We start from the raw sequence: 144,179 nt of genomic DNA on the forward strand, positions 1-144,179 counted from the left end.
ATTGTAATTTTATAAATTTGAAACCAAATTTATTTTTAAAGAATTTAAGAGAAAAAATGTTACTCTTTTGAAAAACATATTGAAAGCATAACATATAAAAACAAGTGTTTTACTCATATATTGGACACTCAATAATTGTACAGTTAGTCTATGGACGGTCGCCACTATATAAGTAAGTGATTTCTCAAGTCATGCAAATATCCTTTTAAAATGTTTTCAATCGGACCTCCAGTAGTTGGAGAACATTATGTATAGTAATTGCCGGCTATATTCCGCATCATTTATTGTCTACAAAACACAATAACACTTATAGTACTCTATTGATATGATATTATGTAAGAAAATAGTATAGTATTTAGGGCTTAACTCGACAGCACATGTATGGCACGGGTATTGTTCATATAGTGAATGGTCCACCGGAGCACATACAGAGGCATTATGTATAGTATAACAAATTTGGATATCTCTCAGCTAATGGAACACATCTTCCATATGCCTCATCCTATGGACAGACAGATAGATAGATAGATAGATAGATAGATAGAGAGAGAGAGAGAGAGAGAGAGAGAGAGAGAAAGAGAGAGCAGGCATTGTTAACATTGTTTTGACATGACTTAAATAATAGTAAAACAATATAATAGACAATAAGATATACTTTTTTTAAATAATAAAAACAATATACTGGAGCTGTTTATGGATTGTTGCTAACAGTTGAAGCAATCATTTTATGCCTTATGTTACATAAGTTATGCATTACTTAAAAGTACAGTAATTTATATGAAAACTGAATGTCCTTTTGATTCTTATTTGAATCATATTTACAATGAAAATTGAATATTAAAAATATAAACATACAGTCAAATTGAATATTTGCTATTTTTAACAATATATTAATTATGTTTTTTAAATTTTGTTTTATTTATAGCAATAGCTATGTTAGCGTACAAATTATTTTCAAGTGTTAAATTTCAGGTTTCAGAAATAATTCATAACTTAATAACGCAATTATAAATATGTGAATAAATAATATAGTTTTTTACAATAGAAATGTGAGAAAATTGCTTTAAAAAATTGTTATTTATTGATAATTATTTCGACAAATGTATCGCTTGAATGAACCAAAGTGTTGTCAATCATAGTAGTAGTAATCGCTTGAATGCATTGCAAGTGATTCACAACTGAATACTCAAATGTGAGGCAAACCTCAAAAATTGACAAAAAATGTCAATTGAAGAAAATTTTTATAATTAACGGACACATTATTACACAAACATCTATTGGATTGTCTATCAAAATCAGTATCCATAGTATTAATGAAACTATGGTTTGTTTCTCAATTAACACATTTATTCAGAGTGAGTGAGTGAGTGAGTGAGTGAGTGAGTGAGTGAGTGAGTGAGTGAGTGAGTGAGTGAGTAAGAGAGAGAGAGAGAGAGAGAGAGAATATGACAAAACAATGAGACAAAAGCACTGATAGGCATAATGGAAATATATATAGAGAGGTGAGTTATGCATGAATGATGTTTTCCACTTGTTGTCTATTTATTATTCAATCGCTGCCAATAATAACTTGCGTATACTATACATATATATATATATATATATATATGATGAGCTCGCCATATGACCAAATTATTTTTTCAGTACCTGTGCTGATGTTGTATATTATGACCTTTTTGTTGTATGGTATGCACCGACCGAAGCCAATGGTGCTGTTGTTTGTTATGATGAATCAAATGTTCAATTCTTTGCTTGTGTTCACATCGATGAACATTAAATAAAAAAATAAATAAAAGATAACACTGGGCTGAGCACCCGTTCCACTGATGTGTCTGTCCTCTAATTTAGTGCAACAAATTTCTCATCAATAGTCTCTCCATAGTTTTTATATATATAGTTTTTATCATTTGTCTGTTAATTAGATTTTTATGGCAAAGAAAACTATTTGTCAATTTTGACATTTTTAAAAAATAACATAATGATAAAAATATTAATAGTTAGAAATTATTACTTAAATATTATTTTTAAAGATAGATTAAGAATAAGCAATTTTTAATTTAATTTAACATTATTGTTTATTGAAATTTTATACACTATGCCAGAAATTATATATATTATATATATTGACTCATTGAATTGACATTAATTTTGCAGTATCTTTAAAATGTATTAAATAGCAAATATAATATAAATATTTTAGTATTTGTTAAAAACATGTGGGATTTTAAGTGTAGAGAGAGAGAGAGAGAGAGAGAGAGAGAGAGAGAGAGAGAGAGAGAGAGAGAGCTTTGAACGGAAATATACAGTATATAAATTTATAATAATATTATTCATTAATAGCATTTGTGAATTAAATGCAATGTTTAAAGATTAATATTTTTATTGTATAAGTTTAAAAAGTTAATTATTAGCATCAAAAACTTTTTTGAATTTTTTTGTAATTCAAAATAACAAGAAATATATATATATATATATATAAATGTTTTCAATATTTATAACTAAATATAAAGTTCTCGTCAAACATATTATCAAATCCTACACATAAATAAATTTTGAAAAAGCGGCATATTTTCATCATTTATGGCAATATTAAATTGAGGGGATTGTTCGGGTACTTAAACCTGTGCCCACAAACTCAACTGCCTGTGCCCTTAACGTATCGATTATAAGACAAACAGTATATAATTTTTATATACAGTAAAACCGGGGAAAGAAAAAATTTTGACAAAAAATGTGATGCAAATGTGCTGTTAAGCATCTATTGATCTATTATTATAATAAGTATAAATATCTATTGAAACGGTGTCACAAGTTTTTCACCCAAATAAGTGATTGCGATTATTGCTGGATATTATCATTGAATAGCAAACCAAATACCGGTGTCAAAAAAGACACATGTGTTTAAACGGTATATACAGTATGTACAGAAAAATTATATGTAAACGTGATATCCAACAATAGCATAGGACTTAGACCACTACATGTATATACCTGTATACATAACATGTATATATAACAGTTTAACAAATAAAACATACTTTAACTTGACTTTTACTTAAAAATTGAACATTTATTTAGTTTAGTTACAATATGCCGTCTCTAACCATAAGCATAATAACAACTGAAGTGACTGTAAATCGGGATTAAAATCGGTATAAATTGTTTGGATTACCTGGATATGTCAGTTTAAATTATTTATCTTTTAAAATTACCATTAAAACATGGTATATATTATACACTGTAATACAGTGACTGTATATTCAATTTTGTACAAAAAAAACTAAATAAATATATAAAATTTCTAAATAAATTGTTGCATAAAAATTCATGCTATAATTTATTAGTTTTTAGTTTCTGATCGCTTATATAATTAGTATATTTATCGATCTTTTTATATTGTTTTATTATTAACTTTACGCATATATTAAATAAATGAAGTATTATTTAATCAGTCATTAAAATTAGACTCTCATTGTGTTTGTGTGAGAGAAACAAACAAACAGTGGTTTGGCTTAAATGGTTAATAAGTACAGTACAGCTGGTGTTAGAAATAAAGTATACAAAAGAAAGAGAGAGAGAAAATATCAACCAAATTATCTTATCGTTGTTACCGATCTCGTGATTATCATCCAAATGAAAATCGTGAACAATAGACACGCCATTGCATTAATTGCTTTATATATATATATATATATATGTCTACAAAACACCATTCAATATGTTGAATGAGACTTAAAGTTTCTTCTGCAACGAAAAACAAATTACAAAATAAAATACAAATAATAATATTATTCGTATATTTGGAATATTTTTTAAAATATCGTACAGTTTTACCATTTAAGGTCTAATTGAACTTTTTTTTAATTAATATTTTATTTTATTTTCATCAATTAATGATTGAGTCGGTTGAGTTAATATTTTGAACATAAAATATAACAAATTAATTATAAATAAATAAAAATTTATGTTTTATTTGTTAGTTATTTTATTAAATATATTATAGATTAATACTCTTATAAATCAAGTATTTTTAATATAAAAATTCTTGTTTTTAATTTAATTTCCGATATTTTGTTTGATTTTTATTCTTACAAAAGTTATCACTAAATGTTTTTAAAATACATCTGTACTCTAAAAATACTATTTATATTCAATATTTTTTAAAAAAATTATTGCTTTATTGAAAATTAAAAACTTTTTAAGATTCTAAATACCGATTTTAAAGTCCCAATTAATTCATTACTGGGAACTACCATATGATAGGCTTATATGAGACTCTAATAGTAACTATTTTAACATATAATATATTGTACATTACTGCTAACCATACTAATGTGTGCTTTTTTATGTTTGTTGATCCCATTTTAACAATGATGTATAGATTTTTAAGTCACGTTTTGCTCATCTCTTAATGAATTTCTAATAAATTATTTAAAAACTAATCAACAATAAGATTGTTCACTATATGTATAGCCCTTTTTATGGGAGGAATTCATAACATGAGTTTTGATGTCTTAAAATAATGGGTGGTCTGAGCTTATGGATGTATGTATGGATCAACACTTGTAAGACTTGTAAAACGCGTAATCTGTTAGCTGTTTTGTATTATTACATATTGTATAGAGAAAGGTATCATATATTTTAAGGCATAGCTATTTATGCGATGCGAAAGAGCTTTTTAACGTACAGATGCTTTCAACGTCTTGTTATAAATATTTGAAAAATTAAAAACCTCTTCAACACTAATACTTAAGTCTTATAAATGAGTTTTATATGATTTTGACGTCAAAGTTGTACTTCATTTCCAATTTAACTACAAATATCAGTAAATATAGCTCAATGTTAAGATTATAGACTTGTAAATCATTAATATTTCAAAAAGAAACGGTTTATATCAATACATTTGTGTTGACCATTGAATTATTTATTGGCAGTACAGTACATATTGCAAGTAATAACTAATAACTAAAGTTGTCGTATATCTTATCGATACAACTAATAATAAATATACGGTTTGTTCAATAAGTTTTAAAGTGAGGTCTAAAGGACAGTGAGATTATGAATTGCACGGAATTGTCACATACTTTCCATACAAACTATTAACTCGTTGTATATTTTCAAGTGCTTATCGCAAGTAGTTATCGCTTATCTCTAAAAGTTTAAGAAACTTATTTATTTGTCTATACAATTGAGTGTTCATTGAATTTAAACAGTCATATTTCTTGGTAGGTATACTCAAACCCATACCCAATACACATACCCTTAAAATTCTTGGACAGTCATGCCTTCCAACTGATTCCCACAGTCTTACTCCACTCATTGACTATGTTTCTCACCTGTCCATCGCTTAACACATGTGCCTCTCATTTCATGAGAAAAGCCTACCTATGAGTGCCGGTGTTAGACCCTTACTTTAAGCATAGGCTGGCAAATGCCGCTTAACCGGTAAACTCATTATCTATTTTAGTAAAACACTAGTCTTTCTTATTGTGTGTCGCTTTTAAGCATTTTTAAATATACAGTATTTATAGACACTTATACAATATGCTGTGATGTCGGCAAATAAAACTATAAATTTATCGTATGTTTTGTTAATATGAATATTGTCGGAGAAAAAGTAAAATTAAGACTTTTGCCTCTCGAGGACCGTATGTATCTCTCTTTCTCGCACTTATCCACCGTTACGTTCCGCTGTGAGTGCCAATACTTATGCCTCCCTCGCCTACCAGAGCTGTAATCGTTAATTTGATTAGTATGAAGATTCAAGTGCTTAGTCTTTGTTAAACATTTTTGTAACACTACTTCCTGTTTCAAAAAAAAAAGGTATTTGTTTCAGATTATCAGTCAAGCAATTGTGTCACTGTGTTATCCATGTATTTTTCGAGGCCGTTATGGTGCTTATGGTGTAGTGTGTAGTAAAGGGATGGCATATGGCTGATGAGTGTCTGTAAAAATTTGAGGGAAATTCCACTACACTGTCAAACAATTGTTTACTCGTTTAACTTGTATTTCGTGAGCCATTCATTGATTCATTCATTTAATCAGTCATTCATTGCTCGCCTTTTATGAGAAACACAAGAAAAAGACATTAATTAAAATTCTGAAGAAATTGTTTCAAATTTTATATTTAAAAACAGACTCTAAATCTAAAAGGTTTTATTGTCAAACCTTAGAGTTTTGTCTATTATTTACTATACAATTGGATTCAGGTATTAGCGCTAATATTAGAGTAAAAAAGACAATTAAGTCATAAATGAGTTATAAAAATCCTTTTTAAACTTCATTTATTAGATCTAAATTTATTGCATTTATTTAACACAGATATAAAAATATTTTGCAAATTTATTTTTATAGATTACTACAGTATTACTGTTAAATAAATGAATTTTAAAATAAAAATATTTAAATTTATAATTATTCAAAAATAATTTAAACAATAAAAATAAAATTAATTTATCAAAATTCAATTAATTTATTATACAGTATTATATAATAAAATTTGATTCTAATTTGATTTATATTTTTATATAACTATACAAATTTAAATATTCAAATTAATTATTATTGATTATATTGCATAATATGTTATCTCAAACATAATTTATTTAAAAATCTAAATTATTGGTCAAATATTAATTATTGAAAGCTTCTTGAGCTCACTGGCATGTAATACATACTATGCAATGCATATGATATATTGAAATCTATGCTAACTTAGAGAACGGGTGTTTCTCTTTTTTAGATGACTTTACATAAGTTCTTAAGTATTGATTTGCTTATGGCTATTGAGCTGCCTGTAACTGCCAGCACTGGAAGCGCAGGTGGTTTTGTAGGTATTGCTGTGTGTGTGTGAGAGAGAGAGAGAGGTCTGGCACATACAGAGATTTCAGAGTTCGTGATACAGCTATTAAATTGCTTCACAAGACTCACATAATATGAATAACAAAGACATGAAGTGTTTTACACATAAAATAAATATATGTAAATAAAATTCAACACAAAATCTATATAACACTTGAATTTTTGATTATACAGTATTTTTAGTTATTTTGAGAGTTAGTTAGATTGTGTGAATTGTATTGAAAAATATGATTTTTAAGTTAGGATTGGTTTCAAAGTTTGAAATTTAAACACATATACAGATTGTTGTTTTGTTGTTATTATTTGTGTCGGTGTTTAGCTCATTGATGGTAAACACCAATTCAATCATTGTATAACAGTTATACTGCAATTTTGCATCGATTGAGACATAAATTTAAATATGATTTAAAACATATGGAATTACCTGTATATCAATATACAGTACTGTATATCATATTACAGACAATAATAAAAATTTAAATTTCAAAACAGATTTATAAGTTTAATTCTAACTGTGATTTTTAAATAATTAAGTAATTATTCTGTAATCACAATAAGTGGACTACTTTTTTATACTAATGATACCAAAAAATGTCTTTAAAGTAAAAACTAAAATAACTATATTTAAAATGCGTGCTATACTTAATTGTTATTATTTATAGGTATTTAACTATAACATTTTACCTATAGTTACAACAAATGAATTTAATTTGTTGTCAATAATTTTGTTTTGTATGCCAAAAGCGTAATTGAGTTATTTATGTTTCAGTAAAGCACAGGGGAATAGATAGATACTATATATATATGTAGAAGTAATAATTCATTTACTTATATGTAGGACTGGCCATCATTATACCTGTAAAAAAATCTGTTTAAAAGCCAAAACTTTTTCATTATAGACAGATATATCTTTAAAAAAGCTAATTGTGTTTCCATTGAATCGTTATATTGAAGTCACAAATACTAAATTACATATAAATTTAGAGTATCTCTAAACAAAATTATGGGAACAGATAGAGAGTAAAGCAGAGCAAAAGTAAAGTAACAAAAAACTACAAAAAGATAACAAAAAACTGAGCGCAACAATAGTGTAGTATTGATGTGTATTTTATAGCACTTATGGTAATAATAAGTTTTAAATGATTTTATCTTTACATGAAATCGCTGTCTTTATAAATATTACTCTAAACGTAACGCTTTAAATATATACCTTAATATATGAATGTTAGTTGTCTCTCTCTCTCTCTCTCTCTCTCTCTCTCTCTCTATCTATCTATCTATCTCTCTCTCTCTCTCTCTCTCTCTCTCTCTCTCTCTTCTTTCTTTCTCTCTCGATATAGTGGAATGGTATGCAAATGTATAAGCGTTGGCTAATATATAACAAAAGAGACGTTCCCTTCAGGCGCTTCACTTAAAAAAGAAAGCATACATCCAGAGATGATACCTCTGTTGCAATGATTTAGGACGCGCTATAATTAAGGAAGCAGGTGCAGGTGCATCACATCCATGGCCATTGCTCCACACCACACCAAACTGCCTAACAACCCTCATATCTATACATATATTTCTCACTATAGACACACACACAACACACGCACACACACACACACACCGGTTGAGACAATTTATATGATTATTAGCCGTACAGTATAGCCATTCAAAAGCATACATCCATATTATAGAGCCGTTTGATTTGTGTGTGAAAGTCAACCAAAAAAATAATAATAATTGCAATGAAATTTGTGTTTCACTTAAATAACAGCCCTCCATATGGATACTGATTACATATTAGTTAAGCATTATATGTATTGAGTTATGTCAGTCATTGTGTGTATGTTATTTCAAATATTCACTTTTATAAATATAGTAAACAATTGAAAAAATGTTATATATTATTAAATTAAATAGGAAATTTGCAATTATACTCATATAAAAAATAGAAAATAAAAAAAATAGTGGTTTAACATTCAAATAATGACTTAATTTTACATATGAATACAAAATTACTTTATATAAATAAAATAATTTTACTATTATACTGTTTTATTAGCACATAAATATCACTATTTGAAATTATATAGATCTATATTAATAGAAAAAGCTTTAATTAATGTGGTATTATAAATTCATTGTTTTATCAAATATTAATACATATACTTAATACTAATGCATTTTTATTGTTAGTAATTTGTAAAATTTCAGAAGTTCAAGATATTTTTAATTATATAAAAATGATTTTTATAGACAAATTGTTTATAATTATTATTATTATTGTTATTGTTATTGTTATTGCTACTAAATATTTTTATTTATAAATATTAAGATAAACAAATCCATAATTCATTTAAAGTTATTTTGATATATTACTTGATTTATAATAAAATAATTATATAATAAATATACAAACTCTGTATTATTCAGAGAATAATGAATTCAATTAAATCATAGATAATATGAAACATTTAATGCTATTTTGTCGACAACTTATTTATAAGTAGCTAAAAGTCTTATTAAAATATTTTTTCAAATTCTAAATATTTAACATTAAATTAATGGTATTTTCAAATAAATATAGTTTTTTGCAATTATTTTCTCTGTTTTTTATTTACTAAACATTTGTTTCTCACGTAAATCATATCTCAAATGTAATTATAAGAAGCATTTCTTGTATTTATTTGTTTTTCAGTGTATATATTGTTGAAAATTATAAATTAAGTTCATTTTGTACTGTATATAATACTGTATAGTATACGCTATATATTATATATACTATATATTTGTTTACAACTCAATTATCTGTTTCATTATTTTCATTAGATTTCATTTCATTTATCATTGGTTTAAGAAAAAAAGTTATAACTTATTTATAAAGTATAATGAATTCTTTCAACTAAAATATATAGTTTATAAAACGTATCTATAAGTTATAGACTATCCCCAATGTATTATAAATATAACACAAATATAATATATATAAATATTTGTTTGTGTTTTTATAAATATTTCAATACTGTCTATGCTTTATTGTTATTATTTAAAATATTAAAATTATTATATCTATCAAAACATTTAATATTTATTGTTTAATTTTTCAATCTATGATATGCGAAATGAAACAAATAAAATACATTTATACAAAAGTTTTTTTTATATTTTCATTTGCAAAACAAGTGAAACGAAATGTCATTCAAATAAATATTAATTGTAAATTACATAATAGATTTTACAAACTTATTCATTATTTTATTTATACATATATACAATATATATATATAATATACACAATTCTATAAAAAATAATTATTGAAAGCAAAACAAAAACTAAATTAAATAAAAGCCTATAAAAGGAAGGAAATGGATGAATACTGGGCACAGATATTATATGGGATTTACTCATAACTGAATATATGATATATTGTTTTGCAAAATTTTCAATGTTAGACATTTATTATACTTATTTTAAAAACATTTATTGTTATACTTTTGGCTGTTTTATGGTTTAATTTTTCTATACTCTAAAAGCTTTAAAGCAATAAGTATTTTAAAAAACAGTTTTCCCAAATTAGTGCTAAAAACATCTCAATGTGTGGTCTTATTTCACAAATGTTATATATGTATACAGTTTATATATAGTATATACTCAGTCCATATGTCTAATACCTATGATGTATGCACCGGTAATATAAATAGATAGATATAAGTTACACAGTAATAGCAAATATGTATACACAGTAATAGCAAATATGTATACACATTATATATATTATATGAGTTATTTTTGTTAAACAATTTACTGTTGAACATAGCATAATAAAAGATCCACTAATATACACCTTTATGTTAAAAGTTGTTAAAATCTAATAAACATAATGTAAGAAACATGTGCTTCATTATATGTGTATTAAATTGGGACCGAAAAATATGAGTTTCTTTTTGAGGGATTTTATTTGGGGAGAAAGGCATACCTTAAAAGAAACGGCGACCTATTTTGAACACAATTTTTTGATAATGCTATGAAAAATGATTATTATATGAATGTGTAAATATTTATGACTTTATATCAAGTTGTAAAATATTATATTAGGGTTGGGACACACCAATTATGTACTTATTCTTTACATAATCATAAGTATATACCAATATTATTATATAATATTATGGCCTCAAAGCCTTACCAGCTCAGCCCTCAAGACTCCTGTGTGTGTGTGAGTGAGTGAGTGAGTGAGTGAGTGAGTGAGTGAGTGAGTGAGTGAGTGAGTGAGTGAGTGAGTGAGTGAGTGAGTGAGTGAGTGAGTGAGTGAGTGAGTGTGAGTGTTGTGCCCAAACCATACTTTTTCTGACCATTTATTTGGCTGTTAAAAAATCATGTAATCAAATTTTAGACAACTTATAATATATATGTAAATAACACCTGAGTTTACTTGTGGATGTGAAATACAGTATTAAGCTATATATAAAGCTTATGTGTTATGTAATGCAATAAATTGTGTGTTGAAATTGCATAAAACGTTGCTATCTTAAATATTACACAAAAAATGATAAAATAACTAAAAGTTAAAAATATAGCAACCAGTTAATTAATTTTGTTTTGTAAAATATTTTGTAACAATAAAACTGATTGAATTCACGCAAATATTACCGCAATATATTATAACATTACAGTAAACTTCTTACTTTTACAATTGTTGGTTAAGTTTATACAAAAAAATAAATAAAAATTCTATAGAATATAAAAATTTATTTTCATAAAACATAAAAAGTTAACAACTTTTTTATGTTTATAACAACAACATTAATAACACCTCTAAATAAGAGTTAGATTTTATTAACAGATGTTTTCCTATTTCACACTTATTTATAAATATATAATACTATATATACTTTGTCTATGAATTAAATTTAATAGTTTTTTCATTTTGGATATAAATTTTCAAACAACTTTAAGTCTCATTTAAAAAATGCTATGAATTGTAAATGTCATGTAATTTTACAGTAATTTTTTTTAATCACACATATCTTTTAGCAAAACATAAAATTTGTAGATTTATTGCTTCATTGGATATAATTTGTAAATGTTTTGCTTTTTAAATACAATTTCATCAGTGAAATTAAAAATGATTATTTAGTTAATTAAATATATAAATTATTATTTCAAACCAAAATGATATATAAAATTGTAAATTATTTTTAAATATTATTAAAAAATATAGGTTATTTACGTATTCAAAAAATTAAAAAAAACTATGTGTAACTATTGAAACCTAAAACTTAATATTATTTTAAATATTGAGTATAAAGTTATATATTAAATATATTTGATTAAATCTAAAAGAAAGTCGTGATTTTTGTGTGAATTTTAATTTGTCAAAACAATTACTAATACATTGAATGATTGATTGTATAAAATACTAAAAATTTAAAAAAACTATTTTATTCAATAGTATAGTTTTAATCCTAATGTTATTATTATTATTATTATTATTATTATTATTATTACCAGTAATGTGTTTGGTTTTGTGGTATTAAAGTTCAAAGTCAATGATAAGCTATTCCTAATTGAATTACTAATTCAATGTTATGGCTTTTATTTAGCAAATAATACCGTATTAGGTATTGAGCGTTGGCCAGGTATGGGATGGCATGTTATAGCATGTTATGCCTCTTCATCACAAACATGAGTGTCTGGATATTTGTCGGTCTCTGTATAGGTATATATATATATATTATTACATTATACATGTATAGTATATATGCACTCATTGTTGTTGACTTGTTATTAATATATAAATTTCTAGTCATACTTAATATGGAAAAAATGCACGAAAATAACCTTTGAATGAAAGTACAGTACTATTATATGATTTACTGTATAAACTAATACTATATTTAGTTTATATGCAGACACTAATAAATACCATTTCTATAGTCATACTATCCAAACACTTTTTATTCATATTGTATGTACTTTTAAAGCATTATATGGATGGGATGACGGCTTCCCACGTCGTGGAAGGGGTTCTCTACACTCCACACATTGCACATCCCATACCATAAGGACTGGTATATTAGACACTATGATAACCCAGCGGGTCATTGATTGGCAAATGATAATTTGTGGCCCAAAACGGTGCAGAGGTGGGGGTAATTGAAATTGATTTGTGCACATAATTGCACCGATATATCTGATGATACATCGCTCAGTTTCTTATCTACCCTCACCAACAATTCACTCATAAAACCATATGCATAGCAAAACTCTCTCTCTCTCTCTCTCTCTCTCTCTCTCTCTCTCTTTCTCTCTAACATACATATACACACAATGCTAAACTTACTAATATAAGTGAGATATCGTGTATATCAATAGATACACAAAATAAGTATTTTGTTGTGTACTTTATATTGTCTAAACAAATCCAATGGTTGTGCACTTATTTTCTGGTGCTTTAAACTGGAAAAATTACCAAGATAATACTAAATCTATTACTATTCAAACGCTAAAAGACTAACACAACAAACAATTTTCAATTCAAAAAAAATCTAATAAAAATTTACAAAAAAAAATTATTTTTATATTGTTTTGGTTGTTTACATCATTATATTTATAAATATATATAAATTTCCACAACAATTCACATGAGAGTAAATAAATTTTTTTAATCTACAAAAAAGTACATCAAATGATTGGTAAAGTTGTTGTTTTTGTTGTTGTGTTTTGGATGCACTTATGGCTAATTTTCCGCTTAAAAGATAGAGAGACAAAACATGTCTTAATATGACAGTACTCTATGTGCTGACCATAAAGGCGTTACAGGAGGGCATCTGCTCACAACCTGTACTACTCATTGATTTTTTTTATAAAGCAAAGTGCGTTAAAATTTATATATACAGTATATACCTGTAGTTGTGTTTGTGTGTTATTTTGATAATGTTATGAGAAAAGTTTTTTATGGTGTCGATGAAAAAAGCCTTATCTAAGTGATTGAAGCACTGGTAGGACAAATATGAGCACCAGTGCACTGGTGTTTGGCAAACATCCTGCAATTAGTTGCACCAAAGTTTGTCATTTCATTCATAATTTTCATACTCTATGGTTGTTGTATTGAATGAATGACTGAATAAACTTAACGACCATTTAGTGAATCTCATTGAAGTTATATTTGTGTTGTTTATAGACATTGAATGACTTTTTCCGCAAATAATATAAGTTATAAAACAATTTTTTCGAGATTCAGAGAAAACAATTGTTTTTCATCTCTCTCTCTCTCTCTCTCTCTCTCAACACAATTTTTATTTTGTTTTATTGTCTTTTGAAAAGTGATTTTTCTTTCTTAATGTTTAACTTAAACAACAATTTTTCATTAGATATAGTGAGTCAACAAAAAACATAAGGAAAAAGACCTATTATATGGCAAATGTGTATTTGCGATAAACACATACACTCTCTCACAATGTCTTAAATAACTTCTTATGGTATTTAGCTTAAGGGCTAATCACTGTTGCGTTTCGGAAATGCCGTAAAAGATGTTATAGTAAAACACACAGACATTTCATTTATACAATATATTTATAAGCGAAGGTCATAATTGTATTGCATTTTTCAATAAAACTAAAAACTTGTGACCATATATGTATGTATTGACTATTATAGACATGTGGTGTACGCGGGCAGTGATGGTAGGCCTCATCAGTCCTACTATATGGGAGAGTCACAGCTTACAAGAAACAGCTCTCTCTCTCTCTCTCCCTTTCTCTCTTTCTCTCCTTAAGACTCCCGATCCCATGCACTGATGCATGCAATTTATCTGAGACTTTCTCATCAATGGCACGCATCATATACTTTGATGTCCATTGTTTTCACCGGTGTTGGTGTTGATGAAGATTTCTTAGACAAAATATAAGTTAAATATAAAATGCAAATTCAAATAAATATAAAATGACTACTAATTATATGCAACAAAAACACTTTTATTAGTAGTTTTATAAATGATGATCAGTGCCAATATTGTCAATAGTAAATTACCATTTATAATATTAAATAAATTACATTCAATAATTTAACTGTCTAATAGTGAGCACAATATATCAATAAAACTAATTTAAAGTTAATTAAAAATTGTAAAATACATTAATTACATAATAATAACAAATTTTATTTAGATTATATCATGAACTAAAAATATTAAAATGCTATTTAACAAACATTAACGTTGAAAATATATTAACATTTTTATTATGTAATGTATTTTTGTGTCTAAAAAACCTTTGAATCACTCTTTTAACGTTTCGTTAATTTTTGAATCACAGGTGCACTCCTTCGGGTCAATTAATGGCAATATTATTATTATTATAAAATATATGATGAAAATATTTAAACAATTTGTTTGTTTGTTTGATAACAGACATTATATAAATTGATATTATACTGTAATATAGCAATACTGTATAATACATAATAAATATACTGCTGTGTAATAAACATAATATTAACTTGAAGTAAGAATGCAATTATTGTTTATATTTTATGTTTAAATCAAAATAACTTAAATTAATTTAAAATTATAACTTACAAACAAATAAATTAAACATAATATTTATAAACTGTATCTAATAGTTTATCTTATATTTTTACTTGTATCATAAATAAATGCATAATAATTTTTATAATTATAAAAAATGTAATAATTTATATTATAATAAACATTCAAAACAAATTAAAAATTTTAATTTTAAATATTTATTATATATACATATAATCTATTCAAACCACAATCATATACAAAGTTCACCAGACATACAGTTAGGTTATACAATACAATACATACTATATTTAGCATACAATGAACTCTTGAGTGAAATTTTTGACATAAACTTTGAATTTTAATATCTATTGAACAGTCTTTTGCCTATCAATGACTCATAACGAGGACACTGGCGTATGCCGTCTCTCTCTCTCTCTCTCTCTCTCTCTCTCTCTCTCTCTATCCGACACACCAATAGTGATAATAAAGAGATAAACTCAAAACTTTCAAATTTATCCGATTGTGACCAAAGAATGAGACATTTTTTGATGTATGAATTTAACTCCCGGTGTGTTTTGTATGTGTATTCCTCTCATATTTCTTTTATGTGATATAACAAACATTTTCCTCTCTTTTTATAAGATAAACAATTTTTATATTATGACATTATTTAATGTCATAATAATTCAGTACTTGTATTTAATGTAAATTTTAATAAAAAACTGAAAGATTTAGTACAAAAATAGGAAATTACTCATTGTGTGGTATTATGTGATAGTAAACATAAAAATTATGTAATAATAAAAATGTGGTTAACATCAATGTAATATAAAATTTATTTTTATTTTTTTAGCATAAGGACTGGTTTCTATATTCTATAGAAAGTAAAATATTACAATAAAAGATTATTTTATATATAATAACGTAAATTGCTTTAACTTCATGTTATGTAATATATTTAATATTAAGTGATCTACCAATATATTGTAAAGTTACACAGATTACAAGTAATAATAATTTGTTTTAATCTAATGATTTATATAATGATTTTAATTACACAGATAAATATAAATTATTAAACATTTCATAGTAGATATATATATATCAAAATAAATAAAAATAAATTTAAATTCTTGATTTTATTATTTAATTTGTTAAATATTTGTTACTCATTTAAATTTTATATTATAACTTAGCTAAGTTTTTCTGTTTTGTATATTTCTTTATAACAATTACATAAAAATATCTATATAAACTAATACCTATAAAAATTACCTATTATACAGTATATTATGAATAGTATATTTCATACAACATTAATATTATAATTTTTTTTGGATATTTTTTTATTAAAGTTAAATTATTAAATCATTCAAACAATACAACAGGTGTTTCGTAAGAGAGAGAGAGAGAGAGAGAGAGAGAGAGAGAGAGAGAGAGATAGAGAGCCAAATGGTAGTATTGGTACGTTTGCAGACATAATACAATATATAGATTTATAAATATTGGTTATAACAGTAGTGACCAAATTTTTAAGACCATACTCTCTCTCTCTCTCTTTCTTTCTTTCTTTCTTTCTTTCTTTCTCTTCTCTCTTATTTTCTCATTCATTCATTCATTGACTGACTGACTCAACTACCATAAGGTGCTTTGAGTTGTTTGAGTAAACTGACCAAAAAACACCTATTGTGACAAAACATTGCAAACACGGACTGAAAGTGAGTGAATTGAGAGAAAAATCTTTACATATTTTTACTTTTCATTTGATTATTGTATTCAAACAACCGATACAACTGTAAAATTGTCTCATTTTTTCTGAAAAATAGTTTTGCAAACATAGCATACGGGCTCTAACTATAAATAATATGCACTTCTTTCGCTTTTAAAACCATTTTTATGGACACAATTGCCACTAATCCTCTGCCACTATAAATACTATAATATACTATATATTGGGACTTCACTATCAATATTCGGGTCATTACAATAGGTTTAATACATTAGCAATAAAATAGAAATTGAATTCTTATAAAGAAAAAAATATGCTTTTAAAATGCATACAATTTATTAAAAATAAGTTTATATTTTACTAAAAAAATATTTATTTTTATTTTTTTTCAATATATCAGCAAAATACAATTTGAAAAGATTTTGAAAACATTATGTATAGTACTGTATTATTCAAAATATTATATTGTATAATACGGCTATATTACAATATTGCTAAAAACTTTCAATTTCATTTATTTATATAATACAGTACTACAGTATATCAATAAATTCAAATAAAACTATAATTTACTATTTTGTTATCATTAGGATATATTGTGTAACAATAGATTTGTCATATGGATTGTAAGTTGCAATTATTGTATAATACTGGATATTACAATACTATATAACTTAAATTATATATACCTATATTACTGCAAAAAAATATCATTTGCAATGATTTATTATTATTAATAATTTTTGTATAATACAATATATTGTACTGAATTTCTAGGCTATTATGTAAATATCATTAATTTCTTACGACTCATTGCATGTAAATTATTGTAATTTTAATATTTATATATACTGTACATATAAATTAAATTACAGGCCTTTAAATCATAATACTATTTATACAAAAACATAAAACACGTTTTAATAGTTACTTTAATAATAAAAATTTTATTACAAATTTGTTACAAAATGTTTTTTAGAAATCATAGAAAAACTTTCACTGAAATCGCCGATCATTTCTATCACTAATTTTGTTGGTCTGCATCGGTGTTTGAATTTTCCAACCAATTGTCTGCAGCCGACTGATCATAAGGTGATCCACTAGTGGTCAGCTGATGTCCATAAATTTCCCGGCGATTGGGAACCGGACGCGGTTGAGGTAACCGTTGAGAGTAAGGATTGGGAGTAGGAATCCAATTGCCAGACATGCCTTGATATGGAGAAATCCATGGCAAGCGAACAAATGGTGATCGGATTGGATACTGAGTCTCAAACAATTGTTGACCAGATTCTTGAACTACTTCAGCAATTGAAGGATCTCTCTTTTGATGAAAAATTGATTGCATTTGATTGTTATTTGAACCCATAGATGAAGTTTTAGCATAAGTATGGAAAGCTGTGGACTCATGAGGAGAAAAGACTGATGAAGTCTTTTCAAAATTTTGACCAAATCTTGATTGCATTTCTTGATTTTCATTTGATCTGAATTTCTTTTCAAAATTCTTGTTGCAATCAAAGTCTTCATCGAGTAATCCCAACGATTCATCTGAATCTTCTGATTCCTCTGAATAATCATTATCTTCCGGTTCTACCAAATGAACAAATCTGTGTTCATCGTGAAGATCAGTATTTGCCTCTTGTTCTGACTCATCAACAACAAGGATGTCTTTGAATGGTTTGTCTTGACTTTTGTTTTGGATAACCGAATCTCCTTCTACTGCTAGTTGTCGAGCATTTCGATTCTTGTAGCGATAGTATATACCGGTAATCATCAGCACAAGTATTACTACAGTCATTGGCAAACTAAGGTATGGCACCAATTGTTCTTTCAGTGACGACAACGTTTGCATCGGCAAAGACATGACTTCAACTATCTTGTGATCACTTCTTTGTTTGTCTTAACTTAAAAACCTAATAAATTTTGAATATTAAAATAATGGATGATTTATTGAAACAATTTTAACTAATTTCTAACGATTTTTTTTATAAATCTGCTTTTAAATGTCTATAAAATAAATTATAAATTGTTAATAATATGCAAATTATTATTCAATAAAATTATTATATTCTTTGATTCATTAATACTGTATATTGATATTTAAAACGCGTGATAACAAATACAATCGGTTTGTTTGGTGATTATGTAATTTTTTAATAGCTTTTATACATTATATCATTTAATATTTTTTATAAGTTTATATTTCTATAAGAGTTAATTAGTGATCCATTACTTATTTAAATCAATAAATTAAATCTATTAATAATAATAATTATTAGATTATCAATAGTCTAGTAATGTTGCATTAAAATAGATAATTATTATTTATTATAATTTTATTGATAAATTGTGAGAAATAAATATATAATTACTTTTATATAAAAATTATTATTAAATAAAATTCAATGATATTAAGTACACTTCTGGTAATAGCCGAGAGTTAATTTGCAATTCATGGCATTTATGGCCATCTATTGGTCAACACTTTGATATTGTTTTGGTTAATCATAAAGTTTATAGTATTAATCAAATTTGATTAATTGATTGTATTTTAAGTTTATTTTCAAACAACAAACTGCAAACTTTGACCGCAAACTAACTAACTGTCCGATTGTCTGAATTATGTTTTCAAGTGTTCATCAAAATGATTGCCGAAAATAAAAACATGAAATCATTTTTTCGTTTATTAAATGACTAATGATTTGACAGATATTTGTCCAAAAAGTGAAAATCTTATAATTAGTCATCAATTTGATGACCCAATTGGTGTCAAACAGCAGAAGTGGTCACTCGAGAGTCGATTTCATAATTAGCGCCAAAACTTAAATATTTAATGACTTATTGATTGGTAACCATAGAGACCACACAATAATGTCCACTAATGACGTGACCAGACATGTGGTGACTGTTGTGTCCATCGATTGGTACAACAAATTGGCGGTCAATAGTGTGGACACTCAGACTATTGGTGTGTTGGCCACTAAATGACGGCCATAGTATCGGCCCGAGAGAGGGCAAAATCGGCCAAAACGTTGATCTGTTTGTTGCAATCATTGATTGGCCGCCGAACTCGTATTGATTTACGTAACGACAATCACCTGATGGGAGTCATCGACGGCGTCGACTCATTCATGAACACCGAACTGTCCGACTGCACGATTCACGACATGGATGGCCAACTCGTCCAGTCGTTTGATTATTACTTTGCCAAAGGATCGCGTATACGGATGGTTCACATTCCCGACGACATCGATATGGTTGCGGCCATTGAGTGCCAATTAGAGGTTATTCAGAGCCGTCGTAAAGCTGTTCAACAAAATATGCAACGAAGGACTCAGTCGACAATCGACAAGAAGTCCATCGATGAGGACTAGACTGACCACTAGTTTTATTATATATATATAAACGAAAAATTGTGATATATTTTTAACCACTTTTTATGGTTTTTTAAAACGAAATATATTTTTAATTTAGTTTTTAAATAAATAATGATTTTTTAGTGACCAGAAAGTGATTTCTCATGACTTATGCATTGCCGACACAGACTTTTTGGTGATAGGATAGTGAGGCACCTCTTAATCGGCCAACAAAGTGATGGCTAGTTGTGACTCCCAATTGAAATGGTTTTACTGTACCTTAAATATAATGTGATAATTGTTTTATCATTAGTGTAGTCATACGTATAGTTGAAAACATGCAAAATATTGTATATATACTTATCAACGGAGAACTTGTTGTATTAAATCTGTCGATATTAAGAGCTGATCCACAAAATCTGTCGAAACTTTTGATAGCAATTTGTTTGTTTACCTCACTATTAGTAAAATCCTTCAAACTTTTGGCATTTTCAATGGTTATGTAGTTTTGCTGACAAACTATTGTTTTAACAAAAAATGTTACAAAAAATATCCTTAAAAATGATTACAATATGATAATTGTAATTATTATTATATTACAGTCTCCACGTTGGCCACCAAAGAGTCCATTGGGTCCCATATCAAAGTGATTAGCCCGCCATTCAATAGCACATCTTTGCCATTCAATTCTAATACAAATATTATACTCAAGATCACCAATAAGACATTCATGTGATCTGTCAATGAACTCATGTTGTTGAAGACAATTACCACTACCGGTATTGTTGACTGAATTGAATGTATTGATCACTTTATTTGAACGACAACGGGTTGGCAATTGACGTCGTCGGACACAATCAAAGTTGAATGTCTTGATTACTCCATCGATACCCGTATAGTATTGCAGACAACCGGATGGCGCTTATTGTGTAGATATATATATATATAAGGAATTGGATTTGTGTTATAAGTTTGTCCATACCTTTGAGCAATAGATCGCATTGAATGAACTGGACTTCAATAATCCAATACCTATTCATAGGATGACTTCCTGTTGCTATTTTAAGTTTTAACTCTTGAATACCTTTGGCCTCTAAATAAACTTATACCGGTATATAAAAAATAGTAGTTATTAAAAAATTTAAAATCTCATTACCGGTAATACATACTGTGCTGACCGGTTAGGTTTCCACAAAGGATCGGTATTTTATATGAATGCGGTATAGTTAGGGAGTCAACCGTACAGAGTTTGTCTTTGGGATTGGATATAAGGAATTGGACGAAATGAAGTCTCACCTGACAGGCATCGATCGGTGTCTTTATGGTGGTATCGCAGAGCATCTCACCATTGAAAGCGTGCGGAAAGTTAGGGTTTAATAGATGTGTCCGATTTCGGAACATAATATCACCACAATTTGCTTTAACTATTATAGAGATGTTTGAATTGTATGTCAATAATTGGTTTGACATTTCATTTATAAGTCATGACACTCACAGAAACAACAAACACCGAAACCACGCGCACAAAATCCACGGCTGATTCCATTAAATAGTAGACATTCTGTACGCGCATAACACGTGCCCATTAGGCCGTCCACTGTCATACAGCCCTCATTGGGAAACTCAATCATTTCAAATATTGGAAAATATACTAAATAATTGATAAAAATTGCAATTTAATTAACATTAAAATTATTTTTATATAATATTTTGTAACATCAAGTTTACAAACTTCTTGCGCTTCTATTTGTTAAATGATATTTATTTTCGTTCAATGATTTAGTGGTCATATTTTGTCCATTTGTTTTACTTAGTAAAACAGTCAAAACTATTGACATAAAAATCATAATTTTTAATTTTGCGGATTTTATTATCAATTGGTGTATAAAAATAATAGTAAAATTTTATTTATTAACTCGTTTTAAATAATAACTATTTTAAAATTAATAACACTTTTAACACAAAAATTATTTATTAAATATGCTAACATAAATGTCACCAAAATTGTGCGAAAACTGACAAAAATAAAACTTTATTATAAAATTTATATATAATGAAGACCTCAAAAAAGTAATTTAATATTAAATTTTAGTACTTTAGTCGATCAATAAACATAAATCGTAAACAAAAATTAGTTTTTAATAAATAAATTTTTATTGGTTGCAAAAATTATTCATTTTTATTTTAAATAGCTATACAATAGAATACAGGAAATATTTTATTATTAATAGCAATAAATTATTACAATATTATCATTATTTTTCAAAAATTAATTATGTACTTAAAAATTATATTTAATAGACATTTACTTACACTGTAAACGATTTGTTTGTATTTTGGATTTAACTAAATAATAGGATTAGTTAATACTGTAAATATAATAGAAAGTCATTGAAAATGTTGGCAAATAAGTTAATAATAGAGAAGTCGAGATGTTTAATATCATCCTGTTTTGTATGCCATACACTGGGAAAGGGCTGAGATATTAGATGTAGTACTGGAACTCCCTTTAATAGGAACGGTCGGTGATCATCATCGATAACATCCAATGATAAACCATTTGATGGGAATAATTGGTTTTTATTGTTGTTATATTTCTTTTCTGGTAATTTCATAGAGTAAAGGCATGAAAAAAGTATTATTACTTAACTCATAAAAAACAACACAACAATACATCTCATGACTGGATAATATTCAACAAAAAACATATTCCGTACTATTATTAATAATAATGGCAAACCTCAAGACATTTCATTATAAAAAATATAATAAAAAACAGTTTTATATGGATTGTTATGTTTTCGTTTATATCTATATTATCTATTTTATGATATTTTTGATATTTTCAATGAAAACATTATTTATCATTTTTAAAAAAACATATTTAGTATAAGCTTTAAATGAGTTTATATTCATTAATAGTTATTAATATTTTATAACCAATACTATTATTCAAATTTTAATATAATTTATAAAAAATATATACCAATTGACATGAGAGTTGCATAAAATCCTTTTGAATTAAAGAAGTAATTACGAAAAGCCATATTTTTAGCTCCAATTAGGTCCAGAAGAATCATGATATCGATGCCATTCAAGTCATTGTTCATTTTGGGACACTTTGATCGTGTATTTTGCCATTTGTTGGCCAAATGTCGGGATCCGTACAGCGAATCCATAGCTAATAGTAAGAGAATACAATAAAAATATTTTTATGTTTAAAAATTAACAAAAATGTATTACTTTTGAATAACAATATTATCATAATTCTAGTTATAAGTTAAAATTATTACTGTATAATATGTTATTTTACTCTTTATATTTAATTTTAAATATACAATAAAAAATTTATATTATAATAAATCTATACTACTATATAATTTGTTCAATGTTTGTATCAACAATTAAATTTAATGTGTCGCGCGATTATTAATAATTTTAATTTATTAAATAAAAAATTAATAAATAAAATGTACTTTTTATAATACACTGTATATTATATAGCGCGTGAAAGCATTGTTTAGTTAAGAGATAGATTGAGAGAGAAAGAGAGAGAGAGAGAGAGTATTGTTGCACGTGTTAACTATTGATACACATTTTATTACACGGATCTAACTAGTATCTAAATAAGTAAAGAATTAGTTTATATTGTATGATCTTAATAAAAAACAATTGAATTTTGATATTAAAACTATGGATAAATTAATGTTATTATATATAAGAGTAATAACATACCCGTCCAATCATTAAAGCTTTCCTCTCCATCAAAGAAAATGAATTCAATCGTCAATTCCTTATTCTATAAATTATTGAATAGAAAATTAAATGACTAAAAGTATTTGAAAGTTTCAAATAACTTATTAAACATATCATACGAGTGATCGGTGAGAATCAAATTGTTTGTGAAGTTTTCGCACTAAATGAATGATTAGAGCGCAGGGAACGGCAGAATCGGTTGCACCGATGAATGGAAAAGACGGAAAATATTTAGAGTCGTAATGACAGGCAATTACCCGACGTTTGCATATTTTATCATTATTTGTGGCAATTATATTAGCAAATGATTTCCTTCCACGTGGTGTTATGTCTACAAACATATCCAAACTAACTGTCCATCCGAGCTCTTTCATACTTTTTATTATATACTACAAGTCAGAGTACATAAAATAAAAAAATATAATTAATTGTAAAATTTATTTCTTAAACTTATTTCATTTACTTCTCTGACTTTAGAATTACCAGAAGTTCCCGAAACTCGAGGAATTGCAATATTTGTGAGCGTATTATTAAAATCAATATTTATTATATTTCTTAAACTATTGCTGTCATTTGTCTAAGTTTTAATGAATTTTATAAATAAAATGCAAATATTTAATTGCATTCAAATTAATGTTTAACTTATAAATATTTTAATAAAATTTCAAATCTATTTTCCATATATGTTTGCATATTAGTACTAAATATGTTACTGTAGTATTGTAAACATAACAATATATTTTTTCAAAATAATAAATCATCTTACAGTATGAACTTAACATATTTAGTATTATCGATAATTTGTAAACATATATGGAAAATGGATTTGAAATTTGATTTTAATTTATTATTTATTCATATAATTATCATATCATATATTTATCAAAATTATTATAAAAATGCCATATTATTAATACAAATAATAATTATTATAATAATAAATTACATGAATACATATGATATTTTATTAATTATAATGCTATTAGTAATCATTGAAGCTTACATAACTTTAAATTATAAATTATACATTTGTCTACTAAATATATCGAAATACTTAATAATTAGCAAAACATGATATTAGTATATTTGATAATATTATATTATTTAAACTGTATATATTTATAATGCATGACTAAAATAAATTTTGGTTTATATTTATATAAACTTTGTACGAATATATAAAAATAATATAAACTAATTCTACTACTAATATAATAAATAAATAAAATAAACTAATTTGTAATTTATAACTAGATTTTCATTACTCTAAATTTTTTAAAAACATTAATTAATTAAAACGAGGGAGGGAATTTGCCCGAACCCTACTTATGTGTATCACAATGTACTATACAGTATAACATACAATATGTTAGTGATTTATAATTTATATATATAATATATAATTAATAATAATATATAATTTATATGACAATAATAAATATGTAAGCAATAAATTATGACATATGTAGTGTACATATATATATTAAATGTGTACAGGACAGGACAGGACAGGACAGGACAGGACAGGACAGGACAGGACAGGACAGGACAGGACAGGACAGGACAGGACAGGACAGGACAGGACAGGACAGGACAGGACAGGACAGGACAGGACAGGACAGGACAGGACAGGACAGGACAGGACAGGACAGGACAGGACAGGACAGGACAGGACAGGACAGGACAGGACAGGACAGGACAGGACAGGACAGGACAGGACAGGACAGGACAGGACAGGACAGGACAGGACAGGACAGGACAGGACAGGACAGGACAGGACAGGACAGGACAGGACAGGACAGGACAGGACAGGACAGGACAGGACAGGACAGGACAGGACAGGACAGGACAGGATGAAATTTTCAGTTTAATATACACACTATTATGTATAGATATTTGTGTATATTTAAAGTATATATTAATATACTATAAATATATTAATATAATATTACAGTCAAATTGATTCTATTAATATAAAATTAAATCAAATAATAAATTTTATAATATGAAATCTATTTAAGTTTTATTCTAATAATATTATCAAACATTTATTATAATAACGTAAATGTCATAAAAACTAAAAAAATATGTCACTTCTATTATTTATATTTTATTTTGAGTTATAATTTTATACTAAATTCAATGGTTAATACTTATTATATTTAGAAATAATGAATTACATCTCAATAAATCTTTTAATAAATTATTAATTGTTATATTAATTTGAAGATATACAGTACTTAGCAATTTATTTATATATGTAATATACAGTATATATTAAATAATTTATATACATGTATAAAAATAATACACTGACATTACAAACATTATGTCAAATTAAGTGCAGTACTGTATTTGTATTTACTCTAAACACTTTTATGATATTAATAATACTATATTAAAAATATATTATTTGACCCAAAATATTATTACAAATGTGTTTTATGGTTTTAATAAGTTAGTAAATCCAAAATTAATTACTATATTATTATAGTATATCTAAAGTTTGTCTGTAAATTATATTATGATTTAATACGAGTTATTTATATCGTATTAATCAAATATATTACATATAATTAGTACACATTACGTAAATTAAACATTAAAATAGTATATATTTGATATATAAACTCAAATAATAATAAAATTTAGCAAAACTTAGTAATTTTCTTTTAAAAATATTTAATTATTAAGAAATAAAATAAAAATTAATATCTTAATACATACTGCATTAACAAAATGTTGAAATTTAAGTAAATAGATAATGATAATTAAAGATACCACAAATGTTAATTTTAAACGTAGCATGGTAAATTTTGAATTTAATTTTAATAAAAGGTATATATTGATATTAACATATATAGTTTATAATATTAATATCTAATAAAAAAATTGAAGTAGTTGAATTTTCTTTATTAAAACTAACAAATTTATTAAATGGTTATTGAAATTAAGTTAAAAATCTTGAATTTTAAACAAAATTTTTAAAAATATATTTTATAAAGTACTGAGTCATTTACAAATAAAATTAATTTATCTATACATTATATGGCTATTTTGAATTTTAAAATGACTTTTTAATTTATTATATGATGTGTAACTACTGAATAGTTTACATTATTTTATTGTTTTTTAGATTATTAAATAATATTTTTAAAAGTTATGTGAAAATAATTATTTTTATGAAGTATACTTGAATCTAAAATGATAAATTAATACACAAAATATTAAATGTTAAGATAAAAATTTAATTTACACATAAAATTACTTTCAAAATGTTATTAACAAAAATATGTTATAATGTAATGTGTGAATACAATGTTATTAATGTATAATATTAAATTCATTATATATCTACTTATTATTTATACTATTTATTTCTAACTAATTCATTAATATAAAATAATTACTTTTGTTAATTAATTTATGTTATATATTTAATTTTTTTATTGTAATGATACATAATACGACATGAGAAATATAAACTATTATTTTATCTATAATATATTTACTATTCAATATAAAATATAAATTAAATGTTAACAATTTGCTGTATTATTGTTTAAAAAAATATATTTAAGGTAATTCTTAAATCATTGTTAATATTATTTTAATTATATTTATATTTTTAGTATATTAAATAATAACAATATAATATTTTTAATGTATTACTAATTACTATTTGTTAAAAATTATTAACATGAATTCAATTACTTTTACTGGTACTACACATATGTGATGTCATTAGGATTTGTTACAAAATAATTTAATTATAATTTAGTATAAATGATTAGTTGTTTTATACTGAATAATGTAAAAAAAAAATATTTTTTTCGCAATATTGTATCCGAGACAATAAGATTTTGAAACAAAATAATGGAAAAATTTTGTTAAAATTGTGAAAACGATAACACAAATACCTTTTCACAACCGAATATTCAATAAGTTATTTCATATGTTTTGCACAAAAAAAAAGATTTCTAAGAAATAAAAATAAATAACTCGAGAGTTACGACAAATGTATTACATTTTTTACAAAAGCCAACAAAATATGTTTCATTTAATGGTTTTGTCTTATATTTGCCGAAATAGGCTATAGATATGTATTTATTTTTATATGAATTCATGATTACGCTCACAAATTTTGGTACAATAATAGACTTTTAAAAAAATATATACAAATATAAAATAATCGATAAATATTTATTAGTTTTACAGTATTTTTAAATAATTAAATAAATACTGCTATTTTTATATAAAAAATAGACTTATATTTGTTATAATAGAAATTGTTAGTTAATTTTAAGCAAATCTTTGTTTAAATTTGTTTAATCATTAAAGTTTTAAAATCTGTGTTTAAAATAGATTATCGATTTATTTATAATATATAAAATATACTGTATTTCTATGTAAATGATATGTATTTTGTTTGTCGTTTACACAAATCATTGGATACCATATAATAGACATCTGTTCAGTCGTATAAATATAAAACTGAAATATAAAATCCAAAGAAAATCATTTCATTTACCTTTTTATATAATATATAAGATTCCTATGAATTGATTGTAACCCTATATAAGGTTTTTGTATTTTTTAATATAAAGTATATGTATAAATACTATAATGGACTCAATCAATACTATACATAGTAAATAAACATAATATTTACTCAATTAAGATTACTGACAAAAGTCCTAAAATTTTAGTTTATAATTTACAAGTATAAGACATTATTATGCAAATTATAAATAATAATTAAATGCCAAATGAAAGTCTATTTATAATAATTATTATTATAATTATAATTTATAAGTTTATTGAAATTATTAGTTGAATATCGTATTAACATTTATTTTTATAACGTTTATTATTTATTATTTTTTTATTATTACAATAATAATAATCTTTATTTAGCTCTAATGCAATTTTATACATAAAAAGTTTACACATTATTACAGATTAGTGGTGTAATACAAGATCTTGTTTCGTATTGTTTTAATTAACAAAAAAACATTAATAATAGTAATAATTAATTAATAATTATTAATAATTTTACAAATATATATTTTAATGAATAACAATCATTGTTAATTAATAATTAATTAATAAATTAAATACAAACAATTTATTATAATTTTTTTTATTAATATTTACGTATTATTAATAATAAGACGAGAAAGATCTTGAAAAACGTGACAATACGTGACGCGATTGACTTTAAAACATAGAAGACGGGAAAAGACGGGATTTTGAGAAAAAGTTACACCACTATTACAGATAATAATTACCGTATTTCATTGCTTAATTCCCCGTATGAAATTCATAAAAATATGAAAAATAACATTTTCATATGGTAAAAAACTCGCATTTTTTACCACCCCTGGTAAATTAAACGAGGGTATGGGGAAAAGCAAAAATGGGGGAATGGGGAACTGTAATGTATATTTAAGAGTAATCTATTAAAAATGGTATATAACTATTACTGGTAATTAAATAGTTATGACAGTGTTTAACAATTAATGACATAATTGTATACTTTTGCAGTATTTTTACATAATATATTAGGTAAATATCAATACATAACATATTTCAAGGCTTTAGAACTATTTGAGACGTTTAAATACAAGGAGTGGTAAATTAAAATTTAAAGCTACAAAATATTTGTTCATATGGTTAAAAGCTCGCATTATTAACCATGACTTACATATCTAAAACGGGGAATTAAGCAACATTTAACGGTAATATATTTAATAAAATTACAATATTTTGTTTATTACGTATACGTATTTACAATGGCAATATATTATACAAATTTATACAACAATTAACATAACTTTTATCAAATAAATTTATTCTCTTAAAATGTTTTTCTAATTAATGTACTATTTCTTGATGTTTTATAAAAATCAAATAAATTGAACCATTTATAAGGTATAGAGTTATTAAAAGTTTTAATCATTTTAATTGTCTTTTTTATAGTGTAGTTAAATTAAAAATTTTTAATCTTAGTATAACTTATTTCTAAATTTCACATTTTATTACATATAATTTTGTTATATTCAATATTTTTTGAAGTTTATTTACAATTATAGTCTAATACTTTTAATACTATGCTTATAATTGTACAATATATATATATATTTGTATATATTGTATATATATATATATATATACAATATATCATAGGTATATTTATAGTATTATACAAGTATTATATATGGTATGTATAGTGTATTATGTATGAAAGTAATATAATTGGTAAACTGATTAAATACTAAATATTTCATATTTTTATTGTAAACGTAATCAATTTTAATAGTTGACTTAATATATCAAATACATTAAATTTGTAATTATTAATTATTACTCTATACTAAAATTCAATATTATATTTATAGTAAGCAAACATAATTAAAAGAAAAATATTAATTATAAATAGTAATTACAAAATTATGATTTGTTTGTAAGTTTGAATATAATTTTATTTGTTAATATATTAATTTATTTATACTCTGAAAACTTTATTTAGTTTAAAATTAATTTATATAAAATCCTTTAATCTAAATCATTTATATTTTATACTATATTTAAATATGCAAATTTATATTACAATTAATAAAATTAAAACTATAAAATCAAATGTTTATTAATTTGATTAGTTTAAAATAACAATTATTTAATTATTAAATTTTGATACATTTAAAGAGTTTATACAAATGATTTTAGATTAAATAATTTAGATAAAATAAAGTTTTTATTTAATATGATTACAACATTTTTAAATATTTTTAAATATTTTATATTATATTTTTAAAAGAAAATTAAGTACTTTATTATTTTTATATTAATTTATAAATTTTTAAACAAGTTTTGATTGTATAATTGTGTTGAAAATCAATTTTTTATTTTAAAAATTAGAATTTGAAATTCTTAGGTTATTAACAAATAAGTTAATTGTTTAAACATATAAATATATTTAAATATAAATCTAAACAATATTTATAATGAATTAAAAAAATTATTTAACATTACATGACAACCATTTATGAGATTTTTAAAAAATGTTAAGACCTAAGGGTTATAACAAATGATTTCACGACAGGATTTTCAATTCATGAACACGACTGAGTGTTTTATATTAATAAATTTAATATCATATATCACTTATAACATATTTCAAATTAAATTTACAACAAAAAATAATTCAATTTTTTAGAAAAAAAATTATTAATATTAGCACAAAATTATAGTCATTTAGATTAATTAAAAGTATTTGAATCAATATATATGATTCTAATATATAAAACCCAATTTATATAAACAAATTTATTAGACTCAAATTATTTCAATCAATTTTGAATAATATTTATAAAGATTTGATAAAATTTTAGTAAAATTGATATTTACATTGAGTTACATTACTATACATTACATTATATGTTACTTTAATTGCAATGATATAATCATAAGTACAAGATTTTGGTAAAATGGGTTTTTATGAATTTGAGTTTTGGTTATATTAATTGTTTTTTTAGTTGTTTTATGAATTTGAATATTTTTTCTTATTTTAAATTGATTTAAATTTACAATTGATTATCACTTGATATCATGTTTTTACTCATATACTAATGTCATGAATTATATGATATCTTCAGTATATATATAGCAATATACAGTATTGAAAAATTATATGTAGATTTAAGATATTGATTGTATTACTCAAAAATATTTATAAAGATAATAAAATACTTTCTTATAAAATATTTACATTGTGTTAAATTAAAATAATTAATTTTATAAAATTTAAAATTACATGTTAATAGTTTTTAATTAGCATGTTATATTATAATTATCAATTGTTCAATGAACCTTAATACATGTATTAATTTAATAAAATAAAATACAATACTTGTTTCTAAAAATATTCACATAGTAATCAACATATAAACATTTAATTACATTAAAATTATTCAATAGACTTTTAAATTATAATTTGATTAAACTAAACATTTTAAGCGACAGATAATTGAAAAGTTGAAAAATGCTCTAAAGTTTAATCAATAATGATATATATATATTATATACAGTATATTCACTGTTATACTATACTTATATTATTATATATTATAGATAGGGTTCGTGCAAATTCCCTCCCTCTTTTTATTATCCAAAAGTTCCCAATGTTTCCTGCTCCCTGGGAATTCCCAGGGAAACTATTATTTATTTTAGAAATATAAAATATATTTTCCGGTAAAATTGGAAGGATTTTATTAGGGAACTTCCCTCCCTGGGAAATTTGCCCGAACTCTAATTATAGATGATATAATTTAATGACAAAAATTATATATTAGTTTGTTGGATGAGTTCAATGCAAATGGTTTGATTGTTGACACTATTATTAGCAGTGATGGCAGTGTCGATGCCGTTACCGAAATTGTATTCCTGTTGTTGTGAATCACTGGTACTGATTGACGATCGGACACACATAACGCCAAACAATGGATTTCCGTACTTAACCTTTGATGCCTTCATAGCGTTGGATCTCTTTAATCGACTTTTATTACATTTACTGTTATTTGTATTATTGTTATTATATTTGTTAGACTTATTGGCCGTTTGGTTGTTGACTGTATTGGTGTTCGACTCGTTTACTGTCGAGACTTCGTCGGTATGTTTGTGAAAACAATTGAGAGTAAAACATATTTTTAATATATATTTTGCTCTTTCATTATAGTGTTTATTGAGCCAAAAGTAGATAAAAGGATTATAACAAACGGATGACATGGCTATCCAGTGACAGACCAGAAATATGTTGGAACTGTAGTCTCCAAATCCAAAGTCAGATCGGATGTGATGTATGTTTAACTGTCAATCAGTTTTCAAGACAATTAAATATATGTTATATAAAATTATATCAATATATTAATGTTTATCACTGTTTTTATAATTTTATCTGACTTTTGTAAGTTATGTTTTTGAAGTTTGTATTTATTTATTTTTAATAAATATTTATTTGTTAATAGCAAAACTTTATTTGTATAAAAAGCACGTTTGAAATATTGATTAAATTCAAAAATTGTAAACCTTTTATCCAAATTATTATTTACTGAATAGTAATATTTCTCTTTATTTGGTAAATATAAAAATATGATATTTATATATATTGTCCAATCAATGACATCAAATAAACTTAATGTTCAATGTTTGTCTATTATATTAAACTGTAGTTTCTTATAATTAATTGTGACATTAGTTTATACTATATAAAGGTTTATAGAATTTATTATTAATGATAACATTTGTAGTATTAATAAAAATATATACATTAAAGTATAAAAAATTATTTGATACTTACCGGTAACCAACAAATAGCAAACACAACGACAACTGTGATGAGCATCTTAATGGTTGTCCGTTTAGACTGATTTTGATCGCATCTCTGTTGTAGAGTCAGAGCTCCGATGCCAACCCTTTTCCATATATGAACACCAATTCTTGCGTAACAAATAGCTGTCACAACAAAATTACAACATTTATTCATATATTAAAATTATATATATATGATAAATAAACTAAAGTAGTATAATATAAAAGTATATACAATGATTTATTTTTTAATAATATTAATAAAAGAAATTTATCTGATTATATGACTTACTTATAATTATTAAAGGAATAGAGTATTGGGTTGAAAATGTAAGAAGAGTTATCCATTTTCTGAGTCGACTGTCCCATTCGGGTGGATATACTACTTGACAACGGAGTAGTGTCTTAAAAATGAAAATATCCTTTACTTGATTAAACCAGGCGTGTGGTAGAGACAGTATGCCAGCCAATAGCCAAATCATTAATATGTTAAGACTGGTGGGAACTGTAGTTGTATAGCGTTTTCTCAGCAAACCAACTAACACTTGATAGCGATCAATGGCTATGATAGTCATTGATATGGTCGACACATATACTGACATCGCCTGAATAAATGGACCCAATTTGCACAGTAATGTACCGAATGGCCAATTGTCTAATAATAGACGAGCTATTGATATCAACATATAAAAAATAAATTTATATACAATAAAATGTTAAATTTATTAGATAAAAATAAATTCAATGAGATTAAGTCGGCAAAAATGAGTGTAATTTTTATAATAAAATCAATTTTACGAACAAAAAATCTTTTCAAACGATTTATTCAATTAAACTTAAAGAAGACATAAATTTTGTCACTCCATTGATTTGATGGCTTAATTTTCATGGGTTTGTTGTATGTTTGCATTAAGAATAATATAATAAAAACAAAATAAACTAAAGTTTGCAGACAGCAGATTGATTCACACTTATAAATATATATATGGTATTAGACACCATTGTATTATTTCAATATATAAATATATTATATGTACTTATACAGTTAATGTGGTAAATTATATAATATAATATTTGTTGGTAATATATAATAATAAAATATTAAGATAATATTTCTGCAAAATAATAAGATTTATTTTTTATATTAAAACAATATATTGCATAATATAATTTATATATGGGTAAACTACTAATCAATTTAAATAAGATAATTCTAATGAAAATTTTAATATAATAAATAAAAATAAAATAAATTATACTTATTTTAAAATTAATATTTTATTTTAAGTATTATACTTTGTTTAAAACAGATACATATATTTTCATTAAATTTACAATTATTATTCTATATATTTTAATAGAAATAATTTTAATATACTGTATTTAATTTAAACAATATTATTAATTAAAAATACAGTATCACTATAAGTATAAAGTTTTTTATATTTTATATTATACATTACACATTTTGTACATACAATGAATAGCTATCGTATAAATTAATTTTGTTATCATAATTTCACTTATAAATATTTATTAAAATATATACTATAAAACACGATAAATTAGATTATAATTTATGATACAAATATAACAACAATTCATTAATTTATGTAAAAATTAAGATATAGCTGTTTCTAATAAAATGTAATATCTTTATCAAGAAAAATGTAGACAAAATATTTTATAATAATTAGTTATAAATATATCCAAAAACTTACACCAGTTTTTATAATTTTGATTAGTTAATCATTTTCGTATAATTTTTTAAATATTTTTCTTAAAAAAATATACTTCTTTTCTCAGTTTATAATTTAGTTATAAATACTGTAATATAAATATTTTTAGTATTATAAAAATTATTTCTTACATTTATTGCCAATATAAATGTTAGGATAAATGTTATATTTATATATAAAAAATAAATAAATTATATACTGTATATAATGCATTTAAAAAACTGCCCGTTTTATACAAAATAATACAATTGTGTGATTTAGTGCACAAATTAGATTTAGTTACTAAATTTTAATGATTTTTTTCAATTACAAAATAACATTAGGTTTTAATAATTAATTTGCAATTGATATTTACTATTTGACTACTAGATTATGTAGCAATCAGTTTATAGTTGAATTGTTCAAATACATTGTTTAAATTAATTATCTAATGCTTCAATGATTCATATTTACAAACAATTAATTTCTATTGTCTTTATGTCTATTCTTTTAAATCACATTAAATCGATATATTAATATAAAAATAAAATTATTGTATTGTTTTAATTGATTTTGTCTATTATTATGATTTATATTGTGTTTTCCAGAATATGATGTAGTGATTTATATATAGAAAATAAATTATTATAATAAAAATAATTGATTTTGATAAATGTTTTATTATCAATGGACTAAATATATATTTTCTTATTACATCTAAAATGCAGTTAGTTAAAAAACAGATTTTAATTAAATTATATATATATATATATACATATATATACATATATATACTGTATACAAATATTAATTTTTCAAAATTATAAATCAATTTATAATTTTAAATACAAGTGCTCTTATATTTGATATGTTTAGACACTTTATATACATAAAAGTTATATTTAATTGTATGCAATAACTGATGAGTTATTTTCGATAGTAATTAAATTTGTTGTTAAACATATAGCTAAAGAGTGACAAATAGAAAGTTTCTAATAAATTTCTCTGAGAAAGTAACTAAAAAATTTTCCTGAATAAATTTCTATAGAAATTTAACTTTAATGTTCTACTATGGGATCCCCATATTTACAGCTATTGTAACGTTATATAGTGTTAGATAATATTATACTATATATTATGGTTAAGTACATCACTATATAAAATGGGATACCTATATATAAAATTATTATAAGTTTTGTAAAATTTTATTCATCATTTTATTATATATATCATAGTTTAATATAATTAAGTAAATTATTTTTTTACTTTAATTAATAATTAAAATACTACTAATAATATTTAATTATTACTAGTAAAAACAATGTATTGTTACAATATAGCAAATATCTAGAGAAAAAATTAACAATGGGATCTTTCTAGAAATTTCTCTATTATTTTAAAAACTTCTCTTTTTGATAACACTATATATAGCATATTATTCATATATGCGATAAAATTTGTATTTTCAAATTAATTAAAATAATTGTGTTTATAAATAATAATTATATTAATTATTAAAAAATATTTATTAAGTATTTTACACTATATTTAATTATAATTTAATTGCAGATGTTTATAAAACTTATTATTTTAGTATATACTGTAAACATTTATTTTGTAATATTAATCCGAGATAATTAACTTTTAATAAAGTATTTTATTATTATTGTTATAGTTTTTACAATAAAAAATAATAGCTAAAAGCAGTAATCTATTATTAATAAAAATTATGCAAAAAATATAATAAATATCTATTAATAATAATAACATATCAGAAAACGTATAAAAAATTACTTAATGACTCATATATTATAGTTAAGTAATCAATTTTTAATTAATGCTTAAATACTAATTAATGAAAATTGTAAGATAAACAAAATTATATACAATAAATTTTATTTATACAGTAAATTAAAATGCATTACAAAATAGCAAAGTTATCTAAAAAATGATAATTTATTTAAATACCTGTTGTAAGTGGGATATTAAACAATGTTAACAACAGATCAGAGATGGTTAGGTTGAGTATCAATATATTTGTCGTACGAGATCTCAGGCGACGCTTAGATAAAATGACATAACAAACCAAAAGATTACCAAAAAGTGATACAAATATAATTAAAGAGTAAAATCCAATGACAGCTATGTTTTTGATGAGTCGTTTTTGTTGGTATTGTGTGTGATTTGCTGGACTTAACATTTCCATAAAGTCATTAAATTTATTAATATAACTTTCATTAATTTTAGCATACTCTATATCACTTGAATTATTTGAAATAGTTTGCAACCAAATCAAAAACAAATGTTGTCGGGTTAGAGATAACTTTGTTGTTATTGTTGTTGTTGTCGACATCAATAAAGTGTTATTGTCTATGGATTCACTCATAGAGTTGTTCAAACTATATGTCAAATTCATTGTTTAATTTAAATATATTTTAGTAAAATCTAAAAAAATTGTACACATCTGCTGTATAAACTTTTTTTTATATACAGTATATTGTTTGTTATATAAAATATAAATCATATACTCTAGTTATACATATATATATATATATATATATATAGATATATGAGACATGTATACCCAAATAACTGATTGACTCTAACATTAATACTATATTAAAGTCAAGTTCTGAGATAAAGACATTCCCGTTGAGAGTCAGAACTTCTTGTATGTGTTTAGTGAGTGAATACTGTATATAATCCCTGAGCTGAGGATGCGTTGTAAGACTCTATCAAAACATTTATATAAATATTCACTCTAACAATGTATTCATCATTTCTATACCGCATTTGATTTCAAATAATTGATTTTTGCTTATCTATTATTTAATAATTTAGATCAATTGTCTTATATAATCATCTAATTATATTTATAAGTTTGCTGCAGTATATTATACATAATTAACACTTAAAATATAAGTATTGAATTGAATAAAAAGTATTTATTATTTTTATACTAAAGTTGGTAATAAACCTAAGGCTGATTTTGATAAAAGTCTAGTAATAATATAAAATAACAATTAAATTAGCACTTAATAATTTGTATTATTCAATCAACAATTTATAATATAAATGTAAATTAAATTACTTAATTATCAAATGTTTTAAAACATGCAATAAATTTATTCAATAATTTTAATACTTTTATTTTTTTGATAATTTTTTTACTTAATTTAAATTTTAAGATCTGTGTTTTTCTAAATATATATATAAATACAAAACTATGTACATTGCTTAAAGCAATTTTAATTATCTATACTAAAATTATTTGTTTTTGTTCTATTTTAAATTATTTTTTAAAATTTAGAAAATCTATTTTTTATAATATATATATATATAGTATTATATAGTTATATAGTATTAATAAAACATCTATTATGTTTAATAAAACATAAAACATTTAATAAATATAATTTTATTTAGCAGGTTTACAATAAATCATAAATGTTAAATCTTTTAAAGTTATAACGTTAGTTTTAAACTTTACATTAAAATAATTGTTTGTCTAATATTATTTAATCTAATTATATGATAAAAAATATTATACAATGTAGATATTATACATTGTACTCGATAAATATACTAATAAAGTGTATATTACGTTAAAATGACATAATTATAGAGTCTAATAATAAATCTATATTATTAATTTATGCAATATTTTAAATTTATATATTAAAAAACATATTTATTTAACATTCCTGTTAGAGCTATTGAAGCATTAAAACTATAATATATTGTACTCAACTAAACAATAATTTCTTATACTTATAATAAGCATATCGTATATATACTGTATATGTATATAAAGTTATATATTATTTGTAAAAATATATACTATATATCGATATATACAGTACATGTGATACAAATGATAATAATAAAAAAGTACAAATACAGTATAAAATAAACAAATATAAATATTTGATTAATTAATTTTTTAGTTTAATTTAACTACTATTTAGTCAACATGGCATGCAATTAATTTTTTACTAATAAAATAATTTCATTATTTAAATTTTAATTAATTTGAGTAAATAAATAATTATATATGATACTTTTTCTATTTATACTAATAACAGAAAATAAATAAAAATAAATGTATTATTAGTTGTAAAATTGGATCAACACATTTGTTAAATATATAATTTTATTTATCAAGTATAAAAAGTTTTAGTACGTAAATTGTTTGTTGAATTGTTTATTAAAAAGAAAATATTAGCAAAAAAATTTAAATTTAATTTATAAGTTATATCTTATAAAATATCCAATAAGATTAGAAAATGTTTGACGTAAGTTATATATTTTGTGAACATATATAGTATATGTTTTATTATATTGTACAATAATATAGTATAAATAATAATAATAATAATAATTAATATCTCAAATATAAAAGGTTAATCTTATTTTAAGTGTTTAATACATTTTATACTATTAAAGTACAGTATTAACAGAACTGTATTAATATATTTGTTAAAAATATATGAAAAACATATTTAATATGGCTTCGGTAAGCATATTTTTATCAAAAAATTAAATTTATTAGTAAATTTTAAATAGTTTAATTAATTTAAAAGCATAAATAAAATCATTTAAAATATTAATTTATAAATAGAGATTTAGAAGAATTTTCAAATTTCTTTCAATATTTTTAGATTAATAGAAATCTTTTGTATAATATCTATATCTAAATCTTTTAATCAATATATTTTATAAAATAATTTTTCAATATTAATGAAAAAAATATTATTTATATATTTAAAAATCAAATACTAAAAATCAATTATTATTTTTATCTATTTATTATTATTTATGATATATTTTATTAATAAAAATTACCAAACATTTATGTTTTTTAAGTAAGTTATTTTTAAATTTTTAATATAATTTAAGATTAAAAATATTAAATACAAACTATATGTTATAAATCAATTCATTAAAATATATTAAAATATATTAAAATATATTAAAATATTTTACAATTAAGAAAAAGCGAGAGTTAGTCAATCAGTGTGATAGTGAGTGAGTGAGAGAGAGAGAGAGAGAGAGAGAGAGAGAGAGAGAGAGAGAGAGAGAGAGAGAGAGAAACTAAAATATATACTTAATATCTATCATACTTTTGTATGATAAACAATACAATCATTTTAAGTTGAAATATGTTTAGTCAATCTATAAACCATTAATTTAAATACTAGTGAAAAAATAAATATTTTAATAAAAATTTATTCCACTTATTATTAAAATACATTAAGTATATAAAATGTTACTTTAATATATTTTTGAAGATAATTTGACTAAAATAAGTAAAACGTATTATTAATTTTATAAAATATTTTTTATTAGAAATAAAAATCCTTTCTACAAATCAAAATAATTCTATAACTATAAGAAAATATATATTAGAATATTTTATTATAGTCTAAAAACTAATAAAATATTGTAAAAGTAAAATATTTTGAGTTTTATTATTGAATTTGAATTATTATTAAATTTGAATCAACCATAACTCAAATTATTTTCTCATATATATATTTGTTAGTAAATATTTAATTTAACTTCGAATAAATTTTTTTCTTATAAAATCAATTGAATAATTTGACATTTTTAAATATAATATATTCATATTATTTCAATTTGCAATTTACACTATTTTATTTAATAAAATAAAAATAAAAAATGAGTTAAAATTATTTTACAAATATATTAATTTCAATTAGTCTATATTTAGAACATTTGAATCAAATGAAATTTTATAAACGAGTATATAATTAACAAAAGTTAAATATAGTTATGTTTTAATTGATAAAATAACTTAAAAGTAATGTAGTATATAATAATGAATATAATCTCTGTATTGTATTGTATTTACTGTATAATATATTTGTACTGTACATTACCGTTACAATTTCAATGCATTTACATTACTTTATATAATAATTTTATCTATTTATAAAATATTTATAAAATATAATTTCTAAGATCAAATTGATTTAATATATTTAATACAATATATATCATAAATACAGAATTTTAAAAATAAATAAATAAAATTTGATATAGTTTTTATAATTTATACAAAAATGTCAGATATTTTATCAAATGTTTAGTCTAAAAAATATTTCAATAAAAGTTAAATATATTGTATGATAATTGAGAGTATAGTTGAAAATGTTTTGTACAATATTATTGCGATTGAGGTTTAGATGCCTTTCGTTCAAATACTATATGGTAAGTCCACGCCGTATATTATTTTAATAATATTATAATTAGTGATAATGTAAAGTATATTTAATTATAAAAATTATTTATATCCTATATTTTACATAATAAACAAAATTCAAATAAACGTAAAAACTACTTATCCAGCTATAAATCCTGCAAATAGTGCCAATTGTTGGGTCAACCAAAATACAAAATTATGATGTCTTTATATACAGATTGAATATAAATCAAATTATTATCAATACTATTTAAATTTATATATATATATATATATATGATTATTAATAAATTATTACTTAAATACTCTTTCAAATCCTAAATAAATGACAGCATATAATTTTGGTCCTAAATCGCGAGCTTTTTTTTGTAAAATAATAGTAAAAATAATATATTGATATAATTGTTATAAGTTTATATATGAAGTAATATATTATTAATAATTAATAATAGTATTTTTAATACCTGGGTTTAGTGCTGCTCCACAATTGACAACAAATGCCATAATAATACCAATAAAAGCAATTACCAAAAATAGTGGTGCGAGTGGTGGAGGAATGCCTGTCGATTTGTGGTCAGTGATGGCCAGTATTATTACCATAAATATAAAACACGAGAGAAAGCTGTCCCAAACAGTTACAAATAAATTGATTTGATGGTTGGGTGCCAACACAAACAGTGAATCCAACAATTGATTTCGGATAGTCAGGTCATCGCTAATGTGGTTTAAGTGAAATAAATGGACGGCGGCTGACGCACAAAATGCTGACAAATATTGAGTCGGTATGTAATACAACAGCTTTTTGCTATTAATAACATTTAAAATAATTGATTTTTATTTGTAAAAACTAAATGTTTTCAGTAAACAAATGTATCAAAAATTGTTTGATACAAACTATGGAAATTTATTTAATGTGGCTAATGCTACACTGACTCCGGGATTAAAATGACCACCTATGTATGTATGTATGTATGTATAAATATATTTATATATATGTATTTATATATATGTATAAGTGTTATATTACAATCATTAATAATTTATTTTATTTGTTTTATTTGTATCAAATTTATGGCACAGACCTGAAACGTGACCCGCAATTAGTATAGCGGTCAACAAACCACTTCCATAACTGACTGCAATGACAATAATCTCAAGATGATTGCTTTTAATAATAAGAACCGGATCCCCGGCCGCCATACCCGTACCTGTATTACAGATACCCGATGTATTGGCACACATGTTATGTACTAAATAAGCGTTGTGTGGATATATATCAAACAATAAAAACGATGAAAAACCTAAAAACTAGTAAATAATAAATAAAATATAAAATTTGATACTTTAGACTAAAGTTAAAAAATTACATATATTTACCAATAGTATAGTTAAACCACAAAATTCAGCTAAAATTTCACGAATTACTACAGGAATAGTAGGGAATCTCATATTTGTTGTCTTTTAGTTGTAAATTAATATTTAAAAAATATAATTTTAAAAAATATATTATTTTGCACGTAATTCATTCATATTTGTATGATATTACTGATTAACTATTGTTTCAACTTTAAGATTATTTAACATATAATTATATAACTTTATAAACATATGTCACATATAATATACAGTGACTTTGATAGCTAATAGTTAATAAAGTACTTTATGTTGATTTGTATCTATAATCGGGTTTAATTAGAAAAAAAATAAATATAACTAACTTCTATAAGTAAACATTAAAAACATTATAGCATTAAAAAATATAAGCAAAAAAATTGTATTACATGGTTAAGCAAAAAAACGATTTAGTTTCAATTTTAATGATAATAATAGATTTTTCAAAAAAGCTAGGATTGGCCTAAAAAATATAATTAGAAAAGTATTAGATTCCTATTTTATTTGAAATAATCTAGAAATACAGTTTCAATAATAACACCAGTATTTATTAGGGTTGGAAAAATACAAGGTATTGAATTCTGGTTTTGTATAATACAGTAAAGTATGATATAATGTAATGTATGTATTATACATTTATACGTATAAAAAACGTATAATACATTTAAAAAAACTTATTTATATTATGTTAAAAAACATATTTATATTATGTTACAAAATTTATAAAAATTATTTAATGACAATATAATTGTTAGAACTCATTATTTTTATATTAATAATAATTTCTATGAATAAAAATTAATTAAAATAAAAGATAGAAATAAAATAATAAATTAATATCGTATATAAATTTATAATAAAACATCTTTATTTTTGGTTATATCAACGGTTTTGATACTAAGTAGCTTTTGATAGGATACGTTTGTATTGTATTGCAATATTGGTAATGTATTATACATTATTATACAAAAATTTTGTCTCTGCCAACACTAGTAATTATAAGTTTTATCAAAATAATTTTGTTATAACAAAAATTATGACAAAATATTGTAATATTAAACCCATAAGTTTAGTACATATTGTGTACTACTGTACATAACATTAATAAGTACTTTAATTAGTAGTGTTGGCAAAAAAGAGAAATTTATAAAATAATAGAGAAATTTCTATCTATGGGATCCCCATGGTTAATTTTGTTTTTCTCGATATATGTTATCATGTAACAATACATTTTTTACAAGTAATAATTAAATTAACAATTAATTTATTTAAATTCTTATATATATATTTTTAATAAAATGATTATTAAAATTTAACAAAACTGATTATTATTAAATAATTATAATTTGTATAGTAGTGTATAGTATAATGTTATATTAATAGTAGTATGTCTCAATATTAATACTATAGATATGGGGAAATATGGAGAAATTTTCTAGAAACTTTCTCAGAGAAATTTATTAGAAAGTTTCTATTTGCCCATCTCTAACTTTAATAAAGAGTTTCAGTGATAGTTAAAGACTAAGTTATAAAATACTTTTAATATAATTTTAATTATCATTATTTTACTGTAAATATATTTAATCGTATTGTACTGTACTATAATAATATAAGCAATAACATAGTCGACTTAATTTTTAAAATAAATATTTATTAATTAATTATTAAAAATTAAAATATTTGTTTTGTTAAACATATACCAGTATTGACTAAAAATTTCTTTAGATAAAGTTTTTATAAAATAAATGTTAATAAGTTTATAAATAAATATATATTTATGTCATTTTATTCTAATAATAATATTGTTATGACTAAGTTGTTTTAAATAAATTTTAATAGGTTTATAAATAAATATATCATTTTAAATATGTTATTTTAGTCAAATATTATATTATTGTTTTGACTTAATCACTGACTTATGCATAATCCGCGATAATTTATTATTTTTTAAATCGTTGGGAATTTGATATGTATATACTATTATAGTAATTATGTTTACATTTACAATGAAATTAACACCTATTGTTTTCCCCAATATTTTTGAGTGTTTTTTAGAAAACCTCGAAAAACACAAAAAAAAGTGTATATAAATGTGTTTTATATTATCAATATTGTATTATTGAATAACAAAATAATTAAATACATATTTACTACAATATAAATAAATGATACGATATGTGTAAGAATAAAGAGTACTTTAAACAATAATATAATGCAAATATTTTGCTATAAAACATGTATTAATTAAGTTTTTAAATACAGTATAAAACATGTACTGTATTTAAGTACTTAATTAATATATTTTTATTCAACAATTGGTAAAATAAAATATAGTCTAAAATCTTAATTAAATGTATTTTTCAAATAAAATTATGAGTTAAAAGTTGAAAATGAATGTCTTTAGCAAATATAACCAATTTTGTGACAAATAAATTATTGACTATTACTATAAAAAATAAACAAAATCTAATTTCCCGATATATATCACGACTTTGTTATCTTTAGTCCCGATTTTTACCGTCTAAACTCCCGGAGATGCATAGCTCTAGTTATGACATAAATCGTATTTCATAATACAATTGTTATTGTGTTAAACAAAAATGAAATTGTATTATAGAATTATTAGTTATTAATTTATATATACATTATTTAATAAATAAATTTAGGAGTTTTCTGATATTGTTTTCTAGGATTCTCAACTGGCTTAATCTAAAATTTAAATATATTTAACAATAATTAGAATTTTTATTAAAAATATAATAATTATTATTATGTAAAAATATCAGCTTATTAATATATCTGTATATAAATTTAGTTAATATAATTATTGTTGTCTAATATTTAAAATTAAGATAGAATAAATATTTAAAAAATGTTTTCAAAAACTATTTTATTGTTTTAAATTTCATATTATACTTTTGATTTATTACAGACTTACAAGTAAATCAAAATTAATATCCAAAAAAATTATTATATTTATATAAAAATGAAAATAATATTTTAAAATAATAATCTATCATCTTTAAATATATCAAATTGCAGTTTTGTAGTTTATTTTAGTATCAATATTTGTTATAATATTTTTTAATTTTAGCAATAATATATGATTTATTCATTAATGTTATAAATATTTATTAAAATAAATAATAATAATCAATATCACAGCTCAATACCTAAGTATTACAGTATACAGTATACTGTATTTTATTATTTTGTACATTAATTTTATATAGATTTTTAAATATAATAATTATATATATATATATATACTGTATATTATATTTTGGTCTTTATTGTATAATAAGTATTTTATTATATACAGTATATTATAGATATTATTTTTGGCAAGAAATGCATTTAAGAATTAAGAATTATTATATTAAATCAATAAATTAACAATTTATTGATTTAATAATTGCATTTATTTTGACTTAAATATATATTATATAACACATAGACTCTATTATGGACTCCATTATGATCTCATGAAGACATCAATGAGACATCAATTTGACTTTTTTTACAACAACTCTCGAGGGAGTTATCGACACTTATATTCTTATAATATATCTAATAAAGTAATCAAAAATGAATCAACTTTTTTGGTACATTATTGCCTCATAATAACAACATTCATATTATTACACTAGTCGTGAAAAAGACATGTCTATAAAGAAAACAAAAAATATAGCAAAACATTGCCGACATTATACTAGGGATGAGCCGCTAGTTATGAACTTAAAGAAAGTACTGAATAATGTATTTTTTTAGTACAATTAATAGTAGACAACAATCTTTAGGCATTACTCATACATATACTCAATATATTTAATTACATTCGGGTATTGCATACCACAGTCTGGACTCAATCACTAACTCTTTAGTAATAGTGTTAAGATATTATCTGTTATTGTATTTATAAAGATAATGCATTACTTTATTTTAGTCAATTTTATTTATTTATGATAAAATTTAATAAATTTATAAAACTTTTTAAATTATTATAAAAATATATAATGTAAAACAATTTAAATGATATACAACTTATTAGAGTTTTTATAAATAATTTAATAGATTTTAATTGTCAGATAATCATTTTAATTGTTATGCAACGTACAAATCAAACTATTTAATACAGTAATATATGTAGTGTATTAAATATAAAAATTTACATTTATTTGCTAGTTTAAAATATACATATTAATAAAAAAATTAATTATTTTTTAGTTTGTTTATTATTGAGAAAAAAAATCAACAATAAAATCTTAAAACAAATTAATTTTCTAAGGAATGAAAATTTAGTAAATTATTATTATTATAATTATATATTATAACTAAAAATTCTTTGTATATCAATAAAGTAAATCTCTTACTGTTTATATTAATATAAAGAAATTCTGTTAACGATTTATTTTGTTTAATTCACATTAATATTATATATTTTTCTTTTATTATAAGTAAAAACATGAACAATACATGTCTATAATTTATTTAATGTTATACATAAATATTATGTTAGATGTTATAAAAAAAATAAGACCATTCTTTATTAAAACTAAACATAAAAACTTTGAGACACATTATGTGCTTTAATATGAAACTTTTATACAATGAAATTATAAAAATATCTTTTAATAATTTTAACAAATATGTCTGGAATTTATACAAATATAATTTATATTACTAATTATAACTATACAAACATTTATTAAGATATTTTTCTATAAAACAATTTATCAATTATTAATTATGTACTAATTAATAAATATATACAGTAATTAGAAAAATACAGTACCGATAATTACTGTATACATGTATAACAATTTAGTATAAAAATATCATTTAATGTATTATTAAAATTAAAAAGTATTAATGAAAAATATACGTAAATACAGATTATAATAATTATTTAAAAATAAGATTCAATTTATCAATTTTGTGATCAATATTTGACAAACTTGTTATAATAATAAATGATATTTTCTCACTCCGTTTAAATTCAGACAAAATTGTTACCATTTGTGTCAAATATACAGTAATTTCATTTTTATTCTTAAATATAATGTTTAAAGTAACGGTAAGAAAAAATAAAATGAAAATTTAATGTTTAATGATGTTTATTTTGTATTAATAATAATAAATTTTTTAACTTGTTATAAACGCTATAAAATGAACTATATTATTGTTTTATTAGTTTAATATAATAAAATAATGTATTGTAATGATTATAATTTATAAAAACAGATAATTTAGTTTTTTTTGTATTATTGATTCACTTAACTAAAGATTGTCTAAATACAGATTTGTTGTTATTTATTGAAAGAACTATCAAAATAGACATTTATTAAGTAGTATTAATATATTATATTAGTGTTGAAAGTTACAATAATTTATATACGATATATCCTATAATAAGACCTATATACTGTATTTATCACTTTATATATAAATTTTTGTATCAAATATTGAATAGCATATCTTAATTCATCATTTTATTAATTAACATAATACTCTATAAGAATATAAAACTATAATTTTATAATTATGTAAGCTAATTTAAATAAAGCAAACAAATTTGTAATTATTTTTCTCAAAATGTTAAACTAATAATATACCGGTTTGTAGAAATTGCAAGTGTTGTATATAATAATAATAATATTAATTAATATGAAAATTAAAATTATTATTATTATTAATAGTAATAAATTAATTTGTAATACTAGTGAATGCATTGCCATCTATAAGTTAATACACTAAATATAAGCATAAAAATCGATTAAATGTTAAACCAATTGAACACAAGAGTCACTATTACTATAGACTATAGTCTATAGTATAATAAAATTTTGAAACACTGATAATAATTGATAAAAACTTTAATAATAATGAATTATATATATATTAAAATAATTAAGTGCACCTAGCATAATTTATTTTATTTTATTAAACAAATAACTATCATTATTATAAATATTGTTTATTATAGAATTTAAATTTTATTACTTATTTTATTTTTATTCATGTTTTGGAAATTTTCTAATTATTTAACAAAAGGCCATAAAATTTTCTCATTTAATGTAATTTTAAAAAATAGTAATATATAATTATAATAGCGATTAACAAAAATTTAAATTAGAAATTATTTCATTAAAAATAAGTATTTTTAAAAAAGTAAATACATTTTTCATACATATTTCGTGACAAAAGTAATCAACACATTTAAAGCGCACATTTGTTGCAATTGATTAACTTATTAATGAAGTTTATTAACAAAATACATACTAATCATCTATTTTTTATAGTAGTATTTATTTGATTGTAAAGTTATGTCAATCAACATTTTAGACAATTTTGATTATATGTCAACAAAATATATTTGAATTAATCAAAATGAAATCGTTTGTTATAATATTAATATTTGTAATTGGTAAGTTTTACATATTTACAATATAATATAATATAATTTTATTAATAAATTATATTTTTTCAAAACATTTATTGTTTGATTTTATTAAATCTACAGTTCATATAAACCTATGTTTGTCGGCATCGGGTAAAACATGTAATATGACTGTCGATGAGGCGGACAAATGTGCAAAGAAATTGATGTTTATGGGGGACAGGGATAACATTTTACCGGCCGATGATCAGCAAATGCAAACCTATTGCGAGTATTGACATTTTAATATATATAATATATAGTTTATATATAACATTTAATTTATACTAGATAAATATATACATTTTATTTATTTAATTAAAATGAATTGCTAATTTGTACATTTAAATAAATTTTAATTTATATACCATTATTTTAAATCTGTAAAATAACAGTTTATATGTCGAGTTCATCAATCAGTATTAAGTATCTTTAGTTTTAGACAAAAGAGTTACAATAAATGTAAATAAAAGTAATAGTATATAATAGCGACAAATGTTTAAAACATAAGTATCGGAGTAAGTATACAACTAAACCACTGGTCATTCCTATGTCTTATGAAATTTTATATATTAGTAAAACATTTTATATTTGAAATCACATCAAATATTTTGAAAATTTTACGCATTTCTCTGTAAACTCTATTCAATAGCAAATCAATACAATAATTGAATGCTATTTCAGAACAAAGAAATTGCATTTATTTGATTTAAATTTTCTTTACTTGTTTTATCTTATTTTATTTATTTATTTTTCTATATTTACACTTAACCTGTAATCAAGTCATGAAATTTAGTATTATTGAGAAATGTAAAGCATTGAAAAATTCAATATTATTAGTTTAAATGTATTTTAGTAATCAACATCAACTTAGATATGTTTTATTTTTTTACTATTTTGTGTACTTTAAAATTTAAGTATTTTTGATATTTTTAGAAATATATTTAGAAATTGATTTTATGAGAGAAAAAGAGACTGTGATTTTGTGATGAAATACAATATAATAGTAAATAAAAGTGAAAACAAATAACTGTAAAATACATTAATGTATTAATAGATTTTAGTATATTTATTGAAAATAATAGTTAAAATGAATAGATATCGAATAAATGTTAGAATTAAGTTTAGTTAGATATGAATTATGTTTTCTTTACATAATTTCTATTTATATCTATTATTATCATATATACTAATTATTTAATATTTCTTATTTGAAAAAAATATTGAAAAAATATATATTAAAATTATTTTGTTGTCTAATATTGTTAATTATAATCTAATAGTTATATGAAAGATGGTATCCGATGTATCCGTCATTACGCTCGCTCCTGTTTACCCCCTTTTCCTCAACAAGTGTTTGGTATGTTTGCATACGATGCTAAAAATGTATTGAGAAGTCAATGCAAACAACCTAAAGACAGGGCAGGTTTGTCATAATAATAAATGAATTATCGTAAATGTATGAAAACTATACTATTAATAGCAATAATTGTATATTTTATAGATTTTGTCAAACATGTGGCCTGTTTTCTACCGAAGCCAGCGATGGAATCCTTGCATTTGTGTTCTGATAGATATATCGTCCGATTGGATGTCATTAAAGAGTTTGACTCCGATTGGAGAATACCCGGTATTTGTTGCGGTTTTCATATATTTCAAGATTGTATGCGTAATAACTTACAATCACTGTGTGAACCGAAAACCGGTGGCGAAACAGTCGACTATTTCATGAATCACATCAATTCAATGGTTAGTTTTATTTTAAACTATATTCACATTAAAAATAATGATACAATATATTGCAATTTATATTTTATTGAATGAGTATTTATTGTTGAATATACCGGTAATTTTTTTTAAACAAATATATTTCTATCATTATTTTTAATTTTTATTTTTATTAAGCAAATAGATATGAATGTATATACCGTATATTTATTTTATTCAATAATCAAAATTTATTTTAGACTTTATTTTTTTAATTTAAAAAATTTATGTGAAAAATACTTATTTCTATTTTAATAGTATTAATATTATCAGTAAATATTTTTACAATATAATAGCATTTTTAAATATTTACTGCAAATATTATATTTCTAGTTATTTTAGGAAATATTTAATTAAATTATGACATTTTAGTAAAAACATTGATTATCATATAATGTGAAATTAACTGTTTTCAGACATTTCATAAATCAAATTATGCAAAATACTAAACTATTATTTATTACCGTAATATGTATTAGCATATTATAGTACAGTATATACAGTAGTGTTGTATATAAATTATAAATATATATATTTATAATATTTATTAATCATTTGTTGTTTTTTTATTTAATAAATATTTAATAGACTGACGATGTAATGGATTTTACGTGTGGACAGTATGATAGTCTTGAAAAGTGTGAAAAACATATGAAATCCGATGATTGGTCTAAACTGAAAGTCGAACTGAGCGATGAACAGGTGGTCGCCGAGAGGGCCAAACAAAAATACTTTTCTCCCGTTCCCTCTCTCGTCTCTATTATAGCTAACTATGAAATGTAATTGCTTTGCTAAATACATTTTGTTTACTTGAGTTTAATTAAATATATAAATTTTATTGATGTTTTTTATCAAATTGTAATAATTGATTGTTATTATTTTATATTTTGAATAAAATCACATTTTAAAAAATAAATTAATTATAAATATAATATTGTTTTTATTGTTTGATATTACAGTAATTTAGATTTATTTTCTAATACTAATATAATTCTAATATTAAAAATACTTTATTACGTAAACAGTAAACATAAATATTTTTTTAAAGTATCAAATATAAAGTCATTTTTTGTTATTCCATTAAAAATAATCTATTTTACTGTACAGTAAATGCAATTTTATATGACATACTTATATTATAATTTAAATTATTTTTTGTGTGTATTTAAAATAAATATAAAAATAATACTAATGTCTTAGTAAACTTAAAATAAAATATATATTGACTTTAATAATCTGTTTTTAGCAAAAATTACAAACAGAGGTCTATGATCTATCGAAATCTATAATACAAATAAAGTTATATAATTTAGATACAATATAATACAATACTGTATTACTGTATATAGATATATACTTTATAAATATTACAAATTTAAACAGTTAACATTGAAGGTTTCTAAATACTTGAATAAACGATTGTTATCTAATAACATATAAATATAGTAAAAACCCTTGTTATGTAATCAATAGAAATGTATACTTACTTATTATATTCTAACAATTAATTGTTGATATATCATTAAATTATAAAATATAGTATTTATAGTAAGAAAATTTTATACAACTCATCCATTCAATTACCTATTAAGTGAACCCATAAATAGATACTCAATCGTAAGCCATCCGTTATTTCTTATTGAGTGTCTATCATTAGGAGACAAAAAATGCCAATTGTGTACAAAATATTTTTTCAATTGGTATCCAAACATTTTTATTGAAAATATCAATGTCAATCAAATAAACAACAATAAAAGCTGCACTTATTTTATTAGTGAAGTTAAAATACGGTTTAGAAATTTTTTTAAGACTTCAATACTTATATTATAAACAATATTGATTTTCTTATGATTATATAAAAGTCGAGTATTTAACATTGAACTTATACTGTAGTTTAGTATAATAGAGATATAGATCTTATGATAACAAGCATAAGTAAAAATAAAATTTTATTTTTTTATATTTATTATCTTACAATTATTAAACATATTATATAATACTGTATTATAATAAATGAAATAAATAAAAGCATGCGTTGGTTTTATCCATATATAGTATAATGTTTAGCATTACTATTATATATCAATTTGTACATTGTTTGTGCTCTAAATACATAATAGTCATTTATATATAAAGATAAATATTTAATAGTCTACAATTACATAATGTATATACTGTTTATGATTCAATAAATATATTTAACAAAATACTAATGAATATATAGATATAACTGATATATTGGACTATTTATCATTATATATAAAAATAAAACATAAATACTAAGCAAAATAAATGGTTTATTTAGTATAATTGATATAAGATTAGATGAAATAAAATATAAAAATACTTATTTATTGGACAAACTATTTCGACACAAAACAGGTCTCATAAAAGTCGATGAATTGTGATTGTGATTAGTACTGGAGTTTAGTGATCGCCGGTATGACAGACAGTGTTTAACACTCATCGAAGTGTCTTCTGTTTGTGAACTCATTCGCGGTTCATATAAATTGTAGAAACCATTGGTCTCTTTGTCGACAATAGCTCTCATGTAATGATCGTCTCTCAGATTGTGGTCATTGTGACAGAAGAACTCCTTCACTGATTTGACGAGATTTTTGTTGAAAAACAAACAAATGTATGGATTTAATGAACTGTTTAGCGACGATAATAACATTAATATTGTTATTATTGAATCTAAAAATAAAATTAGAATTATTATTATTAATATTAATATGAAATTGTTGGCTAAAATATAATTTTTTAAAAACAAATTTATATTATTTTACAATTTTATTTTAAAATTTAATATTAAAAAAATATGATACCTGCCTTAAATAATTTGTAGTAAAATTGTAAATTAATTTTTTATATAGGATATAATTAGAGTATTATGTTTATATATTTATTTTATTATACTGAAGTATTTTAATATTTTAATATTTAAATAACATTGATTCTTATTTGCGAAATTGATATTTATGTTTATATGTTTACTTCACAATAATGACCCTGTTCAAATAGTTATACAGTACTACAATGTTTTTAAATTTACTATTAATAGTTATTTGATATAAACTTTGTAATTATAGTACACACAAGTAATGTGATTGTATTTATGCTCAAAAATAAAATAAAAAGTGTGTCAAAATGAAATCAAATATTGTTGTTTATTTAAATTAATTATTTACAAAATACGTTTTATTATAAGATAGATATTAGTTTATAGTACAGTAATTTACACGCAATGTATTTCAATTATTTAACGTTAATTAAGGTTAAATCGTAAACTATTAAAAATTAATTTTTTCTTAATACAGCATTTTAATGTAAATATTATAGTAAAAACACTATATATTCATATATTAATTAATTTACTGCTATAATAAATTTAATGAAAACATTAGTACAGTATAAAAAATGCATTTATTGTAATATTAATTTTATAAATTAGTCTAAAAACATTAATAGAAATTTGATTGGCTTTAATTCTATAATAATAAATTAATTATATATTTTATAATTTAACTATAAAGTTAGCAATAATGATAAAATATTATAAGTATAAAATTATTTATTTTTTAAAGTTTAAATAGATATAATAATCTTTACGATGAATTAAATAGCTATAATTACTAAATTATATTGTTAATGTAATTTTAAACAGATGAACATTTTTAAATAGATTAGTAAATTTTTTATATTAATAATTTTGATAAAAATAATATATCATATATTATACTTATCTTATATTAAAAAGATTTTAAGATTATTTATATCTCTATAGTCTATTATAGTAATTTTATACACATATACTGTGTTATATTTTATGTAAAAATACATATTTATTAATATTAAGTATTAGAATTTAAATAATAAAATTTAAATTATTTGTTATAACTTAAAAAAAGTATTTACAAATATTTATATCGGTATATATAAACTAATAATTAAATAATAAACAAAATTACAATTTCAAAAAAAAAATTTCGCCTATAATTTTAATGTGAAAGTTATTATGAGGAAATTATGCATACTTTCAACTTTAGTAAGTTGTGTATTAATATAACAAATTAACTTTTATATAAATTATTAATACATTAATTTACAAAAGTATAATTTGTTTTGAATATACACTATTATCTATATTATAATTTTGTTTATTAATGCATCTATTATTGTATTATATTTGGTGGGCCCCTCCTGGATGTACTGCAATTCCAGGCCAACCCATAGCAAAGCAGGAGCACAGCCCCTTGACTTCGCTGTCCCGCAAAAATTAGTTTAATATCTTGACCCCCAATGGGAGTCGTATCAGATATTAAGCTGATAAGAACAGATACTACACTTTGATCTTAGCCAAAAGGCCGAGAAGCGATAACATACCACTCCTTAACACTACTGTCCCTTAAAAATTCATATAATTTGAATTACAGCCTATATTAAATTATACTTAATAATTACCTAGTTAGTTTTAATTGTTTGGCAAAAATAATAAATTTATTTAATATATTCCAATATTAGTGTCACTAATTTATATACAAATTTTGTATAAATTGTATTATATTAAAACAATTGAGTTAATAAACATTTTCAGACAAAAACACTGTTTATTATTATTGATTTTTAAATAGCTATTTACGTGTTTTCTCTTTAATAGTATAATATATATATATATTATATATCATAATTGTAATGTATTTTAGACTATGACTATATATACAGTACTATAGTATTTATATAAATTTATATAGATTACAATTATGCCATATATTATATTAATACAATATATGACATTGATTTTGCTTAATATTTATAAGGTATTCAACAAAATCCTTGATAATGAATAAAATATAATTTTTTAAAATATACATCTATTTTATAATTTATTAATATTTAAAATAGAAATTATATAAAAATTAATAAATAAGTAAAATTTTTGTTTGTTTGTTAAAAATTAATTAAAAATACTATTTAATTTATTAAAAACAACAAAATTACTATAAAATACTTAATAAAAATATAATTTGTTTTGTTTTGCATGAATTTGTTAATTTAATAAACAAATTTATTATTTAATACACTGAACAGCCAAAGATTTAATTAAAATTATTAAAAACAATTAAAAATATTTTTTATTTATTAAGATACTCTTAGAGTACATTACTAACACACAGTAGTTATTATTAAAAATTAAATAAATAAATAATACTTGACATTAAATAAAGTATTTATATTAAAGTTATAGTAATTAACATATTTTTATTATAAATAATTTCTGAGATAACTTACTTGATTCTGATGTAATGTAAGCCGATTGAGGAAACCAATGGACCCATAGTTGAACACAAATAAAAGGTAGCGAACAGAGGACATAGAAAAGCATTATAACTATTGTTATTTTAACGGTCTTTATCTTAGCTCTGGACACATATCTCAATGAATGACTTCGAGGAGTGGTATTGTTGTTGTTGTTGTTGACGCCATTAGTGGTCACCAGTGATATGTTTGGCAATGAGTTGCGACACTTACGGACTTCGGTGTGTCTCTTGGTTTGTCCACGAATTTGTTTCATTGAATTTGTTGTGCTTTTCTTGACTATAACGGGAGCGTCGATAGCATTATCATTATTACTATTGTTGTTATCAACGATACAATAATTGATATTTTTGCCATCACTTTGTAGATTAAGTCTAATAGATTTTTGGTTTTCTTTAATACTTTCTTTTTTTCGATGAAAATTATTGAATATTTTTCTACAAATGCATATATGTGTGACCAAAATGATTAGAAATGGTATAAAAAATACAGTCACCGCATACCAGGTGACATATATACGCTCCCAGTGTTCGGTAAATGTTGCCCAACAATCGTATACTAGAAGTGTAGGCGATATGCGCTGATAGGAAAATATGTAGATTTGTGGGCAACACATAATAAGAGACAGTATCCATGCCATCAAAATCATCAATTGTGACCTCTGCTGAGTCCACGAACAGTTCATCAATGGATGACATATTGCCTGATATCTGTCAATAGCAGTGATTACCAATATATATGACGACAGATATGGACCGAGAATTTGAAGATATTTGATTATTTTGCACAAAATGTTTCCTCCATAGAATCGATAGGTGATGTCCCATATAAGTTGAGGAAACACATTAAAGAAACCACACATTAGGTCACCGATGCACAGGTGCTGCAGATAGTAATACATGCGATTCATTTTAGGCTTTCTCACCAATAGTGCCATCAATACAAATGAGTTGCCAAATAGTATGCTAATAAACATTACAGACAGTATCGATATCTCGATAATGGCTAATATTTCATCTCTTGTATCAAACAACTCAGTCGACTGATTATTAAAATTGATATCTTTTGGCAACAAATTATTAAAATGAAAACTAAAATTTTGGTCGACTTTTAAAGATCTTTCCATAACTATATCGATTGGACAGTAACTTCAACTTTGTATTGTCTATTGTATAACTTTATTACTAATTAGTAAACCATTAATATTACACTTTGAACTTTTGAAATACTTTGTAAATTGTATAACAATTATTGCAAGAGTTCTCCCATTGCTGTCACTAAAGGAACGGTATCTCAAATTCATAGAGAGCTCATAGAGTGGAGTATAAAAATATCATATGATGCACATGGCTTTAGACGTATAGCACATACACTCTCTATGAGTTACTATATTTTTATACGACATCTCAGACGTATGTGTCGTATATGTCGTATATATGCAAACATTTTGCTTTTATTTAACCGACTCAGACATCATTTGATTGTCAATTAATAGATATATATTTTCTATCGACATTTGTTTAACTATTGATTGCATGTTTGGGACTTATGATTGAGTTCACCAAATGATTACTTCATTACTTGTTATCAGTCGATGACAAAAAAAACACTGAAGAAAATAACATAGAAATGATAAGAGAAATAAAAATAATGAAATTTATTTCTCTATAATAAATATTATGTGTGGGCATACATATAGTCAGTCATGTTAATGATTATGACCAGTTGTCATCAAATTAAATAATCATAAAGTTATTGTATTCGTAAATTAAAATAATAATTATAATATAACTGATTTTATAAGTAATTAACTTATTTTTATTTATAATATAAAGCTTTATGTATTTTAAAATATTCAATTAAATTAATTATTAAATATATTGATATATATATATTCCAAAATTACAATTTAATTAATTATACAATTTATTGTTTAAAAATATTTTATCTAGTATTTTATTGATAATTTTAGATCATAAATTATCATATCTATAATTTACATTTTAATTTAATTATTATTTAACTATTAAGTTAATTTTTATAATTATGTTTTTATTTGATACACTGTTTAACAGTCTATAATATCGTCTCTTATAAAAACATTATTTCTATGTTTGCTATTAATTTATTTTCAATACATTTAATAATAACATATTCCTATAAGAATAACGTCATAATTAGAGCAAAATTTATGTTTCAAATTTCTATTGAAGTAAACAAACAAAATTATTTATAATAAATATGAAACTTATATTGATTACAATTTTTTCAATTTAGCAATTGCATCTTATTATTATAAAGTATTATTTTACAGTTTGTTAATTTTTGCATATAATTTATATTAATATATACATTACCAGGGTTAAGTAAGGGGGTAGGGGGTAAGGCCAAATATATATATATATATTTATAAATATATTACAAAAACATATTGATTTGAATTGTTAAAACTATATAACATATATAAATAATTTATATGAATTGACATCATATGATAGCTTTACTGTATTGAGGAATTTAAAACATCAATTATTTTTTGGACTCTAGTATCAAGTATTACATAATCTAATATTTTTTAAATAAATTGTTAAGAAATCTATCAGAAATTTGAGATAAAAATTTATGTTAAATATCTTTGAGTAAATTTTTCAGAAACTTTAAATTTATGTTGTTTTATTTTTAAAAAAATATTCTGTATTATTATATTATAAAATCATTAAATCATCTGACTTTATATTTTTAAATTAAAAAGTTAAGTGCAAAAAACTATAGTCGGACTGTAAAACTAATTATTAGCATTATATTAGTCAAGTAAAGCACAATCTATGAAAGCATTTAATCGTTAATTTTAATAGTTTAGGATTAATGTCATCAAAATAAGTATATATACATTGAATCTAGTAATTGAAAACTCTGTATTTGACATACAGTTTGTTTTTAGGCATTTAATAAAATTTAAAATTGATTTATTTTAAAAATGTCAATTAACACTGTTTTATTTTTGAGTACATATAATATGACATTTTAAATAAGACTAATATTTGAGTTATTAGTGACTTTTATAAAAGTATATCATTTATAATATTATAAAATTAAAAATAATTAATAAATAGTTAATTTACATTAAAATATAAAGTATTTATTCTGTACAATACATAATGGATTTATGTATAATAATAATAATATTCATAAACAACCATTAATTTAACATTAAATTATTTTTATCTGTTATATTCTGTCGTTTAATGTAATGTTTGTCAAAATAAAATTTATCATAATATTTATTGACGATAACTGAAATATATCATTAAAATTACATTTAAGCAATGATCTTGATTTTCATAGTGATTTCTAGAGTATATAAACACAATATCTTGTAGTTTTAATCAACTTATTATATTTATTTAAAAAATTAATATTATTTTGAACCAAAATTAATAATATTTTTATATATTTATATACTTTATATATATATATATATATATATATATATATATATATATTCAAAATAAACATTATATTCAATTTATTAACTTCTAAAACTAAAAATCTAAACCTTTACAAAAACTTAATTTGCATAAAATATTTGAAATTATTAAGTATTGAATTACCATTTTAATAATATTTCCAAATATTTCATGTCATTATACTGTATTCACATTAACATTATAAAGAAAAGCATTTACTCTTAAATTATTTGTCAAAAAATAAGTTAATAATAATGTCATATCATATTTGTTATGACATTGATCTCAAATTTTTAAATTAAATCACTCTTCTTTTATTCACTCACTCACTCATTCACTCACTCACTCACTCACTCATTCACTCACTCACTCACTCACTCACTCACTCACTCACTCACTCACTCACTCACTCACTCACTCACTCACTCACTCACTCACTCACTCACTCACTCACTCACTCACTCACTCACTCACTCACTCACTCACTCACTCACTCACTCACTCACTCACTCACTCACTCACTCACTCACTCACTCACTCACTCACTCACTCACTCACTCACTCACTCACTCACTCACTCACTCACTCACTCACTCACTCACTCACTCACTCACTCACTCACTCACTCACTCACTCACTCACTCTCTCTCTCTCTCTCTCTCTCTCTCACTCACTCACTCACTCACTCACTCACTCACTCACTCACTCACTCACTCACTCACTCACTCACTCACTCACTCACTCACTCACTCACTCACTCACTCACTCACTCACTCACTCACTCACTCACTCACTCACTCACTCACTCACTCACTCACTCACTCACTCACTCACTCACTCACTCACTCACTCACTCACTCACTCACTCACTCACTCACTCACTCACTCACTCACTCACTCACTCACTCACTCACTCACTCACTCACTCACTCACTCACTCACTCACTCACTCACTCACTCACTCACTCACTCACTCACTCACTCACTCACTCACTCACTCACTCACTCACTCACTCACACATTTGTGTGTTTAAAACACATTATTTTGTATTTAAAACTAATTACTTTTTCATAATAATTATAATTGTTTGACAATATATTATATTAAAAGATAATTAGTTTAAATAATAAATATTAAATGTATGACATTTAATAAAATTACAATACAGTCATTGACATAATATATAAATTTTTAATATAATAATAGATATGTTGACTACAAATATTTTTTCATTTATATTTTAATTTAAAATACATTTGTTGTATAAGAAATGCAATAGTCTGTGTTAAATGCAGTCTTTATAAACAATAAACAATATATAATATATGCTAAATAATTATTTTAAAATTTAAACCTTCTTTAAGATCAAATTTATAACTTAATTAATTCAGATAATTATAAAATATTTTATTTTTTATTATATAATATATATTTTTGTTTTTTTTTTAATTTTCTATTTAATGTAATTTATAAAAAATTATTCAAACATTAAACTGTTTTATTTAGTAATGCATTTATTAAACTTAGAATATGAATTAGAGTTTTTAATTTTACGATTGTTTACAATAAATAGCAAAATATTTGATGAAATTTGTTTGTTATTAAATTAGATTAAACATACATATTATGGTTTTAATTCAGTTAATATTTTTAGTTTTAATTTTTGGTATATAATTCATTGAAATAATATTTTATTACAATAATTGTAATTTGTTGACAAATGTTTATTGTATATATTAGTGTAAATTATAAAATCATTACTTTTGAATTAACTAAGCAATAATTTTATTAACAAATAATTATAAAAATTCATAAATACAATACTTTAACAAATATTGCACTTTTTCTATACTTATTTATTTTCAAATACTAATCGACTTATTTATGATCAACCGTTTGACTTATTCCTATAAAAATGATCATAAATTTTATTCAATTGCTATTATACTAAATTGTTTAAAAAATCCTAATTATTAATAAATACCAAGACTTTAAAAAGTAAACTTTTTATGTGTTTTTGCGCCAAAAATAAAGTATTTGCTGTAAAATTTAAATTTATTTTAATAAAGTTTAACTTAAATCAGTAGTAACTTTAATAGTAAACATTAATCAAGTTTTATAGATTATATTACTTTTATTAATAGTATTATATAATAATTATTAAAAATATTTTTTAATTTATTAATTATTTCAAATAATATGTAATAATCACTGAAAGAGCGTTTGACTGCAATGTTTGTAAGTATTGTTAAAACATTAGTACAAAACATGAATACAATTGAAGTGTTAGTCGCCATCTGTTTGGACACAATGTCAACAAAAATACAAACAAATTCAATGAATGTTTGGTTCAATTGTTTTCTATTTAGTGACAAATCGTGTGCTTTTAGGTCACAATTGGCGCCACAATTGACACCAAATCTATACAAACGTTGGCCACTATTGCGACCGTAAAGACAATACGCGAAGACATTACACGACACGTGCGACCATTCGGTGATTATCGAGACTCGCAATCAAACACTTGACTCAATATATTATCGACAAAACATTGTTGTTGTCATCAATTTCAGTGACCAATTCGGGTGAAATTTTTTTAAAAAGAAGGACACAAACCCGTCAGCGATGGCCAGAAAAGACCGCAAAAAAAAGAAAGAAGAAGAGGAGTACGATGTGGAGGACATTGTGGCCAAACGTATCAACGGAGGTGTCATCGAGTATTTGGTCAAATGGTATAACTATCCGTCCGAACAAAACACTTGGGAACCGATCGACAATCTCGAAGGCAGTCAAGAGATAATCAATGAATATGAAGTCAAACATAGTGGAGAATCAGTGCCCGAAGTGGACGCCATTGAACCGGGAAACGGCTTTAACCAGAAATGGGTGCCAATTAAAGTGTTTGGCGCTACTAAAAGGCCAGTCGATGGCCGACTAATGGTTATGATTAGGTGGAAGGGAAACAAGTCGTCCTTCGAGTTCGCAGAAGAGGCCAACACACGAATCCCACAACTCGTGATCGCATATTATGAGCAACGGATCCGATGGAAGACTGGCAACAGAAAACTCGAGCGCAACATCTGCTACACTAATACTGATGAAGACATCCATCAGTTAGTGACCAACGGAGACGTCATCTAATTGTTAGACAATATTACCGCTCCGTTTGTTTGTGTGATTTTGACTATATTTTTAGTATTTTTTGCATTTATTTTTTTTAAAACAGTCATTCATTACGTTATTAATCTTATTTTTGTAACAATTTTTTGTCAAATTTATAAAAATCAATTTCCAATACATTTGTTGTAAATTAAACTAAATTATATAATAATCAAATTATTAATATCAATGTATTAAATATTTAAATACAGCCACACTTTCAAAGTGGTCTCAAAATCATAACAACAGTTGATAGCATAAAAAATAAATGTTTAAAATTAGTATCATTTTGATGTCTAAATCAAAGTGATTAAAAAATGTTAATTAATGTTAATTTTGTTTATTCATAAAAATGTGTAAAACATTATTTGTTATTTTTTATAATTATTTATTGTATATTTATAATTTACAGTACGTGTATTATTACAAAAACATTTCATTAATTATAAAGAAAACATTATAATAAATAAATTGTTATCATTTAATTTTAGAAATCAATTATTAAAATATGACTATTAGTATATTTTTAATAAATAAATAATATATATTCAATTATATTATTTTTTGAATATTTATTTAATATATAAAATAACTTATGAAAAGTCAGTTTAATTTAAATTTTCATTTTATATAAGAAAAGAATTTGGTATTTATTATTGATTTAATAAAGAATTTGAAGTAATGTATAAAAATTTAATGAATATTCTTGTATTCAAATCATAAAATACTAGTGAAAAGTGAATCAATTGGTGGCAAAAATATTTTGTTTATATATCACTTGATTGTCATATTCTGTACTTTTTCTTTATACAGTATATATCAAACTCACACAAAACCAGTTGAAGTACTGGTGTTTATTCAGAATTCAATACCACATACTGAGAGAATGTATGTTTGAGTATATGGATGAGCCTAAAGAAACAAATATAGCTTAACATACCATAACATACCAGTGCTTAGCTTTACAACAGTATATTCAATGCTTATTCATGATATAATCTACATTTAACTTTTAGTGAAAATATTTTATTTTTATTTAATTATATAATACAATTCAAAGATAGCATAGTTTTATATGACTTATTTTATTTGAATACAATATATTTACATTTATGCATTCAACACATTAAGATTTAAAAATGATAATTATACTAATAATATTATAAATGACTTGATCACATATTAACATTAAAGTTATATATATAATTAAGATTATATTTATAAAATTATAAATACAAATGTATTTAATATACTATAAAAAATAATTTTAAAGTTATTTTGGCACAAAATAATATTTTATATATTAATATTTTAAGTTAAAATATTATTAGTTGTATAAGACTAGTATAAGATTATTAAATAATGTAAAACACATTTAAAATAAAAGAAAAATAAAACATTCATAAATAAAGTTATAAATCAAAATACAGTATAAATATATTTATTATTATATTAATATTTGTGAAACATTTTACCAAAAAATATTTTTTATCATTGAAGTTATTTACACAATATAATATGATTAGATGATATTAGATAAAAACAAATAATTTTTATAATGTTTAAATAAAATTAGATTTTAGATTTTTAAAGTTTTTGTTTACTATATATCTTTTGAAAATAAATTGATAGACAGTATATTTATTACATTATATACTATACTAAGAAAAATCTATGTAAAGTGAAAACGACTTTGTTTTTGATTACAAATATCTGGTAAATTGTGTATATAATTAAAATATGACAATTGATAAAGTTATAATTTTACAATAGATTAAACTAAATAACATTTTTATATTACATTTTTAATATTATTCTATAGATATCATACTATAATTGTCGTCGGATTACATATATTTAAATATTATATACTGTCGATCCCATTAAATCGTTTTAAATTTTAAAAAGTAATCAATTATTTTTTATTATGCTTCATATTATCAATAACATGTAATATTTGGTCATTTATAAATTCAATGTATTGTTGACCAGATAAGAGCAATAAAAGCAGAACCACTATAATAGACATACAATATACAACTGTATTATACATTATAATGTAATCTATTTAATTGATATTTATGATTAATATTTATAGTATGAAATCTTATAAATTATATGCATTTCTATATATACAGCTAAATTATTAATTTTCATCATCTATTAGTCTGGAATATAGTTGTTTAATTAATATTTCTTTTTTTTGTATAAAAATATTCAATCAAAATTTTAATCCAATGTATTCAACGATAGCTTAAATATAATATCCTATTTCAAACTAATAACTATACAGAATATTTTGAGTTTTAAAAATTTTAGGAATTTTTATATTGTTTTCGAACTAATATATATATATATACAGTATAAATAAAGCATTAGATATACAATTACTTAGGAAGTCTAATAATCAATAATATCGACAATAAAAATAATAGCTAACTGGGTTTAAATTTAAAAAAAACTATATCCTTAAATCTTAACAATAAAATAAAGATATTCAATAAATTTCATTAAAATAATGGAAAAATTGTGTACAAAAATAAAAGTTAAGTAAAGAATAGTCCATTTGTTTGACAATCGTGTCTATCCTAAGACTATCATCAATCCTATGCCTCAAACAGACAAATCATTAAAATTTAAAATTTTTATATTCCTATAACTTTCCACAATTTAAATCTTTCAAATCATTCACAGAGTTGTCAACTCTAACCCATTGTTATACAACAATAATACTGTATATAAATCTTCAAATAAAACTCATTTAACATAAAAGTTGTATCAATTGTCGGTCTTTTTTTAGTTATTTTGTAATGCAAATGGTCTGCATTTCAATGATTGCCGACGAGACGGGTGTGTTATGAAAAGTCATATTATTATTATTATTATTTCTGTGAATGCCATTAATTTGAGCAACAGTAGGTGATCCCAATTGATGTCGGGACACTCTTTTTGTAGGACTATCAACTAAAGACTGGCAATTGTTTTTATTAATTTTAGGGCTACCCTTACGTCCATTACATGGGGTCATCATATTTGTGGGAACAATCAAACTATTGCTATTTGATGGCTGTCTCTGATAATACGTCAAATCATTGCTCTTTCTTTTGTTGGCCGAAATGTTTGAATTATTAATGAAATCGATGTCTGTCTGTGAACTACATCGCGTGTCCTCTATATTACTCAAGTAGTCATCGATTCTGTCAACATATTTGCTTTTATGACACCTTATGGCGCACAGACAGGTACGGCACGACTCCTTTAATGTTTTCACTAAATTTTTGTTAAAAAATAACACAATCCATGGATTAACACCTATGAAAAATAAGTAAATAATAGGATAAAAAATATTTATTTTTTTATTATTGATTATTCTTTATTTAAATTATTAAAAAAATGTATAAATATTTTATTGATAATATTTTAAAGGCTTTATATATAATGTTAAAAACTTACAACTATTAAGACTAGGCATCAACATAAAAATGGTTATGAGTGGACCTAAAAATTGATAAATAATCGATTATTTTTTAAATATAGTTTAATATTTCATTAAATTGAGATTTAAAATGAAAATATTCAGGAAATAAATATAAAAGGAAAAACAGAATATAATAGTTAAAAAATAGTCAATTCTTTCCATATATTAATAGAAGATCAACTCAACGATCAATAATTGTATAAATATTAATGTATTGCATTCCTATCAATATTTCAATTCAGGTTTTACTTCTATTTAATAGTATAGACAACACACACACACATATATATATATATATATATATATATATATATATATATATATATATATATATATATATAGAGAGAGAGAGAGAGAGAGAGAGAGACTTATGATTGGCTATTATATGATAAAAATAACAAAACTAATAATAAGTAATAACAATAATAAACAAAACACTTATAAAACATGATTTTAATATAAAGCTTAAATAGATTACCAAAAAATGTATACAGGTAGTAATGTATAATATATGTATAACAATCTATAGACTTAATAATTGTTTATTAATTAGAGAATATAAATATATTATTATTGCAATGATCAGTAATTAGTAGTTTTTAGTTAAATGATATCATATTTTTAAAAATTCTAAATTTAATACATATAGTGTAACAGTTAAAGTTTAAAGTCGTACAATAAAGCAATGTTATCCAAACCTAGAATCGAAATCACAATTTTATATTTGAGAGAACGACTTTTTAATTGACTCAATTAATGCCATATATCCACTAATATAACTAAAAATATTATAAATTTAAAGAATAACAAATTAAATTACTGTAAAATAAAATATTCATTACATTAACTAAATAGTTAATTTTGTTTTAGTTTCACAAAAAAATACATTTATTTTAAGATTAACAAACAAATATTGATTGTTTACATAACACATTAAATTAGAAATTATATAAAATAGGTAATTTTTATGTTTAATTTGTTATAAATCAATGGTAAAGCAAGGTTTTTTGGATCTTATGGGGAGTCTAGGGGGGAGTAAACTTACAAAAATCTTGGATGTATATGGTGGGATGTATACTTTTATTTCAATGTTATATTTAGATTAATTTTAACGTGATTTTAACTATTTTACTTATTTTTAATCAATAATTATATTCATATAAGTTATAAAAACATAACATTTAATAAAATATTAAAATTAAAACCGAATGCGCCGAAATTTTAGGGGATGGGATGGAGTCATTTAATTTCATTATTAAGCCATAATTTTTATCTATTCGGTCAAAAAAAGTTTGGATTAAATCCAAAAATCACGATCTTAGGGGTCATTTGGCTTGACTCTCTACCCCTTACTTAACCCTGATATATATATATATATATATATATATATATATATATATATATATATATATATATATATATATATATATATATATATATATATACCGTATAATGACATAATTTATATTGTGATTTATTTAATTAAATTGATGTTTACAAAAATTGAGTCAAACTTTGTATATAAATAAAAATTCTTTATTTTAATTTAATAAATATTAAAATATATATATAAATATATATATGTCTCTATTAACGTTTGCCTGAGGGACACATTTATTATATTTTGCTTCATCAGATAAAATCGAAATATTCTAATTATATGAACCAATTAACAAGGTAAAAACAAGAAAAAAAATTATAATTAATTAACTATAAATAAAATAAATTTATTTATTTAAATTAAAACGATTTATATGTGTGTAGTCAAACATTATGTTACATTTATTATTTTTTGTTAATGCAATAATATTAATGCAGAAATTATTAATAATACAATATATGGATTATATATAATTCGTGTTTCAAATAAATAAATATTATATATTATTGTCAGAATAAAATTACTTATTTTTAACATAAAATATTTTGCAAATAAAAATTTATTTTTAACACTATATACTAAACAAATAAATTGTTTTGATATTTTATGTATCACACGATGTAGTTATTTGTTGATTATATACAAAATAATTGTATTTTGTTTTATAGAGTTTTATGATTCTTATGAAACTAACAGTTAAAAAGTTTAAAACTATTGTATATACGGTATATAATATATATACAGTATATATATACTAAAGAAACATTAGTTTTATATAAATTAATTCCTCATAAATAACATTTTTAACACTATTTTGTTAACAAGAAATCCATTAAAACAACAGTCAAGTAACTGATGAGTGAATAAACTTAACTCAAATGGTTTTGATAATAAGTATACTTTATTTTTTATATTGTATTATTATATCTATTACTATACTTAAATTACATTTAGCAAACTAAATGTTTATCATTAATCATTTACACGATTATTATATGGCTTCAAAATTTACGTCAAATGTTTCATAATATTATCAAAAAAATTTTTTTATAAACTAGTATTTATTTTTAATTAAAAAAATTGATTTTTTATAGAATACTATTTACCAATTAATCAATATTGTATTACTATTCAGACAAACAAATATAAATTGATTAATATTTTAAACGCCATGTTTAATCATGTGAAATAAAAGAAATGTATGTTTATTGATTAAAATGTCTTGAATCATATACCAGTTTTTTTTTTGAAAAATTATTTATATAAGATTGGCAATGAAAAATTGATATTATATATAATATGGTAATATTATATAGAAATATTATAGTATTTCTAGCAATAATCCAATTGTCATTGAGATTTAGGAGCAATTCAAATGTTATCAAATTGATTATTCACTCAAATAATGCGATATTAAACAAATCGTATCATTGCTTTTGGCATAACTATTCAGTTGTCAACTATATATGACAATTGAGTGGACAAACAACAAGAGAGTCGATCGAAAATATCAAACATTATATATATATATATATAAAGAATAGATTAAATTAAATCATTAGATTTATTAAAAAAAATATTTGACTTATAAAGATTATAGTGAGAAATTATGGGAAATTTAATATAAAAGTAATAAAAACTAAAACAATTTTACTGCTCTATAAAAATTTAGTTTTAAACTTTGATAATCTATCTATTAGTCGCATTTAAAAACTAAACAATTTATAATTTTACTGTTTATATAAATAATAATATTATTTGAATAATGATTGTTTATTTTGATAATGAATTTATTTGCTAAATTGTATTAAAATAATTATTTTATTATATAAATTATGTTGAATTATTTATAAATATAATAGAATATTGATGTTTATATTTTCATTCTTAATAATTTAAAAAAATAAATTATATTAATATTAACATTTTTTATATTGTCAATTGTGAAGTACTTTATTATATTCTGTACTTACTTTAATATTAATAATATTTTATGTAAAGAAAGATGTTATTGCTTTTAAATTTTGTAAAATACATGTATATTTATGATAAAAACAAAATAAAATTTAATATGCATAGAAAATATGTGGGTTTTATATTTGATTCAAAATTTTTAATGATATTTTATTTAAATAAATGTAAAATCTTATGTTATAAAACTGATGATCTCAAAAATGAGTTTAATAACTTAATTTTTTAAAAATAGGCTACGTATTTGAAAAATTAAATATTCAGTATTTTTATATGTTATAAAATTTATATTTATTTTGGAAATAAACTACATATCCCATTTTAAAAATATTAACCAATATATAATATATTGTCATTAATTTTACTATAATTTTTGTTTTAGTAAGTTTATGATTACTCTTACGTTTTAAGTATATACTAATTACCGGTAATTTATATATTAATCAACATTAAATTGATATTAAACATACAATTACATTAAATTTTCATATCATATAATAATTTTAAAAAGTATTTTTTATGAATTTGTTTACATTTGGTTTTGTGACAAATTATTATTATAATTAAAATGTTATGTACATTGTTTATATCAGATATAATTATCACTTATTTTATATTATCATTATAACGGAAAAGGGTTATTACAATATTCAGTAATCGGATGCATCTAATACTCAAATTTAGTCAAATTACCGGTTCTATAGCTACGGAATTTGTAAATAATATTAAAACAATCATATAATTTATGATTAAGTTATACAAACATTTTGATACAACGGTATTATAAAAGTTATTCAATTAAAAACATATTTCTTTATATTAAAATAGAAATTCATTCATTAAAAACTGCAAAACTTAATATTATTTATTCAATCTTATTATTTTAAAAACATATCAATTTTAATTGTTGTTAAAATAGATTTAAACTAAATTTTAAAAATTAGCAAACTTTAAATAAAGTTAAGAATAATATCACATACATGTATATTGATTATTTTTAAGATATAAAATGTAAAAATAATATTTTTTATAAACATATTAATAATAATACTGTAAATATGTACTGACTGTTAATAAATAAAAAAAAAATGATAAAATTTTATCAAATTTTATGCTACATTTACATAAATATTACTCAAGAGACAGTTGGCGTCAATTAATTAAGTCGATGTGTGTGTGTGTGTGTGTGTGTAATCAAATAACACACTTTATATACCAAATGTTTATTTATCTTTGAATTTTACTTAAAATATGTTATTGACTTCAATAATAATATGATATATTATGTTTATACTGTATTTCGATTATAATGTTAACAGTAATGCAATATAGAGTACACATTCATACAGTATTAGACATTTATTTTTGTATTCCTGTTTAACAGAGATCTCTGTGTTCAACAGGAATCTAACAAAAATCGGGATTTTTAGTTCATTTATTAATAATACCATTTAATTGTTATTAATTAGTGATATTTTACACACAAAAAATAAAAACAATTAATTTTGTATCATTAAAAAACAGAAATATGACAACAATTTATAGTAATTGTACCGGAATTGGATTACAGTAGACGTAATATTATAAAAATATTATTATTATTATTATTATTACTGTATCTTAAATATATTATCGATTTTTATGTGGCATTTTAATGCAATCTACTCATAACAAATCTTTACCAAACAAACTTAGTCTAAATAATAATTTATATTAAAACAAAATCAATCTTAAATAACTATAGAGAAAAAATATTTCCTAAACACATATTATTAATTTAGTTACTTTGAAATGTTGAAACAGAAAATTTCAAACATAAACATTATATATAAATTAGGTAAAAAGTTAACATAATATAAATAGTGTTGATTTAAATATAATAAATATGTTATTTATGGTATAGTCTATGTAATGATTGATGATTATATTTTCTCAATAGAATATTTATAAATGGGATAAACAACACAAATATTAAAAGAATATTTAAACTTAATTAAGTGAAAATAATAGGATAAACAAAAAATAAACTTTTTTAATAATTAATTAATCAGATTATTTACCCATAAAATAATGATTTAAAACTAATAATATGTGATACTATTATAATATAACAATTACTATTAAATCGATGAAATTCTAGAAAATCTATAGTATTATAAATAAATAAATAAAGTTATATTCTGTAGAAAATAAAGTATAAATGAATAATTAATTTAAATTAAGCTCAACTAAGAGCACATGTTATTAAAAATCAATGAGTACTGTATAATACAAATGAAATAAAGTGTTTATCTTTAAATCTAATTTAATTAAATTTATAGATAAATAAATATAAAATGTAAATTTTCCAGAAATTTTCTATAAACAAAAAATACTGTCAAATAAATATTTATTATTTTTCAGTTGTTTTCAAACATTTTTCAGTAATAAAAATCTTTTATTCTTTAAAAAAGTTGTTGAATTCAATTAGTGCTTTCAATGAGATAAAGTAATTGTCGTAACTTAAGGCTATTCATTATATTTTCGAACAAACTTTAAAAAGTTTGTTTTCTATAATGTATGTGTCTGTCTGTCTGTCTGTCTGTCTGTCTGTCTGTCTGTCTGTCTGTCTGTCTGTCTGTCTGTCTGTCTGTCTGTCTGTCTGTCTGTCTGTCTGTCTGTCTGTCTGTCTGTCTGTCTGTCTGTCTGTCTGTCTGTCTGTCTGTCTGTCTGTCTGTCTGTCTGTCTGTCTGTCTGTCTGTCTGTCTGTCTGTCTGTCTGTCTGTCTGTCTGTCTGTCTGTCTGTCTGTCTGTCTGTCTGTCTGTCTGTCTGTCTGTCTGTCTGTCTGTCTGTCTGTCTGTCTGTCTGTCTGTCTGTCTTTATATATGTGTATGTGTTTGTATGTGTGTGAGAGCAGACTTTTGTGAATTTTAAAATAATGACTTTAGATTCGGTTAGCATAAGAAAAATATGGTAAAAATAAGGCGATCGATATCAAAAATGACCTATTAATGAATATGGACAAAATGGCGGCTAAAATATAAAGGAATACAATTTTGAAATAACTTTAGATTCACTAAAAATATAGAATAAGATTGTCTGTAGTTATATATGTAAAGGATTTTTCATTTATTCAATATAATTATTATTACAAACAATTGCAGAAAGATATTACAAACAATATGAGTATTATTCATACAATAGATATTTTTCATATTCATATATCAAACTTTGTTAATATTAGTATTTCATTAATTCTATGTCAAGCGATAGTCATATTGAGAAAGTATTTACATTTATGGGAAGTTTTAATATATTAATCGTTTTATTTGAAATGATGTCATTCCTGATTGAGAGCCGATAATGAAGACTCATAGAAGTGAGACCTGAAGTACGACTCAGAGAAGAGTCTTTTGCCAGCACTCGAGTTGTGCAGTCGTTTCATATTATCAGACATTTAAAAGGCAACCGAAATATTCAATTTATAATATAACTAATTATAAGTAACAATAAATATTTAATCATTAATTAATGGGTTAGGTTAACAAATTATTTTTAATAAAATGATTTATAAGAACTATTTAATTTTAGTTATGCATATATGATGTATTTAATTATTTATAATGAGTTATTTATGTAATTAAAGTTTGTTTTTGGCAATGCTTTATAGCATTCTCTATTGGTATTATTTGATTACAATAGTGTATTAATACTAAAATTTAATCTTAAAAAAATTATTAAATTTTAATAATAAATATATTATTATTTGAATTATGTGAACCAATCAATAATAAAGTTCAATGATATTATTGATGTCTTTAAGATTTAATTAGTTAAAACTGTAATTATTATTATAGAAATTTGCGGGAATTTACCAGAGATTACTAAATGTTAGTCTATTAAGAAATTTCTTTTTCTCATAAATTATTTAAAATATTTTTTTTTAATTAAAAGTATTAATTAGTATATTTATTAATTAACTAATTTGTTGTTTAATTACAAGTCATTTTATCAAAATTTTATAACAAACTTATATAGTATTCTACGATATGTGATAATATAACAAATTTGTTTATTTTTTTATTTCACTATTTCAATAATTAAGTTATATGTCAATTAAGCTTAAATTTTCTAAAGCGATAAAATTCAGTTATGAAAGGTCAACAATTAATTACATTTTTTTGTAAATCAATTACAAGCAAATAAAAATGAAAAATTATAATTTAGTAATTTTTAATATTTACAGTCTTATTAACAGAATAAAAATTAATATAATTAATTAGTTTGTTTATTTTAGTGATTAATATTAACATAACTAATATTAAGCATTAAGTTTTTTATTATTTAAATAAATTATCTAAATATAGTTTATGTAATTTATTATATCAATTATTATAAATAAGTTGCTGATATTTTTAATTTAAAGTAAAAGTTATTATAATTCATTAAAAACATTCAAATGATTTATTAAAAGTTATATTTATTATAGTTTTTATTAAAATATTTTTACAATAATATATTTTTCAACATTCTATAAATTAAAAAATATTTTATATTTATCTATTGAAAATATTGTCACTCAAAAATTGTAAAATCTTATAAACATTTTTAGTGTAAATTTTAATCTTTTAATCTTAATATCTTATACAGTATTGTGCCATTTCTAATAAATTTTTTGCAAAAATTCATTTATTAAGTTTGAAATATAAATTTTCTATAATAAGATACAGTCATTTTGTTTAAGTTAAAGTAATATTAATAAAATTAAACAATTTATAGTTTTAATTTCATATAATAATTAATGTTTGAATATAAAAATTTTTATAATTGCATTATAATTATCAAATTAAATTATATAACAGACAAACAAATCAGAAAAATATATTTTATATAAATTTTTAAACATCTATAAAAGCGTTTTATTAAATTTCTAAAAAATATCACTATGGAAATCTACCTAGGTGATTTTACGAAATTTACTTACTTAAAAATTGAGTAGTAAACAAAAAATATAAATTTATTTTTAAAAAATTGATTTTTTTTTTAAAAAGCATAATCTAAATAAATAAATGGTGACAAAAAATAATAAATAAAATATTTGATAGTATTAATAAAACAAGCTTATTCATATTCATATTAGTTTTTATTCACATTTTGTTTTTCAAATAGAATCAAATAAATAAAAATTATTTAATTTATATATTAAATATATTAATATATACATGTATTAATGTATATATATATATATTGATTTTTAGTATTTTAAAAACATTTGTTATTCATTTAAATTATCTTAATTATAAGTATTTAGTAAGTTTTAAAAAATACTTTAATAATTCAAATTATATATTAATATTTTAACTTCAATAATCAAATTATAAATATTATATTTTTTTCAATATATAGAATTTCAATATATTATACCAATTTGATAAAAACATTTTCATATGAGTAGTACTATTAATAAAGCTTAAATTGTGTTTATAAAACTAAAATAATAAATAGTACATAAAATTGCATATAAATAAAAACAGCATTATATACATAAAACCTAATGGCATTTTAATATTTAATAACTTAATTATTGTTGCATTTATTGAAGTGGAAGTAATATAAGTTGTTTTTGTTGTTTTATTTTTGTTATATTTTTGAATTATTTATAATTATTATTATAAAACATACATTTTCGTTCAATAAAAACAATAATAACTACTTATTTTATTTGTTCAATACATATGTATAAGCAATTATTAAAATTTGTAATGATAACTATTTTCAATTGCTTAAATTTTTAAAATTATATTAAATGATTTTATTTACTTTATTTACTGAATTTTTGTGATAAATCTTGTTATTTTTAGTTTAAATGTGTTGATAATTTATTTAGGGATATAATAGTTCAATCAAAATTGGATTGAAAAATAATTCAAAGCTTAATATATTTTTTTATATTGTATTAATATAAATATAAAAATATAATATAGTTTATTGCTTATTATATAACATTATTATATATTTAATGCAAAGTATAAATGTTTTTAAAAACCTATTGTATTTTTCTTATATATTTACAGTATTTTTCAATTATAAAAATTCATTATTGCATTAAATTTTAATTATTAATTTAAAGTTGTAATATTTTAATATGAAATAAGCAAAATAATTAATACTATATAAAGATATTAAATATAAATATTTTCAATTTAAAATACAAGTATTGTCTACAAAATAAATTATAAAAGTAAAAAATTAAACTTTTAATTTGTATAATTAACTTATTATTATCTATAACTTTGTTATCTTTAGTTAAATATTAATGTAATTCTAGTATTGAAAATCACATTATATAAATTGAACAAATAGTATACAAGATATTTATTTTATGATTAAATATTAATAACCAGATTTCATGCTTATATAAATCATTTATTTTATAGTACGATGTAATTTAAATAATGTAATAACACATTATATTATTTATAAACTAATTGTTTTTATATAAAAGACAGTACATATAATAATAAAATTTTATTATTATTTATGTTTATTTTACATAAAAAGAGAGCATTTACATATAAATCTTTAGTTAATTCATTCATAAAAATACTCTAACATTGTTATTGTATTTTAATAATAACCATTTAATTACAATTACTTATAATACTGATATAGATTTTTTTTATAAATTATCAATGAAATAAAATTAAATAGTAATAATTACTATTTTTTAATTAAATTTATATCAATTAAAATAACAATTTAATATCTATTATAATTTTCATAAAAATTAATATTATAAATAGTTATTTTATAATAAACATAATATAATAAGCTTTTAATAATCTTATACTAAACTACAATATAAATAAAAGATTTTTTTCAAACGAATTTTGAACTTATTTTTTATTCTATTTTATTATTTAAAAAATATAATGTATTTTAATTTTAATTAGAAATATAATAAAAACTTCATTTTTAGGTTTTTATGCAGATATTAAAATGATTTGATATAAAATATAAATTTAAACAAAATCTTTATTCCCTACAAAATGTTTTATTTTTTTATTAATATTCAGAGTATGAAACAAAAAACACAAATCAACAAAAAAAAGTGTTGAGAATTTCATTACATTATACAGATGTGTACTCATAGTTATAATGATATATAGCGTCAAAATCGCAGTCAAAATATATGGTAAATATATGAACAAAAAAACTAAAATAAAAATTATTATAAATAAAAGTAGAAGTAATGTAATCACTGAAATAAAAATTGTGTATTTGATGTGACAATAGTTTAATTACGATAAAACATATTGTAATAGTTTATAAGTAATGTTATGATTAATGATATCTGACATCAAATACTATTCATAACAATACTGAAAAGTATTAAGAATACATAAAAGAATAAATAGTAGACATTTGACAATCATTTTTTGAAAGAAAGAAAGAAAGAGAGAGAGAGAGAGAGAGAGAGAGAGAGAGAGAGAGAGAGAGAGAGAGAATTTGATTCATTTGGTAAATCAAAGTGAAAGTAACAAAACTATAGTCAATAATAGCTGGCAAAAGGGCTTCACGTGTTTATCAGTCGTTCATTAAACGATTCATTTATTTATTGGCAATCATTACTAAACACATTAATCAATCACTTGAATGGCGTAAACAAATGTTAGGTAAATGTATTACAATCTTACATAACACTGTCAGACATGTTATTACATATATAGTAATGAACAGTAAAAAGCAAAACTTTTACAAATATCTATACATTAATAAATTATATGTTGAACACATAATTCAAAAATAGTGTACATTAGTGTCATATTATATTAGTTCATTTATCTGCAAATTATTCCCACTAATTATTTTTCAATATTAAAAAAATCATTTGTTTTTATATAATTTATTGTGTTTTTTATATTAATTTTAATTATTTTAATTGAAGCATTAATATATTTTAGTAGAAATATGATAATTATTATTAAAACTAATATAAATTAAATGTTTATAAGTAATATATAAAGTTAATTATAGAGAACAGGCAGACATAGACATACCGCTCCAAAATGAAGATGTTTGTGCGTTTGGCACCCAATAAGCCCACAGTTGGACACAAATGAAAGGCGACGAACATATAATGTAACAGAGGATCACAACAATTGTGATTTTGACGGTTTTAATCTTAGCGCGGGTCAGACCTGTCAACGAATGACTCCTAGGATTATAACCGCCGCCAGATTTGGTTGACCTTTCAATCGAAACCTCTACTCTTCCGCGACCTTTAAAGCGATACGAACGGCCAACTGTTACTAACAAATTAGTTGATCTACCAATTGATTCATTAGTTGACGATCCAGAGGACAGATGGTCTGAATCATCGTTTTGATGGTATATCTTGTTTTGTTCTCTTTTAAAACTTTTGCTCTTTTGGTGAACATTGCGCCAAATTTCACGACAAATGCATACATGGGTTGTCGTTAAAATAATAAATGGTATGAAGAAGAAGCTGATAGCATACCAGCTCACATACAGTCGTTCCCCATAGGGTTGTAACGGAAATGTTCCCCAACAGTCCCATACTTGTGTGCCCGGGATTTGTTGATAACTAAAGATAAATGCTTGAGGTGTGCAACAGATCAATGCTATAAGCCATGCAAATGATATCATAAGTTGACTTCGAGTGGGTGTCCACTGACAGTTGGACAGTGGGTAACAAATTGCTTGGTATCTATCGATTGATGTCATCACCAGTACATATGAAGACAGATAGGGTCCCAAAATTTGTAGATATTTGACTATTTTGCATAATATGTTACCACCATTGAACCTATAGGTTATGTCCCAAATTAGTTGTGGCATTACATTGAAAAATGCTACCAAATAGTCGGCAATTATGAGATGCAACAGAAAGTAATACATTCGGTTAATCTTAAGTCGTCTCATAATTAACGCAATCAATACACAAGAGTTGCCAAACACTATGAGTACAAACAAAAGACCTAACGTTCCGATCTCGAAGACAGCCAAGTGTTCATCCCTGGAGTCGTCAATTGTTTTGGAGGAACTGCTGTTTGTGGATATCATATTTGTCGTGTTGTCGTAGTCTTCACTATCTATTTGGTCGTCACTCGAGACCATTGATTGGAAATATGAATCCATAGTTTGTTTATTATAAATGAATTGAGAGTCACAGTAGTGTTGAGAGTGAAGATAAAAGTACTTTTTTTCTTCACTTTAAGTGGTCATCAAAATTCTGAATAATTTTATTTTTTTCTGTTGAATACATTATATTTATACTTATATTACAAAATATTATATTGCTTTTATCATTTGATTTGATAAAATTGATTTTCAAACTTGTATTTTCTCAAAGTTAACTTACCGTAAAAAAGTATTGCTTTTTAAGTTTTTTTGTGCTTAGAATAATAATAATTATTATTAATAGATTAATATTTGTAAAATTATTATATAATAAACTTTTTATAAAATTAATTTTAATAATAAAAATTAAGTTTATTTTATTTGACACAAAATATTTTTTAAAAAGTTGAATATTAAATAAGATAAAAATATATACAAATATAAATTGTAAATGATAACACTAGTATTTAATTTAATTAAAAATATTCGAAAATATTACTATTGATTTTCAATTGTTAAAAGAAAAATACAGTTTACAGTATATAGAATTATAATGTAGTTTTATATGTTGATAATAATTTGATGGATAATAAATATTTATAATGAAAATTAAAATAACATTTATTTTTTTGAACAGTTTTGAAATCAAATTTTATATAATACTGTTTGTTATATTCTATTAATATTAAATATTATGCGAAACAGACATAAAAGTTGTGTCACATTTGGCACTAAAAGCTCGACTAATCTTATGAATGGATGCAATAGTGATTGAATAGTGAAGCGACTCTTTAGAGATTGAGAGAGAGTATGTCTATAATACATAAACCATAATATACAGGAGCCATGCGTCCATATATTCACAGTTAATAATACTATTATACCGTAAAGATGCGGGCAATACATAAGATATATCATATATACTGTATATTTATTATATATATAGACAATACTAAAGACACTCCAACGCCATTAAGATAATCATCCAATGAAGTGATGAAGTGATTCAGTTAAGGAAGCTCTTGGATAAGTACTTGTAATCATTATCACTGTATATATAGTATTATACAATGTTTTTCTTTATCAAACAATGTATTTGTTTTAGAATTAATTTATACAAATATCACATCTATAATAATATTTGTTATTATTATTATTATATATTTTATATTATTATTATTCTTATAGAACTTTTATCTAATTATAATATTTATGCAAATTTTTAAAAGATTTATTAATATTAATATTTTCTGATAATACTGTATATACTATATAGTAGTAGTAGTGTATATTTTATATAATATAGTATAAAATAGAGTTGATTTATTTAACGTTAAAAATAAGTCACATATTTTAATGAAAAGTTATTATTAATACAAATTATACACATCACTAACAAATGACACTAAATTTTATACTTTTTAAAATGTAAATAATAAAATATTAGAGTTACTATCAATATAAATGATTATTAACTTTTCAAATATTGTAAATTATATTTATAGTTAAATAATAAATATGCTAATTTTTAAGAAAATATGATAATTAGCTAATATAAACACTAAGCTAATAAATTTTTATAAAGAATTTGAATTTTATGAATGTAAATGAAAATCATGTTTTTTATGTATAATTGAAAAGTAATAGATAAATAATTTTATTATCAAATGTTACTGTACTTTGAATTTAACTTTGAATTATTTATTGATTTTACAAAAGTATATAAAATTTTATTTTATAAAAATAACAAATAAATCTAATTTAAGTAAACTAGAAATAAAAAATATATAAGTATGATAAAATTTTATATACTAATTGTTTTTAATTCTTATCAATAAATTATTAAGACTTAATATACATTATATAAAATATTTTAAACTCAAATACAAAGTTTATATTATAATATATACCAAAGAAATCATTAAATTATTGTCTATACTATTCACAAATCACGCAAACATCTGTTTATCAATACATTAATATAAATAAAATTGAGTACTTAATAGATCGCATAATTATATAAATGTTTGAATATAAATCAATATTTGAATAATAGTTTAAATTTTTAAATTTAGATTTTAATGTTTTAACGTATCGATAAAATACAAATTTGACTACTAAATTTAATAATATAAGATTTATTATTTAACTAATTAATTAAAGTAAAAAATAGCATTAATAAATGTTAAATTTTATTTAATGTTAATTATTAATATAAATCATAAATTTATAATTATAATAATTGATTATCTTGAAATTATTTTATAATTAACATTTTATTACTTTATTTTTAAAATTATAAATATATTTCAAGTTTTAATATTATTTATTAAAATATTTTAGAAATATTGCAATATATATAATTAGCAAAAAAGATTAATTTATTAGATAAAAAAATGTATTATTATCAAAAATTATTAATAATTATCCTAAATAAGAATATATTTGTAGAAAATTATTATTGAATTAGAGAGTTTCTACACGTTTACTATTGTCACTAATTGTATTAAATATAATTGTCATTAGATTGTCATTAATAGTACTAATTATATCTCAAGTTAATATTATATTAATATAATATGTTTTTTGTATGCAAAATTAAATTATTGTTCAAATCAGTAAAGTTTTGTATGAGAAAACAAATATTAGTTATAATATTCATACATAAATCATTGTATGTAATTCTATACTTTATATTCTATTTTTAAAATAAATATTATTATAGATGAGTATAAATAATATTAAAAATAATTTTGGAAAAATAATAATAATTTTATTAATACTGTATATACAGTACAATTATATATATACAAATGATGTATAATTCTTATTATTTAAAACATAAAATTATATAAAATACATCATTAATAATTTTTATAAAATTTTTATAAGTCTATACGATTACTATAAAAAAATAAAACATTTAAAATAAAACTGACTAATTTATATTTTAATTTTTAATTTAATTGTTACATTTATAAATCAATTATTTTTAAGACCCATTAATAATTTAACATTTAATGTCAATAATATAGTATAAATGAAAATATGTGCTAAATATAGTAAAAGTATAAAGTTTTAAATTATTTATGCCAAAATAATTTTTACTTTCAAGTAATATCTAAAAAATAATATTTATCACTTTTAAATTTAGGACAAGTTAAATTTATTATAAATGAATAAAAATAGATATATAAATTATTTTAAACAAATATTAAAGAAAAATTTACTAAAAATATTTTTTTAATTTAGAAAGGTTTTAGTAAATATAAGTCTAAAAATTTTCAATAAAATTAACATATAAATAAACGTTTTAAACATTTTCAATTTTTTATAAATGAAATAAATAACAATGTTTTAATGTTAATTGTGTGAACAATTAAACTTTGGTTGAAATTATTTTGAGGTATTATACTATGTTAGTTGATAAATAAATATTTAATTTATATGTGAATACAAAAGTTATTTTGTATTTTTATAAAATTATTTGAATATAGAAATATTTTGTTTAGTTTGTTACTGTATATAGGATATTATGTATTATAAATTTATAAAATATTTACTGATAATTTATTTTCAATTAACAAATTTCAAATTTAAATTGTTATTCACTATATCATTATTTTTATTTTAACAATACATTAAATAAATTATAAAACTGTAAAAATATAGGATTACTTTTTTATTAGATTAAATTTCATGTAAGTAATGTTGTTTATATTCTAATATATTTAATTTATATATTAGAAACTTTATTTAAAAACTTTCTATTAAAAATATTAGTTTTCACCAATTTATAAATAAAATAAAATTCAAATAAACATAACCTAAAAAATGTATTAATTTATACATTGATTGTACATTATATTGACTTACCGTATAGTGTAAAGTAATTTTGAATGTAAACACAAACTTATATTTATTAAATAAATTAATTATTAACAGAATTCAATAGAGAATTGTATATACAGTACTTAATGACAATTTAGTAGTTACTCATAGAAACTATATAGACTATGAAATTGATTACACATTCAATAGTGTATTTTTTGTTGAAATTTAATCAATTGATATATCTAATAAAAAAATCTCTCCAAAGATAGCTATAATTAAATATTATTAATATATATAATATTATAAGAAACTATTGAATATAATATATTTATACTAATTTTTATGTAATGCTGAACTCAACAAAACAAAAGTACAATTATTATGAATTAATGGTTTGCCCTACAATTGGTTTGACCGCTACGTCCTATGTATGTGTAATACAAACCCCCGAAAGCAAATCAATACAGAATATTCTCATTTTTATTCAATAATGCATTTAGTTTGAAGTGTATGAGCTTATCATTGATTCATATATTTTAGACGTTTATATTATATTTATATATTAAATGTTAAATAAATAGATAAAAAATAAAATTATATGAGTATTTTAATCAATCTTTTTAATACAGTTATGTTAATTCCCAATTACACATTAAGTTTATAATTAGATTTATGATAATGTTAATAATGACGTTCACATCTAATCTATAAATGATTTTGTTTATCTATAATGTAAAACAAATAATTAAACCTTTTAATATTGTTTTAGATTTATAAGTTTTCATTACTAACAAACATTATTTTATATAATTTAAATTTGATTTTATATATTATATTATATAAATTATAATAACATTAACAATAATAAAATTCATTTATTATTTTAATAGTTTATTTATTACACATGATAAACAAATATGATATGATATTGTTGAGTTACAATTTTTAAAATATATAAAAATAGTAAATACTAATATTTTTATTTTTTAAAATATAAATATATTTTTAGAGTGTATGCTAGCAATAAATAATAAATATTAGATTTTTCAATAAAAAATAATATTATTCAATTATAATAATATATTTATACAGTATTATATATATTATATTATATATGTTTTTAGATATTATATATTTTATAGATAAATAAAAATATATCTTTAAAAAATAAATTATATTATAACAAATTCTTATATTTTTATACTTAACATGAAATTATTATATATTTATAATATTTCATAAGTTTGCCACATTTAGTATATTTATCAATAATTGAATATAATTATTGATATAATCTAATAAAGCAAATGTATTTATTATGATTTCTGTATAAATTATAATACACTACAATATCTAGTATTATATAAAAAAATACACATCATATCATAATTATATTATATCAATAGAGCTGACAACTAACAAACAACTATAATATGATTTTGTATATACAATATATTTGATGAATTAGTGAAACAGTATGTACTCATATACAGTATACAGTATACTGTCAAACGTAGAGTATGTGTGGGTTTATCTACAATATTCCGTATATTATAAATTAAACTCTATATAAAAAAATCTCACAAAAAGTTTTCTAAATATTGACTGTCATATGTATTGTTTACAATATACTCTAGTTATTAATAATAAATGTTGTATTGTATAATTTTTTTGAGTATTATATGGATTAATATCTAATTATACTATACTTTAATATATCTTTAATAATATTTAGTATATTTTATTTATTTATATTATTTTAATAACAACTAACTAAACGTGATGTCACATATAATAGTCATTTAGATGATTAATATATAGTATAAAACTTGAAATATTCAAATTATTTGATGGTGATATCTAATCATTTAAATCTTTAATAAATTTATATTATTATTACTATTAATGAATAAATTATAAATATTTAAGATATTGAAAAATCACAACCTTATTATCACTATTATGATACTTGATAACGCCAAACAGTTATTATACTTAATATTACTAATATTTATATTTGTTTGCATTATTAGAAAAATAAATGCTTAAGAATTTTACTAAAAAATTGTTAAAATGCTTTATTTATGTAAATATTTATATATGATATCAAATTATAAAATTTTTATTATCATATAAATTATCGTTGAATATTCTCAACACTTGTTAAATATTTGACAAAAAATAAATATTTATTTAATACTTGACTATCAATAGAATTACTATAAATTATAATATCAAATATTCATAATTTTGTATCATAACATCTATTTTTTATTATTTTATGTGTGTTTTGTATGTTATTTCTATTTTTCAAATATTTCTTAATTTAGTTATAAGAATTTCAAAATATACTAAAAATATATATTTAAATATAAATATAATATTTATTAATGAAGCTATATTTGAAATACAATTTTATTTATTTTATTAAGCACTTTATTGGTATATAAACTATAATAATATTAAATCTTTATTTATAAAATATTTTATTGAAACTGCAAAATATTTTTTAAAACTATAATTAAATATATAAATTTAAAATAAATAATTTTTAAAACATAAATAATAAATAAAAAATATAAAAAATAAATTTAAATTGTTGGTATGATTAACTGTACAATTTTAATAAATTTTATATCAATAGATAAATTAGATAAATAATAGATAAATTAAAAATATTTTTATATAAATACAATGAACTTTATTATTATTATTATCTAAAGCATTGTCTGTCTTGAATGACATCCATTGATCATGTGATCCGTGTGTTGCCGATGACTACTATCAGTGACGACCACACTATTTATACGGCGGACTATTGGCGAACGTTTGGTGTTATTTGTGTTGAGACTGTCGGACATGGATTTGGCTGACAGACAGTGTGTGAGAGCCGACACCAGATTCTGGTTGAAGTAGAGGTAAATCCATGGATTAACACCTATTGAAAGCAAATAAATTGCTGTCTTATATATCATAATACTTTAATACCATTTGAGAGTTTGTAATTGAATTTAAAAACTTTTCCGTTTGGATTAAAATATAGTACAGTATTGTGTAATATATCACTAAATACTGTACAGTAAACTGTTATTGTATTGTATTGTATAATATGTATCAAATACATCACATTTATCTTTATAAATATAATATTAAACAAAATAATAAAAATTTGAAAATTTCTTACAACTATTAAGACTCGGCAGAAGCATCAGTATTGCAATCATCGGACCTGTTATTGGAAAATAATTTTAATAATTTATATCTTAATATTATATCCTAAATTTCTAATTTATAAATTTTCAATTATAATTTAACTTTAATGATGATATTATATTTTTAATAAATTGATTGTTTCACTAATTTTTATATTATTATTATATATCTATACTATTATATAATTTATCCGTTTGTTTGTTATATTTTCGCAACGCTTTCTACAAACACGTATTTTTGTGGAATCTATTGACTCAATACTAAAAAGTTAACTTCTAGGGGCAACAATACATTTTTTGTACCGGCTAACTATTCAATAGTTACTTTATTATAAAATTTTATTTATTAATAATATTAATTTTAAATTCAACCATTGAAAAAGTATTGAAATAATTTCAAAAATATAAAGTTAAATTGTTAAAATATTAAATTATTTTTGAATGTTTGAATTTTGATATATATATTAATAGATAATACAATATTAGAAATAAAAATTGATGTTTACTGTAGTTATTTGAATTGAATTTATTGTAAAATCATACACTTTGTTAAACCTATTAAACATTAGTTTGTCATCTATTGTATGATACTATGATATACTGGTATAATATAATAACGGATCAAATCACAGAATAGCTTACATTGCGCTCTCTTTTATCGCAAATATTTAAAATTATATTCACTATTAATATTATTACTTTAGTGAATCACTAGTGATGTATAATATCTATAATACTGTATAAATATCAATATTATTTCTTTATAATACTGTATAAACTTTATACAGTACTGTACAGTATTTATACTGTAGTTAAGTTAAGTAAAGTACAGTTTTCTGATTATACTAATACTAAAGTATACATTAATGTTATGCTCTAAAGAGTTATAATATTTTTAGTAAATGTTTATGTATTATATAATATTGAATTTAATATAATTCAGTAAATTCTATAATATTTCTATTAAATAATATATTATTTTCAGGAAATTAATTATAAATCGATAGATTATTATTAATTACAACTTTATTTCCTATGACATATCAATTATTATTTTTGATTATTATATTATTTCATTAATTATTAAGCAAACAGAGTTATGTTGAATTTTGTGTGAGAATATTACCCATAAATTTATATTATAATTATACCTTTTTTTGTTGATATTATATGTGTTTCACTAATGATAAAAATGATAAAAATGATAAAAATGATAAAACCTAAATCACTGATTAATACCTTCGAGAGATTGAATAATACTTATTGTAAATAATATGATTAGTAATCATTGATTACTAAACTTATTAAAACACTGTATTAATCAAATATACAGTAATGTCTACAATAAATTATTGAGTTTTTTATTAAGTAATTTTAGGCAAATATATCAATTGGAAACTAAAGCACTGTTAAGCATAAGTGTTATACATCTACACAATTGTATTACAAAAAATATACAAACAAAACGTTATGACATATAAATTTTAACATTGACTTAACATATGATTATAATATATGAATTCAATATAGTTTTTAATTTTAATAAAAAATTAAATACGATTTTATCAAATCTAAGATGAATTAATTTATTAACATATAAAGCCATTATTCATAAATACTGACTGCACTATAGTTATTGTCTGTTAACTCCACACTAAATCAATCACATATATAGTACAATCATACAGTTAATGCTTTTTAAGATAAATGTTTTAATGTTAAATATTTATTTATTTTATTTTATTAATATTATATAATAACGTTTAAAATTCTTTAAAAATTATAGTACTTTTGTCATTAGGGGTCTAAATATTTGATACATTATTTATTGATACTTTTAAGTATTTTAATTAATATATTATGAAATTAAAATCTTATAACTATTTTCTAAATATGATATTATAATAGTGTATATAATATTGTTGCGTCACATGATTGGGACTCCCAATCATATGTATGTCATATCTATGGGTGATTATCCAGTACTAGACATAGTCTCTATCGGTAATCGCCGATTGTTTGTCCAGTACTGGACACAGTTTCTACAATATATATATATATATAATTAATTTAAAAATAAATATTGAAATATGTGTTTCTAACATAATATCCTAAAACAATGTTTGATTATTCAAATAATTAAAATTTACATAAAAATTTTGATTTTATTTCTACATTATATATAATATTATAATTTATAGTTTACGCCTCAATTCAAATAATTGTTTTGAGAAATGTAACAAATATTTTCATATTTTTCTCTTTTTTATTACTAAATTATTAACACACAATTCGTGGTAAAACATCATTATCTACACAAAAAAAACATTTATTTAATTTTTGGTTATTTTATACGTTTAAGACTTATTTTGATTGTTACAAAATGTTGCAAATGTTCACAAATAATATATTATTTATATAAAAAATAAATTTAACTTTAACTATGGATTATACAGAAAGAATTTATAAATCTTTTATAAGTTTTTTATAAATAACGATATATTGTATATAATTATTAATATCATTAAATAATCTTAGTTATTATAAAAATAGTTGTTATATAAGTTATTATTGATTTATTTTAATAATAAGAAATTATAAAAGATTGATTATATAAATAATATTTATAATAATGATTAACTATAGTTCAATAATATATAATCATTTATCAAATTAATTGTTTTTATCAATTTCTATATTTTATAAACGAAAATATTAAAAAAGTAAATTATTTTTATTAATTGTGTAAATTTTGCTAAAATATTCATATATAAAAATTTGAAAAATATAATATTTCAACTTAAATTATATTATAATCTTGAGTTACTACCAATATTAATAACACTATATAATAATTATTTAAGAAATATTGTTTTAAAGTATATTATATTATTAACATTATATAGTTAATTATAATAACTTAATATATAATTATAATTTTTGAATATAAAAATTTAGGATAATTTATGATTTTTGGAGAATTATATTTAAAAATTAGGATTTAAACACTAAATGTTTATCGTTTTAGTCTCTATAGTATAGTATACACTCTAATACAGTATTATTTAAAAAAAACTGATTTTGTTTGAAAAAACTTTTGATAAATGAGATTTTCTTTAGTTTATAATAATATGTCCATAGTTTACAGTGTATTATCAAAATTTATTTTATTAATAATATAATATATTAAATATTTAATATAAATAATTAATAATTTTATTACAAAATTTGATTTGCTATTTAATTTATTTAGTATTACTTCAGTTTAATGTTAATTATGTTTATTTTTTAGAGTAAAAATTCAATTTATAGTATAATTACTAGACATTTATGTGTCTAAACTTTATATTTGATTTGAGTGTATTAGACATTGAATGAGTTAGTAAAATGATAAATAACAGTTCAACAAAACATATTATTAATACAATCAAATATAAAAGTAATAAATTGGTAATTATTGTAGTAATAAATGGATAATTAGATTAGATATTAATAATAACAATCAAACAGATCATTGATAAACTGTATAAATATAGTAAATATAATAATAAATGTATTGTTACTTAACATTCCAGAAGTGTGATTGTTGTGCATTTGGCACCCAATAGGCCCACAATTGGACACAAATGAAAGGCATTGAACACATGATATAACAAAGTATGACAACAACTGTGATCTTAACGCTCTTAATCTTAGCCCGACTTAAGCCGTGTAGTGAATGAGTTCGTGGACTTAAATCGTATGCAAAATCCCTATTCCTATGTATGGTCTGACGATTGCCTCTACATTTCAATCGATACGACTTTCTCATTGATGTCGGTGTTGTCGTTACAAACAATTTACCACTAATTGATGGCTCATCCGTACGACTATCAGATGTATTATCAGTATTTCCATCTAAATTGGTCTCCATTTTAGTTATATTACAAGTATTGGTCGTCGTATTAGCGGATAGTTTGCCGCGAGTTTTGTGCAATATTTTAAAACTTTTGCGCTTTTTATTTAAATTTAACCAAATCTCACGACAAATGTAGTAATGAGTGACAATTAAAATGAGAAAAGGTATGATAAATACAGTGACGGCATACCACGTTACGTATACCCGTTCATCAAATGGTTTATGAAATGTACCTGTTTTTTAAATAAGATTTTATTATATATTTTTTTAATTAATATTTATATTTTATAAAATGTAATTTAAAAACTATAAAATTATTTTTTTTATATCTTGATCTGAATAATTTTTGTTAATAATTAAATAAACAAAAATTTAATATAAAGTAAATATAATAATATTAAATATTGTCTAATAAAAAGTTTAAGAAAGACTATTTGAAGAAAATAATTAATTAAAAATATAGAATTACCCCAACAATCATAGACACCATTATTGTCGGGCACTTCCTGATAGGAAAATATGAAAATTTGTGGCAAACAATAGACTAACGACACAAACCAGGCTATTCTGATCATACGTTTGGCGCGACTGGGTTTCCACCCGCAGTTAGACAACGGGTTACATATAGCCTGATATCTGTCTATAGCCATCATTACCAATACATAGGAAGACAGGTATGGGCCGAAAATCTGTAAATATTTAATGGTTTTGCAGAGTATATTTCCACCGACAAAACGTTGTGTGATCTCCCATCCCAATTGGGGCAACACATTGAATAGGGCTGTCATCATATCACTGATACTCAGTTGCTGTAAAAAATAATACATACGATTACTCTTGACTTTATGTAACTGTAGTGCTATTAAAACACATGAATTGCCAAACACTATGAGAACTAGTATTACAGATAAAATAACAATTTCAAGAATTGCCAATTTTTCATCTCTTTTGTCTAAAACATATTGTGATGAGCCGTTCACTTGAGATATATTGTCAGTGATATTATCCTTATTGATGGCCATCCAAGATATGATAGAAGAAGAAGATGAACAGTCATTTGATGAATAATTGCTCGACATTTTCAAACACCACTCACAATGCCTGAGCTCTCTCTCCTTTGTCTTACTTTATCTCTTTAAATATAGATTTGATGATTAATTACACATTTTAATACCGTTTTCTGATAAAAAAAAACAATTTATTTTAAAAGTTCTTTATCAACATATTCTTTATACTAAATAAATATTATTATTTATTTTTTATGAACTTTAATGAGTTTAGATTATATAAAAATATAATAATTATATTATAGTATTATATTTTCAGTTTATATGATCATAGAAATAAATAATTATCTTTATTAAATAAAGTTTCATAGTAATTTTTAATTATTTTTATTTAAAAATTATTTAGTTGATAAATTAATAGTATATAATCAAAAAATATTTATTATAATATATATAAGCTTATAATAGTTTCAATTTATTTATTACATAAAGAGTTTACCACAGAATTAATAAATTAAAGTTGTTATTTAATAAATAGCAATACATGTCAAACAAATACAGATAATTCAAATAATATTTTGACAAAACTGATCTTTTATTAATTAAAAAAAAATATTTACTATTTAAGTAATAGTCAATTGAAGCAAACAAATAAACTGTAAGCAAACTTAGTTCATATATATATATATATATATATAGTCAAAGAAAATGACAAAAATAGGTGAGCTTTTCATTTGAATCACTACTATATTATAGACATATAAAGTTTGAGTCAAACGGTTGTTATATTTGAAAGCATTAAAAGCAAGATTTGGCGCAAAAGCATTTCACAGCCAAACACATGAATCTTAACAAATCTATTGATGAAATAGTTTTTAGCATTTACTATACTTTCTTACAAATAAATTATCAACAAATAAACACTATATCAATGAGTGTATTTGGTATAATATAATTGGTAAATTTATTTCTCATATTTTTCACTTTTATAAAAAAATAAATATATAGTTAACTTTAAAAAAATAAAGTAATCCATATGAAAATATTATATTAAATTATGTCTTTACAATAATTTTAACAATTTCCCATTTATATTTATTTAAACTGTATATCTACTATATTTAGTTTATTGTTTTTTATTTAAACAAATGTAAATTTTATGTAAATTGTATTGAATTAGACAATATGTGAAGTAAAACACCTGAACACATGTGACAACATATACACAAATTCAGACCATATAATCATGAAATAAGTTTTTATTATATTTTTTTGCTAAGATTTACATAAAGAATATTCTTTAGAACACAATTTATTATAAACATTATAAGCTCTATATTAAGACTATAATTATCTAAATTAGTATAAATTAATTATTTATTGTAAAAAATAAAATCTATTATAAGATCATATTAAACTTATTTACAGGTATATAAAATTTATATATTATACTATATATTTGATTATTTATACCAACTTTATTAATATGTTTATTTGATTTGTCTCTTATATGTTTGTATATTTGTTGCTAAAATTGTCAGCTAATGCTGTATTTGACAATAAATTTAAGTTATATTTTACAAAATATTGACATAAGGATTGCTGAGAGCAATCAAACCAATCACTAAAATGGCATAGTATTAGATAATGTAATCAATATTGTATTTATTATACAATTATTTAAAATTTTAACAGTATAAAGCATTTCATATGTTAATAAATAATATTTTATAATGTTAAAAAATAAATAATTAACTTTTTTAAATTAAACAAATTACTGTTTTTAATATAAAATAAATTTAATGCTAACATTTCTGACTCATTTTACATTTAAATTTTTTTCCATGTATTAAAATCTAAAATTAAAATTTGTAATATTAATTTTATCTTATATGTATATTTATTCAATTAAATAAAAGATGTTTAGCAACTTTTGTATTATTAATATTTATTAATTTTTATAATACGAATACTATATTATTCATATATAAATACAAATAACAATAAAAATAAAAATTAATTTAATATATTTATAAACTATTATATTTTATCAATTTTTGGTAAAATATAAATGTCAATAAAAAAATTATATAATAAGTATTTGTTTATTATTACCAATATTATTATATTTATAATAACTGAACTGTTATTTAAATATATTTATATAAATTCTTTATATAACAAATAAAAGTTTTGTTATAAATAAAGCAATAATTGCTTAAATCTTTTTTTCATTAATACATTTTTATAAATCCATACTATGGTTATAAAGTTTTTTATCCAAATATTTTTTCAAATAATGTTTTGTTTAAATAATATAAAATTTTACAAATGTAACTAAAATTAAATATGTTATATATTTGTCATTTTACAAAACAATTTAGTTTACTATATTAAATATAAAAATTATAATTTTGCTAAATTTAGATATTTTATGTAGTGTAATTATTTTATTAATAAATGTTTTAAACTTTGTATAAAACATTATTAAAGTAATCTGTAATAAAAATAGACATTTATAAATTCTTATATAATATAAATTTATTTATTTTACGATTTTTAGTATATAGTATTATAGATTATAGAACTAATATAACTGTAATTAGATTAAAGGTATAAAATTTTGACACTTGAATACAAAGTGAAGTTTTAAACTAATATATTGATTAAATACTTTTGAAACCCCACATGAATTACCTTAACTTCTAATATAATATTAAATTCATTATTTGCATAATTAAATAAAGTGAGAGTCCAATGAAAATCAGTGATCAGTAAAATAAATTTAATTAACAGTCCGTTCAATTGATACAAACAACTCGTGAGTAAAATTTGTAACAAGAATTTGGAGTCAATTTAATTATCACTTTTTAACTCTCTATCTCTCTTACAATCATTGGTGTCCTCAATGAGCAGCTCAGGGATCCTCTAACACCAGTAAATCTATATAAATCTACTATCGATGCGATCAATACTATACATTATACAGTGTATATAGTCTATAGTATAGACTCTATACTCATCACATCAATCGATTAGTTTGTGAAAATCAGTTAAATTGTTTGTTATTTTGTTTGTCAGTGCAATCAATTGGGTTTTATACTGAATATCACAACGATTTGCGTGTAAAATGCAATTTGTTTAGTAATTTGTTGTAAAGGTTTTATTAAATGCTCCATTGATTGCAAAATTTTTATTTTATTTAAACTGATTTAATTTAACATCAATTTATTAGATGTCTATTCTATATTAAGGTAATTATATTTAATTAGCCAGGTATGTTTATAGTTTTTTAAAAAGTATTTGCAAATTTGATTTGTTTTACTAATTATGCAAATACTTGTACATAACATTTGTTAAATTAACTAAATATCAGCAATTTATAATACAAACAGTTTTGAGTATATTATGGGATACGTTGCACTTAATTATCTATTTTTTGCATTTTACTATCGATCATAACTTACGAAAAGACATATATAGAAAAATTTGGACAAATATAGTTACATTCGTGTAACTAATTAATAGTAGATAAACGGCAATATTGGTCATCATAATAGACTAACCTAAGCTAATCTTAACTTTAATTTTTAGAAATTTACAAAATAATTTCTATCTATTTATGAAATCATTGTACTTTTAGTTTTGTTTGAATTATGATTTTTTGTCGAAATTAGATTGCAATGAATCCATATTTTAAAATCTTTATTGAGTCAAATATCACATTTAAAATACAATTCATGAATTACTTTTTTTATACATAATATGTATTAAAGGTGTAAAACAGGATCTTGGTCTTGTACAGGAACAGGACGGGACAAGAAGACAATTTTCCAAAACAGGAATGAGACGGACAGGACAGGACAGAACGCAAATAATTTACGTTAATTATTGTTAGACACTGGCATTATAATATTATATACTTATTATATAATAATATATTATTAGCTCTTTAATTTGATTTATTTTAATAATTAATTATTTTTAATAAAGTAAATTATAGCATGAATTGACTATATGTTATATGCTATAAACCTTGACAATATTTTGCAAGACGGGACAGGACAGGACAAAACGACATTTTTGTTTAAAATACAGAAACAGTACAAACGGGACAAAATGGGATAATACATAGATTTTATGCTCAACTTACACCACTAATATATATAATAAAAACTCAATTTTATTACAATACATATTTTACTTTACGTTTATTTGTTTTGATATTACATTTACTTTTAGCTTATTTTGCGCCACAAAACATTTCATTTACAGTATATATTGAATAATAAAAAAACTTATGTTTGATTTGAACCCGACTTTTATACACTTAACATTCAATCCCAAAATATGCTATAATATATATATTGTAAATTAAATTATATAAATGTAGATAAAAATTTTGTAAATATATATTAATTTACTCATTATGTTAGTTGAATTAAATGATTATTTAAAAGCATTAAATGGTGTATTACAGCAAATTTAATATTTAACTTATAGAAAACAGGTTTAACTATATTTAAATTAAGATATAAAACAAATTTATAAATAAATATTATTATAATATATTTTATTATTTATAGATACATAAAATTTTATATATTTAATAATTTGAATACATTTTGTGTTCCTTGTGTTACAACTCTTATACATCAAAATCAACGACAAAAACAAAATATTTTTATTCCCTTAGTTTACATTATTCCCTAATTATAATTATTTAATATTTAATTTAAATGTATAATCTATTAATATAAATATATATATATATATATATATATATATATATATATATTCTATATACTTGTAGTATTAATAAATGAATATATAATTATTAATTAAATGCAATTCATTAGTAATTGTATAAAAATTTACAAAACATGAGTTCAATTATTTATATTACAATTTAACTTAAATAATTAATTTATGCTTAATTTTTGTTGTAACTGATAATAAAATATTTCAATTTATTTTTGTTGTTATTGAGGAAATAATTATTCTACAAATTATATTCAATTTAATATAAATAAATGTTTCTTTACACAAAAAATTAAATATATTTGTAATTATATATCAATAAACTATTAATTTTCGTATTTTTATTTAATAATATTTGAAAATTATTATTTCTTAGTTCAAACATATATTAATAATTGTCAAGTTTATCATAGCTATCATATAAAACAAGTTGAGAATCTAGAAAGCATTGCCACACACAAAATCTGCAAAAACAAATTTTAATTATATGACAAATTAAGAGTATGTTAACGACAATATAGGATAACTTATTTAAGCAAACTTATTCTACATTTGAAAGCTCTATATGAATTCATAGTCAAAATTTTAAGTTAGCACTTTTTATACTTTGGCCGCCATTTTATCCATGTTCCTGATGTCACAGACACAGACACAGACACACTCATAGATTTCAGTAAATCTAATTTTTCCAAAATTTGTTTGTATACATTTGTTGTAATAAGTTTGTCACAATGAGTACAATTGAATTGTATGGTTTGATTATTATCAATAAATATAATAATTAATTATAAAATAAAACAAACAATTACAACAATTTAATTACATTTTATTGTAACTTTTAATGTATTATGTAATTAAATATAATACATCAACATGTGAACTTAATTATCAATATTATTTCTTTTGTTTTATTTATTTATAAATTGATAATTATTTTAAAGATTTTATTGTTTACAAAATTAATATTATATATAATATTAAATATGATTCATAATTAAATATTTTTTTTTATTATTTTTAGTATAATAAAAATTTTAATTTGCCATTATACTGTATTACATTATAATATATTAAAACACACACACATATATATAACCTATATATATAGTATATCATGCTATTTATATCAATATATAAATATATATTTCTAACTAAAGATCATAATTAATTGCTAATATATTCAAACTACTATTTAGTAAAATAAACATTTGTATATTTAAAAAGATAATTACTTAATAGTAGTTGAAAAATAACAATATTACTAACAACACAAACAAAAATAACACCAACTTTAGCAACAAATTGAATTATAAATATATAAGTTATTTTATATATAAATTAATATATCATAAATATGCAGGTACAGTACATACTGTAATATATAATATATATTATATCAATATATAAACTTATAAACTACTGTATAAATTTAAAATTAATATAAAAATAGTTTATGTTAACGAACAGTATATTACTGTATATAAAACTTACAAATATATAAATATATATATAAATATATATACTGTATATACTTTATGTAACTTTTATGCTGTATATATAATCTATAAATAATATTTTTATTTTAAGGTAATTTCAATAGTTTCCGTACTGGTTATCCAAAATGTCAGCTAAATATATGATGAATAACAAAAATATTTAGGATATATAGGGTATGAATAAACATTGAATTTTATATCAAATGTATTGAATTTGAATTTATTATAAACAAAAAAATATATTTTTATTTATTTTCATAAACAAAATATATTTTGTCATTTTTCACTCACTGATAGTGTCAATAATAAGCAACAAAATAAAAATTTATAAAAGATTTGTTGATTCAAGCGAATTGAAAACAAATATATAGTTTTAATAATATTTGATTACAATATTATACTATTTGTTTGAATTTCAATCCTAACATTTATTGATTTTTATTTTATTTCAATTCACTCTCATTTTATTAGGTCATAAATCTTGTATAAACTTTATTTTTTTTAATATAAAATAAAAAGTTTATTCAGGAAATATATATAGATAATTGTAGAAATATTATATTTAATTTTTAACTTCAGATATTTTTAATAATAACAATAATACTTAATACTTGTAGATAAGTGTTAATTTATTTAAATATATATTTATGTAAACTTTTGTTAAAATTAATATATTAATATACAGTACAGTAATATTTATAAAACTATTTCTATAAATGTAAGCAATAATTATAAGTTATATAACTTTAGATGTAAAATATAAAAGAAAGACTTTATATAATAATTTTACAAATAATAGAAATAAAATTATTATTAATAATATTGACAAAAAAAATAATTATAAAATACAATAACTTTTATATTCAATATTTTACAAAAATATTTTAATATGATATGATGTTTAATGCAAGAAATGGTAATGGATTTGATAATAATTATATTTAATACATTTGATGAACAATTAATTTCATTAATTAGTTGATGTTAGCCATTGCTGACTCAAATTTGGTGATATTATTGGTGTCACTATTTCTGTTGGATCTTTCGTTCATTACTTCGCTATTATTTACTGGATCTTTGGCTAACAGGCTCTCCGGTATGCAAGTGATTAAGTCATGCAAACCATTGCGGAAGTCGGGACTTAATTTGATATAAAGTATGGGATTGATTACAGTGTTAACCATACCTATGCAGCCACTGATCATATGAAACAGTATGGATGACGTGTCGGGTTGTTCGGTGACCGGCATTAGGTTTATACTGATTAGGCTAACCCAAAGTGGTAACCAAAAGACTATGTGAAACAATGTTACGGTTAGTACCAAATGTGCCGATCGTTTGTTGCGTTCAGCAAATGGTAAGTATTGGCCATTGGATTCAACGGTACCACTGCCCGACAGTTGGTATATGATGGGTATTGCTAATAATAACTTCAAAATAGTTGGTAAAAGAAAGGCCAAAATAATGGTAAACCAGATGTAGTGCTCACGACTCGGACCCGTCCAGAATAGGTCACAATGATTGATATCAGTGTTGGGCACGTGATATATGGACGCGTGATAAAACACGGGCACAACACTAGCTATGCATACAATCCAAGTGAAAACGGTTATTAGTTTGACGTTATATGACTTCTTGTATAGCGTATGGCTTAGCGTAGGCTTCAAAATGGACAGATAGGTGTCTCCAACCACTACCAACAGGAACAACGAGCTGGCGAACCGATGCACAGCTCCTTTCGATAGCAACAAACGACACATAAGGTCACCGAAAGGCCACGAGTTGTTCCAAATTGATATAAGAAATACTGGAACCGTTATGACATATAACAGGTCAGAGATGGCAATATTAAAGATGTAGGTAATGGTGACGGTTCGGATGCGAGCAAACTTAATGTAAATGGCTATTATCAATAGGTTACCGATGATACCCAACACAGCCATCACGTAATGAAACATTTTGGAGAACTCGAGGGCGGCGAAGATCGTGTCCGACGGCGACGACATGTTCACCATTTCGATGGCGTCCTCGAACTCAAGCAATTCTTTTAACGTCTCATTTGCCTGAATGGCCAACTCGTGGGTCATATTTACCGAATCCATAATTAAACTTTAATATAATTTCAAAAGTGTAATCAACTTTTTACTATATCCTTGATATTATAAAATGATTTTTTAAAGATACAAACAAAACAATTGCAAACTATAACAGCAGTTATGTTTGATAAAAAAACTACACTTTTCTAAAAACACATTCAAATAATTGTTGTGTTTTTAGTTTAGTTTTAGAATAACGAAGTGTCTGACCAAACAAGTAATTAACAATTCCCTACTGTTTTACCGAAACATAGAGAAAGAGACAGGAGTTTTGGCAAAATAGTTGATATCCAAGTGCTCACAATAGTATGAGAGTATGCCTGAAGACCCACTAACCTTCATTACAAACAAGTTATAGTATGAAAATCTCAATCATATATAAATTTATATGTTTTGTCTTGTTTTTTGTTGCTTTTAAAAACTTCCACTTTTTTCATATATAAACTAAACATATGTTGTGTTGTTATATAATTATTATATAAATTCACTAAAAATACTTATTAATAGTATTGTTATTGCATTACGACTTACAAAAAGTTTCTTCACTCATATACCAGTTTCTCTCTCTCTCTCTCTCTCTCTCTCTCTCTCTCTCTCTCTCTCTCACTCACTCACTCACTCACTCACTCACTCACTCACTCACTCACTCACTCACTCACTCACTCACTCACTCACTCACTCAATGCCTAAATAAATCAATGATTATCAAAGTGACTCACATGAGTGCCTTAACTTACTAAACAACTTGTATTTTTTGGCAAACAAGAAGTGATGAGACAAATGAGAAAATTAGTGCCAAAAACATGATAGAAGTCTAATGAACGATACAAACGGCAAATAAACTTATGGTTATATTTGTTAAGTATATATCGGGCATCAAAATCAAGGTTAAGCTTAGATAACAATAACAATAACAATAATAATATAGTAATAATAATAACACCGTTATATTTAATAGTATGTATTAATAACAACAATAAAAAACTTTAATTTGTGAAACACTTGGAATGATATGCTTGTCATTTGTTGATATTAATTGTGTTATCGTTTTTTATTTATTATTTAATACATTACATTATTATTACTAATATTATTACACTATTGTTTAAACTTAATAAAAATAGTATTAACTTTACAACAATTCTTTTAAGATATTTATATTACTATCTATTTTGTGTCTTATTTTTAAGTGGAATTAATTTTTTATTATTTAACTAACTGTAACTATTGTAAATAATTTTTAATATTTATTTAAGTATTATTTATCTTATTTTACATTACAGTGCTGTATATTTAATTAAAAATATATACTAATTAATACAGAAAAAATTATTTTCTTATATTAATAGATATCACTTTCCGTCATATCTTATTACTTCCTGACAATAAGTAATTAAAAATTACAATATTAATTAAAGTATGTTATCTATTAAGTAAAATTGCAAAATTTAATAAATATTTTTGTAAATTATAAAGATTTCCTTATTTATTATGTATTTAGATAATAGTTTTTGATAAAACACTTTGATATTTGTATTGTATATCTACAGGTATATCAATAAATACAATGCTAATGAATTTATATGAGTACAGTAGAGTAGATAATTAGCATTTTATTTCCCAATTTTGTTTATTTGTTAGTTATTAAAATGTTGATATAAGATATAAATATATAAAAACTATTTTTCAATTATAAAATAATATTTTTATAAAACTATTCACAATTGTATTCACTGTAAAACTACAAAATAAATGATTTACAATACATTTATGAAAATAATATTTTACAACAAAAAATTCTTTGTAAAATCTTTATTAAAAAATAATAAGTTATTTTTATTTTTAAATTTACAAACTTATATATATATATATATATAAATAAAGTAGTTTTATAAAAAAAAGTATGAGAGTAAATTATACAATAACAATAAGATAACAATTTTTTAGCAAATTGAAAGAAAGTATTGAAATATATATATATATATTGAAAGCAAAATGTTTTATACAAATGAAAACTACATATAAAACTGAAAGATTATTGACTTCTCTTTTTGTGTATAAAAGCAGTCCTTAAGTGGAACTCATAATAAAATCTGTTTTTAGCACTCATTATACAAATAGATAAACTTCTATATATAGAAATAAACTTTTAAATTATATAAATTATATACAGTATATTGTATTTACATACTATTTTTATTTAGTTAATATCCCAACATTTACTTAATTAATGTAATGTTTAACTTTTATTGTAAACTATTTATTCAGATGTCCTTATAATACGTAATAAACAGACTATTTTCTATATACTACTATAAAAATCAAATTTTATTGATAACTTTCTTTATCTATTGAATTTCATATTATTGACGATTTTTCTGTATGGTGTCTAAAAAAATTATTATTTATTAAAATTTATTATTAACTTATATTATGAGATATAAATAATTAGAAAATACAGTATTTAGTTATATACAACAACAACAACAATAATATTAATAATAATAGATTATATTATACTGAATGTATTATACGTATAATTTTTCACGAACTCATGAAATTTTTAAAATCAGAATTCTTTTTGTCTGTCTGTCCCATTTTTTAATATTGAAATTTTGACTTCAGATTTATATAATACATATACAAAATAAGGTATACGGGATCAGCATTGAAATTTTGATATCTCTTAAGAACATAAAGAAAATGGCGGCAAAAGTAAAAAAATTATATTAGTTTTTTAAGTTAAGATTTGTGTAAAGCATAAAAAATAAAGTATAGGCGATCTTCATATAAATTTTTCTCTCTCCCATAACATTGAGAAATGGCTAATTTAATAATTTTATAAATTTTTTTATATTTATTAATTTAGATTTAGTTTAAGCAACAAAATAAAATAAAAAAATTATTAAAATGACGGATAATTTTTAAAAGTTTAAAACTTAATTTAACTTAAACATTTAAAAAATGACTATGTTGAGTTTATTTTGTTATACCGAGTCATTTGATACCGCAATTTATAAAATTAAATTATAATTTATTATATAATTTGGATAATGAGTTTGTATGGAAATGCTTTCTAGCATTATCAACTTGTTATTTATACGGTATTTATTAATAAAACATTTGCAAAAAATCAAATATTGTCTATCAATGAATCAATGATGACTTTGAGTGATATTCAGTCTTATATATAAATAAAGTTGTTTCTAATAATGTAGTGATGAGTTGTTTTCATTTAGTGAATATTTAATTATTATTTTCAATAACTTATTATACTATATACTGATAAAATAGATTTAAACATTTTTGACCTTAAAATATTTGTGTCATATCTATTTGAATTATCATATATAAAAATATTAAAAATACATAAATTAATATATATTAAAAAATAATGGCAAATATAATTCTTTAACAAATCAAAATTATTATTATTATTATTATAACAATAAAGTTACATAATATAAAATCTTTATTAAAACTCTATAATTTGTTACAAAACTTAAAAGTTTAAAATATTATTATGATTATTATTATTTATCTCAAATCTATATTTTACAATTATTACCATTTTTATTAATATTTTATTTTATATTAAATTGTGCTTATTTAATTTCTCAGTTCAATATTTATTTTTTTAATATTTTAAAATTTACACATGAAACATTAATTTAATAAAATCTAATATTGTATGAATTGCTATATTTGTTGAATAATTGTAAAGTTTAAATAAATGCAAAATGCTATACATATCTCGTTTATATTATACAATATATATTTTATTTTTATTATTGCATTAAATAAATAATTTATTTTTATGATAATAAATTTTAGTTCAATGATAATTTTAACAATGCTCCCAATTTTAATGTCTTTATTATTAATAATATTTGTTTAGCAAATSTTAATATTTTAAAAAGGCTTGCAAAATATATTGTTTAAAAATAWTTTTTTATGTAATTATATAAATATATAAAATTTTATTATCAATATAAATTTAGAGCAATTAACGWATTTTAAAATTTTTATAATAATTAATAAAAATAAAATAGTCATAAAACTCAACGATTATTTTCAATTTGTCCTGATTTTATTTATTAGTTAATTTTACTTATAAAAAATGAAAAAATATTTAATAGGCTATGTTATTAAATTATATAATTGTATTAGAAATATAATAGAAATAAATAATTTTTAATACATTGAAAATAAACTAATTAATTTTTATTCATTAATCATAATTAGTTTATAAATTAATAAATTTCTCAACATTAAATTTAATTTTTAAGTTTTTAAAAGACTTTTAAATATAAATGAATAAATATAAATAATTTTATTGTAAAATACTAGTGTTTGTTAAACACGTGCCACAAATATAAACTTTGTATTTGATGTGTTGTACATATAATAAACATATACAGTATTAAACAATAATTAATAAAATTTAATTAAACAATTTAATAAGTGGATAAAATACAATAAATATGTCAAACTGACATTGATGATATAAGCTATTTTTACAAATATTGAWCAATAAACTAATTTATTTTTATAAATAAATCACATATTATTATAGAATTTTTTAGATTTAGATTTTATATTAAAAACACAAATAAAAATTAAATATTGAAATATAGTTAAATAGAAAACAAGAAAATATTTTAATAAAAAATATAGTATTTATCCTAATCTAAAAAATAAAATATAAATATAATAAAAACTGTGACAGTGTTTAGTGTTTATATACAATAATAAAACAACTTTTTACTTGTTTGTGTTGATGTTGTTATTGTGTATAACCTTAATAATGAATTGAAATCAAGTTTTTTTTTAATAAAATAGTTATTTTTGTGAATTTACTTTATGTTATCGTTAAAAAACGAGAGCCGATTGTATCAATTTGGTTGTTGTTGTTAGAGATATAGTGAGAAAAGGCCCGGAAGAAAATGGCATCGATTAGGGGGTGAAATAACTCTAAATAGGATTTAAAGGGACGACTTGTTTGGCCGAAAGGAACGGCAGATTTAACTGAGACGACTGTTCTCTTTCTTGTGAATGGTTTGCACCCAAAGTGGTGCTCAAAAATAAAATAAAATTAATTTTCAATGCAATGAAACACTACTACTACTACTACTTCTCTCATTACTTATCTCTTGAAGTGAGTTCAGCCACTCATTAGCCTCTGATTTGTTGTCCGCCAAAAGTTTAACTTTAATTTTCTGAAAATTTTTTAATTATTTTATATAAAAAGCTTTTATAAACTTTAAATCTTAAATTAGTTTAATATTTTAACCGTTAAATCATTTATTCACTCTATTTAAAAATTTGTGTTTGCTTTTTAACATATGAAATATGTGAATAACAGTAAATATTTTTATCTTGATAATTTTTCAGTGAATTTTAAAGACTAATTTGCATAAAAGTAATATTTGTTTTTTATTATATCGAAAATACTTATTTAGTATCTACTAAATAGTTATTTTATAATAAAAGATTTTATACTTAATAATTAGTTTTGACATTTTTTTATCAATAGTTTTTGAAAGTGATTATAATTGATTGATTTTTTGACAAACTTATTAATACAGAATATTTTTACTATTATTAACAATGAATAAACAACTTAAAGAATTTTTTGCTGAATGTTTGGGAACTTTGATAATAATTGTAAGTTTTATTAATTATGTTAATTAAWAAACTAATTAATTATTTTAATGAATTTAATAAATGTATGCATTTTATTAATTAGACATTAGGTTGCGGTGCAGTTGCATCTAATGTATTAAAGGGATCGAGTGATATATCAATAGGTTTGGGATTTGGTTTGGGTGTCTTTATAGGTGCTGCCATTGCAATACCTATTTCAGGTAACAATAATAATAATGTGTTTTTTATTAGTTAACTTAGTTATATTAATGTATTATCATTATTTATACTATAGTTTTATAAGTTTTTTATTGTATATATATATATATATATATATATATATATATATATATATATATTAATTATATATGTTTAACATAGGTGCTCATTTAAATCCAGCCGTCACTATTGCATTATGTTTTATTAAAAAATGCAAATGGAATAAAGTTGTTTATTATTTACCTGGTAATTTTATAAAAATTATTTATTTAATAGAAATTATTAAAAATATCATTAATTATTAAAAAAATTTGATTTTTGTTGAATGCTTTTAATTAATGAAAGCCCAATATATCGGTGCATTTTTGGGCGCCGCTATAGTCTATGGTATATATGGTCAGGGAATTCAAGAATATGAGAATGAGTTCATGAAATTGGCTGAAAATACTAATACAACGTTTGATAAGATTAGCCTAACAGCCGGAATATACGCTACATATCCTCAATCATATCTGACTATAACTCAAGTGTTTGCCGATCAGATATTTTCGTGCGCCATCTTAATGATAGCCATACTGGCCATTACTGATGAAAAGGGCATCAATACTCCTCGTGCTTTACAACCACTCAGTATAGCACTGGTAGTCTGTGTGCTTATCATATCCTATGGTCTTAATTGTGGCGCTACATTGAATCCAGGTTTGTATTAATAATTAGTTTATTATAATTATATTATTCAATTGATAATTATTCTAATTTATATAATATTTAGTAAAATAACATTTAACTATTTAAATGAATGATTTAGTTGACTATAATTGTATATTCAATAGCTTTAAAATATTTTCTTAATAATCTATTAAAAGTCATAAAAATTATTTCAATTATCAAAATTGAATCGTTGCATAAAATATATTATAAGTTTAATTTGATTATAAAATTTTTCTCATAATGCTCTATAATCTACAAGTATTTAAATAGTTATCCTATTAATAGTATCTTATTAATTAAATAAACAATTATTATAATTATAACAAATACTAAATAGTTTATAAGTTCATATTTAGTTTACTAACAAATTAATATAAAGTAATTTATAAAAATGAAAATCAATTAACACAGTTTTGAATTTTACTCATCCACAGTGTTATTATCAATTACATATTAATAAATAAATACATAAAATATAATTTATATATATAAATTATATATTGAAGTGTTTATAATATATGGGATAATTTTGTAAATTATTAGGTATCTGTGCTAACATATTATATATATACACTTATTTGCATATTTGTAAAATGCTGACAAAAATAAATAAACAAAACCTGATAGTAAACATTTATTCCTAATATATTTAGTATATCTTATTTTTGTTTCTTTTTTTAATTTAAAAAATATGAATCATGAAAATCATGATATATCTAAAATCATTTTATTTTTAATTATAATTTATTTTATTTATAGCTAAAATATTAAATGCAGACAATGTCTAAACTACATTAATAACAAAAATAATTTTTATAAATTCATAATTTTTGTTTATCATTTTATTATAAGAAACAAATTGTTCTCAATTAGATTTATAATAATTACTACAGTATATTTACTAAAAAGATATCATAAAAATTGATTATAGTATTGCAACTTAAAGTAAATTATAACAATGAAATGTAAAAACAAACTATAATTGTTTAGTTAAATAAGTTAAGCTTACATAAACGTGAAATTTAAAATAAAAGATAATTAGACGATATAGTAAACATCATCAATAAGTAACTCATAAATTTTTATATTGTAAATAATATGATAAATAATATATTAAAAATTTTGTGCCATTAAACTAAAAGCGAAATGTCTGATGTATCGGACAATTCAGGAAATGTAAAAATTAATGTTTAGATAAATTAATGTAATTAATACTGTGTGTAATTATTTCAATATAGTCTAGGTCATCTCACATAAATTCTATTTTTATGATATACATGTACAGTATTGTGTAGTAAATCAAGCAATAAACTAATTTTTTTAAATTTTAGTATTATTTTATTAACTATTTGAACATCATATGTACTATATTTTAAAATAATTTTTAATTAGTTTGGTAGGTTATTTTAAAGCATTAATAAATTAAGTTTTAGTCGTAAAAGTTATAAGTTTTATTTTGTGGAGTTAATTAGATATTTTTGATAATTACTAATTAGTAATTTATTCACATACAGTACTATATTATCATAATACTGTATCAAATTAATGTTCTTGAATATATAGCAATAAATGTGTATATTTACTGACCCATTGATAAAATAAAAAAAGTTGAATTTAAAATAAGAAATATTAATTTATGTCATATAGTTTTATATATAATAAAACAAGCTTAACATTTAAAAGTTTAAAAATAAAACAAATGTATAAAATAAATAATTATTATTTTTTGTTACTAATTATTACATGATTTTACTTTATAGCCCGTGATTTAGCCCCGAGAGTGTTCACAGCACTAGCCGGCTATGGACTCGACGTTTTCAAGTATGTTATTTAGTAGTTATCAATTAAATTGTCTTATAATATAATATAATAAATTAATAATTTTTAAAACACGAATAACCCTTACAACAGGCCATTGGAAGGTCAGTATTGGTGGTCCGCAGGTCTGGTAGCACCACATATCGGTGCCATTGTTGGAGGTCTCATATATGTCTTAGGGGTTGGTGTTTATAGTAATAATTGTGATGATAGTAATGCCAGTCTGAGTACTGTTGTAACGGTTCCCGTCACCAAAAATGATGTTATTTTTCAAAGAGGTTTGTTTATATAATACTGTAATTTAATTACAAATTATTAAATTGAAATTCTTTTATTGTCTATTAAATCTATTATATATATATATATATATATTATATATATATCCAAAGCTCGCCAAGTGATCAGTGAAAATATGAAAGTATCGCCGTTGGATAGGGAAAGGGATATCCATCGAAATTATTAATTAAATTTTTTTTTGTATATTTAATAATCTAATTTTTGCAATTTTATATATTAATATTATAATAGCGTAGATAACAATGAAAATGGGAGCACAATACTGCCCAAAGGGTTATCACAAATAAAAAAGTTAATTTTATAACCGTTTTGTCCTTTTATTTAAAATTTGTTTGTTTGGACSGCAAATACATTGTTTTAGTTATAGTTTTACTATAGCTTTCATCAATTTTATTTTTAAATAATGATAATAATTTCTCTCGAATTAAATAATTAATTGCTTAAACCAAATATAAACCTCAAAATGCTTTACGGTATAAATTAAAATAAAATCACAAATATTATTTACTAACCTTAATTTAATAAAAATTGTTTAATAATAATTATATACAATTATTAACCTGTATAATATATATATACATTTTATACATTGTATAGTACACTGTATATATATATATATATATATATCATTGTTACTTACAATTTTAGACAACTATATAATATTAACTTAATAAAAAATATCAATAGTATTTCTTTTTTTCTTTTTAATTTTTGTTCATTATTTTTGTAATTTTTCAACAATTTTGTGAAGTTATTATTTAAAACAAATTGCATTTCAAATTTTCAATTATCAATACCATTATTTGTATGATTTTATTTTAGTTTAACAAAAGTTATATTGAATGTCATTTTTTAAAGAAAATTGAATGCATTAAACAAATGTTTGTATACTCTGTAATTTGTAACAATAATTTCAAATAAACGATAGAAAACTTTCATTGATTTATATAAACTACAAATTGCTATAATGTTAACAAATATTGTTGACTACTTTAAGTTGGTTATATATGATAAAATTTAATAATATAATTATAAACATATAGTTAAAATTTGCATTAAATTGCTATTTATCAAAAGATAATTATTTTACTAATTTGTATAAAATTATCAATTTATGAAATATGTTATACAGTATAATAGTGCAAATATACTGTATAAAATTTTTATCAAATATTAAATTAGATAAATAATAATAACGAGTTTTAAAAATAGACTAATAAAAATAGCAAACTTCAAAACATAATAAAAGTAAATATAATATATAAAATTTGTTTAAAAATTAATAAAAAAGTATATCAAAAACTTTATTGTAAAGTATAAATTAATCTCATTATTAGAAAAATACAGAAATATATTAATAATCAAAGAGTATAATAAAATTAACAGATAATCGTATGATTAATGAGTTTCAAATGTATTAAACAATTCAAGTGTTTGACAATTTGTAATGATTTGAAAATGATTTTAAATACTGAATTCAATTTAAACTTATAATTAGACAAATAGTTATCAAATTATAGAAACAATAGTTTAGATCATAAATGAAATGAGGGTTTAATTTGTCGTCCAATTACTCGTCATATTCTTGAGCCCTGTCCGACAAAAACTGTGCCAAATATGCCACTGGTTTTGATGGTCTCTCTCTGGCCACAGTTGACAGACCCTGCAATAGGATGGGGACAACAGTCGTGTCTAAGTACTGGCGCACCGGTACCGAAGCTAAGTCCACTTTGGGCTTCTTAGAGCTCTGTGTGTGCGGTGGAGTCGCCGACTGAACAGCCGGTGCCGGTGACACTGGTTTTTCGGGTTCCGATGGCGATCTAAGTGCCACTTCTGGAACCGGCTCTACGGCTGGTTCTGCCGGTTCATCTACAGGTGCAACCACTTGTGATTCAGTTTCTTCGACTGGTTTAAGCTCAGTCTTTAACTCAGTAGACTCCGTGTCCATCGGTGTATCACTGATGTTGGCTTCACTGTCTTCATTAGCCACAGATGATTGTTCCGATTTATCGGCGGCAACGGTCAACGTCTCGTCTTTCGGCTGATCGTCTCCTTTAGTATGAGTCACACCTGAATCCACTTCCGGATCGATGACAGGCTTAGTGTCGGCTGTTTCGTCCATTTGGTTCAGTGATCGACACTTTGGTCACAATTAGTGAAGAAGTGGTCAAACAATGGTTACAATGACTCACGTGTTGTGTTGTCTTCACTGACTGTCTGTCTGTCTGTTTGTCTTTCAGTCACTTCACTGCCAAACACACGACTACTGTATTATTAATATTAGCCAAACATTACGTTTACTACATTATACATGAATAACGTTTTGATAACTACCTGTGCTTTTAATACCTGAGTTGAGGTATGATATGAATTGTTATATAACTATATATATTAATACAGGGCTTATATAGTATAGTCAGGTGTGTTACGTATCGATGGTATGCATAGTCAGGTATGTGTTGGGTGTGTATATGTTATAGATATATATATGTAAACAATTTGTGATTAATTTGTTTGATATCTTTAAATCAGTTTTTTAAAAATACAATATGTTTAATAAAAACTTTTCAAAAAAGTTTAATATATAATTTAAAGCTAGAATTTAAAGCAACTTAAAAAACAATGAAATTTATATCAATTTTAAATCAATTGTCTGTAATTTGTTTAATATTAATACCATTACTTCAATGCCAACAAAACCCGACCATATCTTTCATAAGCAAAGAACGTGTGGTCAGTATTGGTGACACACTTGATATGTTATGTCAGGTACAGTACGCTAAAGATTATCCGGTTGTTTGGACTAAAGTAAATAAAGACAATCCCAATAACCATCTATTTATATCTCGCGGGTCTACGATCATCATTCCCGAGAATCGGTATTCAGTTAACTATAATGAAAGGGAACAGATCTATACATTGGTTATATCAAAAGTACAAGAGATAGATGCAGGAGAGTACAGGTGCGAGATTACCACTGGTATATCAAGTAAAGTACGGTTACTATTGCATTATCATTAGTTTTATATACTCTGATATATGTAAACTAATTAATAGGTGACAGCCGATGTTCAAGTATTTATACAAATCCCTCCCGTTATCAGTGATAATAGCACCCGAAGGTATGACAACCTATAAACATAATAAAAACATTTTATTTATCAATTATTATTTATTTTTTAAAGTGTGATAACATATGTTGGCGCAAATGTCACACTTCAATGTTATGCTACCGGTAATTATTATGACATTAAATTGTCGATTTAATTAATGATTGATATGATTTGAATGGGTGTGTGTGTGTGGTATAGGTTACCCGCCCCCTAAAATTAGTTGGCGTCGCGAACAAAATGAACTGTTACCCAATGGTATGGCTTATTATATGGGAACCAAATTGAATTTGGGAAATATAACCAAGGATCATAGAGGCACTTATTATTGTGTAGCCGATAATGGAGTTAGCAGGTAATTCAATTTTTATTAAACTATAACTATAATTATTACAACTATTTATTAACTAAATTTTTACAAATATTTGTTGTATAAAGTGGTGCCCGAAGACATATTGGGGTTGAAGTGGAATTTCCGCCGTATGTGTCAATAGCTCGGCCACAAACTGGTCAGGCATTGCAATACGACGCTGACTTGCACTGTCACATTGAAGCGTTTCCGAGTCCAAGTGTTATTTGGCTAAAAGATGGCCAAATTTTGAATGACAACCAACACTACCAGATCTCCATATTTGCCAGAAGTGATGAGTTCACTGATACAACACTTCGTGTCAAACGAATTGAGAAAAGACAATACGGTTATTACATGTGCCGTGCGGTCAATAAATTAGGTTTTATTGAAAAGGAGATTGAATTAGTTGAGACGGTCAACGTTGTCTGTCCGCCCGCTTGTAATGTTGGCCTACAGTTCACTTCGGGAGCCATACAAGTGTTGACTTCACAATTGAATTTCATTGCCGTCCTATTAAGTATTGTGTTGAGTATCAAATTTATTAGGTTTACGTGAGATATCAATCTAATTATAATACCTCAAAACATACATTTTTATATACACTTTTATATATGTTTTTATAATATTTTATATTTTATAAATTTGTTTTATAAATATTTTTAAGGTTTAATTAAAGAAAACATAATAATTTGATATATTAAGTGAATTTACATCCTTTAAACAATTATATAAACTTATATCACTTGATACTATGGTATTAATTAAGACCATGTAAATTATTGTATGTAAATGACCATGATCACATTTATTAATATACTGTCTGAAACATATCCTAAAAGATGAGTACAATATTTTAATAGTGTAATATTGAACGCAATATTATATTATGTGACACATAATACAAATAAATGGCAATATTTAATAGTTGTTATAATATATTATACATTCTGTGAAATCAAATAACACACATACAGTATAAATATTAAAGCTCTCTAATTGTTTTATTAATTATAAAATTTATAAAAAATATCTATATATAATATATTTATATAAAAGATATATCTTATTATATATATATTTGCACAAATATTATTATTTTTATAATTTATGATACAAATTACATATACAGTAAATATAGTATCATATATTAAGTATATTCACAAAATTTGTTGATCTAATTTTAGTTATTTTTGCAATATATTTATTATTAATTTGTAAAGTTATTTATTAGAGGAAAGGTTTATATGAACAAAGATATATTAATTGTTTTTAAATAACTTTAATATTTATATCATTTTACACTAATAATAATTTTATATAAATCATCACATATTGTTTTAATATATCGGTAAATATATCAAAATAATAAATAAAAGTTTTAATTAACAATTTATTGTATTATATTATATTTTCTATAATTTGCATATAATTATATTGCATTCTTTTATATTAATAATAATATTAACTAAAATACATTCAAGTTTTGCTTACTTTTTGATGAAAACATATTTAAACATTTTTTAAAATATTGAAAATAATTAAATGTCTTATGTTTTAAAAATATATAAAGCTTTGCCAACATTTAATTATTTTAAATATTTAAATAAATTACAATATATGTGAATTAATCAATAAAAAGTTGACACTACTGTATAGCATATGTTCACTCCATTCACTCCATCACACCATTCCGACCTCCCGTATCGCTTACAGCACTGATATCCCATAAATTAGTGCATATGTGGTGATCAACTCTGATCGGTGGTATCAGCGAAACGATGACCAATCGTACACATTATTACTAGTTTATTGATTATAAATAAATATATTAACTTTTATATAAACCTTGTATATAAACTCTATATAATTTATAAACCCTGTATATAAACTGTGTAATAGATGTCTCTACTTTGCCATTAAATCCAATCAATAGATTGTGTGAACGCATAATCTTAACATAAGAATCTTAAGGGCAATAATAAAATATTCAATATTATGAATATATACGATGTCGACAACAACTTTAATAATTACTGATTGACATTATATTGAATATACATTTTATATATATTTATTAATTTAAAATAATCAATAGTTATATTTAATTTTTTCAACATTTATCATTATACAGTAATCTATGTTTTTGATATTGTATTTATTAACTTATTTACAAGTAATACTGTAATCATATACAGTAATTTGTATAGTTGTACAAACAGGTCAACTTTATATTATGATAATTAATTATTTTTTCTAATGTAAAACAACTTATTTAATTATTATTTATTTGTTTTGTTATTTAATTGTCCTATAAATGAATGTATGCTATTGTATTACAATATATTGTATTGTTCACAATAATTATTTATCAGACCAAATAAATTTATTTAGTATTTTTGTTGATATTAGTAACATAATATGAAAATTAATAGACAAATTATATTTTGTAATTTTAATATTGAAAATTTATAATAACAATAGAGTTCCTCTAAATGTTATATTTATTTAAAAGAAAATCAAAAATATATATTTCTGGTTTTGATTTTCACATTTTATAATCCATGAGAAAGTGTAGGGGTTTTCATGTGATTTGAATTTTAACAACAATTTATTATATACTGTATATACAGTAAACTATACTTTTTGAAAAAAATTAAAGTCATCGACAAAAGTGCACAGATTTTGTGTTTATTTAGATTTATATGAGATATAAGTTGAGAAACACTATAAACACAACAGTATTTGATCTCAAAAAATAACATTTATTTTTTTGTGTTGTTTTTTTGTCTGAACTGAAATAAAGTTTGCATTAAAATTCTGTATCATATTATAGTCGATGTATTTAATACTATACTATGAGAAACTAAAACTAACAAAACAATACTCACATATAAAAACATATCAAATATATTATGTGTGGTCTCTCTCTGTATCCAAACTTTATCATCAAATAAAGCGATGATAAATAATCACATGTGATATAAATCTTCACACAAATGTTTATTTTTTTCATTTATCTACATATATATACAGGTATATAGTTTTGCTATAAATAACTATTATCAAATATAATATTTATTAGTTAGTATTTTATATATGTTTTTTGAATAATTAATAGATTGAATTTTTATTATATATATATATATATATATATAGAAAGAGAGAGAGAGAGAGAGAGAGAGAGAGAGAGAGAGAGAGAGAGAGAGAGATTGTTATGTGATTCAAATAATAATTAACTATTGAATGATATAACCTAATAATATCATAAACTTAAAAATAAAACTCGTACAATATTAATGCAGATAATTTTAGTTTCAATTGTTTTAGTATTGTAAAATCTTTTTGAAATTATTTACTTTTTTTTGTTTCACTTAATTATATTGATAACATTTATACTATTAGATGTTCAATGCTTTATTAGATGATACAATAATGTCATAAACCATAAAGCAATCAAATGGCAAAAATGGCATCACTTTTAATATATCTCTCGTGTATTGTTTTATAACTATTCACATGTATTGTAACTATCGATAGTTGTCTCAACAATATTTGATAACTAACGGCACAGACAAATATAATACCAATAATTTACCTACCAGTGCTCACTAGTGACTACTAACTCTCCAAACTTAGCAACACTAAACCATCACTACTAGTACCACATTATACCGCAATTTTATTGTTATTTCTTTTATATAAATGTGATTTGAAATGAGCTTATAATGTAATAAATATATAAATAAATTGTTAGACAACATATCATGTGTGATATATTAAGAGACGGGGATAACAAATCATTGCAATAGCTTTCACGGCTTTATAATATTGGCTGTGTTTCTAATACAACTAAAAAACACTTAAAATTGACTGATAAATATTATTATAGGCCGTATCACACACACACTCATACCTAACTAAATCTCTCACTTAAAAGTCAATTCCCGGTTAACTAAATATTATGACTTTAAAACTACAAAGTGTTTAAACTACCGTATATTTACAAATTTATTTGAATTAATTTTAATTGATTAATAATATATAATTAAAATTAAAAATTCTAATAAATATTAATAATTTGATTTTTTTAAATTCTGAAAAATTAAGATTAGAAATTTTTTATTAAGCAAAATCTTCAAATCATTTGTAATAAAGATATTATAAATAAAAAATAATTAAAAACTAAATTTTATTTGGTTGTCATAGTAGTGGGTAAATGAAATTGAATCTCAATTTAATTTCCTGAATATGTTTTTATTAAGAATTAAAATATAAATATGAAATACGATTTGATAAGACTTTTTTGTCTCTTAATTTATAATTGCTTTTTGATCGCAAAAAATTCAGTCACTTTCTCAACGTATCACTCATTCTCCTACTGCCGGTATATCTAATATATCACTACAAACGTGTATATCATTTAACCGTACGATTCATTAATTTTGTTATAACTATTATATGAAGCATTTATTGGTACTAATGTTTTACTGGTAGTACTGATAGCAGAACTGGTAGTCAGTCATAGATCGGAACATAATTGCAAATTCTCTCTCAAATTTTCACTCCAATTCACAACTTTTATTAACAAAAAAAATAAAAGTTTTTTTACAACTATCTGTGATATACAGTACTATATGTTTATAATATACGGGAGTTGAGTACTATGGAGTGCATAACTTTTTCTAAATATTCTCTCTCTTCCTCTCCCTATCACTCACTAAACTCTCTCTCTCTCTCTCTCTCTCTCTCTCTCTCTCTCTCTCTCTCTCTCTCTCTCTCTCTCTCTCTCTCTCTCTCTCTCTCTCTCTCTCTCTCTCTCTCTCAATAGAAAAACACTCACTTTATTCATGTCTGGATGAGCTCACTATAGGGATAGAGAAGAGAAAATTAGAGGAAAAGCAGTCGTAGGGATGTTTCAAAAGCTCAGTACTACTACTACTACTACTCATTTGATTCTCTATACTGATCCGATTTGATCTCTCTCTCTCTCTCTCTCTCTCTCTCTCTCACTCACTCACTCACTCACTCACTCACTCACTCAGTCGCTCTTATCCACTCTCTCACTAAATCATCAAAACATTATATGTTTTTATTGTGTTAAAAGTCAAACAATTGTGCAATTGATAAAAATAGAGTTAAATATTAATAAATATTGAGTAAAACTTTTTTTTTGTTAGTCCAGATGTATAGCAAAGTTGGCAATTGTAAGCCCAGTGCATAACACAAATCATAACATATATAACTCGTCCCCACTTTTGATTTCCGTGTGTTTTCCAAAAAGAGACAAAACATATCAAGCATTTGACTCCAAACCTATCCACAGCTGGAAAACTCCTTATTATATGTGCGATAGGATTAACTAAACAATTCAAACTTAATTTAATATTAACGTCTATCGAAAATCAATAATAACTATATTTTGAAATTATATATATATATATATATGTATACAATGTATATCGAATTTTAACAAATATTTTATAAATAATATTGAGTACTTAAATATAACAGATAAAAAATTTAATAGAAAATTATTTAATTTTAAGTACATTTTAAATGTGTTTTGTATTTTAAAAAAATAGATTATATACAAGTTTGAATAGTTTGTTTTAATAAAATTCAGATTCAATTTATTTTCAAATAATAATTAAATTGATGCAAAACAACATATGGTGTGCCCAACAATTAGTACATTACAGTACACTATCAACATAATGTGCACATCAAAACTATATAATATGGTACAGTATATACTGTTTATAAATATTGACAGTTTATTTGTTCCCAAATTAAAGACAAACTTAACAAATAGTCTTTAATTATAATGATGTGCGACTAAAATGACTGGATGTACAGGAGTTTATGTTTTAGTAAAATGAAATACATAATCAATACAAATAAAACTTATAAATATTAGAAATTATTTATTAACACTAGAATATTTTAAAAATTAAACATATATAATTTTTTGTTTTAAATATTTAACATTTTTAAATATCTATAATAATATGGGTTATTTGAAACAACATTAACATTAAAATAACAATAAATAAAAAAGTATAAAAATATAATATTTTGAAAAATACATGAATTATGTAGATTTTTGTCAGTCACTCTATTTAAGACTATTTACTTATAATTAAAATGAGTAGTTATGTGCACATCATTATAGAATGATAGGGAGATAAGTCTAAAGTGATCTGAAATTACAGTCAAATGATATAAAAAATTTAAAACTATAGTCAATTGTTAGAAATATCACAATTAGTTTGTATTAAAAAAATAATTGAATTATTTTTATAAAGTTATATCTCTATTAAATATGGATAATTAATCTTTTTTGGGGTACTATTTAAAAAGAAAAAGGGATTTAATTTATTGACACATACAGGGAGTGATTCTTTGTATATACATTATACTGTATAAGTTATATGTTATTTGAAGGCATGCAATGATCAAATAGTTGTCGACCTAAATGATGTCTAAATATATAATAAATGAATAGTCAGTTTTTGGTCTTTAAAATAAGCCATCAATCGGTTTGGCAGTTAAAAGAAAGGCACCGGTAGTTAACAGTCTTGTTAGTTGTAATGGTTAAGTAGTTAGTATTATGTATGGTATTGTTATTGTATTAGTAGCAGAAAATCTTATGACTAACTTTAAGGCTAAATTGAAACCAAAATGTGTTTCACTCGCAAAACACAATGTGTTTGCAGCTGCTGTTGTAGAGAGAGAGAGAGAGAGAGAGAGAGAGAGAGAGAGAGAGAGAGAGAGAGAGAGAGAGAGAGAGAGAGAGACCATAGACTGGCATAACTTTGCCGATCGGATAATGTTTTTGAGGTCTGATTATAATTCACTTATAGCAGGAAATTATATCACAACTAAATGTTGTTTTATGCAAAAACAAGTCAATAACTCATTTGCATAACTGCATCACTGCATCACTGCATCACTAACTTCTCCAAAATATTACACTACAGTATTATAGTCATAATGTCTTACTTATTGTCTTTAATTCTCACTTTAATAATACTCTAATCTTATAAATCTAAATGCAATCTTCAATCTGTATATTTGCAAACCAATAATCAATGTAAAGTATTTAGTGACCAGTAGCTATATRTGCACTAAAATTGCAGATTATATTTGTGTTCATACAGAAGCCAGGGTCCCTTCAAGTTATTTATAATAGTGGACAGTCATAAACCAACTGTCCAAATAGTGTTAACTTAGAAAAATCAGTTCAATATTGAGATATCAGAAAGAACTCGATATAACAAACCAATCAAAAAGTCAACAGATTTTAGGGTAAATTGAAAGAAATTTTTTGTTAAGAAAATTATTTTTATTATATGCAATAGTCTTTATATTGGATTATCACTGGGGATAGGGATAGGAAAAAGGTGTGCTCGAGGGGCAAACACAGTGAGTCGAAATGGTTGTAAACCATATATGATTTTGTAATTAAGCAAAAATGTTTGTATTATATATACGACAATAAAGTGATGATTGTGTGCACCACTATCTATACATTAAGTACAGTATATGGCATTTGGTTTATCTATGTTTATGATGAATAAGCAAATATATTTGTGTTGGAATTGGTTCGCAATCGGCAATAGTATAGTATATTATTGAAATATATAAGTTTAAATTACAGCCCACTATAAAATCATTTTAAATATTTTCAATGTTAAACATCTTATACATACTGTCCTATCAATCAGTGTAATGGCATAAAGAGAAAGAAGATATTTAGTAGCAATAAAAGGCCTGAAGGGTAGTTCAATTTGAGACAGTGTCGACTGTCCAACAAAGATGTACCGCTCAAATGTATATCAAAATTCCCATGAGTTCTGAATATATATATATATATATATATATATATACTGAGCAAATAGTCATTGCTGTTCATCAGAAAACAGAAACTTTTTGCTCATATATTTAAATTTGAAAGCTTAAGATACCAGTGCTCTGAACACAACAAGAGTGCACTGCTTATATTGAGGCTTATATGGAGTATAACTCTTATAGGCTGTAAGTAACCGACTGTTATATTGCCGACAATTTCTACTTTTGGGGAAAACTTTTGCAAAACTTACGGTAAGACATAAAGAGAAGGACCAGATAGTTATGTGAAAGCACAGGAATGCCAGCCCCTTATATTTGGTGTTAACGCTGGCAGAGGACTGGCTATAAATGTCTTTAATACTTGAAACAAGTTTATACTCGCAAAGAGAGGACACGTTTTATGAGATAATTAAACTGAATTGCTCTCTCCCTGTCCTATAATGTTTGTGCATATATAACAACCAAATGAACACTTAGTTTTTCGGGTACTGGTTTTGTTGGGACAGTTGTTGCTGTTGTTGATTATGTTGTGCTGTTATGATAGTCATAATAATAATACTAATAATTATAGTCAAAGTAATAGCAATCAGAGAGTTCAGTGTTTCAGCACTTTTATAGAAGACATTTGTTTTACCAGAAAAACTATTATTATTTTAAACCTTTATTTTGCACACAATTTTATGAACTCAATAGCCTATCATTTTATTAGTATCACTGAATCAGTATTATTATTATTATTACAGCCATTTTAATATGTTTCAAATAATTAGAGCAATTCATTGAACCTAATTAACAGAATTTTATATATGTATAGTATATTAACTAAAATTCTTGATAATAAAAACAAAAAATTAATTCTTACTAAATAACAGTAATTTTAATTTTTTTAAACTAAACAAATATTGTTAGCGATTAATAGAAAAACAATTGCTCTCTCAATGAAATGTTGTGTAGTATTAAGTGATGTCTTGTTATTTAGCTATAAGTGCTATGATGTTAGATATAAAGTATCAAATTTATATTTGTTATATAAATTGTGACTATAATAAGATATTACTTATTGAGAATCGGAATTAGTTGTCTCTCTTTACTGTTATTTTAAGCAATAGTTCTCTCTCTCTCTCTCTCTCTCTCTCTCTCTCTCTCTCTCTCTCTCTTACTTTCTCACAGTGAGTGTGTGTGTGTGTGTGTGTGTGTGTGTGTGTGTGTGTGAGTTGTATGAGTACTTTAGTGTTATATCATATAACTTATATGTTTGCTATGATAGTTACAAAATTGCTCACAAACTTATAGTCATACTGTCATTCAAGTGGACAGACTGTTTGAAATGAAACTTTTTTCTAGCAATGAAGTGCTTTTGGGCATCACTTCTCTCTCTGATGTGTGTCTCAGTCTCTCTGTTCTCTCTCTCTCTCTCTCTTGCATATGTTGCTAAGTGATGCCGGAAAGAGAGAGAGAGAGAGAGAGAGAGAGAGAGAGAGAGAGAGAGAGAGAGAGAGAGAGAGAGAGAGAGAGAGAGAGAGAGAGAGAATATATACCCAAAAGCACTTCATTGCTAGAAAAAAGTTTCATTTCAAACAGTCTGTCCACTTGAATGACAGTATGACTATAAGTTTGTGAGCAATTTTGTAACTATCATAGCAAACATATAAGTTATATGATATAACACTAAAGTACTCATACAACTCACACACACACACACACACACACACACTCACTGTGAGAAAGTAAGAGAGAGAGAGAGAGAGAGAGAGAACTATTGCTTAAAATAACAGTAAAGAGAGACAACTAATTCCGATTCTCAATAAGTAATATCTTATTATAGTCACAATTTATATAACAAATATAAATTTGATACTTTATATCTAACATCATAGCACTTATAGCTAAATAACAAGACATCACTTAATACTACACAACATTTCATTGAGAGAGCAATTGTTTTTCTATTAATCGCTAACAATATTTGTTTAGTTTAAAAAAAATTAAAATTACTGTTATTTAGTAAGAATTAATTTTTTGTTTTTATTATCAAGAATTTTAGTTAATATACTATACATATATAAAATTCTGTTAATTAGGTTCAATGAATTGCTCTAATTATTTGAAACATATTAAAATGGCTGTAATAATAATAATAATACTGATTCAGTGATACTAATAAAATGATAGGCTATTGAGTTCATAAAATTGTGTGCAAAATAAAGGTTTAAAATAATAATAGTTTTTCTGGTAAAACAAATGTCTTCTATAAAAGTGCTGAAACACTGAACTCTCTGATTGCTATTACTTTGACTATAATTATTAGTATTATTATTATGACTATCATAACAGCACAACATAATCAACAACAGCAACAACTGTCCCAACAAAACCAGTACCCGAAAAACTAAGTGTTCATTTGGTTGTTATATATGCACAAACATTATAGGACAGGGAGAGAGCAATTCAGTTTAATTATCTCATAAAACGTGTCCTCTCTTTGCGAGTATAAACTTGTTTCAAGTATTAAAGACATTTATAGCCAGTCCTCTGCCAGCGTTAACACCAAATATAAGGGGCTGGCATTCCTGTGCTTTCACATAACTATCTGGTCCTTCTCTTTATGTCTTACCGTAAGTTTTGCAAAAGTTTTCCCCAAAAGTAGAAATTGTCGGCAATATAACAGTCGGTTACTTACAGCCTATAAGAGTTATACTCCATATAAGCCTCAATATAAGCAGTGCACTCTTGTTGTGTTCAGAGCACTGGTATCTTAAGCTTTCAAATTTAAATATATGAGCAAAAAGTTTCTGTTTTCTGATGAACAGCAATGACTATTTGCTCAGTATATATATATATATATATATATATATATATATATATATAAATGTTTGGGACAGTTGACACTGTCTCAAATTGAACTACCCTTCAGGCTTTTTATTTATACTAAATATATTCTCTCATGTATGGCATTCCCCTGATTGATAAAACATTATGTTTTACATTGAAAATATTTAAAAAGTTTTTTTTATAGTGGGCTGTAATTTAAACTTATGTTGTCAATTATATTATTGTTAAATGAAATATTGTTATTTTTTATTTGCATTTTTATAGTAAAGTTTGTTTGAGTCTAAATGTTTGAAAGAACTGCTAGACCTTAGAGTTAAACATATAATGCATTTCAATGTATAGTATATTATAATATAAAGAATTTTTGTTAGTCTATAGAGATTGAGTACATTATTGATGATAATAATGTTAAGTCTAAAGTCATAGACAAGGGGTTCAAACAGTCAAACTAGTAGTTGCTTTAAAAACACGAACTTTGCATTTAAAGACTGTATTCTGTTGTTTGATATGCCTTTCAATACGACATACTTTCTCATTGAAACTCACATAAAGCTTCCGTTTATAACATACCTGTCTTCACAGTTCTCTATTATGGCATAATTTAATTCAGTTGTGTTGGACAGTCACTCTTTTTAATGTCATATAGCATACAGTGACCTAAAATCAGTGGTGTGAATAGTCTTATGCTTTCTCTCAATTCATAGCTTATGGACTCAATGAACAAAAACGGTTGACTTTATTATATTATGCTTTCCTATTGTATTACTTCTATTGACAACACTATTAACTTATGTATCGGCGTTATGTATCTGTGGCCACACTATCGACAATAGACTTCAAACTATAGCTCATAAGTTAGTTTCACTTTTTTCTCTCAATTTTGTGACACTAAAAGGCTCTTTAGTGATACAATATACTGATCCATACATAAGGTGATCACTGATCCGTTTGGATAATCTTCTAAAACTCGGTTCCGAACAATATTCAAGAAATTGCCAGTAGTTTAGTGTTAATACAGTATAATATACGTTATATATAGCAATAACATACAAAACAACACAAAAAAAGTTCATTCATTTTCCTCAACACTACTGTTTCACTATATATTTCACTACATTTTTTCTCTTCAATACCTTTTTCTTGGGGTTTGGCTTTTTTTGACTAACTTTAGACTATTATTTGATTTTTTCTCTCTATATTAAAATGCATTCAAAAATATATCGTAGACTTACTTTTAGTGTAAAGAAATAAATGCCATTCATCTAATAGTGTAATGTATTGTTCACTATATAAAGCCAGATATAGTTGACTATTAGTGACAGTCGTTTGAAATCTAGTGTTGAATAATATGAATATTTTTATATAAAACAAATATTACGTAATAAACACATGTCTAATAATTTTAAACTTTTGTCAATTTTTTTGTTATTTTTCTTAAAAATCAAATCAATAACTTTATAATTTACATATGAATTCTTGTACAGAATTTTCAACATTCACTTACATTAATATAATTGTTTAGTTAATAATAATAATAATATTCATACAATAATAATATATTTCTCAAAATGTTACATTGGTTTTTATATTTAACTATAAATTACAATTAGTTTAATAATAAAGCTAATATTTTATTTTTAAAAATGAAATTTATTATTTTAATAGTTTATTTAAATTAATAGTCAAAGTCATTATATATTTAAATAGCATTTAACAAAAACAAATGAACTTCAAAAACAAAAACTGCTATAACTTGGATATAGACATATACTTATATACATTAGATATAATGAGAAAAATAGAGAGAAAGTGGGAGATTAGCTAAAATAGCAATTATCCAAATAAACTATCAATTAGGTGTCAGTGCTCTCTCTCTCTCTCTCTCTCTCTATTAGCCAATTGAGTCTATGGCTCAAAAAGACTAATTTTTATCGCAATTTGTGAGTAAAGTTTCGACTTATAGCAGTTATTTAAGACATTTATAACTTAACACACGAATAATATATATAAGGAGAAGTTAGACGGCAGACACACGAGTGAAATGAGTCAAAAAAAATGAGTTACAGATGTTTTAGTCATCAATAAGTTTAGTGTTAATGCAATCAATCGGTTAGTTATGTGTACTGTATTTGCACACAAATGGTTGTCAACACGCGACAAGTTATGCCATATATCTATATATTTATACACACATAGGATTTATATATATAATCAGTTGTCAGCACTGTTTTGATGATATGCTGTTTGGATAAGATACAGGTGTTGTTGTTGTTGTATTTAAGGGTACGTTAGACTGTAGTTAAACAATTGTCGGCCATAAAGAGTGGTAGAATCGGTGTCTATTCCTTTAGATGCGATGGCGTTTTTCGGGCGATTCCGACGATTCCGCAAATCGCTGGTCAAGTTTGTCGATCAGTAAATGATTTCGTGAAAATCTGCTGTCCATTGTATCACTGATTTATTAAAAGACAAAATCGTATTTTATTTTTAATGGTGTTTTTCAGAGCTAATCATTCAAATTACATACAAAAGTGTTTTATAAAACTGTTTGCTATTGTATTTTAATAGAGACTGACTTTTTTTAACTTATAATTAATTTTGACAGTATAAATGTGTTCACTGTGTATTTATCATTGTACAGTACTATTATAATATATAATAGTTAAACACATAAACACTTAACTATTATTAAATATACAAAAAGAGTGACTAAATTGAATGAAATATTAATTAAATTATTCAATAGTAAAAACATTGTTATGAATGTTGATGTATATACAGTGTTATACTATACTATATAATATTATGCCTAATTTAAAACCATTTGACTATTTTTCACGGACTACTGTGTTATCCCTAAACACACTAAACTGCATGCACTGGTAGTATCGTACAGTTCAACATATCATATAAGCCGACTGTTTAACTATTTGACTCAACGATAAGTTGATTAGTATTTCATTTAGTTTTGACGGTCTCTCTGTTGGAAACCTAACGGAGAGTAGTATTGATAGTACACTGTTTTGTCACTAATATAATCATCGCTTTTTGAAAAATCAATTCATTTTAAAAACTTTTTGACTCTTACTAGTAGTGGCACACTTTAAAGTGTATAAACATATTTATACGCATAAATCAAAAAATAAAGTAATATCTATCAATAGTGCATATAATAATATTTTTCATTTCATCTCCAGTACCGGAATAAATCTTGAACAGACACTTGACACCATTTTTTGTGTGCCTTATGTACTCTTTATCACACAATATATTTAACTCACATCTATATTGTCGACTATAAAACTGGTCATAAATACTTATATTATATTGCTTATGTAGACTACCATACAGTATATATTATAATAGTATGTGATATATAATTCATATATATATACTGCTATTGCCACTGTAGTGTATCAATGAATTTATATTGAGTGTATTATTGTAGAAAAGTCATTGAGAAAACATAAAAGAGTCATTTGATTACTGTATTGGTATAATTCATATTGAAAAGCAATGAATGAATAATAAGTTATTATTAATAACATTACATTTCAATTGCATTCATAACTTATGAAATTTTTCGCTACTGTTGTTTGAGTATATTGTTTGTTATAAAAGAAAACACTGGAATAGTGGTGATGTTGGGTCTTGAGATAACAGTGCTCTAAGCAGTAGAAATAACATTTGTCTCAACAACTATTTTAACAGTTAGATATCTGCTTATATTTGACCGTATTATTAGATATACGCCACTATATTTTTGAAGTGCATTTTAAGTACTATAAAAATAACAGTGAATAATATATCTCATATCATATAAAGTCTGGACCAATATATATATATATATAAAATAATATCATATTATTCTAAAACATGTGTTTTGTAAAGCCATATGAAAACAATACTTAAATTGAAAATACGTACATATATATGATATATACTGTATATAAACGGTATAAGTTATATATATAAGTGTGAGGACATACCTGTTATTGTGAATATTTGACTGTTGAGATACTAATCCATTTTCGAGTGGCTTTATATCGTCACCATCTGTCACATCACTGCCAGATTTGGCTGAGTTTACCAATAAAAACGATACACAAAAAAAGATGATAACTTTTAATATAGAGTTAACCAGTGAATGTCAAACTATATATGTTGTTGTACTGTATAAACTGCATTCTTAAAGTATGTATGTCTTAAAAATAACGATTACCAACCAGAGTGACCAACAATTGTTAAGCTCAATGTGTTATTGTGTTATAAAATACAAGCTTTATACCAACATATTTTTCATAAGTTTTGTTTATTGTATTATTCCTAGACTTTCTCATAAAAATTATTTTTAGAATAAAAATTATATTCTGTATTTATTCGGTATATTAGAAATTTATGAAATAATTAGATATAACAATAAATAACTTTATATATATATATATATCTAATTTAACATTTGTTGGTCACTATACTATATGAGTAAACCAACTATAAATGACACAAATATTATCGCACACATCAAACATACAAAACATTTATTGATTGTTAGATACATAAGCGTTATTATATACTCTATTTGGTAAAATGCTAAGAGAGTAACGTTGTTATGAAAAATAAATATCAGATATTGTTTGTCAATAATCAAAAGGCAAACACTGTTGAAACACAAACAAACACACACTTTGTCTAATAACAGCCAATAACTGTTGTATAAAGGATTAGTTGACATATATGTATAAATTGTTCATAACTTATGTATTAGAAATTATGGCAATATTTTATAACATAAACTTATAACTTAATCTAATTTTCAATGAGTCGTTGGGGGTGTTAAACACAAATATAATACATTATTATCGTTATATATTAGATACTTGAGAGTCGAAAGTCAAAGTGTGCAATAGTGTAATGTCAAACAAAATAACTTATTATAAATAAGTTTATGATTGAGAGTCTCAATTTAAGATATATATTTCTCCCCAACACTTAACTATAACACACTATACTCTTATATATAAATTTATGTAAATTTATATCATATCTCTCAAAATTTATAATATCAATAGATAAAAATGTTATTATAAAAGTTGCACAGATTTAATGTATGCATCTCTATATGTAATGAATTATATTGTAAATTATATCAATGGGAGACTTTAAGGAGTATCTGTTGAATAACAAAACATAGTATCAAAAGTAATCCAATTTTAATTGCATTGCATTTTTATTGCACTAAACTTATAAATTGGTCATCAAAGGTCTAAAATATTTATATACCAAATATACTGTTTCTCTAAAAGTCGGTTTAATATAATAAATAATAAGTTAATTATTTTATAGCATTTTCTCTAATGATTTTTTTTGCATAACTGATAATTTCAGATTCACTACTTATTAAATCATCAAAAATAATACTCTCTTTTATCTCCTATATAATAATTTTACTGCTAATTAACGTACAAAACACTAAACATTCTATAGATAAAGTTCTCTCTCTCTCTCTCTCTCAATGTTAACTAACAGTGCGCACCGGTTGTCATACACGATGTCATCATATATATGAAGTTTCAAATGCTTTCTCTTCTACTTTAATGATGACATTTCTATTCATCACAACATTTAAAGAGATATTTTATTGAATATATGGCTAATTTTGGCCTTAAATATAAATGATAACTATGCTGTTGTCGGTGCAAATGAGTGCCATAACTATTAATCTAATAGTCATTTAATGTGTCAAAACAGATATAATTTATTATATTAACATTTTTTACAGTATATTTTTAGAAAGTATTGTAAAACATAAATTCAAAATGATATAAACATTTAAATATTTTCTTACTAAAATTTTAAATTGTATTTTAATATTCTATACAAATAATATCTATAATATTGAATAATATAATGTCGTATAAAATAGTTTATATTATTTGTATATTTATATTAATAGTATTTTAATTAATTTAATTAATAAATGATTTAACTAAAAGTGCTAACCTTCTTGTCCACCGGTGTCCCAATTATGGTGACCACTATTAGAGGCCTCACTAGACTTGTCGCAGTCAATCATCTCTTTGTCATTATCTGCCAAATCGGACACTACATCGACATTGTTTTCAGACGACGAGTCATTGTCCTCCTCATCCTCCACACGCTAATCATATATATATAAACAAACAAATAAAACTATTACATAACAAAATAAATTTTTGTTTTTTTAATATGAAGTAATTTTTTAATAATGTCTTCAATATTTTATAACAAATTTTATTTGTTGCTAACAAAATGTAATTAATTTTTGTTGTTGTTGTAAAACTTTAAATATAAGACTAGTTTTAATATTAAACTAAATGACCTCTTTTTGAAAAATATAGTTATTATGCTTATCGTATAAACTCGAAAAACATTTTTATTTATTATAAAATGTTTGCTTATATGTAGACTCTTTCATGTCTTGTCCGGTGATTAATGAAGAGTTGATCTCTACTTCAAACAGAGTTGACTCTTAGACAGTATTTTGAATTAATTTTAATATACAATATATATATATATATATATACCGTATAGGAGAAGCTCAACAATATAACAAAATACTTAATATTACAGTATAGAAGTTGTTATACATTATATCTATTGTATTTTAGTGAAAGAATAGTTGACTTTATTGGATATCAACTGAAAAAGCACTTATTGATGTCATAATAATAGCCAAAAATTTATTATCTAATATTACTTTGTTGAGACTCAACCAAAAACACACATACAATCACTATAAATACAAAAGCGTTTAACTTTTTATATATAAATTATATGTGTATGTAATGATTGAATCGATAAATTTGTAGACAATTCCCATCTCATTGTTCATTGTTTAATAATGAGAGTCACATAAATATTACAAACATAGTTAAGAGAAAAACTATGAAAATGAATCAATAATAATGATTTGTTGTCTTTCATTTAAGTTTTTCATTGAAAGCAATACAAAGTTAAGTATAAATTTATAGATATAAATGTTTAAGCAATCATTTTATGCCAACTCTTTACTTTAAAATTCAGAAAAAAGTTCCTCTAATTTTTAATGGGATTATTATATGGTATTATATGCGAAATCAACCAAATAAAACTCATCCACTAAATGTATTTTAAGATAAAATATCAAATATATGAATATAAATATATAAATCAAATACTGTAGAGTTATTATAGAGACAATTCAAATGACAACTCATGTATCACTAGAAGAGGGACTAAAAACTAACAGTATTTTGACATTAAATGTCAATAATTCGATCCCTTTTATTACCAGTAAATGAGAGCACATAGTATAACACACACACACACACACACACACACACACACACACACACACACACACACACACAACTCACTCATTCAGCAACTCGAGGCAAACTAACTAACCCTCACCAGTATATAAACACTTTACTAACAAAGCCTTTCTCTGATGTGATCCTAAAATGAGAGTCAATCGGATCAGTCAAATAAATCCGTTCACAGAATGGCATTGGAAACTGAGTCTCAAAATTAATGTTAAGCTTTAAGTCATTGAAACACTTGTGCGTTATGTTTGTCTATCATTTTCATTGAAATACTACTGAATTTCATTATTGCATTTATACTATATCTAGAAAAATAAAACTTTCTCTCAATAATAATCTCATAGTATTTAATCCTATATACAGTAATAACGATATAAAGTAATGACGAAAATATCAAACAACTTGTTTTAGTTATTCATTTAATTATAAGAATAGTATAGTTATAGTACTTCTTGTACTTCTAGTACTGACCTGAGATGTGGTGCTCACATCTGAACCGTTGTTCCAAATGGAAGAGTCGTTCCTCAGAGGAGTCAAAGGTTGTCCCACACTCTCTGTCCTGAAGTCGGACTCGGATTCAAACTTTTTTCTCGTTTGTCTTATAATTGCTTTTAATAAATTTAGTAAATTATGATTAGATATTTTTTTTAATTAATTAATAAATTATAATAAAATAAAAAATTACAATTTTATAAATATATGTCATGACTAATGATAAACGTATATTATATTATATTATATTATATTATATTATATTATATTATATTATATTATATATATATATATATAAGAAAAATAATTATTATTTAAATTAGTTTTTCATATTTTTTGTTGTTGTATGAAAACTATATTTAACAGTTGGAAAACACTAATCAGTTTTAAAATGTCAAGAAATATATTAAATGTTTATGAATTACTTAATATAAAAATATGTTTATATCATACATAACACACTTAACTAACACAAAATATAGTACTCGCAGTAAAATAAATTATTAGGAAAAATACTAAAAATAATTAATTATAATAAAAATCTTCAAAAGAAATTGTGTAACAAATATAAATCATTTTACAAAATTTCATAAATAAAAATTATGCACATTTTCTTATTTAATACAGTTAGTCAGATAAGTTATTTTTATCACTAATTGTTGATATTATCAAACGATTCAACTTCATATATATTAATTTATATGCAAAAATTAAATATAACTACAATAAATAAATAATTAAATTTTAAAATTTATTATTACATTACAAATTGAATTTTGTTATACGATATACAAGTTTGTCATATTATTTATAACCATTAAATAGTTGCAATATATAAATTAACATGCAAATATAATAAAAGTTGTATTTAAAAGATAAAATTAATTTTTTATATAGATCATATATTTAAAAAATATTGTATATTATAATTTTAAATTGTTAATTTTTTATCAAAAAAATGCATAAAAATTTAAATTTGGCATTAATTCAAATGTAATTAAAACACAATTTATTTTAACACAATTTTATTGTTACAAAGATATAAAGATAAAGAGAAAATTATAGCTTTAACTGCAAATTAATAATGAATTTTTCTGAGATTATAATCAGTGTTCAGATTATAAACAGTATTATAATTAAAATATTTTAGTGATTTAAGAGTTTCATTAAAATGACAATTTTACAACAATTTACGAGACATTAAAAGACAACAAAAATATAAATACTCTAAAAATCAGTTGAAAAAGTGTTTCTATTATAACGTTTCTGAAAATAATGAAAATAAAATATAGTATTTTAAATAAAACTTGAATTTAAAGAAAAATTGAATTTATAATCATTTTTACAAATGTCTTTTAAAATATATAATAAGTATGTGATTTGAATTTATTTCATGAAAATTATGTTTAAATAATGCATTTAAATAAATAAAAAGCTTTTTATTGTTGCTGTTGTTGTTGGTTAACAAATAATAATAATACAAATATTTACTGTATCTATGAATACATTTAATTATTATAGCGTTTAAATTACAACTTTACAAAAATAATAAAATTAATATTATATTTGTACATAAAAGTAATTATAAAAAATAAAATAAATAATTTATATTGATAACTAGCAAAAATAATAAGTTGTGTACAAAACAAGCTTAAAATTTAAATAAAAATTCTATAATACAAAGTTTATTTAAAAAAAATAAAAATACTAAAAACTGTTTTGCAACAAATTTTAATGCAAATAAACTATAAAATAGTAAAAATATAAATTGCTCCAAAATACTGGTTTGATTTGACATTTATTTTTCACTAATAATAATAATTATTATTATTATTATAACTTTTTATTATAAGCAGTACTTTATTATACTGTACTGTATTTCACGTAAAGAAAGAGTTAACAGAATTTAAGGGATAAAAGCCTTTTAATAAAATTACGAAAAAAGTAAATAATTTTTAATGTTATAAAAAAAGTATAAGATTTTTTGGACAGATTTTGAGTCGGCTTTTATGAGATGTGTGTTTTGCAATTGATTTTTTGTTAATTGCATTGAATAAAATTGTAATGTCAGACACAAAATTGCATAAATCTTAAATGCATAAATTGCATATACAGTATGTGTGATATAGGATATACATAAAAATGGTAAATACCTGTTAGCCTTGAGTGACGATTTTGCCTAACCCTTTGAAATGTCTATAAAAACAACGACAAAAATAGATACACAATAATGGTTAGGTTTACACTATTAAATAAATAATGATTTTTAGTTTAGAGACTAAAAGATCGGATACTCTGATAAAAAGATTTTCTGTAGTTTTTTTCTCACAGTTTATTTAAATAATAAAATTTGCAAAATCTATATATTATAATATATTATAATATTTTGGTTTTGAGATGAAAGGGTTAAAAGAAATAAAAAAAAAGTTTCTGTTTTATATAGCATTTAGTTATTTATTTATATTAAATGTATATAAACTATAAATAATATGTCATTTAGTTAAAAAGTAAGAGAGAAAAAAAAACTTATGTATGAGTAGTAAATGTATGTCCATAAGGACTGTTAGGTTACCTCCCATCGCGAATACGGCAACTTTTTCTGATATGATGAACAACTTCTTGATTCAAAATGCTGTTCATTACTTTCAGATGAATCGCTCGGAATGTATGCAAAATCATGTAATCTATTGGATGACAAATATTTAAGATTTTATTTTTCATTTTATTTTATTAAATACATATTTTATGTAAACATTTTTATAGAAAAAAAATATTGTAAATAAAATTTATATTGCAATATGCATATATGTTATATTAATCAAGCAATAAGTGCAAAGATTCAGCAAATTTATACTTTGTTTTATTCAACAAAAAAAAAACAAAAAAATCATGTTTGAATTTTTGTAATATATTAAAATTTAAAAATAACTAAAAGAGTATTAAAAAAGAGTATTGCCCCCAAATATTGACCCATACATTGGAAATGCCATCATAACTGGCAAAATGTTTTGACAAATTTGTCTCATTTTGTCTTATAATATGAAGCATTCAATTCAAACCCTACGACAACGGCAATCAGCCGTTCATTATTAGAAAGAAACTAAAGTAATGACTGTTAATATAAATGCTGAAAAAATTATTCACTAATACATTGAACACAATATTGCTAATAATAGTTTTTGTCGTTTCTAATTAAATCAAAATATAAAAAAATAATTCATTATAATTATTTAAGATATAAAATTTTTATTAAGTTAAATTATGAAAAGTTAATTTCTTTCAATAAAATAGCTAAATTTTTAGACAAATTGTCACTGATAACAGTAAAAATTTTATAAAGTTGTTATATAAATTTAATTCGACATTTTTTCATAATCATTAATATTTGAAATAGAAATATTGCAATAAGTGAATTTTAAAATAATGCTTAAATTATAGTTATTAACATATTATATACTTAAAAAATATACAGATAAATTTATATTTTATGAAAAAATAACATATATAAAAAGACTATAGTATAAAATATATGTTAACTAAAATGTGTTTTATCAGTGGTTTTTAGATTAAAAAGAAGAGACAGCAGAGAAGAGAGAGAGAGAGAGAGAGAGAGAGAGAGAGAGAGAGAGAGATGAGTTCTATACTTTAGGAATGTGGGGAATGAATGGGCAATAAAAGCATAAAAAGCACTGTTAGACATATATATGGCATATATATGGGTTGTTAGGTCTCCTCATCGGAAAAGCATCAGTGATTAGATTGTATAGTAAGTTATGAGAAAATTTAGAGAAGGATAGATAGAAAGATAGAAAGAGAGAGAAAGAGAGAGAAAGAGAGAGAGAGAGAGAGAGAGAGAGAGAGAGAGAGAGAGAGAGAGAGAGAGAGAGAGAGTAAAAGTAGTAGTAGTGATGGGAGAAAACAATTGCAGCAAAATTAAAAAATTCATGTTTTTATCAGTGACAGCGCTTACTAAGCATTCAGATACTATTGTTAAAACTATTATTCTGTATATTTAATAAAAAAATTCTAAGATTTTTAAATTGAAAATATGTAATATCATTTGCCGTATATATTTATTACACAATATATATATATATATAAATATTATATATATTGCACTCGATTTTCAGATTCACATAACATTTAATGCAATATCACTCGAGGCCTTAAATTTTTTTATGTTCAACGCTTTCTCTATTTGAGTAACAATATAAAAATATAATGCAATAAAAAATGTAAAATCAACAAAATAACAATATATTTTAAATTATGTAATTCATTGGAAAATAATTATCAAAATAATGAAATGTTAATCAATTTTTTAATCACTTTTTCATTTCACTTACTTTCTCTGTGTTTCCACTTTGCAGACCTCTTCATAAAAATGACTTCTGATGTCTACTCCTTCTAAAGATATGGAGCACAGCGGACACGTCAACGGTTGGGACGGCGACCGACACGACAATGATTGTGGCGACGATCGACAGGTCAGCGATTGAGACGGCGATCGACACGTCAACGGATGAGATGGCGATCGACAACAACCTTTAGATCCAATGGCTTAAGTATTGAACAATAAAAAGTTTATTTAATTTTTCTTAAATTAAGATTTTTTATGATAACTTATATATAGACTAATTATACCATTAGTCATAAAGTCAATTATTATTTTACAAAAATAATTTTAAAGATAATCAAAAACTATTTGGGTTTTAAAATTGTTGGCTAAATGTAACTAAAAATGACTGATAACATCGATAATTAGCAAACAATTCCTTAATAATAATATAAATATAAACTTTTTGGGTTAAAGAGTCTAATGGAGAATTAAGTTATAAAATATATATAAAGATTGAGAGATAGGATAAGGAGTGGAACAAAGTGAGTGAGTGAGTGAGTGAGTGAGTGTGTGAGTGATGAGTGAGTGAAAATAAAAGCAATAAATACCCGAAAGATTGTGTGAAAAAGTGTTGCCGAGAAAAGACATTTGACGAGCGATGGCGTGTGGGGACAGAAATGTTGACAAATTGTTGCCAACGAGTCCCGAATACGGATTCTGGCCATATATTGCAGGAAACGGGAAACACATAGACGGTATGGTGACGGGCGGGAAATGCATGGCCGGGTCCTTGATTGCCGATGGCTTAAGCAATGGTATGGATTGAAAGTTGGTTCGCGTAGGGCTCGAACTCATCGTCAACTAACTGAATGTCAACACACAAACAGCGAGAGTCAGTCACAAACACACTGTTACACAGCACTCCTCATGACTAATGAAGTTTATGGTGAAAGCAACTGCACTGCAAGTTAGTAGTTGACTGTGAGTTGGGAACAGTTTAGTTGAGTCAAGTAAGGACTGGTACTATCAACTGGCAGAGGGAAGTTCGTCGATCACTAACAGCACCAATAGAGTCGAGAGTTGCTTAACTTGCAGTCAACTAACTTTATTGACGTACTTCTAAAAGATAGACATCATTGGTCTAGATTTGTCAGTAGAGTATGCGCTCCGGTATCACATATAATACTACACACTGTCACACACACACACACACACACACACACACACACATACACACACACACATACACATACATATATACACACAATCATCACATTATCTTCACGTATATATAACTCTCAAATGACTTCTTCAGCTCTAACTTCTAACTACTCTACTATTCACTTAACTAAACTCTATCTTACTTTAACTCTACTGCTACTGACTCTCTCTCTCTCTCTCTCTTCTCTCTCTCTCTCTCTCTCTCTCTCTCTCTCTCTCTCTCTCTCTCTCTCTCTCTCTCTCTCTCTCTCTCTCTCTCTCTCTCTCTCTCACTCACTCACTCACTCACTCACTCACATACTGACTGTTTTTTCTGTCACATATATGAGCTATACTATAGTCTATAGCAATACTATAGAGTTGTGTCTTTCTTAAAGGAGTCCGAGAGAGTGCGTGTGTGAGAGAATGTGTATTGAAAAGTGAGTTACTATTTGAAGACAATGGATGTGTTGCACACCTGTGTAAAGTCAACAACCCATTCGGCAAAAGTGATACCAATATAGAGAACTATAAGTGTATGCTTTGAATAACTCAAATATTTCGCTCTTTAACTCATATCATCTCTCTTTCTCTCTTAAAAATGTCGTGTTTTTGGATGCCTTTCCAAATGTCGAGCTTTTATGAATATAAAAGCCGGGTTTGCATTTTAATAAGAAAAAGCAATAGTGGTATAACATTCAACCAAAAGAGCCATTCAATTGTCTGCAAACAGGATTACCATTACAACCAAAAAAGAGCACTGGTATTAATAGTAGTAGTAGTAGTAGTAGTAGTAGTAGTAGTAGTAGTAGTAGTAGTAGTAGTAGTAGTAGTAGTAGTCAGTTGATAGTCACTCTCTTTATAACATTTAGCAAACACTTAGTTAATGTGATCGCCTTTTATATATATCATTCATACCAAAAATAACTATTAATATAATAGAGAGTAAAAAAGAGATCCTGATGCTAAATTTTAAACCGCTTTATTTTTGTGCCACTCTATCATACCATACATATAAACTACTGTATTTTAGGTATAACCTGACTGTACTCTAAACATTCAGAATTAACTGCTAAAATGGTAGTTCCAGTTTTGCAACAAAATATCAAATATTATATATAAGTTAACAATAAAATACTACATTCAAGTCAATAGGGTTTCACTTATGGCATTAAAATGTAGACTAAAATTTATACCATTTATAACAATAGGATTATCAGCACTGCCAAATGCAAACGGACCACCTATTTTTTACCTACCGTTCTCTTAATCTTATAGTAAAAAGTTTTTAAAGCTTAAAAATATTAAAATACAGACAGTTTGTAACCAAAAATTTTAAGGATTTAAAAACATTATAATAGATATATACAACAGTATGTGTTGATGTAAAAGACAGTATGTTTCGGGAGGACAGTCAGTCTCAAGTACTGACAAAACAGTATATTGTGATGAAAGTAACGTTAATAGCAAAAACCATACCTCTGTTGACTTTTCCTTTTTATATTACGTATACTATATATAGAGTATATATCATAGGGTATTAATATTTATAATGAAAAGCATAGGTTTTGTGTCAAAAAAAATATGTTTTGTCACTTTTGGAGAGAAAGAAAAAAAGAATGAATGTATGAAAAAAAGAAAGAAAGAAAGAGAGAGAGAGAGAGAGAAGAGAGAAAGAGAGAGAGAGAGAGATGTCATTAGCTTATATTTGTCGCAAAATATTTAGCTTATTATACAAATAAAATACAATGACTTATATCATAAGTCTCTCTTTTTTTCTTTTTTTACTTTTCTCAGCTCTTAATACTTAAGGTTGTTATGATTTTACTAACAAAAAACATGCAAATGAGTGTCCCTTTAGTTGAATGCTATTACCAGTATATTGGGATTATATGTGCATAAAATATTAGTTCATATTAACCAAAAAAAAGTTTGTGTGAATCCGTCAAAAAAGGACACATTATTAGCTTCTTATCCATAGAAAAATAGGGACACAATATGTTTGCAAACATAGTGTGAAATCATATCAACACACAGTTTGCCGACACTAACGATTGTATACATAACTGATTTATGCAATGTATATACAGTATATATTTATTAGTAGTATTTTCCGGAAAGTATCTAATAATTGTAAATAATAAGCAATATGTCAGTGCATTTTAGTGAAAGTTAACTACAAATTTTGAAAATCAAATATTAATTTAGTCTAAAAATTAATTTTAATTTCATTTTAATTTAACAGAAAGTTATGTAATAAAGATATTCAATAATTTCGAATTTAAATTATTAGTGAAATATTAATTTTTAATAAATTTATAATAAATGTTTTATATAAAATCAAATCATTTTATTGGCATCTTATTCACCATTTGCTGGTATACATTGAAAGCTATAAGTTAATTATTTTATAATAATTTTAAGTAAACAGTTTGTGAATTATATATCTATATTATATAGAGTCTATATTATAGACTATATTATAAATCATAAAAATATGTTTATTTAATTAATAGTTGTATTAATTTTGATACATATTTAGTAAATGGTTATATATAGCAATATTGGTCTACTTTGTAGATTTGAAATTTTTGTGGAATATAATAACTTTAAAAAAACTAACATAAATTTTCATTAACATTTAGCCTAAAATTATCTATAGTTTGATTTTTTTCATCTTTCATACAAACTATACGTATAAGAAATCAGTTCAAAATGTATGTACTGTACTGTATGTTTGACTTCCGCTCTCAATTAGCAAACAAATGCAAATACCGGTGCTGTGAGGATGACTGGTGTCATCACTAGTGAATTCAGTACTTTTAAATCCTAGTCTGTCTTTATATTGACATAACATATAATGTGTGCGACAAATGTCGTGAGAATCGGTCTCCAAAAAAAGCTCACAGATTTGAGACATGAAAATATGTTTTTCTACTTAAACCCCATTTAACACAAAATAACTTAAATATCGAATATAAGAAAATCACTCATTATTTAGTCATTTGTTTTATTTTAATTAATGATTGAATGTAGACATGATTTATGGGTTTAAAGGGCTTATGCATTGCATTGCAAATAGTATGAGAAATATCAATACATTTGAGACTTTGTTTACATTATACTATTAGTATTGATCCCTCACTTAACACTGTAAATCTAATGTATATATTAATATATGTATAATAATAGCTTTAAAAAATTACTAAAAACATGGCTTTTGTGAATCATATGAAACTAATTATGTGTTTTGTGTGAAAATTTATTATTTCTTTCTAACAATCATTTATTGAGGTTTAAATTGAGGCAAAATTAGTGAAATTGTGATATTTTTTTTAAGTTATAATGTGCTGCTTATCTTGCATTAAAAGTATGATAGTTAGTAATACAGTGCATACTTATATATATTGTTGAAAATTTTTATAAATATGGTAGATATTCAAAACACACAAACTATTTAATAAGTTAAATATTCATCGCTTATTAAATTGATGCCAACAAAAACCATTGTATTTAATAATATAAATGTTTTCATTTAATGGCTTTTCACATATATTGATAACACTTTATATAGAAAACAATGAATGAATGCGAAAATTGATTGAATAAAACACTTGAAAACAAGAGACCCTTTTTTGTTGAGCTATGAATGAGACCACAATTTAAAGCTAACATTACATTCATGATAATAGCGCTTTGGTTTATAAAAAGAGTAGAGCCTTTAAAATCATAGTATGTATAACATGTTTACCAATTTAGTCATTGACTGAGTGAGTGAGTGAGTGAGTGGGTGAGTAAGTGACTGACTGACTGCAGCTTCTGTTGTCTTAGAAATCATCTCCCGTTCCCATCAACACATGTGAAATGAGATGCCGTAATCATTATTATTAAAATAGCGATGTCTTACTTAAAGCTTAATGTGTTATATACATACACACACACACACACACACACACACATTGTTAGCTTAAACTACTTGACTGGTTATGTATACACTATACAACTGACATAAAAGTAGTGCATTTTCTAACTGAACCCTCATTTTAACTTTGAAATAGTCAGTTAACTTTATCTTTGTTATAAAAGCTATAACTATAATATGGTTCACCACTACTACAGTTGACATACAGGTCCACTAAAATGGCAATAATGTCCATCTGTTTAACCATTTTCAGTGATCAACTGCTCCGACACATACATACACTTAAACAATTGAAGCATAATATTAATACAGTCTGACCTATGCATTCATTTGTAATTTTATTAATCATTTATTAACAAAATATAAATTGTATTTTATTTATTTGTAATATAATTATTTTATAAAATTAAATATTTAATAAATAAGTCTTATATTAGTAGTTAAATATACTTAAATAAAAAATAAATGTCTAATAATGTCTAAAATAAAATAGGGGTTTGTTGTATAGTTTGGTCACTCATTTTATGTCAGCTTTAGTTTATTGAAGTCGTTTAGTGTTAAGAGAGTAGTGTTAAGAGAGAGAGAGAGAGAGAGAGACCACTGGAAAGTCGTTTGATATGCTTTTTAGTCCACATATTATATATTGAAAGACATTGTGATTGCATTTTTCGAGACCAACAACACATTATTGGACTCCATATAACTTATTATTATACTGTATATACATGTATAGTACCACTATATAACACATATACAGAATTTAAGTAATATTGTCAACACATTCAAATATTTTTGTTATTACAGTATCATAGAAAATAAAAAAAAATATTTTTGACATTTTCTATCCAAAAGTCAGTTTAGTTGAAATCAATTTTTAGCCCATTAAATGTTATTTATGCATACAAAATAATGCTAAACATTGGGGAACAGTTGGCTTTAAGTTAGCCATATATTATTACAATTCTGTACTCTAAATATCTTCCAAACCATTGAAAAATCAGAAATAAGTCTAAAGAAAACAATGAATTCAGTATCAAAATTGTGTAACTAATGGCAAAGCTTTTCTCCTTTCTTCTCAATTGAATTATTATTATATAATTTTTAAGAATGTATGGCTATTATAAAGGTGTTACCGAAAATTTAGTGATCTCTTTAAATAATGGCCACCACTTCTCTGGATTGGCAATTGTGTTATATTATGTGTTGAACACAATTGACAGGTCCAGTCATTGTGTCGGTCCTATTAGAGGGCCATTTAGTTATCACAGACCATATAAATAAAATAAAGGTGTAAAAGGTATCTATCGTTTAGGGGTAGTGGCAGTCCATCTCCATAAAGTGCACTCATGTGCAAGCATTTAATGTTTAGGTAATTCATATGTTGAATAGTCTTATTAAAAGCCATACATTGAATAACTTTTAGCTAACTTATTGCTATTGTCAGTCTGTCTCATAATGTAATAGATTCAGCTAAATAAGCGACATTTTTCTCAGGTGTTTTGCCCATACATGCTATGGTAGTCTCTCTTGAGAGCACTCATATGTGTCACACAATTCATGCCACTTCTCACTACTCAATACTTATATAAATTCAGTATAACTAACAATGTAATAATACATAGTAATTGTGTGCATTATTATACGATTTTCACAATGATATTACTAAGTTTAACACTTTTTGGATCATAAATTTTATTTTAATTATAATAATATGTCCTAAAGTTTAAATTTAGTCTATGAATTCATATCTAAGTTACTGTATGTCATACAGTGTATGATACCATAAAATAATATAATTTAAATTATTATTATTGATTTATTCATTAACAAGTAATTGTCAAATATGAGTAAAATTGATAAATTAAAAAAATATTAATAAAACTAAAATAAACTTATATAATATCATATAAGTCATATTAATATTTCAATAATACAAATATTATAAATAGTAAATAGAATAGAAAAATAAATAAAATAAAATAAAAACATAATTACAAAACTCATTATTAACAGAAATCATATGAAATACAATATATTGTATTACAAGTGATATTAAATGCATAATAGATAAGAGTAATAACAAATAATTTATTGTAATACATATACAGTATATATTTATATATATTTGGAGAAATGAGTCTATTTGTAATAAACTTAGAAATGGCATCAAAGGGGAGGAAAGGCATCAAAGAGATGGAGAGGAGAGCGAACTGAACCATCTCTTGGTTGAACTGAAGTATAGTAGTGTTACGGTATATATAGAGCACATAGAGATTGTCGAAACCGATTGCCACCGGAATTGACTTTTGATTGACGTCGAGGGGAAACAATGGCATTACTGACGGCGATTAACGTCGAGACTGACATAACAAGCGCTCAACTTATATGACATAAATTGCCATTTCTTTGCTTTTTTCTTTCACTGTTATTGTATTTTAGCCAACATTACTGGCAATTATTAAGATATTGGAGAACTAACTACATGTGCGCTAACTTCACATACATATTGTATTTTGTATGAAATAACAGTGAAATCATGGGAATGTACTATTGTTTTACATTATTTGGTTATTTCTATGTTCACAAATACTAAAAGTTTGGAAGTAAAAAAAGTTGCAAACATTATTAAAAATAAAACCAAAATATAGAAAGTATAGAAATATATTGTAATTTTCAATTTAACAAAACCAACAAAATTATTGAAAAAAACTGTTATTTTAAAGAATTTTATTAAAAGTATTGTCAAGTCTTGTTGTGTCAGTTTGTTTGGCAATTGAATTAAAAATGACTGAAAATAAAACAGATAGAGATGTTTGTGTGTGTATTGTGTAATACAATGCAATTATTAAAGACTCGATGAGAGAGAGAGAGAGAGAGAGAGAGAGAAATGAAAGTAATGCGAAAGGCTTTGCAAAAGAGAGTATCAAATTTCAAGCGCTTATGGAATTGCAATGAATTGAAAATATATAATCCAATCATCGATTTCTATGCCATAACATAATATAACAGTGCTCTCAACTTATGCCGATATATTAAAGTTGAATTGAAAATTTAGAAGCACTAGTAGTGACAGGTGCCGGTGCCGGTGCATTGGATTTTTAAAGTGTCATTTAATATCTATTTTTTATAAAACAATTACTATATATATATTGATAGAGGTCAACAATAGTTTTTAATATTATTTCATATAAAAGAAAGTTTTTAATATTTTTTAACACAATTTGAATGGCCATCAAAAAGTTGAGAGCACTGTTAGGTTTACAAACTTTGAAAACATTGAAATTCACGAACTTTTGCTCTTATTATTATTCAATGAGTAAAACATTGTTTTTGGTGCCACTGTTTTGCACAAGAAATCCATTGAAGCCTATTATTTGTCCATTGGTTTCATCTCTCACTCACTCACCCGCTCTCCCCTCACACACACAGACACACAACTTGTGTGTTAATGTTGTGCCCTAAGAGTGGCTTCACTTACAAAGACTGAGAGGATGTGAAGCAAATTCAATTGGCGTTCAAACATCACTTTAGGGCCAAATAAGTCAGAGAGAGATATATATATATATATGTTTTGCTATTACATAATCACTACGACTACTCTCACACTGGACTCATGGGTTAAGTGAGAGACAGACACACAAAAAATGTCGTTTACTGACCGCAAACATAACATTTGTGACCATAATATATGTCCAATAAAAACAAAATCTTCTCCAAACAAAATGACCGAAAAATTAGTTGCATTTTATTTGATAATAACTTTTGTTGTTTGTATAGTACAGCAAAATAAATCCAATTTTTCTATTTAATTTTGAACTAACGTAGAAAATATTTTTTTTATATATTTTATATTAATATAAATTTATAACAATTGTAATTTTATACGATTTTTCAATAAACAAAATAATAACGTTATATAAAAACGAGTTTTGTTTTTGTCAAACAAAAGAAATATTAAATGTATTTTTAAAAACAAGACTTTAATAAGTTTAATGTAATTTATGTTTTTTGAGAGATTAAGTCTTAGTTTTAATATTTAAAAAAGTAATGCAAACCCTTATATGTTATATAATATTTGATTCATGTAAATTTATTGATATAATAATTTTTAGATATATTTTACTTATGTAAGTATAATATATAAAACAAAGTAAGAAAATATTAGACTAAAAATATAAAAATGTAATATATTTACCGTAAAATATGCCGATTATATTAAAATGAGATGTAATATATGAGCACATAATCTCCTAATACATGGCATACTGTGCCACAGACACAGTACCAACAATTTCCGATGCCTTCTCTCGCATATCAGATACAGAATCGGTATGTTTTAGATATTAAATACCACACAAAATGGGAATAAAGTGTTCACTAATAGGAGATTAAGCGATTGTGTGTATAGTAAAGCAAAAGTAATACTTTTCTCATTTGAAAAGCTAAACAAATGCTATGACTGAGTTAGTGGAGAGAGAGGAGAGAGAGAGAGAGAGAGAGAGAGAGAGAGAGAGAAGTGAAAGTGGAAAGGGAGACAACACAGGGATGTGATATAAAATAAGTCAATGTAGTATACGATTGAGTGAAGTCAAAAAAAGTAATACAAACTAAAGACAGTTGGCATAACACTTGACAGTGAAGTTAGGTTCTGTGAAAAAAAGGTTTTGTCTTAAAAATGTGTTAAATATAAGATGATGTAAAAAATGGTATCATC

At 23.0% G+C, this 144,179-nt stretch overlaps 15 protein-coding genes, 1 long non-coding RNA gene and 1 other non-coding gene across 17 annotated transcripts; 6 read left to right on the forward strand and 11 right to left on the reverse strand.

The window, feature by feature from the left end:
• Window positions 1–19,710: 19,710 nt before the first annotated feature.
• LOC128957344 (U7 snRNA-associated Sm-like protein LSm10) lies at window positions 19,711–20,516 on the forward strand. The gene has a single exon (XM_054303086.1). It carries the CDS (start codon window positions 20,091–20,093, stop codon window positions 20,478–20,480), a length of 390 nt encoding a protein of 129 aa, XP_054159061.1. The 5' UTR covers window positions 19,711–20,090; the 3' UTR covers window positions 20,481–20,516.
• Window positions 20,517–20,628: 112 nt separating this feature from the next.
• On the reverse strand, window positions 20,629–22,267 carry LOC128957329 (uncharacterized). Its single transcript, XM_054303068.1, has 7 exons — window positions 22,195–22,267; window positions 21,958–22,113; window positions 21,632–21,886; window positions 21,445–21,564; window positions 21,063–21,383; window positions 20,823–20,981; window positions 20,629–20,741 (listed from the first exon to the last, which is right to left on the reverse strand). Exons 1-7 carry the CDS (start codon window positions 22,250–22,252, stop codon window positions 20,632–20,634), a joined length of 1,179 nt encoding a protein of 392 aa, XP_054159043.1. The 5' UTR covers window positions 22,253–22,267; the 3' UTR covers window positions 20,629–20,631.
• Window positions 22,268–22,825: 558 nt separating this feature from the next.
• On the reverse strand, window positions 22,826–29,589 carry LOC128958126 (glutaminyl-peptide cyclotransferase-like). Its single transcript, XM_054303940.1, has 6 exons — window positions 29,584–29,589; window positions 24,682–24,795; window positions 24,338–24,607; window positions 24,198–24,261; window positions 23,449–23,643; window positions 22,826–23,064 (listed from the first exon to the last, which is right to left on the reverse strand). The coding sequence occupies exons 1-6, from the start codon at window positions 29,587–29,589 to the stop codon at window positions 22,826–22,828; spliced, it is 888 nt and encodes a 295-aa protein (XP_054159915.1).
• A 3,087-nt stretch (window positions 29,590–32,676) lies between these two features.
• LOC128957345 (uncharacterized) lies at window positions 32,677–33,022 on the forward strand. The gene is made up of 3 exons (XR_008484547.1): window positions 32,677–32,756; window positions 32,825–32,889; window positions 32,956–33,022. It is a non-coding gene; the product is annotated as an uncharacterized LOC128957345 (long non-coding RNA).
• A 1-nt stretch (window position 33,023) lies between these two features.
• LOC128958128 (G-protein coupled receptor 83-like) lies at window positions 33,024–37,505 on the reverse strand (the record flags this gene model as incomplete). Its single annotated transcript, XM_054303942.1, has 4 exons — window positions 37,274–37,505; window positions 33,880–34,257; window positions 33,577–33,731; window positions 33,024–33,086 (listed from the first exon to the last, which is right to left on the reverse strand). Coding segments are annotated over exons 1-4 (828 nt in total), but the record flags the coding sequence as incomplete, so codon positions are not given.
• Window positions 37,506–41,669: 4,164 nt separating this feature from the next.
• On the reverse strand, window positions 41,670–42,999 carry LOC128958129 (aquaporin-10-like). Its single transcript, XM_054303943.1, has 7 exons — window positions 42,909–42,999; window positions 42,740–42,839; window positions 42,614–42,667; window positions 42,427–42,484; window positions 41,996–42,336; window positions 41,830–41,890; window positions 41,670–41,736 (listed from the first exon to the last, which is right to left on the reverse strand). Exons 1-7 carry the CDS (start codon window positions 42,978–42,980, stop codon window positions 41,670–41,672), a joined length of 753 nt encoding a protein of 250 aa, XP_054159918.1. The 5' UTR covers window positions 42,981–42,999.
• Window positions 43,000–49,264: 6,265 nt separating this feature from the next.
• Window positions 49,265–51,938, forward strand: LOC128957335 (uncharacterized). Its single transcript, XM_054303074.1, has 5 exons — window positions 49,265–49,350; window positions 49,447–49,594; window positions 50,646–50,788; window positions 50,867–51,111; window positions 51,718–51,938. The coding sequence occupies exons 1-5, from the start codon at window positions 49,314–49,316 to the stop codon at window positions 51,910–51,912; spliced, it is 768 nt and encodes a 255-aa protein (XP_054159049.1). The 5' UTR covers window positions 49,265–49,313; the 3' UTR covers window positions 51,913–51,938.
• Window positions 51,939–55,316: 3,378 nt separating this feature from the next.
• On the reverse strand, window positions 55,317–55,508 carry LOC128959006 (U2 spliceosomal RNA). Its single transcript, XR_008484568.1, has one exon. It is a non-coding gene; the product is annotated as a U2 spliceosomal RNA (small nuclear RNA).
• LOC128958130 (arg8-vasotocin receptor-like) lies at window positions 55,472–57,393 on the reverse strand. Its single transcript, XM_054303944.1, has 3 exons — window positions 56,952–57,393; window positions 56,422–56,762; window positions 55,472–55,536 (listed from the first exon to the last, which is right to left on the reverse strand). Exons 1-3 carry the CDS (start codon window positions 57,383–57,385, stop codon window positions 55,472–55,474), a joined length of 840 nt encoding a protein of 279 aa, XP_054159919.1. The 5' UTR covers window positions 57,386–57,393.
• A 4,806-nt stretch (window positions 57,394–62,199) lies between these two features.
• On the forward strand, window positions 62,200–63,149 carry LOC128957343 (chromobox protein homolog 1-like). The gene is made up of 2 exons (XM_054303085.1): window positions 62,200–62,412; window positions 62,490–63,149. Exon 2 carries the CDS (start codon window positions 62,542–62,544, stop codon window positions 63,055–63,057), a length of 516 nt encoding a protein of 171 aa, XP_054159060.1. The 5' UTR covers window positions 62,200–62,412; window positions 62,490–62,541; the 3' UTR covers window positions 63,058–63,149.
• A 2,726-nt stretch (window positions 63,150–65,875) lies between these two features.
• LOC128958131 (vasopressin V1a receptor-like) lies at window positions 65,876–79,085 on the reverse strand. Its single transcript, XM_054303946.1, has 3 exons — window positions 77,946–79,085; window positions 66,529–66,573; window positions 65,876–66,387 (listed from the first exon to the last, which is right to left on the reverse strand). Exons 1-3 carry the CDS (start codon window positions 79,045–79,047, stop codon window positions 65,876–65,878), a joined length of 1,659 nt encoding a protein of 552 aa, XP_054159921.1. The 5' UTR covers window positions 79,048–79,085.
• A 6,495-nt stretch (window positions 79,086–85,580) lies between these two features.
• Window positions 85,581–91,052, reverse strand: LOC128958132 (oxytocin receptor-like). The gene is made up of 4 exons (XM_054303947.1): window positions 90,443–91,052; window positions 89,647–90,206; window positions 86,048–86,096; window positions 85,581–85,801 (listed from the first exon to the last, which is right to left on the reverse strand). The coding sequence occupies exons 1-4, from the start codon at window positions 91,050–91,052 to the stop codon at window positions 85,581–85,583; spliced, it is 1,440 nt and encodes a 479-aa protein (XP_054159922.1).
• A 7,159-nt stretch (window positions 91,053–98,211) lies between these two features.
• On the reverse strand, window positions 98,212–99,339 carry LOC128958133 (somatostatin receptor type 2-like). The gene has a single exon (XM_054303948.1). The coding sequence runs from the start codon at window positions 99,337–99,339 to the stop codon at window positions 98,212–98,214; it is 1,128 nt and encodes a 375-aa protein (XP_054159923.1).
• A 5,604-nt stretch (window positions 99,340–104,943) lies between these two features.
• Window positions 104,944–108,190, forward strand: LOC128958134 (aquaporin-9-like). The gene is made up of 7 exons (XM_054303949.1): window positions 104,944–105,000; window positions 105,083–105,200; window positions 105,361–105,444; window positions 105,544–105,897; window positions 107,670–107,730; window positions 107,821–108,005; window positions 108,117–108,190. Exons 1-7 carry the CDS (start codon window positions 104,944–104,946, stop codon window positions 108,188–108,190), a joined length of 933 nt encoding a protein of 310 aa, XP_054159924.1.
• Window positions 108,191–109,577: 1,387 nt separating this feature from the next.
• On the reverse strand, window positions 109,578–110,331 carry LOC128957342 (dosage compensation protein dpy-30-like). Its single transcript, XM_054303083.1, has 2 exons — window positions 110,217–110,331; window positions 109,578–110,164 (listed from the first exon to the last, which is right to left on the reverse strand). The coding sequence occupies exon 2, from the start codon at window positions 110,144–110,146 to the stop codon at window positions 109,595–109,597; it is 552 nt and encodes a 183-aa protein (XP_054159058.1). The 5' UTR covers window positions 110,147–110,164; window positions 110,217–110,331; the 3' UTR covers window positions 109,578–109,594.
• Window positions 110,332–110,565: 234 nt separating this feature from the next.
• LOC128957332 (lachesin-like) lies at window positions 110,566–112,084 on the forward strand. The gene is made up of 5 exons (XM_054303070.1): window positions 110,566–111,018; window positions 111,082–111,146; window positions 111,210–111,259; window positions 111,336–111,489; window positions 111,573–112,084. The coding sequence occupies exons 1-5, from the start codon at window positions 110,647–110,649 to the stop codon at window positions 112,039–112,041; spliced, it is 1,110 nt and encodes a 369-aa protein (XP_054159045.1). The 5' UTR covers window positions 110,566–110,646; the 3' UTR covers window positions 112,042–112,084.
• Window positions 112,085–123,901: 11,817 nt separating this feature from the next.
• LOC128957333 (uncharacterized) lies at window positions 123,902–135,444 on the reverse strand. Its single transcript, XM_054303071.1, has 8 exons — window positions 134,952–135,444; window positions 134,351–134,564; window positions 132,577–132,688; window positions 132,158–132,200; window positions 129,984–130,120; window positions 128,170–128,326; window positions 126,159–126,249; window positions 123,902–124,622 (listed from the first exon to the last, which is right to left on the reverse strand). Exons 1-8 carry the CDS (start codon window positions 135,196–135,198, stop codon window positions 124,517–124,519), a joined length of 1,107 nt encoding a protein of 368 aa, XP_054159046.1. The 5' UTR covers window positions 135,199–135,444; the 3' UTR covers window positions 123,902–124,516.
• Window positions 135,445–144,179: the final 8,735 nt, after the last annotated feature.

This window comes from Oppia nitens, unplaced genomic scaffold, assembly GCF_028296485.1.
Source record: "Oppia nitens isolate AA-2021 unplaced genomic scaffold, nextdenovo-longstitch-racon4-pilon3 scaffold3_pilon_pilon_pilon, whole genome shotgun sequence".
NCBI lineage: Eukaryota > Metazoa > Arthropoda > Arachnida > Sarcoptiformes > Oppiidae > Oppia > Oppia nitens.

Coding starts and splice junctions, on each gene's coding strand:
- LOC128958131 (XM_054303946.1), bottom strand. CDS start 79,047: ATGGATTCATATTTCCAATCAATGGTCTCGAGTGACGACCAAATAGAT. Junction 66,574..77,945: donor AACATCTTCATTTTGGAGCG/GTATGTCTATGT, acceptor ATCAATTTTTAG/GTCCACTCATAACCATTTTT. Junction 66,388..66,528: donor GATGCCTAGTCTTAATAGTT/GTAAGTTTTTAA, acceptor TATTTTTCATAG/GTGTTAATCCATGGATTGTG.
- LOC128958130 (XM_054303944.1), bottom strand. CDS start 57,385: ATGGCACTATTGGTGAGAAAGCCTAAAATGAATCGCATGTATTACTAT. Junction 56,763..56,951: donor GAGCGTATATATGTCACCTG/GTATGCGGTGAC, acceptor TAACAACAATAG/TAATAATGATAATGCTATCG. Junction 55,537..56,421: donor TTACATTACATCAGAATCAA/GTAAGTTATCTC, acceptor TGAATTTTTAAG/GGACAGTAGTGTTAAGGAGT.
- LOC128957344 (XM_054303086.1), top strand. CDS start 20,091: ATGACGGCCATAGTATCGGCCCGAGAGAGGGCAAAATCGGCCAAAACG.
- LOC128957332 (XM_054303070.1), top strand. CDS start 110,647: ATGAAATTTATATCAATTTTAAATCAATTGTCTGTAATTTGTTTAATA. Junction 111,147..111,209: donor AGTGATAATAGCACCCGAAG/GTATGACAACCT, acceptor TATTTTTTAAAG/TGTGATAACATATGTTGGCG. Junction 111,490..111,572: donor GCCGATAATGGAGTTAGCAG/GTAATTCAATTT, acceptor TGTTGTATAAAG/TGGTGCCCGAAGACATATTG.
- LOC128957342 (XM_054303083.1), bottom strand. CDS start 110,146: ATGGACGAAACAGCCGACACTAAGCCTGTCATCGATCCGGAAGTGGAT.
- LOC128958133 (XM_054303948.1), bottom strand. CDS start 99,339: ATGGATTCGGTAAATATGACCCACGAGTTGGCCATTCAGGCAAATGAG.
- LOC128958126 (XM_054303940.1), bottom strand. Junction 24,608..24,681: donor GTAATTCTAAAGTCAGAGAA/GTAAATGAAATA, acceptor TCTGACTTGTAG/TATATAATAAAAAGTATGAA. Junction 23,644..24,197: donor AAGCTTTAATGATTGGACGG/GTATGTTATTAC, acceptor TCTTACTATTAG/CTATGGATTCGCTGTACGGA.
- LOC128957343 (XM_054303085.1), top strand. CDS start 62,542: ATGGCCAGAAAAGACCGCAAAAAAAAGAAAGAAGAAGAGGAGTACGAT.
- LOC128957333 (XM_054303071.1), bottom strand. CDS start 135,198: ATGAGTTCGAGCCCTACGCGAACCAACTTTCAATCCATACCATTGCTT. Junction 132,689..134,350: donor AAAGTGGAAACACAGAGAAA/GTAAGTGAAATG, acceptor GTCATCCAATAG/ATTACATGATTTTGCATACA. Junction 130,121..132,157: donor TCGTCACTCAAGGCTAACAG/GTATTTACCATT, acceptor ATTTATTAAAAG/CAATTATAAGACAAACGAGA.
- LOC128958134 (XM_054303949.1), top strand. CDS start 104,944: ATGAATAAACAACTTAAAGAATTTTTTGCTGAATGTTTGGGAACTTTG. Junction 105,445..105,543: donor AGTTGTTTATTATTTACCTG/GTAATTTTATAA, acceptor AATTAATGAAAG/CCCAATATATCGGTGCATTT. Junction 105,898..107,669: donor TGGCGCTACATTGAATCCAG/GTTTGTATTAAT, acceptor TTTACTTTATAG/CCCGTGATTTAGCCCCGAGA.
- LOC128958129 (XM_054303943.1), bottom strand. CDS start 42,980: ATGAGATTCCCTACTATTCCTGTAGTAATTCGTGAAATTTTAGCTGAA. Junction 42,337..42,426: donor ACATTAAATAAATTTCCATA/GTTTGTATCAAA, acceptor TGTTATTAATAG/CAAAAAGCTGTTGTATTACA. Junction 41,891..41,995: donor TGGAGCAGCACTAAACCCAG/GTATTAAAAATA, acceptor TACAAAAAAAAG/CTCGCGATTTAGGACCAAAA.
- LOC128957335 (XM_054303074.1), top strand. CDS start 49,314: ATGAAATCGTTTGTTATAATATTAATATTTGTAATTG. Junction 49,351..49,446: donor AATATTAATATTTGTAATTG/GTAAGTTTTACA, acceptor TTAAATCTACAG/TTCATATAAACCTATGTTTG. Junction 51,112..51,717: donor TGAATCACATCAATTCAATG/GTTAGTTTTATT, acceptor AATATTTAATAG/ACTGACGATGTAATGGATTT.
- LOC128958132 (XM_054303947.1), bottom strand. CDS start 91,052: ATGTCGAGCAATTATTCATCAAATGACTGTTCATCTTCTTCTTCTATC. Junction 90,207..90,442: donor TGGTGTCTATGATTGTTGGG/GTAATTCTATAT, acceptor TTTAAAAAACAG/GTACATTTCATAAACCATTT. Junction 86,097..89,646: donor CACAACAATCACACTTCTGG/AATGTTAAGTAA, acceptor TATTTTCCAATA/ACAGGTCCGATGATTGCAAT.
- LOC128957329 (XM_054303068.1), bottom strand. CDS start 22,252: ATGACCACTAAATCATTGAACGAAAATAAATATCATTTAACAAATAGA. Junction 22,114..22,194: donor AACAAATAGAAGCGCAAGAA/GTTTGTAAACTT, acceptor TCAATTATTTAG/TATATTTTCCAATATTTGAA. Junction 21,887..21,957: donor TTTCGGTGTTTGTTGTTTCT/GTGAGTGTCATG, acceptor TCTCTATAATAG/TTAAAGCAAATTGTGGTGAT.